The 113988-nt window shown below is 32.3% G+C and overlaps 1 protein-coding gene across 1 annotated transcript; it reads left to right on the plus strand.

Moving 5' to 3' along the window:
• Positions 1–200: 200 nt before the first annotated feature.
• On the plus strand, positions 201–86399 carry LOC129218820 (uncharacterized). The gene is made up of 8 exons (XM_054853142.1): positions 201–475; positions 6044–6148; positions 37128–37266; positions 42248–42324; positions 63188–63385; positions 68696–68867; positions 73460–73551; positions 86095–86399. The coding sequence occupies exons 1-8, from the start codon at positions 232–234 to the stop codon at positions 86397–86399; spliced, it is 1332 nt and encodes a 443-aa protein (XP_054709117.1). The 5' UTR covers positions 201–231.
• The last annotated feature ends 27589 nt before the right edge of the window (positions 86400–113988 follow it).

The raw sequence follows: 113988 nt of genomic DNA on the forward strand, positions 1-113988 counted from the left end.
ATTAGATAAAATTAATTAACTAATTAAATGAAACCAAAATCAAATATCAAAAATATCAGTTTCGCACTGAGTTATTTACGTCACTTTTTAGGTTTAGTTGATAAGATAATCGTATCAGGAAACAATTCAAATGCTTCTGTTGTCAATTTCCATTCAATGTTTACTTCTCTGCAAGAAAGGGAAAGGCTGAAAGACAAATATGTCACTTTTAAGTGACAAGTTAAACACTGCATGTTCAGGAACGTAACACGTGTCTTTAAAATGTCAAGTAGCATATTTGCTGGAAAGAAAGTCGCAATTTTAGGATTTTCAATACTTTTCGTGTGGGCGAGCGCAGTAAATCTTGGCAAATTTCTCTGTTCTCCGGGATTTTGCTCTAGCGTTAAATGTGAAGCCATTGAAGACTGTCAGAATGGGAAAATAATACAGAATGCCTCTTTTTGTAACTGTTGCGATGCGTGTATTAAATTTATCGGTAAGTATTGTTAGTAGCTATTTCGTAAATCTAAGTTTGCATTTCAACTATTTTCAGAGAAAAATATTGATAGTTAAAAATTACGTGAGAAGTGTTTTTTCATAATCTTCCCGAAGTATTACTCCCGATTTATGGAGAAAAATCTTCTTCTACTGTTTTTTTTTTTTTTTTTTTTTTTTTTTTTTTTTTTTTTTTTTTTTTTTGAGGTTTGAATTATACTAACAATGTGAAAGTAAAATGAAAACAAAGCAATTTTAAATGCCTTTGAAGTACATCCGAAAATTGTATCATCGTCACCACGAAAAAACGAGATAAACAACCATAAGGTAGGTAAAAGAAAATTTTTCTTTAAAATACTGTCATGAAGAAGAGAGAATATTTTCCTTTTAAATAACGTAACAAGAAAATCGGCCAGAACTGATTGACACTAACCCGGAAACCAGAATCGATTTCAAGCCACTAGCTATACGCAGTGGATTAAATTGACTATTATATAATGTACTAACTGTACCCGCACGGCGATGCCCGTGCTAAGAATTTAAAGGAAGTCCGTTGAATAAAAAAAATCCACGCCCCCCCCCTGTTTTTACGCCAAGAGCGTCGCCTACGGCGGCTGTTTAAATAAATTTGGCAACGGTATTAATTAATCAATATCTATGTTTTTCGTATTTTCTATACCTATTTCCAGTTGCGTTTTGTGTCACTCACCTTTTTACGCCAAAATTGCCGTACTCAAGCATCTAACATAAAATAGATACAGCGAAACGTCCGGTGGAAGCGATCGCGCTACAGTAACCCACCCAATTAGCGAGCGAAACGAACCCCTGCCGATAAGCAATAGGGAAGTATTCGATTTTCTAATTTTATTTTTATATGATAGAGTAACATACATGAACATCATCTGCGAAAAAAATTTTACGATACGACTAATACTTTTTTTTTAAATAATTTTTTAAAGTTCACGCGCGAGTGACGTCATTTGCTTGTAAGTCCTTTGACTGACGTCACTGCCGCGCTGCGAGGCGGCGGGGTTGGCTAGGACAAAGAAGTGCTTGGCGATCTTTGGGGGAAGGCGCGGGAAAACAAGAGCCTTCTAACAGCAGCGCGCATAAAAGGCTAGTGAAAATCCTTTGCTGTCTGTAGGGTTTAATGCATTCTGCGATTGTTTTTAATTTGATTTTCTTTGTCATAGCTAGTAGAATCAATTACAAGTATTGCTTCGTTCCTGGATGCGTATCTACATCTAAAAAAACTCCTCACAAGCGATTTGTTATTGTTCCGTCCTAGCAGGATCTTCGAAAGAAGTGTTTTCAAGTGTGTTTATTAATTAAAATTTGAAAATGAAAATTTGCACTTCATTTTAATTAAAAACTATGTCAAGTGAGAAATACAGTTGGAAATATATGTTCACAACTGTTCATAAATAAATGTTTAATAAGCATATGAGATATTTTTAAAAAAAATGCAAGTAAACAAAGGAATTTAAACTCTGCACAATAAACTTAAATAGAAAGTAATAGATGCATTACTATTTCCATTTTAATAACAATGCAAAAACTATTAATACTTTCTTTTTAACATTCAAACTATCTTCAAATTTTAACTATTACAAATTGATAATTTAAAAATACATTTTCAGTTTATCACCAGAAGCGTTTCTATGTAAACAAGACCTTTCTCACATGCAAAAAGGTACTTATTTTATGAAATGAACACCATTTTCAAATTTATTATTTTTATCAAAAGAGCAAAAAAATATATTTTTCCTTTTTTGCTAAGTTGCACAAAAACTCAAGGATAATTAACATGTATTAATGGATTTAAAACAATTTTCCACAAAAAAAAAGCAGATCAACTTTTATTGCCAACAAAGCGAAAAAATTTCATGCAAAAACTGCTCTAAAACTTAGTACTGGAATCACTTGCAATAGGGTTGTTACAAAATGCGCGCCTCATTAAAAGCTGCCAAGTAAGAACTGGAATAGCGCTCTTACATTGTAATTTATATATTCAGATAAAAAAAACCATCGACACACAAATGGAAATGATCAATCTTGATAAGGGAAACTAATGCGAATAATATGAACTGCAAATATAGACGAATATGTACGTACAATTTTAAAGAATAACAATAGTGAAACTTTGTTGTTTCACTCCCCGTACTTCTAGGACATTAAATCTCTCGTCCTTTCGAAAAAAGTGAAACACCATGAATGACTTTACTTGAGGAAGGTTATTGGATTGACCTTTCGTGAATCCTAGCTCCATGATGGAAAAAATGCCGGTTAAAGGCTTTAAAAAGGCTGAAAAAAACAGTGCTATTCACCTCCTGGTAGGCGCAACACGGCATAGGAATGGAGCTCTGATCGGAACAGGGAAATGACGTCAGCTGCTGACGTTTTAGGCCACACCTCTTTTTTGCGCATCGCTCTTTAAAAAATTCATAAAAAATCAATCGTTGGTTTTAAAAATCCGGCCATGGTGAATTTTTGTGTTTTGTAAGCCTGTCAACATTGTGCAATAGTTAAAATTGGAATATTTGATAGGTTGATACTTCCCTATTGCGATTAAAAAGCACGGGACATCTAGGACAAAAGGAAATCCCGTATCCCCTACGAAAAAGGATTCAACTCCCCAGCAGAAAAACAACACAATTAAAAAACACGGTACATCTTGATCAAAAAAGAAATCCCGCACCCCGTAAGAAAAATTTAACTATAGAAAAGCTAACGTTTGAGAAAAAGAAAAAAAAATCTAGAATTTAACCCCCCCCCCCCCCCTTATGATGTCAAATAATCAGTTATCATATTTTTTAACTAAAATGCGTGAACAACCATTAAAAACCTAAATGCGAAATAAACAAATAATCCGCAACTCCATTGTTTATCGCCAAATTCACCAAGCGTCATTCAAATTAAAAAGAAAATCAATTTACATCCGCACAATGAATTTAACAAAAATGACAACAGAGCAATAACCAAATCAAGAATCCACCAGTTCTACTATTCGAACACAACCGTCTACCGAAGATGACGTCACTGCAAGCACATTTAATCCGTATACCGAAGATGACGCCACTGCAGAAACAAAAATCAAGTTTAGCCTTGAAAATTGGCTCAATTAGTAAGCAATTAGAATCGCTTATATCTCCTGTTCTAATTAATTGAGAGACATGAAACAAACATCATCTTCTTCGGAAAGGAAATCTAATGTTAGGGGGTGGGGGGATTTTTTGCTCCCTAATTAGGCAAAAAACATGAAATTTCAGCTTAATTAGTTAATTATGAAAAAAGTAATTAGAAATTTAGAATTCGGCCTTCGAGGTGCAGACCCCCGGGGTACGTTCGAATTTGTGCCAAGTTTCATGGCTGTAGATGCTATGGGGACTTCTGGCCATCGGGTATAAACAGAGAAAGAAAGAAACAAAGTAACACCGTCACCTTTATATATATATATATATATATATATATATATATATATATATATATATATATATATATATATATATATATATATATACAGTGAAACCTGTGTAAGTTGACCACTTGCGGTGCAGTACTTTGGTGGTCAACGTATAAAGGGGGTAATGATTTTTTTTTTTTTTTGTCATTTCTTGCACCATGTATTCATTTTTTGACTAATTGACACACTTACTCTTTCCGTTCAACTCACTTTCATTGTTTAACATTACTTTGAAACAATAATTTAAAATGTTATTAAAATATTTTTAGAGGTTATTTTCTCAAAATGACGTATAATGTGTCATGTAAATTTTAAATTTCAGTAAATTGATCAAAAAAAATCATTGTTTGTAAAAAGCTATTTGATATAAATAGTTCCTAAAAATTCATAGCTAATCAAAAATAACAAATTTTTCGCTTATTTTTTTTGTCATATACATTTAATACATTTTTAACCATGATGATCTACTTTTCAACAAAATAACTCCTTATTGAAGTTTGGCGCACTTATTAGACACTAGTTTTGGAAATTCCATATGTGTTAGCTAATTTTCTCTGGATTCCTCCCTTTTCAATTAATTTTAATATTTCATACTTTTTATCAATCTCAAGTTCAACTTTCTTTTTGAAGCCATTTTATGTAAAACTATAACACAAAGATTAACAAGCTGGACTCTCATAGTTCTAAAAGGCAGTTGAAAATGAAAATGTCCTATTTCTTAATCCCTTGCAACAGAAATACTGCAATGCAAGTAACTTTTACTCTAGCACAATTCCAGTGTTGCCACAAAATATTGCAACTGGAAAAAAAATATACTTTGTTCTTTTCTACTGACACATGTTTTCATTGAACAGAGAGTACAAAAAGTAATCTCAAATAGAACAATAAAAGAAAAACAAGTTTGGAGAATAAAAGGGTTCTTAGTAGTTTTCCAATGTGGTTAAACTTACAAGGAGGTTTAGTTATGCTGCTGTTTTATTTAGTTGGTAAAATGCTGATCTGGCATCAAAAATATTCTTGGAAAGCTATAAAAAAATAATAAAAAAAATGAAATACTTTGCTAAATTAAATTTTAAAAAATAAACCAAGTGGTCAACTTACAAAGGGTTTTTTTACAATACTCCAAACCAAATTTGGGGTACATTAGTGGTCAAGATAGACAGGTGGTCAAGATAGAAAGGTGGTCATGTTACAGAGGTGTTCCTTCGTTATACAAGGTAGGACTAATTCCGTTCCTGACAAAAGCGGTCAACATAGACAGGTGGTCAACTTTACAGGTTTTACTGTATATAGATGTAGTACGTAAAATAATTCCAAGCAAAGGTAAGAATAATTTCAGAATTAATAAATGAAAAGAATGAAATTTATTTTCTCTTTCTTCCCCTACAAAATTGAACTGCATGTGAACATAAATCGTTCTAGAATGATGATTTTGCTTCGCTGTTTTTATTTTTTTAAGTATGAGAAAACAAAATACATTCATTCTGGTACTTCTCTCGTATTTTAATTAAGTATTTGTTATCCATAAATTTATTTTATTAACCAGTGCTAAGTAATCATTCAATGTTTTTTTAAAATGTTTTTTGTTCTCGTCCGTCGATAAAATCAAAAGAATATGCTTGGATGCGCTGGAGTATGATATAAGAATGATGGACATTCGATCCTGGATCCCCCCCCCCCTTGAGAAATTCCTATGTGCGCCACTGGGTATACTGCTATGTAGTGTACTACTGTATATCATTACACAGTACTCACAGTTAATACATTGATTCTGCCGTGTGCAGGTAAAGGATAGTAACTGCAAATTTTTAATTTTGCATTTTTTTTTTTTTTTTTTTTTTTTTTTTTTTGCATTTTTGTCATCTATTGTTCGTTAGCTTTATTGTACAAGCTTGCTTATTTGGTTTCCCTGAAAAAAAAGGCGCGAAAAAAACGTCTAATTCCAAGATTTCCATAGTATTAATCTTGAATCCGACACAAAATTCTTCAAATATCTCGAAAACTCATTTCTGCAGATACTGCCGTTTACCTGCACATGGCAGAATTCGCGTTTATACTAACCTTCATTTTTACGACGAAATTTTCATTAAAATGTTTCATTCACAGAATCAGATCAACTATGTAAGGAAGTTTTTCCTGGATCATTAAAAGAAATTGGACAAAGTGAATGTCAGATTGGATTCAATTGCTTGAATGGAAAATGCGTTTTGGGTGAGTATGTTACTTCAATATCAAAATACATCAAAAAGCACACATTGGTAATTTTTCATAAATAACACAATAACTCATAAGTTAGCCTTAATCAACCATTTTTTCTACTATGTCCGCAGTTCTAGGACTGTTAAGCTCAGTTTGCTAAAACCAAGTTTAACCTTTCCTTATCACGTTTAAAATTTTACACGTTTCGAACGTAAAATATCTTTAAACTCAACACAGATTCTGTATGATTCAAGAATTCTTAAAATAAGCGTTTAAAGGAATGAAGAAACTTGAATATCGTGTGAAAAGTTGTCATTAATATTTAAAGAAAATATGTATTGTGACAGTGCGATAGGAATCACACTGCCACACTTTTAATATCCGTATATTACTACCATCCCTGAATCTATTTTTCAAGTTTTCATACAACGCCAGCCCCTTCGAAGAAGATAGTTTTTCACCCATCTTCCTCCCGCGCCAACTAGGTTCATTAACCGCGCATGATTACACCCCAATGCTCTTTTTAAAATTTGTTTAACTGAAGCTCACACTCCTCATTTTGGTATATACAAAACATATAATTTCATGAGGAAACATTGTTTTTGGAAAGGTATGTTTAAAATGACTAAACAATTTTGCACAAATTGTAGTAAGTGTTTGAGCCACAAACCTAAACAGTCTTCAACCACTTATGAGATGATTCCAAAAAAATTCTTGGGAGTAAATGAATGCGTTGGAATTGATATAGTTGGAAAATTACCACGTAGCTTAGATAACAAATGTTTTGTGTTGACAATTATTGACCACTATTCCAGATTTTTAGAGGCTATTCCTCTTTCTGATATTACGAGTCCTACCATCATTAAAGCTTTAAATGCTCATTTTTCAAATTTTGGTATACCTAGGATTAAACTCTCGGACAACGGTACCAGTTTTCGTTCAGATCAATTTAACAATTTCTTAAAACAATTAAATATTCAACACAGAAAAACTTCAGTGTACCTACCGAGAAGCAATGGTTGCGTCGAAAGATGTCACAAATTGTTAAAAAGTTATATTGCTGCTTTATGCAATAAGACATACGAATGGACACAAAAGCTACTGATTTTCAAACTTTATTACAACAACTCAGTTTACACCGCCACTGGTTTTTCACCGGCTAAATTATTTTTTGGTAGAGAACTTAACATCCCATTGAACCTAAACAATGATCCAAATTACACTGAAGACTACAAAGAATACCTAGACAGAATTTCCAAGGAAATATCGGAGACCAAAGGCAATTTTTTTAAACATGAGGATGCATACCTCACTTCCAGGAAAAAATATGTCAGGGGTAGAAAACCACCAAATTTTCAGATAGGGGACATAGTTTTTATTTCTGCTTTTCAAAGACCCAATGCCTTGCAACCGAAATATAATGAACCGTATGAAATTCTCAAAAAATTTAGAAATGATAATTATTTGATTAAAGATGTGCACAATGAAGGAAAAATTATGAAACTACATGTTAGTAAATTATTCCAACAAAAATATGTTGACTATAACTAATTCAAAAAAAAAAAAAAAAAGAATAGAGAAAAGAAAGAAGGAAAGAGAAAAAAAGGGAAAAATTAAGGAAAGGAAGAAGTGAGAGGTGTTATAAGGGGTTCACATGACAGTAAATTTAATGGGTGTTTCAAGTCAAGATTAATACTTTGATTTTTTGAGAGATTTTTGACAAAATTTCCATCCAGGAGTAAATTTTTGGACAGGACTTTGAGCCTGATTTTGGGTTTCTTCTATCACGTGTTATTTGAGGCCTCTGATTGCATTCCCGGTTTCATAGCAGGCTGGTTCCGTATTTAGCTGGGGGGAAGTGCCCTTAATTCATCCATTCAAACAAAATGGGGAGGAATAATTGAGAAAACGGGTGCTCGACACCTATGTCAGATTTCTTCTTCATTCTTGCACTGCAAAAAATAATTGTTGTTTTTACAGTAATATACTGTTTTTTCTAACAGTTTAATACTGCTCGGCTAAATAACAGAGAAAAACTGTAAAACTGTTTTAGATTGCGCAAAACGATGCGCAACAGGTGTTTCTTTTCATACGGGAAGAGAAATAATGAATTCAAGGTGTCGACAGCCATGTTAGTTATTTTTCGGGTGTGCTGAGGCAGGACTGCCCAGCTGTAATCCAAGTTAAAGGTAAGTGCTAGTTATATTATTCATTCCCTTTTCCTCAAAATGTAGCTTTCTTTATCATCGATAATGTATGTAAAATGTTTTACATACATTATCAATGTGTTTATTTTGAAATCATAATTCGTATTCCAATATTCGTTGGTGTTGATTTTGCAATTTCGTTTAGTTGCTAAGTTGTAGCGATTGCTTTGTAGCAACAATCCGAGTAGTTGTTGTGATTCTGAATAGATTTAAAAATAAATAAATTTTTTTCTTGATCGTATTTAAAGTTTTTAGAATATTAGACTTTGTTTGCGATTATATTTTGTGTTATATAGGATGTGAGTACTTAAAATTTAAATTCTTATGATTTCTAGTAAATTTTTAGTGTATCGCGATTGACTTCTTTCTTCTGTTTTTTTTTCTTTCTTATGTTCAGTTTTAAATTCTTTAACAGTTTGCATTTAACCATTTTATTAATAAAATTTACGTTATAGCGTAAGTAACTTTTATATCCTGTACATAATTCGATGAATAAAATGTAAATAAATTAAATAACAACGTAACAGAGAGAACATGCAAACAGTATAAAGTTTACTGATATTTTTTGTTGAAAAATTTGCCACTCTGAAAATACAATACTCTGATGTCTGAACGACTCAAAATTCTCTGAAATCTGGAGCCAGCTTTCATACTTATCGAACAAAACTAAAATAATTATAATTAAAAAAAGCACTCCAAAAAAATAAAAATAATAATAATAATAAAAATAAGCATCTTTAGATACAAATACGAAACCCTTGGGTCTTAAAAGTTTTATATTTGCGTCAGTAGGAAATTAAAGTTTTACTTCAGGAAAAATGCACTAGTACCATTCAAACTTGTGAACTTAAAAATAATTTTAGAAACTATATTCAAAGGCACTCGATGGGAGGTCACGGGAAGTCTCTATGACCTCCCCAAAATTGTCATATTGGGAAAACTTTGTCTGCTGATTCGGCAAATTTGGGAACATAATTGTAATGTTGCAATTTTTGAATTCTCGAATGTCCAAATTTCATTAGATATTGCACTTAATTTTGCGTACTTAATGTGTGCATGCACCAGTGTTTTATTAACCGGCAAATATGTAACTTCCGTTCGACAAATTGAGATTATAGGCCTTCCCAACATATTTAAGCTCAGGCCGTGCCTGGCTATATTTTAAAATTTTCAGGTTTTCATTTCTGATCTGACAGTGTTGCGTTCTCGTCCAAATTACAGCTTTTTAATTTCAAGTAGAATATTTACATTATTATGCATTGTTTGTCCTATTTTATTCGCCTTGAAGGACATGCTGATTTAGAAAAGTAGATGCTCGAGAACTTTAGTAGAATTTGAAACTATTGTAACCTTGAACTCGTCAGTTACCTTATATTTTAACTTTAAGAACCCTTTGAGTCTTAAAGTTTGATATCAACGTGTTTATGATGAAGACAAAAATTTAAAATTTAAGTACTGAAAAGTGTGATTCTGTACTTCATTGTCTTTCACTGCATATGAAAAGTAAAAATATGTCAGATTGTTATCCGTGTAAAATGTTAAAATCGGAGAATTTCATTTAAACCTGTAGATTCAAGCCAAAGCCGGGTAAGATCTTTTGCATTTAAATGCGATGGGTTCCTTAGCAGTTGAGTTCTTTAGAGGAGGGGGGGTATTTTCACAATAATAGACGATTTTTCAAAAAAGTGAGGTTTTCGAAAACTTTGTCAGGTTTCAAAAGAGAACAGATAGATTAGCAAGAAAGATCCGATTACGGAAAGGAATTTTTGAACTTCCGGTTTGATATTTACCTTAGCGACAAAAGCATATAAGAATCGAAAAAAACAACAAATCCTCCAGTTAACAAAGTAGCGTCATAGAACACAATAACTCAACATTAATAAATGGAATTAGGACATTTTTGAATGAATCGGGTTTGCCTCAGCAGTTCTGAGCCGAAGCAGCTTGTAGTGTTTTTGGATAGGGTACGAATAATATGGTGTACATTCAAACAAAAATGCGTAGCACTGTCAACGATGGAAGCGGAGTATATTTCAATTAGTGAACAATCTAAGGAAGTTATGTGGATCAAAAGAATTTGAAATGAATTGTCCACGAAAAGAGTTGAGAATTTTAGATTGATTATTAGTACTCTGTACTGTGACAATCTAGTTGCGATTGATTTTTTTAGTTCTGCAATACAAAATTGCAGAACTAAGCAGATTGATGTGGGGTACCATTTCCTAAGGAATTTGATTGATAAAATTAATTTGAAATAAAATTTGTTGAGAAACTAAAAAAAAATTTAGCTGATTGTTTCACAGAATCTTTCTGTAGGGAAAATTTACGTAAAGCTTGAATTGCAATGACATATTTTTCTAGAGTTTTTTTTTTTTTTTTTTGAAATGTTTCAATTATTCCATTGTGTTTAAGCTATAATTTGTGCACAGAAACGGATGGCCTATAATATAGTTTTTATTTTTTATTTATGGTCTTAAAGTATTTCCCTTTTTCCGTGAGCTGGTGTGCCAAGAAGGGGGGAATTTGCTAGCGAATATTTTGTTCTTGTCCCTCCAGCGCACGTAAGAAAAACATTTGTCGTTGATTTCATTTTGAATTTGTGCCCGGTGATATGGTTGCGGTTAGGTATTTCGGAAAAATTTAAACTATAAATTTCATTCTGGCCGCCTGAATTTACTTCATTTAAATTTATTCACTAATGCAATATCATTTCTTTGAGTTTAGTGGTATGCAAATGTAAAGAACTACGTAACTTGTGACCAGAACTGAATGGAATAATGGGTTGACTAATTTTATCAAGATGACAGTTCGCGGTTGTGTTCCGCTTGGAATTTCAAAGAAGCCTCTAGTCTGAACTATGTTGCGATGATTCACTTTTTGACATGAATGCCGGCAACGGAAATTTATAAGTATCTCTTTTCATTTATATTTTTTTGTTTTCGGATGAAATTTGTAATCACCAATGCTTTTGAGTTTTAGAGCGTTCGTAGCCAATGAAGCCTATCCTACGGTCTGCGTGCCATATTAGACCCCAGAAGCAGATTTTAGTGGCCTGTCGTCAGGTTCTATGTTACAATCAAGAACTATGTATTGGAATAAGATAAATTAAATTTTATTTTGATTTGATTGAAATGTGATCGGTCATTCAATTCATTTAAATCTGAATTTTTTAAATTTGTAATTCAATATTGGAATTTACGGGTAGTTGAATATTATCACTTCAAGAATAACCGGAATATAGAAATTTCTGTTGCTAGAGCTAAATTAGACGCACATTTCTTTCATTATTATTTTTTTAATTTTCTAGTAAATTTTGGAACACTGATTCTTAGTTTTTACATGTTATTAAAATCGAAGGGAACAAAACAGAATGCTAAAAGTACGATGTATTACAGCGTATGAAACTTTCTTCGCATATTTAGACTTGTGTGACACTTATCAAACAAAATTATAGATTATTTTTATTGTAATGTAAATAAAGAGCAGTTATTTTGCAAATGTGAGCATGTTCAAATCTACAGTTAAACGTGGTGTGGTCTTCTGGCAAAGCATTTTCAAGAAGGGTAGCATTTTTTACAACAAGGACTGCGGGCCAAATGTGGACTTACAATTTCTTAATGATTAGAACTGGCCCTACCAGATTTACACTTTTTTGACGTTTGACATTTATTATTTTGTTAACTTTCAATTTTTCTGAAAGATTTTCATTTTTTACTGAGTTGACTTTAACCAAGCCATCTTGATTTTTGGAATACAGAATTGTTTCCTCCAGATTTCAGGTAAATTCTGAAAAACTTATTGATAAATTGTCTTAATCCTCTCAAAAGAAGAGCCACTTAAAAAAAAAGTAGCTGGTGGCTTAAATGGGGACACCGATAGCTGTTCAAAACGGGGGTCGGGGCGGGGGGTGTCCTTATTTTGAAAGACATAGAATATAAATGAAACATCTTAAATTATGCTTGAATATTAAGACATATATAAGATAGAATGTTCTTACTGTATTATTTTATTTCAACTCAAATGATTCTTTTATGCGATTCCTTAGTACTTGAGAAAAAAGCCAAAAAATTAAATTTTAACAATATAATAACACAATTATGGAATAAAACGCATGAAAAAAAAATACTGTAAAAATTAAGTAAAAAATTTCATACAGACAGAGTTCTAAATAATTTAGGTATATGTTGAACGGTTTCAAAATAAAAGCAACTCCCAGGGCAATTTCAGATCATTCAAAGTCATAATTTAAATCATTTTAGGACGTATTTTTATACCTACGTAATTTGATTTTTCCATGTATGTTTTTTGGTGTTTACAAGTTTTATGAGAGTCTAACAATTTTTATTTTGACAGATGCTTTCACAATATAAGTTCTAATGATGACACCCAAGTCTTTTAAGATGTCACAAAGAAGAATCAAGTTCGTGATGGAAAAAATGTTCACCTTGAAAAAATTAGCATTCTATTTTAAATGAATTTCTGTAATTTCACTGTAAAAACGACTAATCTATATTTATAGGTAATGTATACGAAATAAAATAATTTGGCAAATTTTAATGGTGTGAATGTTTTGTTTTTTCTCATGAAAACAGTATAACAGAATATGAAGTTATATAATTTTTGGAGTAGTAAAAGAAATTTTTAACTATTAATACAAGTACTCATAAACGTAACAGTTTTTATTATACCGAGTGAAAAATTGTCTCTGTTCAGTAGCTCTGGAATTTTGAACCGTCACATATTTATTGTTTTCATGTATGTGAACTTTAAAAGGTTAATAGGATAAAGTATTATCTAATCTATACTAATCAGTTTACAATAATAGCCATTATGTGCAGTCTAAATGCTGAATACTGCACATATGGTGTGAAATAAAGTTAGTTTGTCAGTAGTACTTCTCAAATAAAGTACAGGTCCAAGTGAAACTTAAAACATTAAAAAAAGAAGAAAATCATGAAAATAATCTGTTTTACCAGAAAAGGAAAATAAATGCACAGAATTGCATGCATAAAGTTAAAATAAACTTAAAGGTATAATGGATTGCATGCTTCAAAACATTTCCCACGTTATGCTGCACATTTTAGCAACACAATATTGCTGGAAGGGAAAAAATTACTTTTAGTGAAGATACAATGTAGTATTTTCAGTTACATATAAAAAAAACTTCTCATTTTTACTGCCTTCATGGATCAAAAAGTTTTGTTTTATGAAAAGGCTATAATTGTTCATAAAATAAAGTTTCAGACCATATTTTGCAATTTCCTTCTATTTGTAATTTTTTATGTTTGCAAAAGAGCAATGTATTTTTGTAGCGCCCCTTTTTCTTCTTTAACAGGTGTTTATAAAATATAGAGATGGGGGGGGGGCATTGATTTATTTTGTGTACAATGAAATTAATATCAATAAAACATGTATTTATCAGCAGTTAATTATTTTTATGTAAAAGGCTTTTATATTTCTTTGTTTCTTTTCGTAGTCTATAACACTATTTTTGTTGTTGAAAAACTTTAGAAATGGAACACAGATTTCGTTTGCTGATTTCTGCTACTTACATACAGAATCAATTGCTTTACTTTTCTATATTGTTCTTCAGCTGTAAAAGCAGAGACTTCGGCTATGAAAAGAGACAACGAATGGGGGGGACCCTTTTGCATAAAAATTTATAACTATTTATGGTTTACCACTTCTAATTTTACTGTACATATCATTTATAAAACCGTATACTACTGCTTCTTTTACGGCGCAGTGCAGCTGATTTCCCAGCATATTACTGCTGACTTTACAGTTACTGTTAATTTTACAGGACAATTTCATTAAAAACAGTATATTGCTGGCAATTTTGCATATTATCTCTGTTAAATTTACAGGCCAATTCATTCCTAAAACAGTATATTACTGCTAATTTTACAGTTTGATACTGTAAGTTTTACAAGGCAGTTTCATTAAAAAACAGTATATTACTGCTAATTTTACAGTAAATCATTGTTAATTTCACAGGACATGTCCATTAAAAGACAGTATATTACTGCTAATTTTACAGTTTATCGCTGTAAATTTCACAGTAAAAGTCTGTTATAAAACAGTATATTACTGCAAATTTTAGTTTCGAATTGTAAATTTTGCAGTTTTTCTTTGGAATGTGAGCTGCCAGTATTATACTGTAAGAACAACAGGTTTTTTTTTTTTTGCAGTGTGAGACTCTCTAGTAATCTGTTAGGTATATCTTACTTTTTGTATCCCAGAAAATTTTTGTCACAGTTGAACACGATTTAAAAAATGAATTATATGTGAAAAATGAGAAATGTCCTATATACGGTTGACTAGGTCATCTACATGTCGATAAATACAAATTTCTGATAAACATCATATAATTACACTGTACTTTGAAGTTTGAAATAATGTTTGCCTACACAAGATTTAAAACACACGAGTTATTTCATATATTGATTACCAACTCAGGAAAGTGTGATGTCAATTGATGTAAATGTTTGATTTACGTTCTCTCAGTGATGATATTGCTGAATTGTTTGTCATATTTTTATACATGAGGCTCTTTAACTCATGAAATTTTTGATATTTTGTATCATATACCTTTTAACTTCTGATGTGTTCTTCTACAATTTTCTTGTTCAGGGGGGGGGGATAATGTGACAGTGCGATAGGAATTACACTGCCACACTTTTAATATCCCTATATTACTACCATCCCCGAATCTATTTTTCAAGTTTTCATACAACGCTAGCCCCTTCGAAGAAGATAGTTTTCCACCCGTCTTCCTCCCGCGCCAACTAGGTTCATTGACCGCGCATGATTACACCCCATTATACTCAGAGAACGTCCCTGCTAAATCTGCCGTTAGAAATATGCGCCGCCGCCGGAGGAAATTACACCATTTCCCTTTGCATACAAAATATATAATTTAGCCCAATTTTAACTTTAGCTTTGATTTTTATCATGGAAAGCAGATATAAAAGAAATAGAACCAAGGAGATCTGGAACTATTTCTTAACGCGCGGGGTTTGCCTAAGAAGGAAGGTTATATAGGTTAACCCCCCAACGATCTCTGCAGTTTTTGAAAAAGTTCCGTTCGTTAAACTAGAGTGTCGAGGTGTTTACGACCCGGGGCTGGACTTACTGTCCACGCCCGGGTATAAAAGGAATATAATGCAGTCATATCTTCTGTATATACTTATATGTAGTTTAGTATAGTCTTCGATGTTTGTAGTTGTGAACGTCTTATTTTCAATTTCTTTAATACATTAAGAATTTAATTATGTTGGTGAAGAATCAAAGAAAATTACCGTCCATTCCATTATGAGAAGTGATATATGAAGAATCAATGATGATTACCGACAAGATAATTCTTAAAACGATATATTCCATACCATTATAAGAACTATCCAGTGTACAATCAATGAAGACTACCAACAAGAAGCACCCTGAATTTCCATATTCAACTTTATTAGGAGAACTGTGTTAAAATGCCGAATCAGCGAATCACATGGACACCTACAAATAAGACAACCACTACAATAATATTGTAAATCCTGAAAATATTCACCAGTGCATAGCGGGCCCGCTCATCATTTAACGTGAGTAGTTTGAATTAAATTTTATCAGGTACCTTATAACTTATAACTGCATATATAAAGTTCTATCTTTATTTGTATAAGTTCTTGATAAATGAAAGATAAATGATAAGAATGTTATAAATCAGATTTTTGATACATTTCAACTGTTTTCTATAGTTTATATTTTCGAGCGGCCTTAACTGCAAAGTTCTAAACCACTATACGAATTCAGAATATAATATATCATCATGGCTAATTATACTGTATTGTAAGTCTATATTCAAATTAATATTTGTCTGTAATTTATGCTTCATGTGTTATTTTAGTGCATGTAGTAATTCTTTGAAATCAATCAATCTATCATTCCAGCAAAAGGAAATCAAATCATATATATTTTATTATTGCATTTAAAAATTCTCTAAACAATTCAGTGATGACCATTTTGGCTCAATCCTTCTTCTAAGCACAACCATCACATGTATGTACGAATTGTATGTAATGCAGGATGCTACGAAGTATTATTATTGCCTAAAATATGAGTTGACTTATCTGACAATTTTTGATCGAGCACAGGCCTAACGTTTTATTAACAAAAACCTTGACTCGAAAGACGGAGGTGAGGATGTTTGTTTTTATCTTTTGTCAGAGCAAAAGGGAGGCTTGTTTTTCTCAAAACACAGAATTTCTCTTGTACATTTTGAATTAGGACTTATTTATTTTTTTTTAGTTTGATCACAAGAAATACCGAAATCAAACCAATAGGTTAGAGGAAGGAGGATGGGGATCTTTTCTCATAAATATTTTTTTGTTAATTACTTCCTACATATTTATAGATACAATCGGTTAGATAATGATAAACTTGCATTATTTAACTTATTTTTTAAAAAATACACAGCATTTAAATGTTGAATAGTTGTATTACTTTGAGTAATTGCAAATTACAACAGCATAGTCATGTTGGGTGCGAGGGGTGGGACACGTTTGAAAATTAAAGGGAAGTCAATGAATATTATAATGAGTAAAGTCAACATTAAAAGAAAAGCAAGAATGTGATCTACTGGATCCACCAACCAATTGTGACGGCAGCAATTTCATGCTAATATATTTTTGCTGTCATACTATACGTCAACCTGTCGACAAAGATGAAAATTTACTTTCTTGGGGTTTTTTCTCAAAAATTAAACATTATTGGTTTCAGTATCAGTCAATACTCAACTCTTGCAACCCGGTAAACAATTGACTGTTCGGTTAGGAATTTGCCAAGCACAAACTCATTTTCTTGCTATGCTTGGTTTGTTCTCCAGCCATTCAAATCTCTTATGTTATTTCCATGTCGTGATGCACATAATAATCGAATATTTAATCATCTGAAGTATCATATAAAGAAATTAAGGACCCTCCACAATGACTGAATTCATCTTTGAACAGTTTTTTTTTTTTTTTTTTTTTTTAAGTCTTTGAACATTTTGTTTCGTTTTTTTTTCTTTTTTTTTTTTTTCTTTTCTTTTTCCCGCCTTAGCGCACTGCAGGGAAGTCCACTAAGAGTTTAGTAAAAGTTCAAAAAAATAATGTGAAAATATACTTTCAGTACAAAACTCAATGACTGTTACAATAAAATCTATATAATTAAACTTTTCACCATGAGAAAAATATTTGAAATCGTTTATCGTTATCGTAAGGATGCATTTCTTAATTACTATCTCAGTTCCTTTATTTCTTTATCCATTCCTTTCTTTATTCTTTATTATTTTTCTTTTCCCAAAATGAAAGCAATAAAGAATACATGATAGAGACAGAAAGGCATGAATTGTTTGAAACTTTATTAGTATTAGGTTAATTTGCAAATGCATTGTTAGTCTAGTGTCTATCTTAGAATATTTTTCTTTTTATCTACGATTCTTAAAGCATAATTTTTAGTTGAGAGAGAGAGAGAACGATTAACTCTTTTGAAATGAAAGTATATAAAAAATAAAGAGTTCGGAAATTTGCTACTTGCTCAATAAATGAAATTCTGAATATTTAGTTTTCCCTTAATGAAGAGACTAAGGAAATGATTAGTTTATAACTACCACAAACCAGTAGTGCCTGCAGCTAAATTGCTCTCTACGTTCGAAACCGAAACCGAAAATAGCTCCTTGGTTGAGAATTTAATGTTTTTCCAAAGCTCCAGAGCTAAATACGGGTTCAGCGTATCACTCACTTTTCATTCTTACTTAAAAATTTATTCTTAATTTCAAGTTTAACATAATTGTATACGATGCATTGTGTGGTCAGAGTTTAACGCTTGCAATTTCAGTTTTCAATACTGAATTACTTTCTGATTGCTCCTTACTATTTTGCTCACTAAATGAAATTTTGAATATGTATTTCGTTTTTACTGAATGAAGAGATCAAGGAATAATTAATTGAAAACTGCTGCAAACCGCAAGTGCCTACACCTGAATCTCCCTCTACGTTAGAAACCGAGGGTAGCTTCTCTGGTTGAAAGTTTAATGGTTTTCTTTTTCAAGGTCCTAGAGCTAAATACGACTTCAGCATATTATCTACTTTATATTCTCCTTCCAAAACTTAAACTTAGTTTCAAGTTTAATATAATTGCATATAATACATTGTGTACACTGTTAAAAATTCAGGAAGACTTTCAGGTAATTGTTACTGTAAAAAGGCGGACTTACAGTATCACTGATCTTTACGGTAACTAATACCTGAGAAATAAGCGATCCCAGCGCCAATTGGTTGCTGTGGCCTACCGAAGAAACGATGATTACGGTAACTTAAAGAAATTTTTATAGTAACAAACGCCGCTAGCTAAACCTACTTCCGGCGGAAGTTCCGTCATTGATCTGGACGGAGCACATGGAACGAAGCGGCAGCATATTTCGAGTAGTATGTCAAAAACAGATGAAGAAATTTCAAAAGGACTCATAGGTAAGTGCTAATGACTTTTACTCCGTATTAAATTTTGCAAAAACTGTTTGACTGTGTAAAAAGATGTCTTAAGATGTGCTTTTCCTCTATAAGTTGCATGCAGTTAATTTTGTTCTTATCTCTTTTACTATCGTTATTAATGCAGAGTAATCACTTGATATTTGTATTTTAAATTGTTTTTATATATGAGATGGGGGGGGGGGGGTTCACGCCAGGGCAGTTGACCCCCTTCCTCCCTCATGGCTTTTAGAAATTAATGTATGAGAGACCTGGGAAGGGGTAAAAGTTTTCAGCCATTGCTTACAACATTCCGAAATGGAGTGAGACAGAACAAGAAAAGCTTTGAAAAGTAATAATCAGTGAGCGAGTTAAATCTAGGTTAAAGTTGAGAATTTTGTTTTTGATTGAATTTTTATTTTTATGATTAAAAGAAGTTGCTATTCATTATCTTATGATAAAAAATAAGTTATTCTTGAATAAAGCTGAGAGGTATTAAGTATACTGTATTCAATCCTTTTCTTTTAGATTAAATTTGGGATGCAATGCTTTTGGCAGGTGTTTTCTACTTCTACCCATTTCTTTTCCCTCTCCTTTCGTATCTCGCATTTCATTCATAGTTTGCCTAAAAATGTCCATAATTACACGCAGTGCCTTGGCATATGAACATACACTCCCTGTCTATAGAATACCAGCATTTCATACTTTGCCAGTAAAAGAACTCAGCAGTTCCAATTTTGGAGGTTTTAAATATTGTTCGTAAATTTGTTCATTTGGTCAAAATGTTACACAAGTAACCACATTACAACCATCAACTAAAACAAAACTAACTTTTATTAACATAAACAAAATAAAATTAAAACCATAGGAATGGTTCATGCTGGTATTTCAAGGGCCAGCGGCTCCCTTCAAAATCCACATTAATCGAAATCCCAAAATCTAAAGCAATCTTTCAATTTAAACTTAAACTTAGGTTTGCTGTAAAAATTTGGTGAGATATTTTCTCGCCAAAAGAAACTAAAAGGGAGATTCAACAGCCAAAAACATATGCCATATTGATGAAATAATTGTGTGGAATTTTATCGGTTCTAAATTATCAGTTTAATAAACGGTTTGCTGGAGCTACAATATGTGTCCGATATTTATTTTGAAAATGCTTTTTTGATATTTTTGAATTATGTTGGCACTATAAAAATTACATACTGTCAAATCTCGATAACTCAAACATTTCTTTATCTCAAAGTTTTCATCGGGTCCCAAGCTTTTGAGACTGTTGTGGAAACTTCCCATAACTCGAACTATCAATAATTCGGAATGTTTTACCCGGTCCCTTGGGTCTTCGAGTTATCGAGAGTTACAAACAAATAGTAACATACAGTTAAAACTCCAACTATCCGAATCGCCTTCAAAATTTGTGAAATGAGATTAAGGAAATTTCAATTGCTGCGATTCACAAAATAATGACTTAGTCCACATACGCTATTATCCTTCAATCAGTGAAGCTGGTCGAACAGCTTACTTGGAGATGTTCAGCAAGCAATGACTTTCATTTACAGTACAGAATGTACATAGCGCATACAGTACTAAAATGTAAAAAACACTTGTCCCAAATTTTTGATTATTCGAATGGGGTTCTGGTACCAAAAGATCAAGATAGTTGGAGTTCTACTGTATTATATTTATGCGTAAAAATCAGCAATATAATGTAGTAATATATTTCTTTTCTATTTTACATTCATAATATTATTAGTTATATGTCAGTGGTGTACCTGGCACGGGTGACACCCGGGGCGGTAATTTGTAGTGTCCCGCCTCGCATATTGACCGATCCCAAGCGGTAATTCTGAAATCCACGCTATGGATTGGTTTCTTCCATGCTCGATAGATGGCGCCACTACTTTTTCATGATTTTTTTTTTTTTTTTTTTTGCTTTCTTTTTAAAAATGTCTTGTGTCTTTTGAAGTTTTAACCATGGATAGCTTACCATCCGGCTTTACTTATTCAAATATTAATATTACAAACGATCAAAACGAAAATTTAACTTACAGAGTAAAAGAAATCACTGATGAAAATGCTGCAAATGTAAGTTTTAAAAAATTTTTTCTTAATTTAATTGCGGATAATCCCGAAAAAAAAAATGTTATTAAAGGGACAGAACAGCCGATTTAAATTATTGGAATTTAAAAAAAAAATGTGAAAATTCATGTGCCTAAAGGTTTAACGTTGTAATTAATTATTTAATCAACGGTCTAATTGATACAACTATATCAATTAGATAACTATATATGCAGTATTCGGGGGGGGGGAGTACATATATATAGTGTGAAATGTAAGTCTGTAGTCGTGTGCATTTTTGTTCCCGATAGTGTTGGAGTGTTTGTAAAATACTAAATTGCTCTTGTGACTCATATTTGATAAATTGATTGTGAAATTCTTCGATTAATATTGTGCTCCTTCTTCAGTTGTATCATTCACAATTTTTAGCATTTTAACGATATCTCTTCCCTTTATATAGCTTCCTTCGTTTTGCCATGAATCAGGATCAAATAGGAAAACATCTTTTGGTGTTTGTAACTTATCAAACAGTTTTATTGACTTGTAATTGATTCTATAAAGAGGAAGATCTTTAATAAGAAAGTATTCCAAATTATCTACTGTTATTTGAAATTTTTTATACAGTCATCAGACACGTCTTCCTATTCAGTAAGCATTTTTTTGAAGTAGTCTTTTCCTATCTTCAAAGTTAATTCCTTCATCCAATACGGACAAAGCTACTAGTTCATCCCCTAAGAACCATAAGTGATTTATGAATTTTTCAATCACTGCTTCTGCTGTATGTTTGTCATAATTTTGTACGCTGCAGGTTTTTTTGACACTAGACTTTATATTAATTTAAAAGGCCTAGAATTGGTTGCTGCGAAAAACTATATCTTCATACAACATTTAACTGTAAAACAGCATTTACAGGCAATCTCTTCATGTAAGGTCAATTTAAATTATTTCCTAAATATATAAATATTCAAACAATAAATTCCTTTTGCTACCCATCTGGCTCACAGATAAGCTCCAGGTTGCCGAAAACATATCCCTGTAGGAGAGAGGACTTCACCAAAAAATATTATTACACGTTATGAGAATTCTCTAATATTTCTTAATTCCGCTTTCTATGAACAATAATATAACATCAAATTCTTCTTTAAGAATCTAAGTGGTATGTGTAATTTTTGAATTTTGAAGCGCTTAAATAATGGAATATTGAGTCTAGAACTAAGAAAGACAAAAACTTCTTTAAAGACACTTTGCAGTACGATTTCAAGTGCATGATGATAGCAATACAAATGCAATATATCACCGCTCAGCTTTTGTTCTAAAAAATTGCATGCACAATTTATACGGCCGGTATTGTAAGCCGCTGTATAAAACACTACAGCTTGAACAGTTAGCAATAAAGAGCAATCATCTAAGATATCATATACAACTGAAGAAATATCTCAGAAATTCTGAGTAGCTGTTCAACATTGGAACCTGAAGCTATCATGGTAAGCCTATCGGCGTTTTTTTTTCCAGTTACATCTGGATGTAACTTTGTATCCCAGGGAATAACTAAAAAATCTAAATTTAAATTCATGAAATCTGATTTTACCTCTCGAAGATTTTCTCTTGCTCTCTTAAGGGATGTACGATTGATCATAAGGTTATTTGGATTTAAATTTACTGCATCTACATAGGCTGTGAATAAATGAGCAGCATCTTTGTCCCTAAATGGCATTTGTCTAACATTGATGAAATGCGAGCAGATCTCAATAGTTGTCAAGTTTTCTTGCGCTGTGGTAGAGCAGATATAGAAAAAAGGTTCAACAGGTTAGGATACCCGTTTCGGTTTCTAAATCTTGTGAATTGCAAGAGGAATTTGATGATAATAAAGGACTATGTACTGAAATAGAAGACAGTTTAAACTATAGATTTTTACATTATTCCGATCTGGAATTTTTTTGAAATTTATATTTTAGATATGGGAAATAGAGTTTATTTTTATGGTAGGGTAATCAGGGATTTTTCAAATTTAAATTATAAGAATGCATAAACATTTAAGTATATAACTAAAGAACAGCGAATTAAAATATAATTGTCATTACTTATATTTATAGCATGGAAACCTAGTGACCCTATTTGCCACACCTATTACATACACAGAAAATTTTCTAAATCAACACCCCCAAAGCCTAGAGGAGGCAATTTGATGTTGTCAAAAATCATTCATTAATGGCCTAGGCCATTCATAAATGGCCTTTAGAAACCCTTGTATCCATCTTGGTAGAAAGAAATGTTCCCCTGCAGCTTGGTTTGAAACGAGCGCAAATAGCGGTATGCGTGTCCCAAGGCCATTGGTGTATATGTACCCTAGGTAATATGTAAAATTTTTCGGAATGAAAGTGAGAGAATGGTTGGTCTGGAAGTAGCAACATCTATTGAGGTTCAAAATTACTTTAAATATGAAACCTAGGAATATTTTGACATAAAAATGAGAAAATCCGCATTTTTTTCTTCAAAACTCAAAAAAGGGGGCCCTAGGGGCACGTGTTAATATTCATGGATTGACTTAAAATTTTGCATGGATCATTTATTTGTATAATGGAACAAATTGAGGGGCGTCGTATAAAATATCTACAACTTCAAAAATAAGGACCACCCTAATATATATATATATATATATATATATATATATATATATATATATATATATATATATATATATATATATATATATATATATATATATATATATATATATATATATATATATATATATATATATATAGGTTACTGTCCTATTTAAATGAGATTGTAATATGGCTAATGTAGTAGTCAAATTAAAGAGAATGAAAAGCAACAAAATTTAGATAGTGTTTACTCTTACTTTAAAATTACTCTGAATGCGATAACATTAACAAAAAACAATCTGAATTAATTTTGAACTGCAGTACTGTATTGTGACGTTCATTCAAATGTATGAAATAAAGTTTGTTTACCAACAGTCAAACATTTAAATCTGTTTATTATTCGGTTGCAGAATATTGAAGTATTCGTTCGAACTGAATAAATACTATTTGGTTTGTCTGCCAAATTTCAGTATACCGAATACCAACTGAATATTAGGTGCATCTCTAAAGTATTTTTAAGTAAGAAGGGAAAATCAATTATAAATTGGAAGTTTAACGTCTGCCGTGAGCTCATTTTTAATTAACATGAATAAGATCATTGAAGAGAGATATGTTGCCATTTTTTTCCTCGACTGTGTAAAGATAAAATTATTACTTTTGTTTTAAAGGGGGGCGGGGGGGGGCTTTTCTCATAATCGACGGATTTAAAAAAATTTCCTTTTTGTTGTTTTTCTGCGATCTGCCGAGGAGATTTTACATTATTTTTCTTTAGTTCAGGCCTGATTGTTGAACACACGTCACTTGACATATTTTTTTTTTTTTTTTTTTTTGAGGTAGACTGCAAGGTTGGGCGACTACAAGCATTTGATCAGTTGGCATATTTTACCTGCATGTGTCATTTCTCTCCTGGAGAATCTTTGAGTGCATTATATCAAAGATTCTCAACTGCTAGTGCAGAGGACCCAGGGTTCGAAAAAATCATGATGTTTTCGAAAATATCAAAAATATCCGATATTTTGATATATGTCCGATATTTTCAATTAGCACAAACTTAAGTCTTCAAAGTAGTAAATGCATCCTCAAATCACTCTTTAATTTCTTATATTATAATTACAATATGTAGACTTAAAATTAATGTTTCTTTCACTATTTATATCTAATATTTCAGCTTACATTTCTATCAATTTTAATGGAGTTAAATTCGCATTAGCTGTTTTAATCATTTTTCTTCTGTTAGCTACTTTTACAGTTATACGATTCAAAAGTAAGTAATATGCATTAGTTGGTGCACAGTCATAGGACATTTTCTTTTTTTCTGAGCAATGTTTAACATTTAATTAGGCACTTTTAATATGAATTAAAATTTCTACATTAAAAATAATTTTATGAATATAAAACACAAGTAAAAAAGGAATATTATATTACTTTGTTATATTAATGATGTATTATACATTATAAAATATAGTAAATAACTTTTTGGTTATTTTTAAAAATGAATAAACGCATTTACTATGATTAACATACTTTTTATATTGAAAATACCATAGTTGAAAAAATAAATATCAAAAATATCAAAATATCATGATATTTTCAAAATAAATATTGGATATATATCATGATATGTATAGACTGATATATATCGGCAAACCTTGAGAGGACCGGCATCGGTCCACAAAATAATTGACTGGTCCTCAGAGATCTTTGCTTACCCATGTGAGAAAGAAAAACTGCCAAATAATGAGCATCCTGTAAAATGTGGAGGGGGGGGGGGGGAATGAGAAATTTCAGGACTAATTTTTGTTCTGTATTTCTATTTCTCAAATTACATATGTATAATACTCATTTTTACATTAAAATATTTTTTTTTAATGATCAATTTTTCACCTTTTTTACACAAGAAAGAAGAAAAACCTCACCGGCTTCCAAGGTTTTTGCCGGTCCGTGTGTTAAAAACAGTTGGAAAATGCTGTATTATATTGTATATATCTACTTATGAGGTATTATTTTTAACCTCCGACACACAAAGGAAGGGGGTTATAAGTTTGACGCGTCTGTCTGTGGCACTCTAACAGATGGACCGATTTAGAAAAAAAAAAAAAAATTGCTCAAAAAGAGAACTGATTGAGAGTGTTCTTAGCTTGGTTGCATCTTTGAATGACATTAATTAACGAAGATATTAATTAAAAACCTCTAAAAGTTTTTTTGTAATTTTCGCAGTGTAAACATAGTTAAAAATTTAATATCAAAATAAAGTGAATTTTTTCCGAGTCTGATAGAATGTGTTTGGAACTTCCATGTTTCATAGAATTTTAATTATAACGTTTTTTTAAAGCATATTTTAATAATGGCTAATCCTTTATTCACGTGATTGATAACCGAATTCATTGTTGGCCGACAAGGAAATAAAACGCAATGATTTAAAATTTTTATCTGTTGACAGTTTCTATTTAAAAGCAAATAAAATACTTGATATTGATTTTGAATAATATAAGGCTTTTAAAATTATTTTCAATTTTCCCTCTTGATTCTTCAGTTGCGACTCAATCGGGGGGGGGGGGGGGGGTTAAATTTTATCTTTGCTTGTATTCTATATGCATAATGAATGTTTTGCTTTTATATTTATAGGTACTTTGCCAATTATAACCCAGGCCGAAGCTCAAAAAAAAAAAAAAAAAAAAAAAAAAGACCAAAGAAAGGAAAGAAGTCAACGATCGACCTGTAAAACATTAAATATTTTTGCATCTGTGATTCGCTATGTGTATAATCAAATAAAAGTTCAATATAAAATTCACACTTTTGGTCTGTGTTGTCATTAGAAGTTAACAGATATTATTAGTATTATATATATATATATATATATATATATATATATATATATATATATATATATATTAGCCACAGAAGCTCTAACATAATTTTTGTAATATATTTCTTCCAGTTGCCAAGAATTAGGTGATGTTTTCCGGGATGGGGGGAGGATTGCTTTGGGGAATGAAAAATGAATTTAGTGCGTCAATTTGTTTTGTGCAGATGTATATGTAACCAGATAATAACATCTTCTGATAAATGATATTGTAAAATTTTATGTTATGCACCAGGTTTGCATGAATAAAATACAATTGCCATAGTTGTTACATGCCTTTGTATGAATTGATATAAAAAAAGTATATATGTATGTACCGCATTTTGATAAGTAATTGTTGTAAATATTTTGCTGATTGAAAAAATGGCTGAAGTTCTAGTGCTAAGGTAAAAAAGCTGTAGAATCCTAGAGATTGCGGTGCATTCATCTTACAATTATCGGTATATTTTAGAGTATAAGACACTATATAGAAATTACTGTTCAAAATATTTAAAGTGCAACTGTGATAAAATGTACTATGCTTCAGTAAATGTAACTATAAAATCTTTAGTAATAAGAACCATATATTTTACAGTTGATGCCCATAAAGGGGAAAGTACTGTAAAAGCTACTTTTTACCATTGAATTTGAGAAAATGGACTAATTTAGTCAATGTAACTATAAAATCTTACGTAATAAATACCATATATTTTACAGTAGAAACCCCCATACGTGGAGAGGTTACCGCAACAAATGTTGTAAATGTTACGGTAGAAAACTCTTAAAATCATTAATGTTACAGTAAAATTTACGGTACATTAAAAAAAATATATAGTAATATATTACAGTAAAATAGGCTTTTACAATAAAAAGTACCGTAAAATATTTACAGTATCATTTTTTGTTTTTGTACCGTAAAATATTACAGTAAAATAGGCTTTTATGGTAAAAAGTACTGTAAAATTTACAGTATCATTTTTTGTTTTTGTACCGTAAAATTTTACGGTAACATTTGATTTTTATGGTAAAAAGTATCGTAAAAATTACAGTATCATTTTTTGTTTTTGTACCGTAAAATTTTACGGTAACATTTGATTTTTATGGTAAAAAGTATCGTAAAAATTACAGTATCATTTTTTGTTTTTGTACCGTAAAATTTTACGGTAACATTTAATTTTTACGGTAATAGTTACTGGCAACATGGATGCCAGTAACAATTACCGTAAATTTTCCGGAATTTTTTTAACAGTGTAATCAATCAGCGCTTGCAATTTCAGTTTTCAATAGCTACCAACTGATGTGGACTCAATGCCATTTTCAATTAAATATTGTTATACGTATATATATAGGCTAAAAGATTTTCACTAAGACATAAAATTGTTTTTTTTTCTTCTGCTGTGGTCAAAATTTCGCTCATTAAAATATAATTTATTTCTTTGAAGTCTTAAAAATGATTTGTTTCTTTTAGCATTAAAAGAAGGTTTCTTTCTATAGGATAAAAATTCAGAATTAATTTCTATTTTTTTAACTTCCGATTCTGTCTTCTATTCATTTCCCCTTTATTAATGAAACAAAACAGACAGTACTTTTCTTTTATTTTTTCCTGGTCTCAAGAGAGTTCTTAAAAACGACCGGCGAAAGATGAAGAATGTCCGTCGTTGTTTCTTTTTCTTCAGAGTGAATCGCTCATGAATTCTAATTATTTCCCTTGTGCGAAAGCTAAACACTTAAGCACGTGTCTTTGAATTCTTTTTTTTTCTTTCAAAGGCATTCTGGCTGGCACTATTCAAACTCTTTTATCTTTATTCTTAAAAATAGTGTCTGAAAAGTAGGAAAAGATAAGACGCATACCCAAATGGATCTTTTTTATGAGAGAAGATTTTGTTTATAAACGGCAAAAAAACGAGTTTTATCTCGCAAATTGAATTTTAAGCGGAGGAAACGTTTAAAAGTCGAAAAATGGTTAGGTTGTTAAAGAATACAGAATAAAATTTTTAGAAGTACAAGAACTGTAAACAGCTTTACATAATTTATCAGATATAATGCTGAGATAACTTAAAGTTTAGGACTCAGGCAAGAAGACATGAAAAGACAAGGATATGACAGTTAGACCGGGATCCCTCGCCCTTTTTCGTTATTCATTACACTGTTAAAACTACAGGTTGCGTTTGGCACCTGTCAGGGGTGAAACGCTTGTTCACCAGCGGCACCCGATAGAGAGCCGAAATTGCACCCTTAGCGAGGGTGAAAAACTGGCTCCCTTCACCCAACGTGCACCGGAGGTGAAAGATGGTACCCTAGGTGAGAAAAATGGCACCTTTATTGCTTCCTATAGCGATCACCCCCCCCCCCCTCCGTGTTGTGTGAGTTTTTGAACAAAATTGTGTTTTATTTATTTTGATTTATATATTCGACGGCATTTGATCACATTTCAACTTTCGAACATAGTTTAGAAGTGTTCATGATTTTAATTTGTCTGTTCGTGCACTAACTTTCTTACATTCACACTTGGACTGCTCAGTAATTAATATGTTATTGACAATTTTTACTGCATGATCCGTACTGAAAATGAACAGGGAAGGTATTTACTAATCATTTGCCGGAACAATCAGAAATATTAGGTAACATTAGATTAGAATCATGGGAAAATAAAAGCGTTTCATTAACGTTTAAAATTTTAATCGAGCGTAACATATCAATACTTATTATAAGATTCGATATTTGAGTATCCTTATGCGTACAAGATAAATACTAATTTAAAAGCCCTTCTTTCCAATGTCAAGTTTTCCGTCAGATTAAAAATAAAAACGAGTAGATAACTACATTCGCTTCATGCAATAATGCCTAAGAAAGATACGTTAACCAAAACACGATGTGAAACTTATGAGTCAAACACTGAGTGAGAGGAGAGAGATTTCTTTTCACGCGGTTTTTTTTTTTCCCCTCCGTCTTCGCTGCTCTGTTCGTTTCCACTACGTAGTTATTTCATTGAGAAGAAATAGGCATTGGTATATAGGCTGCTCACGTCGATGCATTTTTATTCCGGAATTAGCTATTCAATTATCAGCTGATTTAAACGTTTTTATTTTTAATGTTGTTGTTGTTCAAGATAGTACTGGTAAATAGTTTTAGTAACAGTTTTGCAGGATATAAATAACAAGACATTAAATGTTGAATAAGGTAAACGGAACAATAAGCAGTTTCAACATACTTTAAACACTTTAAATATGTTCGAAACCTCTAAGAGCTACAATATGATCAAATGCCTTTATTTACGCGAGATTTCGAAGATTAATCCACGAAATTTTCAGTTTTGTACTTCATTCAATGTGAAAGTAAATTTCATTGCAACTTCCTTCGTTCTCTATTCAAACTGAAGCTGTCGTTGGACGATAAGTCAGAGCACATGCGCAAAGGAATCGCTCTCTTATTGAATGGTCTTTTAGCACTTTTGTTAACGTCGTTCACCCACTGAGGAACCAAAAGCACCTTAACGACTCTTCCTAGCTTCCGTTGCACCCTGAGGCACCGTTTTTTCACCCTAGTGTGAAATTCTTTACCCCTGTGGCACTCCTGGTTTTAACAGTGTACTAACAAGCTAATTTTCCGTTAGTACCTTCATTTTGTCGAGACGCCCAACATTAGCCAGTACAAAAATTTTGTAAGTGGTAGCTAACAGGGGTAATAAGGACGTAGTTTGTTGATTTGGTGACTATCAAATATTTATAACTAACGGATTTTTTTTAAATAATTTTCATAATAATTTTCTAAATTAGTCGAAAAAAAAAATTTTCCCACAAAATGTACGATTTGATCAAAGATGTCCCACTTTTGCAACATGTACTATTTACGAAGACATGAAATATAATTACTAACCAGCTAAATTTTTTTTCATCAGTTAGTTAATATTTATATAATTTAAGACACACATTGTCCTACAAATTGCGTGGTATGCTTTTCTGGTCCGACACTCCAAAGTTGTAGTACTAATCCCAAATATAAAATAATTACTATCAAATTGAATCTTCGTGAGTATTTTCGTTTAATGAGACGCCCAACAATTTCCTTTGCAAAAATGCTCGATTGTGGTAACTAAGAGGAGGAGCAGGTATATAATATGTTGATTTGATGATAATAAAAAATTTATTACTATAACTGTGTTTTTATTTTTAATTCTCAAAATAATTATTGATATTAACCGAAAAAATATTTGCCCTACAAAATTCAAGATTTTATTAACGAGGTCCCCCCTTTCTAACATGTATCATTAACGAGGTCATGAAATATAATTACTAACTAACTGAATTTTATTTGATCAGTTAGTTAATATTTATATGATTTAACACCCACATTGTCCTACAAATTGCGTGGTACGTTTTGCCGATCCTCCAATGTAATTTGAAATTCATACAACTGAAAATAGATTCATTCACTACATTTTGCTATTGGAGTTCAGTTATATTAGTACGCATGCGCACATAATTGTTTACTGTGTATTAGGTATTTCACGTTGGAGCCGACCATAACCGTGCTAAGTTATTTTATGTTGACTACGTATTTATCGCTCTGAAATAATTTCAACTACTTTGTGAATTGCTACAAAATAATGGAGTGTTTTTTATGCAATATATTGTGCGACAACCCTCGCCTTCGAGAGAAACGCGAAGAAATCAAGAAATTTTCCCAAGATATTTTGCTTTCTTGTCGAAATTTTCTATCAGCTCGAAAGCATCATAATCACAAATATTGTAATGTCGTACTACCGGAAAATTGAAATGACGACATAGTCGGGTATCATTCATCTTGCTATAAAGAATTAAGAGTGAAATCAAAATATTTATATTAGTATTTCCATGATAAAATTATTTCTATTTTTTTTAAACAATCATTTTAGTAAATACATTATACTTTACAAATATGTCTAACAAATTTTGAGTATAATGCATATAGTACAGTAAAATTAGGCCAAAAAATGGCCAAACCCAAACATCTAAAAAAAAAAGTTAAAACCTGTTGCAAATTACTTCTTACCCTTCCAGCAAAAAGGGGTAAAAAGTCCCAGCACTTTGCGCGTCGGGTTTTGGGGGAAAGGGGGGGGGGGCGAAATAATCCTCTTTTTAAATAAAAATAATTTCTATTACTTAAAAAAAATATTCAAAACTCACAGAAACCACTCTATAATAGTAAAATAATAAAATCTCACAGAACGAATTCTATTTAACTAGAGTGCACAGACGGGGGGGGGGGGGCGGAGGGGGGTGTCCATGGTGCAAATTGCGTCATTGGAATTTTTAAGGCAGTTTTTTCAAGGGGTATTTCTTTCTTTTTTGATGGCTTTTATTCTGGATGGGTACTTTGTCACACTTAAGGGGTGCGCCATCGCTTGGGGGGGGGGGAGACCCTGAATTTGCATTCTAATGCAATCTAAATGAAGAAGATACTGATCAAGATGAGAGTGATACTAGCAGCGACGATGACGAATATTTGTCTGATGAATCAGATAAAAATTAATTTATTTTTTGTGTAAAAGTAAAAAATTTTTTTTTTATATAAGATAATAAAGTTGATTAATTTCAATAAATATATTTTCACTTTACGTTATGTTTCACATAGGAAAACGAAAATAACAAGTATTGTAGGACTAGAGATATACCTGTTTTCTCGTAGGACATTGTTTTATTTGGACACAAAACACACTAATCTATCACGTGATATTAGTGTCCTACGGTTACCAAAAACAAAAATGGTCCTGTGGTATTGACAACTTTAGAGTGTTGGACCAGAAAAGCATACCACGCAATTTGTAGGACAATGTGTGTCTTAAATTATATAAATATTAACTAACTGATCAAAAAAAATTCAGCTGGTTAGTAATTATATTTCATGTCTTCGTAAATAGTACATGTTGCAAAAGTGGGACATCTTTGATCAAATCGTACATTTTGTAGGACAATTGATTTTCGGCTAATTTAGATAACTATTATGAGAAATATTTAAAAATAACCAGTTAGTTATTAATATTTGATAACCACCAAATCAACAAACTACGTCCTTATTACCCCTGTTAGCTACCACTTACAAAATATTTGTACTGGCTAATGTTGGGAGTCTCGACAAAATGAAGCTGCTAACGGAAAATTAGCTTGTTAGCAATGAATAACGAAAAAGGGCGAGGTATCCCGGTCTAAGTGGTTTAAATATGAAATGCGGAGACAAGTGGGGTAAAAAGATTTAAAAAAAAAAAAAACTGGGTTTCTTTTTTGGTGTTATTTGACATTGCATTAAGGAAGAAACATTACATAAAATTTCAGGAAGAAAAAATCGATTTAAATAGTCTTGCGACAATTTCTTTTTGATATGCATTTATGACCCTTTTACCAGATGAGATGGAGTGAAGTTAGTAGTATATAAGGTAAAGTGTTCACAGTGAAAATGCAGATATAAAACCGGTACAAATAAACCAGGGGTTCCCAACCTGTGGGTCGCAATATTATTCCTATCATATCATTGCATAGTTGAAAAATTGAAATATGTAGGGGGGAATGGCATCATTTTAGAGTAACATCAGTCCTTGAGCGCAATGGCGAATCCAGGAGGAGGGCTATTGGACGACAGCAACCCCCCTCCCTCTCATGCTAGAGAACCTGATCCTCTAACGTCCTCTGAAATTATCTTAAGCTTTGGTTTAAGAACAATCTCCACAAATTTCCGCAAAAAGAGTCCCGAAGTTACTTTTTCTAACATCATCCAAAACCGTTTTTGGAACTTCGATTTCAAATAACTTCTGCGAGAAAATTTTCTAAACTCCAATCCTTATCAAGAAAGGTGTGCTGTAGTTTTCTTTTTTAAACTTGACTTTTGAAATGTTACGAAGAAGAATTCTGAACCCCATCCCGTCATTTAACTTCATCAAAAAAAAAAAAGCATTTTAATTTCGAAAACAAATTCTAGGGGAGTGCCTGCTGTTACGTACGAACCTCCAGCTGAGAGTTACTTCGAAAACAACACCTAAGCAACTTATTATTACGAATGAGTGGCAACACGCTAAGTAAGGCGAGTAAGAACTATGTACGACCACGTTGTTGAACGGGGTTCTTTAAGTACGACATAATAGTACGTTTGAATTTATTTATGTTCATATGACTTGTGTAATCATTATTGTTCATTTTTGTAAATAAATAGCCTCAAGAGTTTTTGCTCCTGGATTTTTAAAGTACGACGCAACATCTGCTGTTCCTCTTCACATAAAAGTTCATATAATATTTCGTTTTGGGGGCTTAAATTTCAAAAATATAATAATAATCTCAGGATGAGGGTCCCCGAACATATCCACTTCTCATAAAATATAACTTGCTATTCTGTTTGTTGAACTTAAATTTTAAAAAATTTCCTTGTGAACACCCGAAATCCTCTCTTCCCCTACGCGTCATTAAACTCGTCTAAAATTTTGTTTTTGGAACTTGAATTTCGAAAAAACTCCTCGGGAGGGGAGGATTTAAATCCAAACCTTTTCCCTAATGTTTACAATATGGCCTATAATTGCATTTTTAGAATCGCAAATTCAAAAATTTTCCGGAGGATAGGTGGCCCGAACCCCTTTTTTTCTCTTAACAGTCACTAAGATAGCCAACAACTAACCTTATTCAGGACATATAATTTTCATAAACTTAGAGAGCATCTCCGATCCATCTTCCCTCTTCCCCATCGTTATAAATCGTCTAAAACTTCATTTTTAGGACTTCAAGACATTTCAAAGACCGTCTTCGAGCTTCAACCGTTCATAAAAGTCCCTGAACCTCCTCCTCCGAATATCACCAGAGATCGTGTAAACTGCAATTTTATCACTACAATTTCAAACAATTTCCAGGGGAAGACCATTACGAATGATACACATACTGTAGATTCTTATTGCTAATTCTCTTTCTCCACTTATATAATGCAATTCTCTTAATTTGATTACTTACATGCTAGTAATGACACCTCCCCCTCCCCACATTCAAGCATAAATCTGGACTCTCTGGCTATATATCCGTTTATAAAAAATTGAGAGTCTTCGAAACGCCATCCTCCCAATTTTTTGTTCTCGCTGTGGCCTTGTTAAAAGAAAATGCATTCATTCACTTCAATGAAAGTTGGAGAAAACCAAATCTTGCATTCGCCACTGCTAGGACGCATGAATTTTGAAAGTACAGAAATGCATGTTTAACATTATCGACATTACATATATTTTTTTATTCTGCAATTATGGTAGAAATTTAAAAAAAAAACATTAAGCTTGAATAAAATATCTCAAGCACCTTGAGCTATTATGTTAAAAATGCGCAATGTCTGAGCCGAAGCAGAAATTCACACAAATATACATATTTATGTATATAGGGGACACATAGGGGGTCGCGAAGCGTAAAAGGTTGGGAACCACTGAAATAAACAAATTCAAAAGTTCTCAAAGCAGATAGTTATTTGAAATAAATCGACTTTATTTTAATAAGTTACAAATGTATTATGTCTTCTACGGTCAAATAGTCTCATCAAGAATTTTAATAATACAGTAAACTCTCGATTATCCGCGGAATAGGGAGGCGCGGTAATCGCGGATAAGCGAAAACCGCGGATAATCCGCATAATATGTAAAATAAAATACTTAGTGTATACCGTAGCTAAAAAATATTAATAGCACTCTCACATACATCCTTATATATTACTAGCTGACCCAGCCACACGTTGCTGCGGCCTGAGAATGGAAATACACTCCATTCTCAGCCTGTTTGTGAAAAGTGCAACACCACGAAGGACTTACGCGAGAGAGCTGAAATTTGCCGGAAAAGTAAAGTACGGCATGATATGCAAATGATTAGAATTGCAGACCGGTAGCGCATGCGTATGCTGAGCAGCGCCCTCTGAACGGAGGATCGAACCGAATATAAATAGACAGTAGTAGCGAGATGCATATGATTATCGGTGGTTATATGCTAGAGTAAACGTTGACTGAATCTTTACTATGCCTCTTCGACGAAAGAAAGCGAAATTTGAGCACATTTCGGAGTTTGAACGGGGCAGAATCGTCGGCCTTCGTGAAGCTGGATTGTCTTATCGTACAGTAGCCGCTCGTGTGCAGCGTAACAGCAGCACAATCATGCGTGTTTGGAAGCAGTGAACGGACGAGGGTCGAACAGCTCGGAAATCCGGGAGTGGGCCCCGAAATGTGACGTCAGCTCGGGATGACAGACACCTGGTGCGTATGGCGCTGACGGACCGCATAGCTTCTTCTAGACAATTGGCAGCACAGTGGTCAACAGCTACAGGTGTTTCATTGTGTGCTTCATCAATTCGGAGACGTCTGCTGCAGCATGGACTGCGCGCAAGGATTCTTTTATACAGATTCCTCTCACGCAAAACCATCGCCGACTGCGGCTACAATGGGCCAATGTGCATAGGAGCTGGCGTGCTGATTAGCAGCAGGTCGTCTTTTCTGACGAATCCCGCTTCAATTTGTGGAACCATGATGGTTGAATTCGTGTCAGGCGCTATGCCGGTGAACAGCACATTCCGGAGTGCATTATCGAACGCCACAGTGGGCGAACACCCGGAGTTATGGTCTGGGGTGCCATAGCATATCATGGACGATCACAATTGCTACAAATCGTGGGCAATTTGAACAGTACCCATACATAAACGAAGTTTTACAGCCCCAAGCTATTCCTTTCCTGCAAGGATTGCCAGGGGCTGTATTCCAGCAGGATACTGTCCGTCCACATGTCGCCAGGACTGTCAAATCCTACCTTGACTCACAGCAGAGACAGCTTCTTCCTTGGCCTGCATATTATGTCACCGATTGAACATGTGTGGGATTTTGTTGGGCGGTGTCTCGCTCGTGATCCTCGTCCTGTTGCTTCGACAGACGAACTTTGATTGCGCATACAAACAATATGGAGTTCTCTTCTGCAAGCAGATATTAAAACATTGTTTCACTTCATGCCGAGTGGTGTAGCAGCTTTTTATTGCGGCGCGTGGCGGCCAAACAAAATACTAATTTCTATCTCTTTTTATTGTTTGTTTGATTTGAAAATATAATCATTTATTTGTACCATTACCACTCAACTGTGTATTAAATTTCATTCAAATACGATGCTTCTTCATGGTGTTGCAGTTTTCACAAACAAGAGTATGTATTCAGGCAACTGGAACACTTACAGTGTTCTAAACGTGTACCGATTATTTGCAGTGTTGAATTTCATGTAATGAACAAGAAAAACAAATTCGTCTATTTTAAATTAACATTATTTTATTAGCCACGAATGTTGTTCAGTGATCAATATTTTTAGTCCCTACGAAATGCATGTTAGAGGCGGAAAAGATTTCGTTGCCTAATGGAGCCGCTTATCAACCCTGCGTCCCATAGCCACTATTGAAAAGCAGATCTTCAGCAATAATGTTCAAAAAAATAAAATAATTTTCAGAGTAATTACTGGCAAGTTTAAACTACAGGTATAACCAAGGTATCTTTTATATCCTTTTCTGGTTAAAATTCCTCGGCATCATTTTTCACCCGAAGAGACACATATTCATAAATAAACAAGCAACTGCATAACACATTTTGATATTTTATGAAACTCACCAGTTTAAGAAAAGATGTTCGTACGATAAGGTGAGATTTTGTCTTTTATGGAAAAAAATATTGTTTGTGAAACAAAATGCACTCAAACTTAATTTTAAAATAAAAATCTCAATTGAGAAAATGTTTCATCGTGAATTCAATCATATTAATCCAACGGTTTTTGTTTTTAGATGAATCAAAAAAGAGTTGCTTCTTCATTAGGAAAGTAAGATTGCTTCGTAAAGGAAAAGATGACTACGCAGAAAATCTGTGGGCTCCGAAATGCGATATTCAAGGGCATTATGAAGCTAAACAACACAAGAAAAACAAGTATGGGCAGTTAAACAACTCTTCATTACTTGGTCAGTACAAATCCCATACTGTTGGGGTTAAATTTTAGGTCAATTAACCGGCTTAACAGTCAGTTTTTAAAATAGAAGATTGGATGCATTGGAATCTATACCGCGTTCTTGGAAAAGATAGACTGTAGAGATGTAATGCTCCATTTGGCGACGTCAATCACGTGTCTGGCTTGGATAAGAGCAAATTGCTGCCAACCAGACTGCGAATGCGAATCGATTTACTTTTTTTTTAATTCCAGAAAAAATAAACAAATGTGGCATAATGGCAGGGCCGGACTGGGCAATCGGGCGGTCGAGCGATCGTCCGAAGGGCCGGTGGGTAGCGGGGCCGGTTGCGATTCGTGGTTTACTCGCAACACTCTCTTAATGAATACAAGTTTGAAGGACCACCGTCAAATTTGGTGGCGCCTGAACCATGCCTATGTTTAATAGAGGCTTGGGAGGCAATCAGATACTGGATATAGATTTAATATCAATAGTACCCATGAGGTAATTTATGAATGTACGCAAAGTCAGGGTTGACGAGAGCCAAGGCTGTTGGTTTTCCGGCCTCTTATTCTCATTAAAACTGTCTGGCATGGCCTCTCGCCGGCCCTGAGTGTACTTCAGGGCCGACTTCGAAGCAATATACATGGTGCTACCTCCCCGCCCTTTTTCAGAATTCCATTCCAATTCTAATTTAGAGATGCTCAATAAAGGAAGGCCTTCGCAGTCTTAAAATTAAAATAGTAATAATAAATGAACAAATTGAATTATATATATATATATATATATATAGATATATATATTTATATATATATATAGATATATATATTTATATATATATAGATATATATATTTATATATATATATATATATATATATATATATATATATATATATATATATATATATATATATATATATATATATATATATATATATATATATATATATATAATCTTCTGTGCGGATGTTTGTCACCATAAGGCTTTTTTAAACGGCTGGACCGATTTTGTTCAAATTTTTTGCGTGTAATTAAGTTGTGGCAAGCATGGTTTCGAAGTGCGATGGATCGAATCGGAAACGTTTTTGTTAATTAATTCATTTAAACATTGGATGGTTATATCTCCCAAATGATTAATATTTATTTTAACCTATTGTTGAGCGAGAACTGAAATAAATATTTAACCCGTTGTCAAAGGACAATAAGAAAGCCAGCTCTGCTTTTTGTGATAAAATTTCCTACGTGATAATGTCAATTGAGGACAGATAAAACGTAGAGAGAGAGTGAAGCCTTCATTTCTTGAAAGAAACGATTTTAGGTCCCGTGATATATTTTAAAGTAAAGTACTGGAAGAGAAATCGGATTTCTTTCACTAGGTTCACACAAAACGCGTATTTTTCGTCATAATTAAACCATGTGATCGGATTGGTGCTTTAGGTTTTCCTAACCAAATGATCGGATAGTATCGTACGAAGCAACATTTGTTTCTCGGCTCAAATCCATCGGAATTTTGGCCCCAATGCCAAGGATACTTTAATAACTATCAAACTAATCAGTACATTATTGAAGAAAAAGATGGTGGAATTTAAAGACGAAACAAATTTTATTTTCGTCCAGATAAATTACAACAGGGTAGTTCTGTACACAAAAGATCATTGCAGCGGAAGATTTTTATCTTTGGTGAAAAGAAAAAATTGGCAATTTAAAAAGATCATTCAAGTACGCAACAAGAGATGGTAAGTGAGACAAATGCTTAGCGAGACAGCGGGATTTAAAAGTTTTCGTTCAAAACATCGGACCGCTAATCAATCGGAGTTCGCTTTGCTCACTGATCGGCTGGATTACCGTAACATGGTAGCGTGGCGACTTTGGCTACAAACAATAGAGTTGCGGGATTATTTGTTTACATTTTAATGCAACTAATAATATAATTTATTGTATTTTTTTATTTATTTGGCGAAATATTTTAAATTGCAAAGAATTGTTTTTGGTTTTAGTCATTTTAGTTGAAGAATGTGTTTATTTTCATCGAGAGGGTGGAGGAGGGGGTGGGAGTAATTTTCGCCTATTCAGCTAACTATTTTTACCTTTATCATTTTTAAACGATATCTTTTCTATTGTTTTATTCTTTTTCATATGGCGGACGTTGCAGTGGGATTGCCCGTTTGTTCTAGATGGGTAGTTAGTTTCTTACACTTAATATCTGAGGACGCTTTTTATCCTTTGAGTATGGCTGAAGGAACAAACCATCAAGTACGGGAGAAAAAAATATAGTTAATAAAACAACTGCTCAGTGGGCATTAGATAAATCATGTTGTAATAAATATGCAAAATTTTAAAAGATAGGGTCCTAATCTTAAAATAGAATCATCCAAAATTATGTACTATTAAGATTATCTAATTAACGATTCCCGAACGTACGTTTCAAACTTTTTTCAACAAAAATAAATAGTCTAGTGTAAACTCGCGGAGAAATTCATTTTGAAAAAATGAATTGATGAATAAAAGTAATAGCTTAAAAAGGCCACGACATATTTAAATCTTTAACTGTTTGCATAAAATATCATCACGAAAATCACAGCTAAATCGAAAAAAACACAGGAGCCACCAAAAATCGAAATATAATTTGAAAAGAAAAAAAAATGTTAAAATACAGTGGGAGATTTTGTAAATATTCCAAAGAACATACACAAAAAGTGTTTGAATGTGGAAAAAAAATTAAACAAGAGATCCAGGAGATAGGATTTTCAGAATAAAAAAAAGTTGAAAAAAGACCTAAGGTTTCACTGAAAAGTACATTACAGTAGTCCAAAATGCTAAAAGTTCTTTTTATTGGGGCCGCAGACGGCTTTATATTCTAAATGGACAAAAAATACTAGGCTGTACAAACCAACCAAAGCTGTCCAATGGTTTTGAAGAAGAAAAATAGAACGTGGGTTTTCCACCACAGTTTCAACAATAATTAGAATAAATAAGAGAGGATAAACCGTATTCCTTCATTTTAAGTCACCAAAGGTAGCATAGAAGTGTGTTTTTGAAGCTTCGATTTTGGAAGCATACCGGGGAGAGTTTCCAAACCTCACAATTGCAACCAACAACTGTGAAAAAATTCAATTTTGATAAAGAAGACTAGAAACTCCCCTTCCTCATCATTATTTAAAGCTTTGACTTGCAAAGAATACCAGGGGATCCCGAACCCCACAATTGCAACCTACAATTGCGTATGTAGCATTTCAATTTCGAGAAACTCCCAGGATAGAACCTCCCTCCCCCGTAAACCTTACAAACGTTCCTTCCCATCATTAAAGATCAACTAAACGTTCGTTTACGGGCAGCACTTCTAAACAATGTCTGGGGGAGAGCTCTTCAACCCCCTCTTCTCCTAATATCATTGGAGATCATCTAAAACAGCGTTTCAGGAATTTCAGGTTCGAAAAATTGTCGGGGTTTCCAAACCTGTCCTCTCACGAACAGTAGTACAAAAGATAGACTAATTTCAAGTTTCAAACTTTCAAACTTCAAAGACACTAATTTCGGCAAATTTGCGGGAAGAACCTCTCCCCCCCCAGAAAGGGCTTCCATATCCCCCCTCCCCCCAAAAATACCAAAGTGGCAAACTTTCTAGCAACCTATTTACTTACTCTCAGTCTACCTTTTCTGTGAACAGAGTGTGCGTAGACATAGGATGATTGGAAATCAGCTCTGGTACTATTTATTACGCGAAAGAACAGGCGACATTTAAAGTTGAAAACGCAATTCCTAGTGATAAGGACCATTAAGAGTAACCTTGGTCATCAAAATAGCGCCAAAGCTCCAGTAGTGTCTAAGGACCACTATTATCATGATTTGCTGTGATGACGTTAATTTCTAGTTCTATGAGAGCCTCCCAAATTGTGCACAGGCGTTCGAATTTTGTGTGTTACGACGCTATAAACAAACATAGATGTGTAGTTAGGGGGTTGTTTGGCAACTGACTTATAAAATTGTTTTATAAGATAAAATTAATAATAAACAAAGTTAAGTTCAAAATGTTGCCGTTTAATTTCAGGAAATTTCAGGAAGTATTCTACATAGACGATTCCTTTTTAAGAGTTTTAGTTTCAAAATTATATATTTGACAGTAAGTAAAGACAATAAAACTAACCGGTAAAGATGCGCGTGTTATAATATTTGAGACTAGAGCACTGAAAATTTCACCCCGGTTGGGGTACGATACATTAAACAATGATTCTATACCGTAATATTCTCTTTATTTCACGTCCGCCATATGGAAAATTTGTTGCAAAGATGCAAAATATATTGTGAGAAGGGACAGTAACTAGACATTTAACCAGAGTTTTTTTTAAACGTAATTTTAATATAAATCAAATTTTATTTTTATTACTCCTTGTGTGAATCTTAAACAAGAAATCGATCATTAAATTATCAAAATAATTACTTTTTTAAAAGTTATGTTTCGAGAACCTAAAATAAAAAAAAGAAAAGAATTCATGTAATCATGGGCCACGTCGATAACCATTATCACTAAACCAGGATAGTTGAATTCGAAATCTTAACCAGAAATTTGTAAAGTAAGGGAATGTGAGGCAAAGTGAAATAGATAAGATTACTTACCTTTTTCAAAGTGAACAAATTAGAAAATTGTTTTTAAAATTTAAGTACATAAAGGAAGAACACTACTTTTTTTCATGAAAATTGCATTGAAACAATAATTTTTTATTTTAAGCTGTAAATTTGTTCTCCAAACTTTTATTAGAGTGTTAAGTGCTTTTTTTCTGGGGGGGGGGGGGCTCGATTTAGGAGATCTTCATGGTATTTGGGGGGGGGGGCTTACTCTTAGAAGGATGGGTACCCCTGGTATTACCACACAATAGTTACACTTAATTGAAGAATAACAACGGTATTCCGTATTGTCCAACTATTTAATAATTCTTGCACTACCTATGTATACTTAATTTTCCAGAAACTTTTGCTTTGGTCAGTCCGGAAATAGACTTTTTGGTTACGAAGAAAGAGATGCGTCAGAGCCTATGGCATGCCGTAAGTAAAAAATGTCTTATTTTCATTTGACGATTAGAATAAAACTCATTTTTTTATGTATCATAGCATAAAGGAAAAAAATTCAACTATTTTACGGATATTATTTTTAAAAAACTACCTTCACAAAGCATTTTCTCTTGCATATACTCATTTCTTGTCTTTCAGCTTTTCAATTGCTAGATGAGAAAAATACTGATGCTAAAAATTGTGCTTGTTGCAATTTAAACATTACAATTCGGAAGTAATTTTTACAAATTACTTAGTTCTGAGTTTTTCAAAAACAAATTTAATTTAACCCACTATTGTTTAAAATACTGACTTGATAATACACTGCAAAAAATAATTGTTGTTTTTATAGTAATATACTGTTTTTTCTTACAGTTTAATACTGCTCAGCTAAATAACAGAGAAAAACTAAAAATGTTTTAGATTGCGCAAACCGATGCGCAAAAGGTTTTCTTTCATACGGGAAGAGAAACTAATGAATTCAAGGTATTGGCAGCCATGTTTTTTGATAATTCGGGTGTGCTGAGCCAGGACTGTTCAGCTGTAATCAAAGTTTAAGGTAAGTGCTAGTTATATTATTCATTCCCTTTTCCTCAAAATGTAGTTTTCTTTATCATCGAGAATGTATGTAAAATAACAGTGTTTATTTTGAAATCGCTATTCGTATCCCAATATTCGTTGATATTGACTTTGCAATTTCTTATAGTTGCTAACTAAGTTGTAGCGATTGCTTTATAGCAAAAATCCGAGTAGTTGTTGCGATTCTGAATATTTTACTGCACGTATGATAGTTTTTAAACATTTTCTGAAACTCAAATTTTATTTAAAAATAAATAAATTCCTTTCTTGATCGTATTTAAAGTTATTAGATTATTAAATTTTGTATACGATTGTATTTTGTGTTATATACTATGTCAGTACTTAAAATTTAAATTTTTATGTTCTCTAGTGAATTTTTAGCATATCGCGATTGACTTCATTCTTCTGTTTTTTTTTTTTTTTTTTTTCCTTTCTTATGTTTAGTTTTAAATTCTTTAACATTTTGCATTTAACCATTTTATTGAAAAACATTACGTTATAGCGTCAGTAACTTTTATATTCTGTACATAATTCGATGAATAAAATGTAAAAAAACAAAACAACGTGACAGAGAGACATGCAAACAGTATCAAATTTACTGATATTTTTTGTTGAAGAATTTGACACTGGAAATACAATACTCTGATGTCTGAACAACTCAAAATTCTCTGAAATCTGGAGCCAGCTTTCATACTTATTGATCGAAACTAAAATAATAATAATTAAAAAAATCCCCAATGAAGCACTCAAACTTAAAAAAAAATAAGCATCTTAAGATACAAACACGAAACCCTTGTGTTTTAAAAGTTTTATATTTGCGTCAGCAGGAAATTAAAGTTTTACTTCAGGAAAATTGCATTAGTACCATTGAAACTTGTGAACATAAAAATAATTTTAGAAACTATATTCAAAGGCACTCGATTGGAGGTCACGGGAAGTCTTTATGACCTCCCCAAAAATGTCATATTGGGAAAATTTTGTCCGGCTATTCGGAAAATTTGGGGACATAATATTAATGTTGCAATTTTTGAATTCTCGAATGTCCAAATTTCATTATATATTGTACTTAATTGTGTGTACTTAATGTGTGCATTCACCAGTATTTTATTAATCGGCAAATATGTAAGTTCCATTTGGCAAATTGAGATTATTCGACTTCCCAACATATTTAAGTTCAGGTCGTACCTGATATATTTTAAAATTTTCAGCTTTTCATTTCTGATTTGGCAGTGTTTCGTTCTCGTCAAAATTACATCTTTTTAATTTAAAGTAGAATATTTACATTATTATGCATTGTTTGTCATATTTTATTCGCTTTGAAGGGCATGCTCATTTAGAAAAGTAGATGCTCAAGAACTACAGTAAAATTTGAAACTCTTGTAACCTTGAAACTCATCAGTTTCCTTACATTTTAACTTTTAGAACACTTTGAGTCTTAAAGTTTGGCATCAACGCGTTCATGATGAAAACAAAAAGTATATTATAAATACTGAAACTGGCCGTGGTAGCCTGATCGGTAAGGCATTGGACTCGGGACCGGAGGGTCTCGGGTTCGATCCTCGCTGGTCGAAGACCCACCGTCGTCATTAAAGGGGACTGGGCGACGTTAAATATGCTCGTGGTCTCAATGTCCTCCAAGTGAAACGATACCTCTGGGGGTGCTAGCACCAGGTAGCTATTAGCTCTTGGACTAGTTCTAAATTCTCATTAACTGTTCGATCCGGTGATGGTGCTGCCATCTATCGGTATATAAAATAATGGAGGCAAGGCACTTAGTATGCAGTCCTCGACATAAATACAGTTGTAGTCAGTTGTGATTCTGAATAGGAATAGGAAATACTGAAACGTGTGATTCTGTACTTCACTGTTTTTTACTGCATATCAAAAGTAAAAATATGTCAGATTGTTATCCGAATCGGAGAATTTCGTTTAAACCTGTAACGGAGATTCAAGCCAACGCCGAGTAAGATCTTTTGCATTTAAATACGATGGGTTCCTTAGCAGTTGAGTGCTTTAAGGGGGGAGGGGAATTATTTTCACAATAATAGACTATTTTTCAAGAAACTTTCCGGTTTATTTCTTAAAGAAGAAAAGTGAAGTTTAAGAACACTTTGCCAGGTTTCAAAAGATAACAGAGAGATTTGCGGCAAAGCTCCGATAACGGAAAGGAATTTCTGAACTCCCGGTTTGAAATTTACCTTAGCGACCAAAGCATAAGAATCGAAAAAAAAAACCAACAAATCCTCTAGTTAACAAAGTAGCGTCATAGACAAGGGCGGCCACATAGGGGGCAAGGGGGGGCTCGAGCCCCCCCCCCCTTTGAAATTAGAACTTCTTTGCTTTTGGTAATTTTTTCTTTGCAAAAATGTAAAAACATTTATTCTCCAGCTATCAATGAATAAGTTATTAAAATTGAAATATTTTAATGACTCCAATCTGTCCTAAAATCGGGTTGCATGGAGAAAATACCCACTTAACCCATGGGAAAAATATCTGAGCCCCCCTTACAATTTTGCATATGGGCGCCCTTGGTCATAGAACACTAAGTCAATACTAATGAATGGAAACTTGTAAATGAATCGGGTTGGCCTTAGCAGTTTTGAGCCGTAGCAGCTATGTACTTCCACTACTTACGGACTAGAGCGACTTTAAAAGGAAAAACCAAAACCTTTATTGAGCTATTTGCGGGAAGAAAGCCATCTATTAAACAAATCCTTTTTTGAGCTATTTGAGAGAAGAAAGCCATCTATTACACACTCCCGTGTTTTTTTTTTTTTTTTTTTTTTTTTTTGACTGTATTTCGTATATTGGACTTCCAAAACAGAAAATAAACAAGTTGGATATGAGAGCTCAACAAGAGTAATGGTAGGATATGCGTTTCGTATGAAAGGTTACAGAATTTGGGATCTCAAAAATCGCGAAGTGACAGAAACGCTGAATGTTAAATTCGATGAAAATAAATTCTGGTCGACTCCCCCCCCCCCTCCCAGGAGCGGGAAACAGAGGGACACAGTCTTATTTGACTACTGAGTAAATCTGAAGTAGAAGAAGAATATCCTGAAAATCATAAAATAGCATGTTGGGAATTACATGGGTTAAAGAAAGTCCAAGGCAAAGTAAAGAAAGCAGGGATATGTATTATTCTATTGACACGACGGCGACGGTTCTAAAGTCCGAATCGTGAAGCCGAGGTTTATTGTTCTAATAATAACATTGAATACGACCCAAAATATTTTAATTTCACTTGTGATGGTAACTCAAGAAAAGTTTCAGATTCTTATGAAGATAAGGGGGATAATTCAAGTAAGGTAGAAGCTAACATTTCCGAGATTTAAGATTGGCAAAACGTAATGGCTCAAGAAATTCAGGTGACATGAGAAAGAAACGTTTACGAATTGGTTCCACTGAATGAAAGTTTTAGAAAGAAAAAAGGGTACAGGTGGTTTTTAAAAATACAAATGAGCAGAATGAAATAATGCGATTCAAGGCCAGACTGGTAATTTTAAATGCCCACCATGTGGGGGGGAGGTTACTTTTCGCACGTGTTCTCTGCAGTAATTTCCTTTCCTTTGATTGAGGCTTTCTTTCAAATTTTTGTGTATAAACTACATTGAGTCCATTTCCATGTAGATGTTTGCAATGCGTATCTATATGCGGATGTAATAGAGGAAATTTGTGAGACAACCTGAAAGGTTTGTCCATCCCTGAAATCTAAATTTTGTCTGTAAATTGAATAAATCATTGTCATTCTGATACAGATTACGAATCGAATCACGACGACCGGATTTCAATGGGGGGGGGGGGAGGCTTGTAGTGGTTTTGGGATAGGGTACGAATAATATGGTGGTACATTCAAACAAAAATGCGTAGAACTGTCAACGATGGAAGTGGAGTATATTTCAATTAGTGAATAAAATAAGGATGTGGATCAAAGGAATTTAAAATGAATTGGCCACGAAAAGAGTTCAGAATTTTAGATTGTCACAGTGCAGAGTACTATTAATCAATCTAGTTGCAATTGGTGTTTCTAGTTCTGCAATAGAAAATTGTAGAACTAAGCAGATTGATGTGGGGTACCATTTTCTAAGAAATTTGATTGATAAAAATGAATTTGGAATAAAATTTGTTGAAACTAAAAATAATGTAGCTGATTGTTTTACAAAACCTTTCTTTAGGGAAAATTCACATAAAGCTTGAATTGCAATGACATATTTCTCTAGAGTTTTTTTTTTTTTTTTTTTTTGAAATGTTTTAATTATTCCATTATGTTTAATTTATAATTTGTGCACACAAACGGATGACCTGTAATATATTTCTATTTTTTATTAATGTCTTAAAGTATTTCATTCTAACCGCCTGAATTTCCTTCATTTAAATTTATTCACTAATGCAATATTATTTCTATGAGTTTAGTGGTATGCAAATGTAAAGAACTACGTAACTTGTGGCCAGAATTGAATGGGTGGTCTCATTTTATCAAGATGGCAGTTCGTGGTTGTGTTCCGCTTGGAATTTCAAAGAAGCCTCTAGTCTGAACGATGTTGCGATGGTTCACTTAGTGACATGAATGCCGGCAATGGAAGTTTATAAGTACCTTTTTCATTTATATTTTTATGTTTTCGGATGTAATTTGTAATCACAAATGCTTTTGAGTTTTAGAGCGTTCTTAGCCACTAAAGCCTATTCTACGGTCTGTGTGCCATACTGGGCTCCTGAAGCTGATTTTTGTGTGCCCGTTGTCAGGTTTTATGTTACAATCAAGAACTATGTATTGGAACAAGATAAACTAAATTTTGTTTTAATTAAAATGTGATGGATCATACAATTTATTTACGTCTGGGTTTTTTAAACTTGTAATTCAATATTGGTTTTTACGGGTAGTTGAAAATTATCATTTCAAGAATCACCGTAATATAGAAATTTCTGTTGCTAGAGCTAAATTAAACATACATTTCTTTCATTATTTATTTATTATTAATATTTTAATTTTCCAGTAAATTTTAGAGCACTGATTCTTTGTTTTTACATGTTAATGAAATCGAAGGAACCGAAACAGAATGTTAAGTACTTTATTATTTATTGTACGTATTTTTGTAAAAATTAAAGGAACAAAATTTAAAGCCAACTTCATAATGAGAGCAACAATAAAGATTAGATGTGAAATACACCGCCAGCTCAGTCATTTCCAGTCGAGGACTGCAGTTTCGTGCTTATGAGATCTCATTGGCCCGGCATAGGAAAGTGACTGAGTTGGAGATGGAAAACCTCTTAAGAAGCCAAGAGTGCGAAACAAACTGGTTGCTAATATAGAATTGGCAGACCAGACGAGTGACCGAAGCAATGGTTCGGTTCAACTCGAAGATTGAACGCGAGGCAAGGTATATTCAGTAAATTACCGCCCATTAGCCAGGGCTAAAGCAGAATTACGTGAAATACACCGCTAGCTCAGTCATTTCCAGCCGAGGACTGCAGTTTCGTGCTTATTAGCACTCATCAGCCCGGCATAGAAAAGTGACTGTGCTGGAGATGGAAAACCTCTTAATTAAGACTTAACTTGTAGAAGGAGTTATTCTCCTGATCACCGATCACTTCAGTTATCCGATCGAAAAAAATAAATATTACTCTTAATCAACGGTCTCCTATGTATTACAAAATCCTTCAAAACTACCGAAAGTTAGAAGGATTTTTTTGAATTGTATTTCAGAAACCAGTATAAGTGCATTTCTTGACATGGAAGATAAAATGTAAGCTTATGTTCTTTCTTTTTTCTTTTTTGAGTTCTTATGTAAAGTATTCAGATTAGGTCTACTTTAATTAGATATAATAAGGACCGTTTCAATTGCGTAGTTTGCAAATTGTTGCACAGCAGTTTTTTTTTCTCTTTAAAACAACATATTTAGCGCTTAACTGGTTCCTGAAATAAACGCTTCAATTACAATTTAGGTATATGTTAAGCGGTTTCGAAATAAAAGCAACTCCCAGGGCAACCTTAATTTCAAATCATTCAGAGTCATAATATTAATCATTTTAGGGCGTATTTTTATACCTACGTAATTGATTTTTCCATGAATCTTTTTTGGTGTCCACAAGTTTTATGACATTCTAACAATTTTTATTTTGACAGATGCTTTCATGATATAAGGCCTAATGATGGCACCTAAGTCGGCAAAGATGTCACAAAGAAGAATCTAGTTTGTAATATAAAAATGTTGACCTTGACAAAATTAGCATTCGGTTTTAAATGAATTTCTGCAATTTCACTGTAAAAACTATTAATCGATATTTATATGTGATGTAGACGAAATAAAATAATTTGGCAATTTTTAATGGTATGAATGTTTTATTTTTTCTCATGAAAACTGTATAACAATATAAAGTTATATAATTTTTGGAGTAGTAAAACCAATTAATACTAGTACTCATAAACCTGACATATTTTATTATACCGAGTGAAAAATTGTTTGTTTAGTAGCTCTGGAATTTTGAACCGTCACATATTTATTGTTTTCATGTATGTAAACTTTAAAAGGATAATAGGATAAAGTTATCTAATCTATAATAATCAGTTTACAATAAAAACCATTCTGTGCAGTCTAAATGCTGTTTACCGCACGTATGGTGTGCAATAAAGTAAGTTTGTTACTAGTATTTCTCAAATAAAGTAGGTCCAAATGCTACTTATAACATTAAAAAAGAAGAAAAGCATGAAAATATTTTGTTTTACCAGAAAAGAAAAATAAATGCACATAATTGCATGTATAAAGTTAAAATAAACTTAAAGGTTTAATGGATTGCATACTGCAAAACATTTCCCACGTTATGCTGCACATTTTAGCAACTCACTAACGCTGGAAGTGAAAAAAGTACTTTTATTGAAGATACGATGTAGTATTTTCAGTTATATATAAAAAACTTTCTCATTTTTAGTACCTTCATGGATCAAAAAGTTTTGTTTTATGAAAAGGCTATAACTGTTCTTAAAATAAAGCTTCAGACCATATTTTGCAAGTTCCTTCTATTTGTAAATTTTTAAGTCTGCAATAGAGCTAAATGTTTTTTGTAGAAATGAAAATGCGCCAATTTTTTTTTCCTTAACAGGTGTTTATAAAATATAGAGAGGGGAGGCATTGATTTATTTTGTGCACAAGGAAATTAATATCAATAAAATATATATTTAGCAGCAGTTAACTATTTTTATGTAAAAGGCTTTTATATTTCTTTACTTGTCGCTTTTCATAACCTAAAACATTATTTTTGTTGTTGAAAAACTTTAGAAAAGGAACCGGTTTCGTATGTAGGCTGATTTCTACAACGTACATACGGAATCAATTGCTTTACTTTTCTGTATTGTACTTCAGCTGTAAAAGCAGTGATTTCGGCTATGAAAAGAGACGATAGGGTGAAAAAACCCTTTTGCATAAAAATTGATAACTTTATTTTATGGTTTACTGCTGTTAATTTTACTGTACAAATCGATTATAAAACAGTCTACTACTGCTGCTTTTATGGCACAATTCAGCTGATTCCGCAGCATAATACTGCTAACTATACAGTTTGATACTGTTAATTTTGCAGGGCAATTCCGTAAAAAAACATTATATTACTGTTAATTTTACATATTATCTCTGTTAAATTTACAGGTCAAGTCATTCCTAAAACAGTATATTACTGCTAATTTTACAGTTTGGTACAGTAAGTTTTACAGGGCAGTTCCATTAAAAAACAGTATATTACTGCTAATTTTACAATTAATCATTGTTAATTTCACAGGGCAAATCCATTAAAAGACAGTATATTACTGCTAATTTTACAATTTATCGCTGTAAAAATCACAGTAAATGTCTGTTATAAAACAATATATTACTGCAAATTTTACAGTTTAGAATTGTAATTTTTACAGTTTTTCTTTGGAATGTGAGCTGCCAGTATTATACTGTAAAAACAATAGCTTTTTTTTTGCAGTGTACGGGTATAGCTTCAAAGCATTGAAACTTGCATGATCATGATTTGTAGTAGGAAATAGAAAAAATACACATTATAAAGAAGTTCATTCTTTTCTGATGGTGATGCAAAATCTTCAAAAGTTTTGATCAGGCCGTTAAAATCGCGTTAAAATACCGAAGGAACTGTGAACTGAGTCAATTAAATGAAATGCTTGACTTCTATTTCATTCTTTACAATGCGTTCTTTACCTTAATTTTTACTTCTTTTTACAAAAAAGAAGTATTGTATTCGCGAAAAAAATTTCACCCAAAAATCGGCCTTAATTTCTATTTTGCTCACCCTCGAATGAATATTGATTTTTTTTTTCAACCCGACCACACGTGGATACATTCCTAGGAACGTACAGACACCCGAAATATCCATTTTGACGATCCCCGAGTTAATTACAACGAGTTTTCTCGTGACGTCTGTATGTACGTACACTGCAAAAAATAAACTGTTGTTTTTACAGTATAATACTGGCAGCTCACATTCCAAAGAAAAACTGTAAAATTTACAGTTCTAAACTGTAAAATTTGCAGTAATATACTGTCTTATAACAGACTTTTACTGTGAAATTTACAGCGATAAACTGTAAAATTAGAAGTTATATACTGTCTTTTAATGGAAATGCCCTGTGAAATTAACAATGACTTACTGTAAAATTAGCAGTAATATACTGTTTTTTAATGAAACTGCCCTGTAAAATTTACAGTATCAAACTGTAAAATTAGCAGTAATATACTGTTTTAGGAATGAATTGGCCTATAAATTGAACAGAGATAATATGTAAAATTAACAGTAATATACTGCTTTTTAATGAAATTGCCCTGCAGAATTAACAGTAACAAACTGTAAAGTTAGCAGTAATATGCTGCGAAATCAGCTGCACTGCTCCGTAAAAGCAGTAGTATACGGTTTTATAAATGATTTGTACAGTAAAATTAACAGCAGTAAACCATAAATTAAATAGTTATAAATTTTTATGCAAAAGAGTTTTCTCCCCTATTGTTGTCTCTTTTCATAGCCGAAATCAGGGGCGTAGCTAAGGGGGGGTTATGGGGACAAACCCCCCCCCCGAAAAGTTAGTCTCAAAAAAAAGAAGAAAAGGGAAAAATTCCAAGCGATTATATATATATATATATATATGTGTATATATATATATATATATGTGTGTATATATATGTATATATATATATATATATATATATATATATTATATATATATATTATATATATATATATATATATATATATATATATATATATATTATATATATATATATATATATATATATATATATATATTATATATATATATATATATATATATTATATATATATATATATATATATATATATATATATATATATATATATATATATGTATATATATATTATATATGTATATATATATATATATATATATATAAGAAGTAACCCCCCCCCCCCCCGAAAGTCGGGTCTAGCTACGCCACTGGCCGAAATCACTGCTTTTACAGCTGAAGAACAATATAGAAAAGTAAAGCAATTGATTCTGTATGTACGTTGTAGAAATCAGCCTACATACGAAATCTGTTCCTTTTCTAAAGTTTTTCAACAACAAAAATAATGTTTTAGGCTCTGAAAAGCAACAAGTAAAGAAATATAAAAGCATTTTTCATAAAAATAATTAACTGCTGCCAAATATGTTTTATTGATATTAATTTCATTGTACACAAAATAAATCAATGCCCAATTTATATTTTATAAACACCTGTTAAAGGAGGAAAAATGGTGCTTTTTCTTTTCTACAAAAAACTTTTAGCTTTTGTTGCCAACTTAAAAATTTACAAATAGAAGGAAATTGCAAGATATGGTCTGAAGCTTTATTTTAAGAACAATTATAGCCTTTCATAAAACAAAACTTTTTGATCCATGAACGTAGTAAAAATGAGAAGTTTTTTTATATATATATAACTGAAAACATTACTTCGTATCTTCACTGAGAAAACTTTTTTCACTTTCAGCATTATTGTAATGCTAAAATGAGCAGCATAACGTGGGAAATGTTTTACAGTACGCAATCCATTATACCTTTAAGTTTATTTTTAACTTTATACATACAATTCCTTGCATTTATTTTCCTTTTCTGGAAAAACTGATTATTTCCATGGTTTTCTTCTTTTTTTAATGTTATAAGTTGCACTTGTACCTACTTTATTTGAGAAATACTACTAACAAACTAACGTTATTTCACACCATATGTGCAGTATTCAGCATTTAGACTGCACAGAATGGTTTTTATTGTAAACTGAATAGTATTATAGATTAGATAATATTTGATATTATTAACCTTTTAAGTTTACATAGATGAAAACAATAAATATGTGACAGTTCAGAATTCCAGAGCTACTAAACAGAAACAATTTTTCACTCAGTAAAATCTGTCAGGTTTATATAAAGTTTAACTTTATATTCTGTTATACTGTTTTCATGAGAAAAAACGAAACATTCACACCATTAAAAATCGCCAAACTATTTTATTTCGTATACATTACCTATAAATACAGATTATTACAGTGAAATTTTAGAAATTCATTTAAAATCGAATGCAAATGCTTTCAAGGTCAACATTTTTACACGAGCTTATTCATTCTTCTTTGTGACATCTTTGCCGACTTTGGAGCCATCATTAGGCCTTATATTATGAAAACATCTGTCAAAATAAAAATTGTTAGAATCTCATAAAACTTGTGGACACCAAAAAACATACATGGAAAAATCAAATTACGTAGGTATAAAAATACGCCCTAAAATAATTAAAATTACGACTCTGAATGATCTGAAATTAAGGTTGCCTTGAGAGTTGTTTTTATTTTGAAACTGTTTAACATTTACCTAAATTCTAATTGAATCGTTTATTTCAGGAACCAGTTAAGCGCTTAATATGTTGTTTTAAGGAGAAAAAAAACTGTTTGGCAGCAATTTGCAAATTACGCATTTGTAACGGTGGTTATTAATCGGTGGTCTAGTTGAAGTACACCTAATCTGGATACTTTACATAAAAACTCAAAAAAGAAAATAATAAAGAAAATAATATCTTACATTTTATCTTCCATGTAAAGAAATGCACTTATACTGGTTTCTGAAGTACAATTTAAAAAAAAAATCCTTGTAATTTTCGGTATTTTTGAAGGATTTCGTAATACATATGAGACTGTTGATTAAGAATCATGTTTATTTTTTTCTATCGGATAACTAAAGTGATCGGGAGAATAACTCCTTCTATAAGTCAATAATTCCAAGTTGTCCAAAATGGGAAAGCTAACATCTTGGCCTAAAGAAAAAAATAAAAATGTTTTAAAAATGATAACACTTGTATCTAGTTTCTTTTTATAACAGGCTTCAGATTATCGGATTACAATATGTTTACTTCAAAATAATAATAAGGATGAGGTTGAGAAATATTTTTTAGGAAATGGAGCAAGGTCGATGTTTAGGACAACCAATTGGGAAAGATTGGGGTCATTCATTTAAAACAATGAATACTCTATCTAGCCTCTTTTAGTACCCCCCCCCCCTCCCCCGAGTTGCTATAGTAGCACTGAAGGTCGTATATAGATGGTTTTTCTTTCTTTTTTTTTTTTGGTACCCCATATTCCTTTCCAACACTTGTTAAACAGCTCAAACTATGTTGAACTGATACCAGTTTCATCTTTTTCTTTGACAGCTTCTCATCGTTAGAAATCTGAATATAAAACAAAGTGTGACGTAAAGTAATTACTTAAAACTCTGTTTGTACTTAATATGAAATATTTAACATACTTATAATTTTTCAAAATATTTTTTTTCCATATATTTGATTCCACATATGTGTTGTTATATTGTTAAAATTTTAATTTTTTGGAGCTTTTTTCTTAAGTACTAAGGAATCACATAAAAGAGTCTTTTGAGTTGAAATAAAATAATATCGTAAGATATTCTATCTTATGTCTCAATATTTAAGCAAATATAAGATGTTTCATTTATATTCTGTGTCTTTCAAAATGGGGACGCCCTCTCCCCCCCTCCCCCCAATTTAAACAGCTATCGATGTTCCTATTTAAACCATCAGCGACAATTTTTTTTTAAGTGGCACTTCTTTTGAGAGGATTTACACAATTTATCTTAAAGTTTTTCAGAATTTTCCTGAAATCTGGAAGAAACAATTCTATATTCCCAAAATCAAGATGGCTTAGTTCAAGTCAATTCAGTACAAAATGAAAATCGGTCAGAAAAGTTGAAAGTTTTTAACAAAAGAATAAATCGTCAAACATATCAAAAAATTGAGTAAAACTGGTAGTGCCAGTTCCAATCATTAAGAAATTGCAAGTCCACATTTGGCCTGCCGTCTTTGTTGTAAACAATTCTACCCTTCTTGAAAATGCTTTGCCAGAAGACCGCACCACTGTTTAACTGTAGATTTAAACATACTCTATTTGCAAAATAACTGCTTTTTATTCACATTGCAGTAAAAATAATCAATAATTTTGTTTGATAAGTGTCACACAAGTCTGAATATGCGAAGAAAGTTTTATACGCTGTAATATATCGTACTTTAACCTTTAATCTTTATTGTTGCTCTCATTATGAAGTTGGCTTTAAATTTTGCTCCTGTACACATTCCTTTACAAAAATACGTACAATAAATAATAAAGTACTTAACATTCTGTTTTGGTTCCTTCGATTTTAATAACATGTAAAAACAAAGAATCAGAGTGAAAAATTTAAAAAATAATAAAGAAATGTACGACTAATTTCGCTCTAGCAACAGAAATTTCTATATTCTGGTGATTCTTGAAGTGATAATATTCAACTACCCGTAAAAACCAATATTGAACTACAAATTTAAAAAACTCAGACTTAAATGAATAGTATGCCCGATCACATTGCAATCAAAACAAAATAAAATTCAGTTTATCTTTTTCCAATCCATAGTTCTTGATTGTAACATAGAACCTGACAAAGAGTCACAAAAATCAACCTCAGGGACCCAATATGGCCCGCAGACCGTAGGATAGGCTTCAGTGGCTAAGAACGCTCTAAAACTCAAAAGCATTTGTGATTACAAATTATATCCGTAAACACAAAAATATAAATGAAAAGAGATACTTATAAACTTCCGTTGCCGGCATTCATGTCACTAAGTGAATCATCGCAACATCGTTCAGACTAGGGTCTTCCTTGAAATTCAGAGCGGAACACAACCGCGAACTGCATCTTGATAAAATGAGAAAAACCATTGTTCCATTCAGTTCCGGTCACAAGTTAAGGAAGTTCTTGCATACCACTAAACTCAAAAAAATAATATTGCATTAGTGAATAAATTGAAATGAAAAATTCAGGCGGCTAGAATGAAATTTGTAGTTTAAATTTTTTTTGAAATACCTAACCGCAACCATATCACCGGGCACAAATTCAAAATGAAATCAACTACAATTTTATTTTCTCCGTGCGCTGGAGGGAAAGGAACAAAATATTCGCTAGCAAATTCCCCCCTTCTTGGCACGCCAGCACACGGAAAAAAAGAAATACTTTAATGCATGAATGAAAAATATATTACAGGCTATCCGTTTGAGTGCGCAAATTATAACTTAGAGATAATGGAATAATTGAAACATTTAAAAAAAAAAACTCTAAAAAATATGTCATTGCAATTTTGAAGTCATTGCAATTCAAGCCTTACGTAAATTTTCCTTAAAAAAAGGTTTTGTGAAACAATCAGCTAAATTATTTTTAGTTTCAACAGATTTTATTCCAAATTCATTTTCATCAATCGAATTCCTTAGGAACTGGTACCCCACATCATTCTGCTTTATTTTCTACTGTGTTATATTGCAAATCTAGAAAAATCGATCGCAACTAGAATGTCACAGTACAGAGTACTATGAATCAATCTGAAATTCTAATCTCTTTTCGTAGCCAATTCATTTAAAATTCTTTTGATCCATATAACTTCCTTAGATTGCTCACTAATTAAAATGTACTCTGCTTCCATCGTTGACAGTGCTACGCATTTTTGTTTGAATGTACACCATACTATTCGTACAATATCTAAAAACACTACAAGCCCCCCCCCCCCCGCCATTGAAATCCGGTCGTCGTGATTTTAGGCGTAATCTGTATCAGAATGACAATAATTTATTCAATTTACAGACAAAATTTAGATTTCAGGGATCGACAAACCCTTCAGCTTGTCTCACAAATCTCCTTTCTTATACCCGCATATACAGTGGTGGACAAAATTATAGACTCATTTTTTTTTCTTTAGTTTCAATTACAACATTACTCAGTTTAAATTATTTTCATTGAAGTAAAGATGAATAGTTGAAGAAATAGTTCTAAAATTAGTACATCTTATCAATTAAATTAAAAAATTCATAAAGTTAGAAAATTTGCAAATTTAATATTTTATCATTACGTGAAACCTGTGGACAAAAGTATAAACTCAGAGGTAAAAAATCCAGGATTACGAGAAAGTTTCGTTCGAAAATGTTAATTTAACGCCATAGAATGAATAAATGTTGCCTTCAGTGATTGCTAAAAGTTCTGTTTTTGGAAATTTATGAGAAACATATCAATGCACCGCTGGACAAAATTATAAACTCATTTTTTTTTTCAATCATAATTTAACTCAGTTAAAAAACTTTTTATTCCAGTAAAGATAAATGACTAAATAGTCCTAAATTCAGTATAACTCATAAACTTTGTAAAATGAATAATTTAATTAAAAAATCTCAACTTTAATATCTTTATAATACATGAAACCTGGACAAAAGTATCAACTCAAAAATAAGAAACTCTGAAGTTTGGTAGAATTTTATTCAAATACTTAATCATTTAACAACCAAAAATGAACCAATGCTGAATTACAAACTTACAATACTGCATAAACACAATTATAAGCTGACAAAATTTTATTTTATTATTATTATTATTTTTTTTTTTTTTTTTTTGAGTTTAATTAAGTTATATTTGCAATTACTTCAGTAAAACAAAAGCATAAATTTAGGAAAATGTAATTTTGCTATCAACATGGATAAATTGAAATAAAAAATCAATATTTGAAATGTTTTAAAAATTAACACTGCATTAAATCTAGCCATTAGTGTAAACTACAAACTTTTAAAAACGAGTTGGGCCTCCAGTTTTCTGAATTACCTCGAATATATGCGGCTGGGCATGTAGATTTCACAAGAGTTTTTAACAGTTGCAGTGGCATATGGTTCCATGCTGAAAGTATTGCCCTTTTTAATTCCTCTGTGGTTTGGTACTGGTGCCGATCATGAAAAACTTGGTGAACCCTGGTCCCCCAAAGATTTTCAATCGGGTTAAGATCTGGACTACGAGCTGGCCATTTGATAACTTTGATACCCCAGCGCTTGAACCATTCTTTTGTACTTTTCGCTGCTTGTACACTCACGTTATCTGGCTGAAATAACCAGTTTCCTCCAGGAATCAGATGAGCAAAAGGTAAGAGATGATCTTCCAGTATTAATTGGTAATCTTCAGCTTTCTATCTTCCATTAAGAAATGCCAATCCTGGTTTACCATGCTGAGAGGGTTATTCATCTTTACTGGAACAAAAAATTTTTAACTGAGTTAAATTATGATTGAAAAAATGAAAAAAAAATGAGTTTATAATTTTGTCCAGCGGTGCATTTATATGTTTCTCATAAATTTCCAAAAACAAAAACTTTTAGCAATCACTGATGGTAACATTTATTCATTCTATGGCGTTAAATTAACATTTTCGAACGAAACTTTCTCGTAATCCTGGATTTTTTACCTTTGAGTTTATATTTTTGTCCAGGTTTCACGTAATGATAAAATATTAAATTTGCAAATTTTCTAACTTTATGAATTTTTTAATTTAATTGATAAGATGTACTAATTTTAGAACTATTTCTTCAACAATTCATCTTTACTTCAATGAAAATAATTTAAACTGAGTCATGATGTAATTGAAACAAAATGAAAAAAAATTGAGTCTATAATTTTGTCCACCACTGTAGATACGCATTGCAAACATTAGTTTGGAAATGGACTCAATGTAGCTTATACACAAAAATTGAAAAGAAAGCATTAATTAAAAAAAAGGAAATTGCTGGAGAGAACACTTGCGAAAAGTATCCCCCCCCCCCCATACCTGGTGGTTACTTAAAATAACCAATCTGGCCTTGAAGCGCATTATTTCGTTCTGCTTATCTGTTCTGCTGTGTTTTGCCAATCTTCACTTTCTGGCGTTCTCAAACTTTGTTTCAAATTCGAAGGAATTACATCTTCGGAAATTCTAGCTTACTTGAACTATCCTCCCCCCCCCCTATCTTCATCAGAATCTGATACTTTTCGTGAATTATCATCACAAGTGAAATCGAACTATTTTGGGTCACATTCAATGTTTTTTTCAGAACAATAAACCTCAGCTTCGCGATTCGACGAACCGTCGTGTCAATAGAATAATACATATCCCTGCATTCTCTACTTTGCCTTTGTATTTCTTTAACCAATTTAATTCTCAACATGCTATTTCATGATTTTCAGGATATTCTTCTTCTACTTCAGATTTACTTAGCAGTGAAATAAAACTGTATTCCTTTGTTTCCCGTTCCTGTCTCCCCCCCCCCCGCCTAGAATTTATTTTCATCGAATTTAACATTCAGCATTTCTGTCACTTCTCGATTTTTGGAATCCCAAATTCTATAATCTTTCGTATAAAACGCATATCCTACCATGACTCCCTGTTTAGCGCTCATATCCAATTTGTTTATTTTCTGTTTTGGAAGTCCAATATAAGAAATACAGCCAAAAAACAAGTGAGTTTTTAATAGATGGCTTTCTTCCCCGAAATAGCTCAAAAAAGCTTTTGATTTTTCCTTTTAAAACCGCTCTAGTCCTAAGTAGTGGAAGCATATAGCTGACTGAGGCAAACCCGTTTCATTTAAAAGTGTCCTAATTCCATTCATTAATGTTGAATTATGGTGTTCTATGACGCTACTTTGTTAACTGGAGGATTTGTTAGTTTTTTCGATTCTTATGCTTTGGTCGCTAAGGTAAATTTCAAACCCGGGGGTTCAGAAATTCCTTTCCGTTATCGGATCTTTTCCGCAAATATCTCTGTTCTCTTTTAAAAGCTGACAAAGTATTCGAAAACCTCACTTTTCTTCTTTAAGCAATAAACCGAAGACTTTCTTGAAAAATCGTCTATTATTTTGAAAATATTCCCCCCCCCCCTTCCAAAAGAACTCAACTGCTAAGGAACCCATCGCATTTAAATGCAAAAGATCTTACCCGGCTTTGTCTTGAATCTCCGTTACAGGTTTAAACAAAATTCTCCGATTTTTTTCATTTCACACGAATAACAATCTGACATATTTTTACTTTTTATATGCAGTGAAAGACAGTGAAGTACAGAATCACACTTTTCAGTATTTATGATATAGTTTTTGCCTTCATAATAAACACGTTGATGCCAAACTTTAAGACTCAAACTGTTCTAAAAGTTAAAATGTAAGGAAACTGATGAGTTCAAGGTTACAAGAGTTTCAAATTCTACAGTAGTTCTCCATTGATCTACTTTTCTGAATGAGCATGTCCTTCAAGACGAATAAAATATGACAAACAATGCATAATAATGTAAATATTCTACTTTAAATTAAAAAGCAGTAATTTGGATTAGAACGCAACACTGCCAGATCAGAAATGAAAAGCTGAAAATTTTAAGAATATAGGCAGGCACGGCCTGAACTTAATTAAATATGTTGGGAAGGCGTATAATCTCAATTTGTCGAATGGAACTTACATATTTGCCGATTAATAAAATACTGGTGCATGCACACGTTAAGTACGCACAATTAAGTACAATATCTAATGAAATTTGGACATTCGAGAATTCAAAAATTGCAACATTACAATTTTGTCCGCAAATTTGCCGAATCGTGAGATAAAAATTTTCCAATATGGAAATTTTGGGGAGGTCATAGAGACTTCCCGTGACCTCCCATCAAGTGTTTTTGGATATAGTTTCTAAAATTATTTTTATGTTCACAAGTTTCAATGGTACTAGTGCATTTTTCCTGAAGTAAAATTTTAATTTCCTGCCGACGCAAATATAAAACTTTTAAAACACAAGGGTTTCGTGTTTGTATCTAAAGATGCTTAGTTTTTATTAGTTTTTTTTTTTTTTTTTTTTGTAGTGCTTCATTGATGATTTTTTTAATTATTATTTTAGTTTTGATCGATAAGTATGAAAGCTGGCTCCAGATTTCTTAGAATTTTGAGTCGTTCAGACATCAGAGTATTGTATTTCCAGAGTGGCAAATTGTTTGAAAAAAAAAAATATCAGTAAACTTGATACTGTTCGTCACGTTGTTATTTTATTTATTTACATTTTATTCATCGAATTATGTACAGGTTATAAAAGTTACTGACGCTATAACGTAAAGTTTATCAATAAAATTTTTAAATGCAAACTGTTAAAGAATTTAAAACAGAGTATAAGAAATCAAAAAAACAGAAGAAAGAAGTCAATCACGATACGATAAAAATTTACTAGAAAACATGAGAATTTAAATTTTAAGTACTCACATCCTATATAACACAAAATATAATCGTAAACAAAGTCTAACGTTCTAACTTTAAATACGATCAAAGAGGGAATTGATTTCCTTTTTTAAATCAAATTTGAGTTTCAGAAAATGTTTAAAAACTATCATACGTGCAGTAAAATATTCAGAATCACAACAACTACTCAGATTTTTGCTATAAAGCAATCGCTACAACTTAACAAATGAAAGAAATTGCAAAGTCAACATCAACGAATATTGGGATACGAATTACGATTTCTATATAAACACTTATTTTACATACATTCTCGATGATAAAGAAAACTACATTTTGAGGAAATGCAAATGAATAATATAATTAGCACTTACCTTTAACTTGGATTACAAATGAGCAGTCCTGCGTCAGCACAGCCGAAATATCAACAAAAATGGCTGTCGATACCTTGAATTCATTAGTTTATCTTCCCGTATGAAAGGAAACACCTTTTGCGCATCGTTTTGCGCAATCTAAAACAGTTTTACAGTTTTTCTCTGTTATTTAGCAGAGCAGTATTAAACTGTAAGAAAAAACAGTATATTACTATGAAAACAACAATTTTTTTTGCAGTGTATGCATGTGTGTATGTGTGTCGCATAACTCAAGAACGGAACGTACTAGAAAGTTGAAATTTGTTACGTAGACTTCTAGTGGGGTCTAGTTGTGCACCTTCCTTTTTGGTTGCATTCGGATGCTCCAAATGGGGTCTTCCGCCCCTTTTTGGGGGGAAATCATTGTTAATTTCGATGTAAATTCAAGTGGTGTTACAATTTGACGGACACTTGGCAATATATCGCCAATCTTTTGGTCTCCAAGTTTTGTCGTCAACTTGACAACAAATTTGACTTTTTTTTTTTTTAAATCTGGTTTCAATTTGGCCACTGTCTTTGATATTTAGGGAGTAAACTATTGAATCACATTAAAACTGCCATTAATGAGAAAATGACATTAAATTGGAGTAAAAGGAAGTCATATGATGCACACAACAACTCGTTTTCTAAAATAATCCACATAATCAATCTAACATTGTCCACATATAATACTTAAAATATTTTAAGTTGACATATGAGGCAATGAGAAGCAAAGAGATGTAAGTGCCAAAATTAAAAATTTGGTGGTAATCAGTACACAAATGGTAGGATAACCTCTCCTCTGTTTTAGGGCAAGAGATGGTACTACTAGTAGCTTTGGTGTGTGCTACTATACATCATGATTTAGAAAAAAAAATTCACTGTAAGCCTACCTAGGATTTGAACTTTAAACACGTTTTACTCGAAACTTTAAAAAGTCCACTGGATTCATTTATTTCTCACTTCTTCATATAAACCTTAATTTATGTAAAGTAGAATCTATACCTTATTGATCCGCTAAAATTTGTCTGCTTCGATATGCGAGAACGAAATTAACATACTATATCAAGTAACTTTTGACCTTTCTCTGTGATTTACTAATAAAATAAAATAATAAGTTGTGTAAAATATTTGAACATAATTTTAAAAATATTTGCATCCATTTTTTTTAAATCTTTTTCACCTACTGAAATTTATTTTATTAAATATTTCATCTGTCAGTTTAAAAGAATTTCGGCACTCTTTGGTTGAACTATGTTGCACACATTAGTAGTAATTAGTTTTGATTCAGTATAATTATTTTCAGTTCTTGTATCTTTCAGGATGCTCTCACCATATAAATGAGCTAAAGAAGTTGAACGCGGAAAAGTTTATGACGGAGCCTCAAGAACACTGTACAATATCAGGAAACTTCGAAAGACTACAGTGCATTACCGAACTATGCTATTGTGCAAACTATCTTACAGGAGAGGTTCTAGGAAAAATCGTTGCGAAGCGACACATTGATAAATTACCGTGCTGTGAATATCATTCTTTTACCCTTCACAAAATTCTCTATAAAAACTTTCGAGAACAGAAAGTCATAAATTATTTAATTCAATATAGCAAAATTTAAAAAGTATCAGTTTATTGAAAATGCATCTATGAATCTGAAAAATATATCCCTACTGCGTACTCTGTAATGCACTAAAATTCCTTTGCTCGTAATTAGTTTGCACGTATTTTGTTTCACCATTGTTAATTACATTCAATAATTTCAATGACTTTATAATTTCTCTTCATTGGATGCTCATCAAGAAATTAGTTTGATCCAACTTTTTTCATTTTTTCGGTGACTAAAATTGAAAAGATTGTTTCCAAATGCAGAAAGTAAATTTTTCCTTTTCTAAGGATTTCTTATTTTTTCTTTTCCCTTTCTTTTTTTCCTTTCCTCTTTCTCTAGTAATTTTTAAAAATTATCAATCTTTTAAAACTTTAAGAACTCGGAAGCGTCTTTGCTTATAACTTCAACTGAGAATAATGGGCAATTGTTAGAGACTCCTATTATACCCCATAGATGATAAAATGTATTTATTATGCAAAATTAACGAAATTTGTAAAAATTTTCATTGATATGAAAATTTTTAGTGATTCTTAAAATGTTCAATTCATAAAGTTTCAATATGGCAAAAGAATTTTATAAATTGAAACAAATATGAAAAGTGTAGGAAAACATACAAATTCAAATGCTCAATTTTTTTTTTTTTTTTCCTTTTTTTTTCCCCCATGAAAACCAAATCGACCGAGTTAGAACTGCATGAATAAATTATTTTCAAATAAAAAAAGAACCGACTTCCAAAAACGAAGAGAAACTAAAAAGTAAAAAATAATTGGTCATACTTATACAGTGGCTCCCAAAAGTGTTCGTACACTTTGAAATTTTTTAGTAAAACCAGAATAACGCGAAACTGAATTCGAATATGAAGTCCAATATTTTTTCACATCATTCCTATGTCATTCTAAATAAAACAGTGTAGTTTTTTCAAAATATTGACGGATCTTCTTTTTGAAATGGGTCAAAAAATGAAGAGACAGAGAAATAATATTCCACAGAAGTCATCGTACACTCAAATATTTTCGAATAAATTCATGATTAAAATTATCATATGGCCTTTTTTTATTATTTTTGCATTATTTTGACCCTCAAAGGTCATTTGGCTTTAATGTTTTGTTTATTTATTCCTTAATACTGTGCTTATTTCTTTAAAATGGCTGGTATTCGTAGAAAACCACAAACACCATTCAAAAGTTGAATTTTTTCCTTACAGTAGCGGTAAATTGGTTTGAAATATCTCTAAAATATTTAATTTATTCCATTCTATAGTAAAGTGCTTGATAAAATGCTTAAAAGAAAAGAATCGGACCGAAAACAAGGTAAGAAAAGGTCAACCGGCAAAGTTGACAAAGCGTGATCGGAGATTTACACTGCAGAAATTTTCTTGGCCGTGCGAAAAGCAGAAAGCGCTTTTCGTCTCAAAATCAATGATAAATAAGCTCAAAACGTTTTATAATTACGTCTTACTTACAGAAATAAATTAATTCAACATTTTTGGTTAAATTGTCGTATAATTGTAAGTAGAAGAAAAATTAGGAACTTAATCTTAAGAACTTAGTTGGATCGGTTAATCAGGACGGTGGAGGTGTTCTAGTGTGAGGGTGCATATCAGCGTTAGGACTAGGTAGTTTGGATTTTTTTGATGAAATAATGAATCATGCTGTTCCTTTAAATATTTTAAAAACCAATTTTGAACTCTTAGCCAAAAATTTGGTTATTGGAAACAACTTTGTTTTTTTATCAAGATAATGATAAGAAGCACACGGTTTTCAACGTTTGCGTCTAGTGCCTCAAAAATTGTCCTAAAGTTTAGAAAATAACCCTTCAATCTCCAGATTTGAACTTAATGTAACATATTTAGGGATATCTGGAGGTTAGATTACGAAAATACGGCTTTGAAACGAAAATAGAGCTAGAAACAGTAAGACTCGAAGTGTGGTTGAACACTTACTCGGAAATTACGCAAAAAAAAAGAAGAAAAAAGAATGAAATCTATTTACAGACGTTTAAAAATTGTTGTTAATACTGCATGATATTTTACTAATTAATAACTTAGTAAAAAGTTAGATAATTCAATAATATATAGACATTTTTTTAAGTGTACGAAGAATTTTGTGAGATTAAATTTCCGGCCCTTTTTGGTTTTTGATTTTTAAAAAACTAAGTTTTAATATTTAAAAAAAAATCATTTAGTTTTGTTGAAAATAGATCATAGATCTTATAATTAATTACCTGTTCAGAAAAATTAATTCTAACCAATGGATAAGGTCCTATTTCATTGAAAAGCGTAGATGTACGAACACTTTTGGGAGCCACTGTACATACGATTTCCTACCCAAACGTATAAATCAAATTTATTTTACAATTCCAATGCAAAAATCAACTAAACTAAACAACCAATTATAAAATAAACACTGATACTAATTACTATACGATGAATTATTTTAATACCGAATAATTATATACGATCTCTTAATTTTTAATAACCATTTGATTCCTATAAACTACTACCTATCGTAACTGAGTAGGTTTAGTTTTAAAGACTTTCGCGTTTTGTTAAATTAGTGTTTGACTAAGGATTTGGTGGGTTGTCAGTTACGTTAGGTAGTAGTTTATAGGAGGCCCCGACTTCAAACGTATGTATGTATGACCAATTATTTTTGACTTTTTAGTTCCTCTTCGTTTTTTGAAGTCGGTTCTTTTTTCATTTGAAAATAATTTATTTTTTGCTTTTTAGTGGTGTAAATATAAAATAAGTACGTAGGGTAGAATATGTGGTACACTCCTTACGTACATCTCGAGTGAGAAAGCGTCTAGCACAGGAGTCTGAAAACAGCTAAGATGAGCAAAATAGAGAAAGAAATACAGCACAGCGTCTCGGAGACTTCCGAAGACTGAAGAAAGGCTTTTTCAAATACGCAATTATTTACAAAGAAAATTGTCTTTATCATCAGTTTGACTTATCAAAGTATGCTTTACGAAATAAATTCACGAATCATTAAAAAACAACAGAAATCGCTTTAACTTTGCCCATATAATTTGAAGAGTTTTCATGATTTTTCAAGGATCCCATCTTCAGATACCGACCTGATGACCATGGGATCACCTGGGAAGTATATACCTTTTCAAACGAGAAAATAAAAAAGAATTTTCCAAATTGGTCTATGCGTGTTTGAGTTTACGGGGGATATATATAAAAAGATTCCGACGAATTGAGTCTTTTTTGAAGTCGGTTAAACAAAGAAAAATCTTAATGCGCATAACATTTTATACGATTGGCACTAAAAACTGACCTTCGTTCCTCTCCAGGATTTATTTAATTAGAACCATTTAAATGTCAATGGTTTTCCTAACTATTTTATATTTCACAATAATACGTGTCACGTAACTCGTGAAAAAAGTCACATTTCTCTTTACTTGGCCACGTTATAGATCAACACCACACTAGAAATAGAGTATCTACTGTGATGTTGTATACATGAAGATCAAAATACTAGTGAAGCAATGATACTAAATAAATTTCCTGTTTGCTTCAAAGGAGTTTTTATTCGAAATTTTCGATCTGACTACTAATGATTAATACAGGGGAAATATTTAATGGCGGATGTACTCTCCCAAAGCAAGAGCCCGCCTAAAAAGAAAAAATACCCCTCAAAACACCCCACCCCCGCCCTTAAGGGGCTCCCCTGGTTAATATTAATGTTTTATGGTACTTTCTTAAACACTGAGTAAAGGAAGTATATTTGTATCTTTGTTTTATGGAACTTTCTTTAACAATGGATTTTGTATTTAATCGTTTAATATTGAAATTAAATGAAGTTTATTATTTTTTGCCTATAACTTTTTCTAAAGAACAAATACGGTGAAGCAAAGGTTTGGAACCTAAGTTAAATCACTCCTATCCATTAAACAAGAAAACCATAAAAATCGTTTCACTAAGTGAGACACTATGAATTTACAAGCAACAAAACACGAGTATGAAATTTGAAGAGTTAACTTGATTTCTCCAGGATCCCTCATACCCGGACTTAAAGACCATTAGAAGACCGGGAGAAGTATACCGTTTCAAACAGAAAAAGAATTTTCCTAATCGGTCCAGGCGTCTTCTAGTAATCGGGGAGCATAGTACAAAAAAAAAGTTCCAACGAAGTCTGTTAATTAGTATTGCCATAACTGTAAATTAAACTGACGGCGTTATGAAGTATTACATCTAGAATACTTGTCAAACTTAAGAAATCGGACGCACCAGTTACGATGTATTTAATAAGGAATATAAATTTAATTGTCAGGAGGAAGGGGAGGGATTTTTGTTTCCATGTCCCTTGCATTCAACACTAAATATATTTCAAAACTGAAATATTAAAAAAAAAACTTTAATGTCTAAATGAAGTTATTTATTAGCAAACATTTTTTTTAATTAAATTAATTACTTCAACTATTTTCGTGGCTAAATACATTTAATTTACTGATTTTTTACATGAGTAATACATACATTAGTAAGACTATAGTTAAAATTAACAGGCGGCTCCGTGAAAATCAAACATCCCGATGCGAGAGAATTAAATATTCTTCAAGACAAGATTCTTCCGTTGAAAAAATGCACCGTTCACGCCAAAACCACGTGACCTGTGACGTGACGGAAGCTGGTCTACGTAGCCACAACGTATGAAATTTAAAGTTTCTTAGATATCTCCGGGACCCCTCATCGGATCCAGACAAAATTAACATGGGACAAAAAAGAATTTTACAAATCGATCCAGTATTCTCGAAGCAATACGAAAACATACATAAAAAGCCGCAAGACGAAATCATAACCTCCTTTTTTGAAGTCGGTTCAAAATTCTTGCTGAATAGCAATTCAAAAACCTCCATTACAAATCTACTCCTCCACAGCACATGACGATGGTTGCCGCGCCATGCTATTGTTACTACAGTGAACTCCCGATTATCCAAGGCCTTTCATAATTTCAAAAGATTGTTTGTGTGGGTTGACGGGGATTGGTGTGTTTTTAGTTTCAAATATTCAGAATACTTATCGTCTTTAGTACACCTTGTCTCTCAAATTATCAACATAAAAACATACAACAAATGCAGCAGGGAACAAATTTCATAGCGGCGGAACTTAGCATTATCTACTTAATTTGAAGTCTTAAAGCTGAAAAACGCTTCGAAATATGAATTTGCTTTGAAGCACTTAGATACTATTCCTTTGAAATTTAATTCTCTGATTTAACAGATGATGAAAAGACCTCCAGCAAAGATTACCTGAAGCCTTGCGAGAAGGAGCTTCAGCGACAGCGTTTGCTTCGTTACCAGTTCTTTCAGAAAGGCATTAATATAGTTAGTGAAGACGGCCTCAGATGTGATCCAGATGGAAATTATTCACCGAGACAATGTGACGAAGAAAGGTAATGATTTTATTTTCCAACGCTTTATAAACGCATGTTTTAAAAGATGTTTGGCAACGCTGAAGTCAGAAATGTCTTGAGACACAAAAGGTAAAACGAGCTGGTGTGTGCATCACATGACTTCCTTTTACTCCAATTTAATGATAATAGTGCCTCGGAGTAAGCAAAGAAACACTTTAAATGTTTTCATCCCAAGTGTGTTGCGAATCGAAGCAAAGAAAACTTTGTATACAGATAAATTTTCCCAATATTGGCAATTTTAATGTGATTCAATGGTTAACTCTCTAAATATGGCCAAACTGAAACTAAATTTAAAAAAAAAAACGCCAAATTTGTCGCCAAGTGTATATTGCCAAGTGTTTGCCAAATTATAACAGCACTTGAGTTTGCATTGAAATTAGCAATGACTTTACCCCAAAAAGGTGTAAAAGTCCCCCTTAGGAGCATCTGAATGCGACCAAAAGGGAAGGTGCACAACTAGACTTCACTAGGAGTCTACTTACCAAATTTCAACTTTCTTTGACATACCGTTTTTGAGTTATGCGAGATACATACACACATACGTACATACACGCATACGCACATACACGCATACACGCATACGCACATACACGCATACGCACAGACATACGTACATGCGGACGTCACGAGAAAACTCGTTGTAATTAAGTCGGGGATCGCCAAAATGGATACTTCGAGTGTGTATACGTTCTTAGGCATATATCCAAGTGTGGTTGGGTTGGAAAAAAAAAAAAAAACCTCAATATTCATTCGCGGGCGAGCAAAATGGAAATTAAGGCCGATTTTCGAGTGAAACTTTTTTCGCGAATACAATGCTTCTTTTTTTGTAAAAGGAAGTAAAAAGCAACATTTGAACTTAAATCAATCTACTGTGTCGTAGTTCAGGAAAATGAGAGCTGCTCAGCAACTAGTAAACGTAAATAATACACATTTCTTCTACTAACTTTTTTTTGTCATTTATTCCGCTGGTTAGCTCTTTTGTTTGCGAAACTGCCCCATTAAAAATTGCTTAAGGTTACATAATACCCAAAAAATGAGACAAGTATCTTTTTTTTCTGTTTTTTTTTCCCCTGGGTTTTTTTTTTTTTTATTGTATATATGATTAATACTCTAGGTTCTAATTTTTTTTATCAGAAATTAAATTAGTTTTAGAGATATTTCAAGTCTACTGAGCTTCTTAAGTCAAAATAATTGACAGCTGAGAGTAAGCGGTGATATTGTGCAGAAACATATTCTTTTGAATAGGAAAACTTATATGTAATCACATTAAGATGTAAATCAAGCTCAAATGGTGTTTTATTGCGTTTTATATGTGGGGAAATCATATCAGAAACCTATAACGGTTCAAGCATTGTTAGTGTCGTCTTGATGTCACTGCAATACAGTGTATTCCAAGAATAACTATCTGTTTTCCTTATCAGTATCTTTAATAAAGAAAACGAATACATGCGTAGAACAAGGAACATATGAGGCAGTAAGAAGCAAAGGGATGCAAGTGGACATTTTAAGGTTTTGAGTAAAACGACTATAAAAATAACGTCCTAGGTAGGCTGACATTGAATTTTTTTTCTAAATCATGCTATACAACAGCACCTACCACGGCTACTAATACTACTATATCTTGTCCCGAGACAGAGGAGGGGTTCACCTACCATTTGTACGGGTTATCTCCAAATTTTTAACTTTGCCACTTACATCCCTTTACTTCTCCCTGCCTCATATATACATAAGAATTTTATGAAGTTCAACATATCCACCTTGCATATTAACGTACAGAGACCAATGTTACGCTACGGAGCGAAATAAGTGCTTTAGTTGATCAGCTGTGATACTGCTGACTGCTGTTACAGTCCTCGCGCGCAGCTGATGCAGACTTGTGACTTTAACCTTATGTACAAGGGGTTTAATGCACAGTAAACTCCCGATTATCCGTGGAATTGGGTAGCGCAAGTGCCACGAATAGTAAAAATTGTGGATAAACCGCAAAAGGCTAAAATAAGGGACAAATAAGTAAAAAATTGTCCCTCCTCAAAAACTTAACTGTATTGACGCATAATACTTTCTACAAAGAGTAAAAATGTTTGATATTTTTGCACAATAGACCTTAACATCAATAGAAAACAAGTATTGCGATGAAGAAAGCACAAAAATAAATAAATAAATAAATAAAACAAAAACAGCTGAGTTTAAATTTACAATTTTTCGACAAAAAACAGCTATTGGTATTTGCTTTCTTCTTCGAAAATACATGTTCCGGACTGTCGATTGACTCGTGAATAATCCGCCTTGCGGATAATCCGCTCGCGGATAATCGAGTTTACTGTAAACCCAAAGCGAAGAAGTAAAGGAACCTTAGATCAGATGCATTCGCTAGATTGGTGGCTGTATTCTGCATTTTTGCTGGTACAGTTCTTCATGTGTTTTACAACCCAGCTTCCAGGAAACGATGGCTATTCTTTCTTTTAAGGAGAGCATTTCTCCAAACAATTGTGAAAGATATCAATACTATACATTAGGGTTTTCATTCATCGGGATTTCTGGAACACCCTATAATTGAGGTGATTAATTCAGCTAAATATTTTGCTTACTTTACATTGTGTAAAAACACAATTTCTTTCCTCAAATTCTTAAACTCCGTGCAAATGCTTATAGTACCTCTGTGCAATAGACACACACACACACACATATTCAATTATTTGCATGTGCTTGTATCTACTTCAATAATACAGTGGTGCCCAACCTTTTTTCACCGAGGTCCGCACATCATATTAAAATTGTTATCGCTGACCAGAACACATAAAATTACAAAACATTTTTTAAATGTCTGAATTAAATGGAAAAGAAAGAGATAAAACCAATAATCGTTGTTAGTATCACTTGATGCTTGTTTTAATAATGGCATCGATGTTCCAGAAACCAGTTTCAGAATATTTGGTTCCATATTTGTGTGGTTTTCAATTTGTAACATAGAACGAAGCAAAGGGTAGTGGGTTGAGCACCCCTGCAATCATGTATAAAACATCTGAGAATGCGTATGTGATTACACAATTTAGTAATACAACTCATTTTATAACACATTTCAGAATCTTTTACATGCATTTAAATTACTTAAGGCTACGCAGTAACCTTTTTACAAGATTTTTTTGTTTTAAAATAATCAATGAATTATTTTCAGCTTATATTTTAAACCGAGTCTTAAAAAAAATCAATTTGGCTTGTCGTTATTTAAACATTTAAAAAAAAATCAGTTTAATGGTAAAAATAAGGTATGAATTTGAAATGAGGGAAAGTGATAGTATATTTATCTACGCATATTTGTTTATACATTTATGTCTCTAACTGAGCCCACTATGACTGCAAACAATCATGCTTCGCAAAATATAAATATTTTTTGAAATTATTTTTTGATCCTTCAATGATTTTTAAGCGTGATTATTATAAACAAAACAGTGGTGCATCCAAAAAAAAATAGTTTAAAGGGGAGGGGGAGCTTTTAAAAATGATTTTTCTCATGTGAAGTTACATTAGTATCTTATATACAACAGCCATTGCGAGATCAAAAACTGCGGGAGGAGCTATCTGAATTCGTTTTTGTTTTTTCCTCAAATTTTTCGAACACATAGGGAAGGGTGGCCCAAAGCGGGTAGGTTTTCGAAGAACTCTCGAAAATTGTAGTTTTTGGATTTTTATCGCAACAATTTCGACTTTATTTCCTAGCAAGGTTCTTGAACTTCAAAATAAAAAGTGATTTTTGTATTATTTCAAACCCAATATTTATTTATTATCAAACAATACAAACACTTGAAAAACCCGCTTTTACACTTTGGTACAGATTCTCGACCAGTGTCCACGGTTCAGTAACACGCTGTTCGCAGCCCATGAGTTGGGAACCGCTGTATTAGAGGAAGGGAGTGTCAGGAGCTCTCTCCTCGAAAATTTTCGAAATTGAAGTCCTAAAGCAAAAAGTTTTCATGATCTTTGATGATACGGACGTCAGGAAATTTTGGAGGAGGGGGGGGGAGAGCTCTTCTTTATGTTTTTCCTTTCCTTTTTTTTTTTTTTTTTTCAAAATTGAAGTCTTAAAAACGTGATTGTTGAGTATATTTGACAACGTTTTAAAAAACAGTTTTTCAAAATTGAAGCTTCGATGTTGAAAAAGAGCGAAGTGTTTAGAGTGGCGCAGCATTTTGAAGATTTTCATGTTTTCAGGCGGTCTAGAAAAAAAGGAGAAAAAATTAAGGAACGAGGAGAGGGACTGTAGTAGAGCATTAATCTGCAACTAGTATTGAAAAGTTTAAATATTTCTTTCCCAAAGCATTAAACTGTTTTCCCCATTTTATTATTATCATTATTATTATAGTTATTATCATTGTTGAAATAGTTGAAATAACATCATTTTCACAAAACGCATTTTTTTCTTAATTTCAGTAAGAAAGAATATTTTTGAAATACATTCATATCAGCATTCTATGGGGGGGGAGGCACGGGCCCTGTGGGCCCTCCCCCTGCTTGTTCCACTGAAACTATAAAGTATTATAGTTCAAATGATTTTCAACTTTTCTCATGTGTAGGTGTGTGTGCACAGATCGACTAGGGGTTGGCATCAGGAGCTACTACATACAAATAGATGAATACCGAAAACTGTTGACTGAGATGAAATGCAGTAAGTCAACTTAGAATGCAATATATACCTTAGTTGATTTTTTTCGCTCCAAATTTAATATAAAGAGGAGAAAAGGTTTGTATTTTAAATATTATAATTAAAACAAAAGAAAAGCATGCTCTCACATACATCAGAACATTATATTTCTCAAACACAGAAGAAATTAATTTCTTCTCTCTAGGGCTCTCGGGGGTGTAAGAGGCGTTTTTTTATTTTTTCCCCTTTACTATGTCTACCTCTTACCTATGATACATACAGCAATACTTTTTACTTTTTTGATCGTTTTCCACCTGATGTCCTTTTTAAATTAGCCTTAAGAGGGAAAATTGTATCAAGAAAGTGACCGAGGGCTCCCCTATAAGTGTGATATAGAATATCCCCAATTGTAGGGGGTTCGGGGTTTCTCACCGGAGGAAATTTTTAAAAATATAAGGGAGAGTGTTGCACATTGGGACACTTTTCATATTTTAATTTTTAACGTTAATTATTTGAATCAAATTTAAAATTTAAAAGTTAATTAAAATACCCCAACATACTACTATGCAATATATTTTTTTTTTAATTCAGACAGTTTGAAAATAAAATACTGCCAGCCATTTAAAGTAAAAGTTCCTAGCTGTCCCAAGGTACAACATCCTATTGTACTTTGCGACACATCCTGTTGTACTATGGGAAAGTCTTCATGATTCAAGAATTCGCCATATACTTGAACAAATTTGCACAAGAAAACGAAAAAAAATAATTTTTTCTATGGTAATGAATTAAATCATGAATATTTAGATATGCTGTATGAATAATGAATTATGAATTCTTACCTAATATTAAATGTGTTTAAAAGACTATATAAGATTAGAACATTGTTCCATGTTCCTATACATATCTTAATTATTAAGAACCATGCATACGTTGTTCCTTGGAACGTGTCCTGAGGTACAAAATGTTTGGCTATCCCAAGGTACAATCACCGCGTCGTTTAAGAAAAATCAAAATAATGGTCAATCTAGATGCACTATCATAATTTTCTCATAATCAAAATATTTAAAGTACATCTCTTTTATCTATATATATAAAAATGAATGTTTGTCTGTATGTCATCCATGAACTCAAAAACTACCCGGCAGATTTGGCTGAAACTTTCACCGTTTGTTATTTTTGGTACTGGGAATGTTTATAGACCAGTTCGAAAAAAATCCGATCGATAGTTCCTTTTTTATTCCAATTTAAGTCACAATCCATTGGATAAATACGAATAAAATTATCGGCTGCAGAAGTTCTTTTCTTTTTCTTTCGGTGCTTATAATTGCACAGGTTTTTATTTTTGATGAGGACTGCAATCTGAGTGCTTTGCCTCCCTTACGCATGATATATTTTTATTACACATATAAACAACACATGAAAGAGTTTTACATCACAAAGAAGGGAAGGTACAACCGGAGCGAGGGTGGGAGTCGAACCCACCGCCTCAAGTGTGCCAATATCAAGCGGTCACTCAGACCGTTCGGCCACTGAGGCCCCCTGCAGAAATTAATTCGCGTGAAAGATCTCATTGATAAGAAGTTAGCTGTTGCCATTTTTCTTGAGTTTGAACAAATAAATTCTTTCTTTATTGTTTTATGGCTTTTCATGCAACGGGGGATTTAAAACTTTTTCTATTTGATATTTTTAGCGATTGATTGATCTTGCAAACTGCGTGAGTACAACATTTGAGTATAGTCACGGCTTCACTTGATACCTGGACCGATTATTATGAAAATTGCTATATATATGTATTTTTCCACGGAGAAGGTGCATAATATGCTCATTGAAGCCACTCGCCACCAGGCGGCACTGCAGAGTAGCAACTTCTGCCCCGTTCAACCGATTGTCATGAAAATCAGTATAATGATGTTTTTTTGTTGGTGTAGCAACGCTCGTCGGGTACAGCTAGTAAAAAAATAAAATTCAGTTGATTAAATTTACAAATACAAAGACAGAAAAAGAATTAAAAATGAAGGAAATATTTACTTTGGAGTCATAAAATTTTCTTTCTCTCACAAAGTCTTCAATTTTACACATTTGATGTTGATTTTTACTATGGCACCATTTAGTGGTGAAGGTTACTATTAGAGATTACAAAAACATGGCTGCTAAAAATAGATTCTTAGAAATTAGCAGTGTCCCAAGGTACAACACTCTCCCCTATATAAAATTCTGCATTTTGAAGCCTTTTAGGATGTAGTTGGAACTACAAAAATATTAGGACAGAAAAAGGCAAACAAAAATGTTTTAAAGTTATGTACTCTTTCGCAAATAAAGCTAATGCACAGTAAAAAATGTTTTTGATTTGACAAATCATTGACAGCAGTTGATAGAGAGAAAGTGCGCGGGAAGAGAAAAAACAATGTATTGTTACTTGCTCACATTGACTTTCGGTACAATTAGTTTTAATCACCCCTCCAACTCACCGACAAATACAACAATGAATTTAGTATAAAATGATCAATTGTAAAAAATGCTTTAAAAGAAATGGTGTACAGATTTAGAAAACAGGTAACAAGAGAGTAACATACTGCCCATTTGAACAAATCATAATTTATACACTTTTGATAAGAACTAAAATTGGAACACAACTTTGCTTCGGATTTTCAGAGACTCGTCTAATTAGTTCCAAGGAATCTAGAACAATTAAAATTATTTAATTCACTTCATTTGTACTTTCCAGTATCTGATATTTTAGTATTTTATTGTAAATTTTTACACTCCTGTTCTAATTTTGTAAGAAACAGCTATTTTGAATTTAAAAGAAAAAACACTATAGATTTCTCAAGACAACAACTTCTCTTCAGTTGCAAGTGTGGTAGAAAACAAAATGGAATAGAGGTAGTGTATTTTTTTCCATGCTGAACAGATTGACAATATGCAGAAGTAAAATAAAAGCAAGCAACACCAAAAGAGTTTCTAAAATACTGCATTCGGAATTAAATAAGTAAGGAGGATGAATTTGACATATATTTGTATTCCTTCTCCTTCCCCCCTCCCATTTATGGTTTGTAGCCACACTTATCCAAATTTCCAAAGTTTTCAAGTGTATTAGAAAATGAAATTTATTTTTTCAAGTACTTTTCTTCTTTTTTTTTTTTTCTTTGGAACGAATCATACTATTTTCCGGGAGTGGGGGCCCCCTAGTAAAGCCGGGGTCCTAAGTTATAGCTTGCTTAGCTTGTACGTAAATTCAGGCCTGCTCCTCACCCCTCTCCATAAACAACGTTTCTGTGTCATTTACGTCCTCTATTAAATTTTTAAAAAATCGATTCCTCCATTTTTTGACGAGTTGCGACTTGTGCAGTCATGGAGAGAAAATGGAGCAAAGCATTCCTTCTTATTTTAATAATACTTGAGCCACATACAATGTGCCAGTTTATCAGGAACAATGTAAATACAAAGTGCAAATCATAAAAAAAAAAAAAATAAGGGAAAATTTTCAGAATACATTTTGGATCCCTGTCGAAATTTCCGTTGGCGAGATACTCTTCTTATCATTTGTATCATGAGCATTGAAATCAAACATTGTACACTAATTTTAGGGTAACTTTTGGCATTTGTGTTTTTTGAGGCTCAGTCATGACTCATTCATCCCAAGATCTCAATTTTCATCCATGTAATTGTTTTTTTTTCTTATATATTGCGTTATTTAGTCATAAGCTATTGGGGAGGGGATTCAATAATTCCCTTATGTTTAATTAATTTCTTGTCCACTTAATTATATATATATATATATATATATATATATATATATATATATATATATATATATATATATATATATTAGGGTGGTCCTTATTTATATGGGAAATTTTTTTTTTCGGAATTCAACAAGTGACGCCCCCTAGTTTTGTGACACTATAATAAAAAGTAATCAGTGCAAAATTTGAACTCGATTGGTCAATAATAACACGTGCCCCTAGGACGTTGAACTTTAACACTTTTGATAATTTTCGCACAAATCTTCGAGTTTTTACTTCAGACCCCGTAAATCGTTTCTCCTATGTTTGCAAAATATTTTTACAGCGAGGTAGCACAAAAATTAATCTTTTTAATTACTTCATATCGTCTGAAGATTTTACATTGAATAGGAATGAAATATTGCTTTAGAAACTTTACCTTAATCGTACGCTTTTCTCAATGTATCTCAATCGAGTGCATTTTTTTCCGATAGTCTTGGAGTGCCTGTAAAATACTAAATTGCTTTTGTGACTCATATTTGGTAAATTGATTGTGAAATTCTTCGATTAATTGTGCTCCTCTTTCAGTTGTATCATTCACAACTTTCAACATTTTAACGATATCTCTTCCCTTTAAATAGCTTAATTCATTTTGCCATGAATCAGGATCAAATAGGAAAACATCTTTTGGTGTTTGTAACTTATCAAACAGTTTTATTGACTTGTAATTGATTCTATAAAGAGGAAGATCTTTACTAAGAAAGTATTTCAATTCATCTACTGTTATCTGAAATTTTTTATACCGTCATCAAACACGTCTTCTTATTCAGCAAGCATTTTTTTGAAGTAGTCTATTCCTATCTTCAAAATTAATTCCTTCATCCAATACGGACGAAGCTACTAGTTAATCCCCTAAGTACCATAAGTGATTTATACATTTTTCAATCACTGCTTCTGCTGCATGTTTGTCTTCATTTTGTACGCTGCAGGTTTTTTAGACACTAGACTTTATATTAATTTAAAAGGCCTAGAATGGGTTGCTGCGAAAAACTATATCTTCATAAAACATTTAACTGTAAAACAGTATTTACGGGCATTTTCTTCATGTAAGGTCAATTTAAATTGTTTCCTAAATATATAAATATTCAAACAATAAATTCCTTTTGCCACCCATCTGGCTCACAGATAAGCTCCAGGTTGGCGAAAACATATCCCTGTAGGAGGGAGGCCTTCACCAAGAAATATTATTACACGTTATGAAAATTCTCTAATATTTCTTACTGCTTTCTATGAACAATGATATGTCATCAAATTTTTCTTTTAGAATTTAAGTCGTATGTGTAATTTTTGAATTTTGAAGCTCTTAAATAATGGAATATCGAGTCTAGAACTAAGAAAGGCAAGAACTTCTTTAAAGACACTCTGCAGTACGATTTCAAGTGCATGATGATAGCAATACAAATGCAATATATAACCGTTCAGTTTTTGCTCTAAAAAATTACATGCACAATTTATACGGCCGGTATTGTAAGCCGCTGTATAAAAACACTACAGCTTGAACAGTTAGCAACAAAGAGCAATCATCAAAGATTAACACACATATACAACTGAAGAAATATCTCAGAAATTCTGAGTAGCTGTTCAGCATTGGAAGCTATCATGGTAAGCCTATCGGCGTTTTTTTCCAGTTACATCTGGATGTAGCTTTGTATCTCAGGGAATAACTAAAGAATCTAAATTTAAATTCATGAAATCTAATTTTACCTCTCGAAGATTTTCTCTTGCTCTCTTAAGGGATGTACGATTGATTATAAGATTATTTGGATTTAAATTTACTGTATCTACATAGGCTGTTAATAAATGAGCAGCATTTTTGTCCCTAATATGGCATTTGTCTAACATTGATGAAATTCGAGCAGATCTCAATAGTTGTCAAGTTTTTTTGCGTTGTGGTAGACCAGATATAGAAAAAAGGTTCAACAGGTTAGAATAGATACCCATTTCGGTTCCTAAATCTTGTAAATTGCAAGATTAATTTGATGATAATAAAGGACTATGTACTGAAATAAAAGGCAGTTTAAAGAATAGATTTTTACATTATTCCGATCTGAAATTTTTAAAAATTTATATTTAAAATATAGAAAATAGAGTTTATTTTTATGATAGGGTAATCGAGGATTTTTCAAAATTTAAATTATAAGAGTGCATAAATATTTAAGAAAATAACTAAAGAACATTGAATTAAAATATAATTGTCATTACTAATATTTATAGCATCGAACGAGCGCGAATAGCAGCGGTATGCCTGTCCCAAGGCCATTGGTGTACATGTACCCTATGTAATATGTAAAATTTTACAGAATGAATGGTTGGTCTGGCAGTAGCAACATCTATAGAAGGTTCAAAATTACTTTAAATATGAAACCTAGGAATATTTTTACATAAAAATGAGAAAATCCGCAATTTTTTCTTCAAAACTCAAAAAAGGGGGCCCTAGGGGCACGTGTTAATATTCATGGATTAACTTAAAATTTTGCATGGATCATTTATTTGTATAATGGAACAAATTGAGGGGGCGTCGTGTAAAATATCTACAACTTCAAAAATAAAGACCACCCTATTAGGGTATTCCTTATTTATATGGGAAAAAAAAATTTCGGAATTCAACAAGTGACACCCCCTAGTTTTGTGACACTATAATGAAAATTAACGTGTGCAAAATTTGAACTCGACCGGTCAATAATAACACGTGCCCCTAGGCCGTTGAACTTTAACACTTTTGATAATTTTCTCATCAATCTTCGAGTTTTTACTTCAGACCCAGTACATCGTTTCTCCTAGGTTTGCAAAATATTTTTACAGTGAGGTAGCACTAAAATTAATCTTTTTAATTACTTTATATCATCTAAAGATTTTACGTTGAATAAGAATGAAATAATGCTTTAGAAACTTTCTTTAATCGTAAGCTTTTCTCAGTGTATCTCGATAGTGTGTATTTTTTTCCGATAGTCTTGGACGGTCTGTAAAATAAATTGTTTTTGTGACTCATATTTGGTAAATTAGTTGTGAAATTCTTCGAATAATATTGTGCTCCTCTTTCAGTTGCATCATTCACAATTTTCAGTACTTTAACGATCTCTCTTCCCTTTAAATAGCTTCCTTCATTTTGCCGTGAATTAGGATCAAATAGGAAAAAATCTTTTAGTATTTGTAACTTATCCCTCAACAGTTTTATTGATTCGTAATTGATTCTATAAAGAGGAAGATCTTTACTAAGAAAGTATTCCAAACCATCTACTGTTATCTGAAATTTGTTAAACAGTCATCAGACACGTCTTCCTTATCACAAGCATTTTTTGGACTAGTCTTTTCCTATCTTCAAAGTTAATTCCTTCATCCAATACAAACAAAGCTACTAGTGTAAACCTAAATACCATAATTGATTTATGATTTTTCCAATCACTGCTTGTGCTGCATGTTTGTCGTTGTTTTGTACGCTGCTAGTCTGTCAGACATATTATATTATTCAAAGGAGCCTCGATTGGGTTGCTGCGAAAAACCATATCTTCATACAGCATTTAATTGCAAAACAGCTTTGTAAAACAGCATTTAAGGACTTTCTTTTCATGTAAGGTCAATTTAAATTGTTTCCTAAATATAAAAATTTTTAAACAAAAATTCTTTTTGCCACCCATGTGGCTCAGGGATAAGCTCCAGGTTGCCGTAAACATATCCCTGTAGGAGGAAATTCACCAGGAAATATTATTACAAGTTATGAGAATTCTCTGTAATATTTCTCAATTCCGCTTTTTACAAACAATAATATGTCATCAACTTCGTCTTTTAGAATTTAAGTGGTATGTGTACTTGATTGAAATGTTATAAGTTCTGAATGATGGAGATCTTTTCACAAAATTTTGAAGCGCTCAAATAATTGGATATCTGATCTAGAACTAAGAAAGGCAAGAACTTCTTCACTGTTAAAAATTCAGGAAGATTTTCTGGTAATTGTTACTGTAAAATTGCATCGCTAACGCATCGCTGATTTTTACGGTAATTTATACCGAGAAATAAGCGATCCCAGCGCCAACTGGTTGTTGTGGCCTACCGAGGAAACCGTAAAATTTTACAGTAACATTTGATTTTTACGGTAATAGTTACTGGCAACATGGATGCCAGTAACAATTACCGTAAATTTTCCGGAAAATTTTTAACAGTGTTTAAGGACACACTCTGCAGTACGATTTCAAGTGCATGATGGTCGCAATCCAAATGTAATATATCATCGTTCAGTTTTGCTCTAAAAAATTGCATGCATTATATGGTTGGTATTGCAAGTCGTTGTATCAGACACTACAGCTAGAAGAGTTAGCAATAAAGAGCTATCATCTAAGATATCATATACAACTGAAGAAATATCTAAGGAATTCCGAGTAGCTGTTCAATATTAGGACCTGAAGCTATCACGGTAATCCTGTCGGCGTTTTTTTTCCAGTTACATCTGGATGTAGCTTTGTATCCCAGTGAATAACTACAAAATCTAAATTTAAATTCATAAAATTTAATTTTATCTCTCGAAGATTTTCTCTTGCTCTCTTAAGGAATGTACTATTGATCACTAGGTCATTTGGATTTAAATTTACTGCATCTACATAGGCTGTAAATAAATGAACAACATCTTTATCCCTAATATGGCATTTGTCTAACAGTGATGAAAGGCAAGCAGATATCAATAGTTGTCAAGCTTTTTTGCATTGTGGTAGACCAGCTGTAGAAAATAAAATTTCAACAGGTTAGGATAGGTATCTATTTCGGTTTCTAAATCTTGTGAATCGCAAGAATTTGATGATAATAAAGGACTATGTACTGAAATAGAAGAAAATTAATTTAAAATATAGATTTCAACATTGTTCCGAGTTGGATATATTTTTTAATTTATATTTTATCTATGGAAAATACAGTATATTTTTATGTTAGGAGTAATCGAGAACTTTTCAAAATTTATATTTTAAAAATTAAAAATTGCATAAGCATTTAGTTATGTTTATAACTAAAGAAAAGCGAATTAAAATATAATTGCAATTACTTGTATTTATAGCATTGAAACCTTGCGACCGTATTTGCCACACCTATTACATACACAGGGAATTTTGTAAATCAAAACCCCCAAAGCCTGGAGGAGGCAATTTGTTGTTGTCAAAGATCATTCATTAATGGCCTAGGCCGTTCATTAATGGCCTATAGAATCTAGGGCTCGACCGATGGCATTTTTTGGCCGATGGGCCGATGCCGATTGTTGGCCGATTGTTCAAAGATGGCCGATGGCCGATGGCCGATTGTTTTCCTCCAAATGGCCGATTGCCGATGGCCGATGGCCAATGCCGTTGGCCGATGGCAAAAAAAAAAAGAAAAAGAAAAAAAAATCAAACAGAAATAAATTGATGAGATTGTCAGGGATTTAAAGTATCATTGATTAATTTCACTTTACTTCCTTTTTACGAATAAGGAATTGTAAACACAAAAAGAAATTAGATTTCGACTTAAATTTCGATTTTACGATCACCATATTTATACATATACTCTTGTGATGTCTTCATGCGCGTAAACTTGCGTCCCTCAAAAACGTTATGAAACAGTAAGTTGAAAACTCATACGTATGTAGGTAGTATGATCTAAAAGTTCGAGGACAAATTCTATAAAACCTTACCCTGAATAGTTCACATTGCTGAAGCACATCTATCTACAAAATAGTCACCTTGAACGACTATGCACTTCTGCCAACGTTCGTATAGCTTTTAGAAGCACTCCTGGAAGACATTTTTCGTAACTTCCTGTAAGGCCTCTTGCGCTGCTGCTTTTAACTTCATCGTGGGGAAGAAGGCGACTTTCATGTTGAGGATGCACATTTCGATTGGTCAATACTCTGATATGACAAACAAATAACATAACGTTTCGTCGGAGTTAGCTCCATGTGACTTTTACCTGTTCCCAGCAAAAAACATTTGCATGGACGCCGCTTTCATCCGCCAGGAGAAGATAAAGCTGCATCATAGAAGGTAGCAAAAAATGGCTTCTAGGCGTGTTCCCAAAAGTTATATGAACACTGGCAGAAGTACACAGTCATAAGACGACCTTTTGAAGGTGGATGTGCTTCGGTAATGTGCACTATTCGGGGTAAGGTTTTATACAGCTGGTCCTCGAACTTTTGAATCGTACTACGTACAATCTGTATAGGGTGTAGTTGTGCTTCTCCTTTTTTGACTGCTGTGATTAAAAAGAAAGAACAACAGAAAAAAAAAAGAGACTGTTTAATAACCAATTGATTAGTCTTTTTTTTAAATTGAACATATAGCTAAGATTTCAGTAATATTGTAATAATGTATGGATTTAGGTACATTAAACATAATTAAAAAACATTAAATTATGTTGTTTAATCATTCAAAAAAAATTAAGAATAAAACTATGAAACAGGAATATTTTTATACTTATTTAAAATTTATGAATAGAAAAGTTTGCATTTTTCAAAAAAACCTATAACAGTGACATAAATTTTGCTGGAAAAAGAAGTAGCCATGAAAAGAGCGAGATTCTTAAAATGCAACTACAATAAAAAAAACTCAATATTTACACCAAGTTAATAACTGAATACATATACTACGTGATCTGATGTTTGCACAATATTGCGCAGTTGGACTGTTTAATCTTTTATGAAGCTTTACAAACAAGTTCAAATTAATTTTTTCAATTTAACAATAATTTTCTGAAATTTTAAAAAAATTTGATAATAGAAAATCCTTGAAACTTTTAATAAAAAAAAACTAAAATAACTTATTCATTGATTTTATATAAATAAATAAAAATAGTTACAACAGAAAAAAATCGGTTGCTATTAATGATGCAAAAAAGACGGCGCATTACGAAATATAAGTGAAACAAGTATGAGAAATACGCAAAATGACACTCCTTGACCAAAATAAATAATCGCTAAATATTTAAAAACTGCTTGAAACGACGAGGTAGGGTTAGGAGATCACCCTCTGATTTTGGAGTAACTCACACTTCGGCCCCAACCTCGGCCTCATTTTCTTAGTACAGAACCGCTACCACCAACGCCTCGGAAGAGTTTCTGAATCTACTTCAGCACTTCCGAAGAAAAAATTCAAGTCCCTTTGATTTCCGAATTATGTCACCATTGAAAACGTCTTTAATCAATTTCTTACATTAATGCTTTAAATTCTTTCTAAACAATAGATAAAGTTTGAAAAAAAAATCTTTAATTTTATGAACGGTGTTAGTTTTAAACAACTCAGAAGTACAACTAGAGTTTAATTTCAGAAATATAGGGAGTGGAAGGAGGGGCACGCAAATGTTCTCGGAAATTCAAAAAATAGTCGTAAAAAATAGAGTTCATAATAATCATAAACATTCAGCAGAAAAACCCTTTCAAAACTTGCACCCGAGTTTGTTTTGACGTGTAGTGGCGGAATTAAAATATAGCAAATGTTGCAATTGCGCGAGAGGCCCCATAACCATAGGGGCACCGTAGGAGTTAAAAAATGCTTATGATAAATGTTTTACAACTTCTGTGATAGAGAAATAGGGCCCCAAAATGTATTTCGACGGGCCCCAAACTTGTAACTCCGCCGAAGCGATACAGAAAAGACTGCATAACTGTGATTCATATAACAAATACCGAAAAATTACAAATTGCCGTCGGTTCAAAGGGACTCTAATAAAATGACACAAAAACTGGTTCCGCATTCTCATATTTGTTTCCATGGTCTGAGATGCTATATTAGTTTTGCATTGAAATAAGTAATAAATAGCCACAAAAAATGAGTAAACAGGCTTTTCAGAACACCCGAGCGAAAACAAAAAGGGAAGTGCACAACTGGAACGTACGCACACCCCACATGCGAAAATTTATCCTTCTACAGCTTACCATTTTTGAGTTATGACTTAGGAGAGATGCATACGTACATCCAGCTGCAAGAAACAACGCAATAATTAACTTGTTTGGTACTTGAATGCAGTACTAAAAACTCTTTTAGGGGTGACTAAAATAGAAATTCATACTGAAATTTAAGTAAACAATTTTATATAATAACAATAACTCCCTTTACTTTGTACTAAAAAATAAAACAGCAAAGGTCCTTTCTTTTTCAAAAACATCGGCCAATTACATCGGCTTTTCGATGTTTTTTAAGGCCGATGTTTCTTACAAGTTAGCATCGGCCACCGATGCCGATGCCGATGGCTAAATTTTTGAACCATCAGCGCCGATGCATCGGACAGGCCGATGCATCGGTCGAGTCCTAATAGAATCCCTTGTGTCCATCTTGGTGGGAAGAAACTTTCCCCTGCCGCTTGGTAGGAACAAGCGCAGAAGAGCGGTACGCTTGACTCAAGGCCATTGGTGTACATGCACCCTCTGCAACATGTTAAATTTTACAGAATGAAAGTGAGAGAATGGTCGGTATGGAAGTAGCAGCACCTATTGAGGTTCAAAATTACTTTAAATATAAAACGTTAGAATATTTTTACATGAAAATGAGAAAATCCGCAATTTTTTCTTCGAAACTCAAAGAAGGGGGCCCTAGGGGCACGTGTTAATATTCATGGATTGACTTAAAATTTTGCAAGGATCATTTATTTGTATAATGGAACAAATTGAGGGGGCGTCGCGTAAAATATCTGCAACTTCAAAAAAATAAGGACCACCCTAATATATATATATATATATATATATATATATATATATATATATATATATATATATATATATATGTGTGTGTGTGTGTGTGTGTGTGTATATATATATATATATATTAATTCATTCCAGATTGTGCTAGGGATTTGATAAGTGCGACATCGCATATGCAGTTTTCAAGATTCAAATGCAAAGGTTTTGGAAATTACGATCTTTTACAATGCTTTGATGAGAGTGAATGCTTTTGCATCGATGAAGATGGAGACATTACATCGAAACCTATTAAGAAAAAAGACTTGAATGAAACAGTTTGCTTAGAAATGTTGGAGCAACTCAATACTTTGTATGATGAAAGCACTACTAGTTCAACACATACATTAGACGAAACTAGTACTACTGATGATTATGACTATTCCAACTATGATGAATATGACTGAATAAACTTTAATAAACTGTAATAGTACTATTTTTACACTTGTCGTTGCAGTTGAAATTTATCATGCAGCTAAGTTATTATTCATAATGACTATACATATACTGTTAAAAAAAAAAACTGAAAATTCAGGTAGTTTTCTGACTGATTTTAACAGAATATTTCCGTAATGCTTCAAAATGTATTTTTTCCTTACAAAAACGTAAACATCCCGGCGAAAACGGAATTTTTCCATTTCTAGGGTTGCCGCTGTGCTGTACTTTGCTCCGATTAGTCTTCAAGTCATGATAAACATCACTTATTGATAGTGCTTATTAATCAACACTGTCAAATTTTGCTAATTAAAAGCATATTTAGAATAACAACTCAGATGCTGTAGGCAAAATAGATAGCTTGCTATTTCATGTCTGGAGAGTAATATACTCGTATGTCGAAATTGTTTATACGCCTTTGAGCTTTGTAGGTTTGGAAAAATGTTCGCGCCATTTTTAGACTGGCAGATGTGTTTTGATCGCCCTGGTGATTTGATGTGGGTTTTACTGAGTCAGTATTAGAATATTTTTGTGGTTTTAATATTTTGCTCAATACTTTGAACAATTCTATTCGTTAGTCATATTGTGTGCTCTAGCAGTGAGAATAGTTTAAGGATCTCGTGTTATCAATTTAAAATAAAGCCTATTGGATTAGCTGTATCCAGATGCATTTAGCACCGCTGGTCATATGTAAGTGTTGTTGAATATCTTTGTACATGTTAATATACAAATGTATTTTCCTTGTTAATATGCATTTGATAGAATTCCGATGATAGTTTATTTAGAATTTATACAACTATTATAGAGTTATTTTTTATTGCTCTTACGCATTCTTGAAAGTCATTAATACGCTAAATGCCATTTCGTATCTATACCGGAGATTATCGTGGTGTGCGAGCAAGATAGGAAAAATCACTCAGTTTTTTTTTTTTTTTTTGGGGGGGGGGGGATTCGCTTCACAGTTTGGAATCCTGAAAGTAACTATTTTAAATCTTCTATACATATAATAAAATAAGATGTTTGTGTGTGTGGCGCGCATCCCGGGAAAACGGTAAGGCCTAGAAAGATGAAATTTGGTATACAGGTGTAGTTTTTGCTGAAGTTGTGCACCTCGGGCTTCGATTTTTGATATTTTAATTAGAAAAAAAGTTATTTAATGTTTTATGTGATTTTTAGCACTTTTTAGTACTTTTAACCTCACAGACCCCGAACCAATCGCGCCAGACAAATATTTTTGATACTATAGTGTCGGAAATTTAATTTTAAATATGGTGAACAAAAAAAATTTGAAGATAGAGCAATTTTTGTATTTTTTATGAATTTTTGAAAAAACCTTTAATTTGCATGTTTTCCTGGGTTTTATTTTTTTCTAATATCATCCTGCGAGAAGTATCAAAGCCTCATTTCTGAAATTTAAGTTGGTAATAGTAAAACCATTTCGCCCTCTTCAGAAGAAAAAAGTTCTTAAAAATACGCAATAGTTTTTTTTTTTACAATATTTTTAATGCTGAACACATCTGTCCTTTCACGCATCAGTCGAAAAAAGCGTTCTTCAATCTTTTATGCCTGTGACGTCACTACTTGGGTTTCGATTCGATATTTACGATGGAATCTTAATCGCAAGCAATGTTAATCTTTTTTTTTACTATCACGGGACGCGGGAGCGTCCCGCCCCGCCAAGGAAGCCAAACGTCAGCAGCCAACAGAAGCAAATCCACCGCCAAAGACGAAAGAAAATAAAAGCGACCAAGAACAAGTTTACACGACAGAACAAGTTGGGGTTTTTTGGGTTTTTCACCCCTCTGTATCTCAGCCCCATGAAGAGCCCCGGAGTTGATTTTTGGTACACTCAATCGCTAGTGGCCCATGACGCCGTAAACCAAAATACAATCCCCTGAACCATCAGGGGGAGGAGGTATTAAAGTTATGAAATCGCTGTTCAAAAATGTTTTCGCTTTCTTTGACAGGGCTACAGCCCAGACGAAAAAAGGAATCAAGCTGAAATTTCGCACACACATTCCTTGTGCCCTACTGATGTGCCTTTTGTGCCATTTGACCCCCTCCCCTTCCCCTCTCGTTTATACCCCACAAATTGCACCTTCCCGGGGTTTTATCACAGCCCCCCGGGGGGCTACGGTAATAATTTTTTGTATGCACATTCTTGGGGGGCCATTGAGTACATATATAAAAATTCAACCCCCAGGGGCATCTTGGGCCGGAGTAATTGAAGTTTGAAAATCACTAATTTTCCCCAAATTCTTATGTACTTACTCTCAGCTCATAGGGTTTGTTTATCTCGGACTGCAATTGCAAGGTTAGAACAGATCTAACAGTTATTCCAAAGTAGTCTTAGGAAATGAAATTCAGTCAAGACTAAAATATATCCAACAGTTGCAACTAGACGTTAAATCGCGGATATCACAAATTTGCCACAGCGACTGCGCATGCGCGCAGAATTAGCTCATTGGGCTTTCTGTTTTCAGATTCTATGTTATTTGTTTATACTTAAGCAGAGAAACAAATTAATGAATGAGATTAGAATGCTGTCCTCTCTCTCCCCCCGAAGTTTTGCCGATACGAAATTCCTTTCCCATGTTTTTCAGTTTTGATATATTTATGGAGGGAAGAAATTTTAAATGTCGGCGCGAAATTGGGGTTAAACCATTACAATATTTTACGTGACAAATTATATGAAACTGTACGCATATGAATACGGCACATATAACATTTTAATTGAAAGCGAAAAATAGCACTTTTTTTATTGGTTTGCATATTTTCTAAATTAATGGATTTTTCACTAACAACACATAATGAATTGAAAATATATGAAATACGTGTGTGGATATCCGTGCTTTGCAGTAATTTGTTAGCTGAAAAAATTTTTGCAATTAATTTAAGCAAGATTTTTAATGAGCTTAGTCTGCGCGCAACATGCGCATTCGCTATGGCAAATTTGGGATATCCGCGATTTGACATCGAGTAAAGTTGTATAGATCTTCTGACACATTCAAATTTAAAATATTTAATGGTTTAGTTTTTTTTGCTTGGTGATAACATGCGTTATTTCGTTTTTTAAATGAAGTTTTAAACAAAACTAGGTATTAAACAAGACAAAGACTTCTATCAAGAAAAAGATAAATCACCAAACAATTAAAATTATCCCATAAAGCGTAAAATAATCCACGATTTAAGAAAAAATGTAATTAAACAAAAAGTGAAAAGCTAGATTAAAATAGCCCTCAAGCTGTAAAACATTTAAAGAAACCTTCATGAAAATGTTGAATAATTTGTCAAATAAAAAAACTGTAATGGAATTTATTGCGAAGTTGTAAAATACTCGAAAACAATATAATTTAAAATATAGTACTTTATTATCCAAGAAGTTTTCTTTGCAACAGAGAGGATACAAGGATTGCAGTAAAATTTAAACCGCCCAATTCTCGCAAAATAAACATAGAATCTTAATAGTCAGAAAATAACATGACGTAAAATTAGGCTAGCCATTATTGTTCCTTTGAAAATTTTCTGACTCAAAGTTCTCAATTCTAAAAATACAGACAAAATAATAATATCAATGCAAAAAGATGTGATATCTCATCAAAAACAACCCTGTTGTAAAAATTTCCCCGCCAAGAAAACCTTTAACTTTTCCGCACAAAAAAGAAAACCTGCATCCTAAATCCAAAAACCCTCAGCCATAAAAAGTTATTATATCTAGTTTGCCATCAGCCAAGTATCTGCCAAACTATCATCCTCCCTCTTCCCCTTTTTCATCACAGCTACTTCCATTAGAACCTCCTCCCACCTTCAACTCCTCAGAAATATGGATAGATCCTTTAAATTGTTTATCCTGTTTGGTGGGAAGCTTTTCAAAGTGAAGTGGTTGCTTGGTGAGCAAAAAGCTTCCCGCCAAACAAGATAAACAATTTAAAACATTTATCCATATTTCTGAGGAGTTGAAGGTGGGAGGAGGTTCTAATGGAAGTAGCTGTGATGAAAAAGGGGAAGAGGGAGGATGATAGTTTGGCAGATACTTGGCTGATGGCAAACTAGATATCATAACTTTTTATGGCTGAGGGTTTTTGGGTTTAGGATGCAGGTTTTCTTTTTTGTGCGGAAAAGTTAAAGGTTTTCTTGGCGGGGAAATTTTTACAACAGGGTTGCTTTTGATGAGATATAGCTTACTTCATTTTCTGACGTGATGACCACGTGTTTTTTCGGCAGCGATTGCTTTTTTTCTTTCCTTTTTTTTTTTTTTTTTGTTTTATTTAGTGATTGCATTTATTTCTTTTTTCATCCCCCCCCCCCCCCAAGCTGGACCTTTCGCTGTATCTATATTACGTTACATTTCATAGTTGTGCGCATTAATTCAATAAAAACAGCGAGATTTTTTTTATCTTTGTCAAACGCTACTTTTTGCACACTACGGGGAATTTGAGCTTTTTTTTTTTTTTTTTTTTTTGCTCTACTTAAATGAAAAAAAAGCGGTTTTTTGAGTGTTCTTTGTTTTTATTAGGAAATGGGTGAGGAGCTCAAAATAAATAGAGATGGATAAGAAAATGTAGAGATAGATTGTAAAGGTAGATAGCCGCCGAAGGCGGCAATCTTGGCGTAAAAATGTGAATGGCACAAAAAAAAAGATAGAGATGGATTGATTAATACTGCTGCCAAATTTATTTAAACAACCGCCGAAGGCGGCAAACTTGAAGTAAAAAGGTAAATGACAAGTTAGCCAAACAGCCGCCGTAGGTGGCTGCTTGCACATTGGGTGTCAATGCCCCCCTCCCTCCCCCACATACACCATGACTTTGAAAAAACAATGCTTTCACATAAAAGTGGAAGTGCTTTTTGTTATTATTCGACAAAATTTGCATGAAGAGTACGTCGTTTGTGTCTCCCCTCCCCCTCCTTTAAAAATATTCCAAACGACGAAACTGGAGACAGATCTAGAAAATATTTTATTCAAATTATTAATGATATAGATAGATATAGATTGATTGACACCGCCACGAAATTAATTTAAGCAGCCCCCGATGGCGGCAACATTGGCGTAAAAAAACGAATGATAATACTGATTTATAGAGAAAAACATTGATTAATGTCGTCGCTAAATTGTTTAAGCAGCCGCCGAAGGCGGCACCCCTGGCGTAAAAAGGCGGACCAGCTGGTCGCCGCAGGCGGCTAGTCTCTAAATAAAGGTGTATTGTTGATCTTTGATATATACAATGAAAGTTTTGGCAACAATAAGTACTTAATTTAATTTATTAAGATCTTATCCAACAACTTATTTGAGATTATTGCAAGTTTCTCGGAAAAACAGTTCGGGTAAAACGAACTGATTGATATTGATATATGCTTAAGTAATAATGATTATGTACTAAAAATCTATGTTGCGATTCCAATGAGTGAAAAATTTGGATATCATTGGGGGGGGGGGGGGGGATGTAGCATCAGGGGGGAACCAAAAATTCTTCACGTGCATGTCAATGATTCTGTTTTTAAACACAATAGATATGCGGTACTCTCTATCAGGTATATTATTATATGATAACGTCAACCTGTTTTTAATAGCATTTTATTTGACATATTCTGCAAATAAAAATATCATATTTTTCATGTATGTTTTTCCATGCCACCCCAGACAATGTACGACGAAGGGAATATCGAACAGTATCAGCAGGGATAATTGGTGTCCTATTCAAATCCATCAATTTTTCTGCTAGTACTATTTGATTAATTTGACTCATCTGAAGTTGATATAAAAAATTTTGGGCAGTCATAGATGCTCGGAGTAGAGATTATGTTAGGTAAGTTCTCTCTCCAGATGTTAACTTAAAAAATCTTTGAGTAACAAATGCAAATAAAAAAAAAGTAATAATTTTCGAACAGTTAACTATTACTGTATTATATATCATTTTAAAGAACTAAATTTTAAATGAAACGAAAAGTCAATACTTGACATAACTTTTTAAATATTTTTTGAAAATAAAATCTTTTTACTTAAATACGGGAAAGTGAGAAATGGAAAAAATATCGCAATGAAAAAATAAGGAACGTAAATTCTGTTAAAACACAGAAAGATCGTAAATGAACGGAAAAATAAGAAATGGAATTTTCGTTCAGTCACGAGAAATTTATAAACGGAAAACTACAACTACGGAGAAATAAGAAATGGAACTTCTGTTAAATCACGGAATGTCATTGAACGTAAACGTAATATTTACGGCAACTTTGCTGCCGGTACTTTCTCCGTTATTTTCAGGAAATTTTTTTAAGAGTGTATCATGCATAATGCAATACGGTAAATGTGATAAATTCGGTGATTTTGTACATTCCCCGGTGAAAGCTCGCAATCCCCACTAAAATTGGTAAATGTGATTAATTATTGAATATTTAGCCATATTTATCACATTTACCAGTTAATTTATACAATCTCCGACTCGTCATGGGGAATGTAATAAAAGTCGATACTTAGCCAAAATTTGTTCAGTTTGCTCAGCTACACTGTTAAAAAAAACCTGAAAGTTCAGGTAGTTTTCTGACTGATTTTAACAGAATATTTCCGTAATGCTTCAAAACGTATTTTTTCCTTCCAACAACAGAAATATCACGAAAGGAAGGGATGAAAACAGAATTTTTCCATTTCTAGGGTTGCCGTTGTGCTGTACTTTGTTAGTATTCTGATTAGCCTTCAAGTTATGATAAACATCCCTTTTTGATAGTGCTTATTAAATCGCACTGTTACATGTTGTTAATTAAAAGCTTATTTAGAATAACAACTCAGATGCCGTAGACAAAACCGCTAGCTTGCTATTTCATGTCTGGAAAGTAATATACTAGTACTATGTCGAATCTGTTTTTACGCCTTTGGACTTTGTAAGTTTGGAAAAATGTTTGCGCCATTTTCAGACAGGCAGATGTGTTTTGATCGCCTTGGTGATTTGATGTGGGTTTTACTGAGTCAGTATTAGAATATTATTGCGGTGTATTATTTTGCTCAATACTTCGAAATTCTATTCGTTAGACGACGTCCGTCGTCGTCGACGACAATTCTATTCGTTAGTCATATTGTGTGTTCTAGCGGTGAGAATAGTTTTAGGATCTCGTGTTATCCATTTAAAATAAAGGCTATTGGATTACTTGTGTCCAGATGCAATGGAGACACTTAAATTTAGCACCGCTGGTCACATGTAAGTATTGTTGAATATCTTTGTACATGTTAATATACAAATGTATTTTTCTTGTTAATGTGCATTTGATAGAATTCCGATGGTAGCTGATTTAGAATTTATAGAACTATTATAAAGTTACTGTTTTTGCTCTAACGCGTTGTATTCTTGAAAGTCATTAAAAAGTTAAATGGCCAACATTTCGTATCAACCGGAGATTATCGTGGTATGCGAGCAAGACAGAAAAAATCTTTCATTTTTTTGTTTTTTTTTGACAGATTGAAGGTAAACATTTAGAATCTCTAAATAAAAGTATTTCTTGCTGTTATATTTTTTGCGAAAAGGCATAGTAGATTGTTAATCTTTGAAAATACAATTACAATTTTGACAAGAATAAGTTTTCTTGACTACTTAGAAATCTGGAAAAAATCATTACTCCTTTCGGGATTTCATTTATAATAAAAAATATAAATTATTTAATTTATTTCCTTAGGATCTCATCCAACAACTTATTTGAGATTATTGCAAGTTTCTTGTAAAAACATTTCGGGTAAAACGAACTGATTGATATGTTTAGCCTAAGTATAATGCTTATGCACTAAAAATCTATGTTGCTATTCCAATGAGTGAAAAATGCGGAAATCACCGAGGGGGGGGGGGGATATACATCATCTGAGTAAAAAATTCTTCACGTGTATGTCAATGATTCTGTTTTTAAACACAGTAAATTGGTATGCGGTACTCTCCATCAGGTATATTATTCCATGATAAAGTCAACCGGTTTTTGATGGTATTTTATTTGACTCATTCTGCAAATAAAAATATTCTATTTTTCATGTATGCTTTTCCATGCCACGCCAGAATATGTACGAGAAGAAGTCGAAGGAAATATCGAACAGTATCAGCATCAAAAATTGGTGTTATATTTAAATCCACTAATTTCCTTGTTGGTACTTTTCGATTATTTTCATTCATCTGAAGGTGCGAATTTCGAGATGCTTGAAAGGTAAGTTATCAAGCAAAAATTTTACTAAAAATATATTTTAGTAATAAATACAAATTAAAAAAATAATAGTTTTTGAATAGTTAACTATTTTTCTATATATATCATTTTAAACATAGGATAGAAAAACGAGAATGAAATTTCAGTAAAATATGTGAAAATGAGAAACGAAAAAATAGCGCAACGAAAAATCAAGAACCGAAAGTTCTGTAAAGACACAGAAAATATAAAAACGGAAAAATAGATGAACGGAAAATTTAAAAACGGAAAAATAGATTAACGGAAAGAAGAGAAATGGAATTTTCGTTAAATCACGGAAAATTTATAAATGGAAGAACAGAACTAAACGGAGAAATGAGAAATGGAACTTCTGTTAAGTCACGGAAAATAATTTAACGGAAACGTAATATTTACGGCAACTTTGCTGCCGGTACTTTATCCGTTATTTTCAGGAAATTTTTTTAACAGTGTACTTGGCTTTTTCTATGACGTGTAGTATCTTTACGCGACGAGGGCTTTATATCGGATGCACTTGTTTGCGCCTGCGCATTATTGAGCATGCTAGTAAGATTTTAATTTCAATTCAATACGTTTACCCCTCACTAATCCAAACCCTTTTAAACTGGATTTTGGTTAATCCGGATAGCCATTTAAATAAACACTAGGTATATAAATAAAATGCGATTTAGCTTAGTATTGAATCTTTGTAGGCAATTTTCTCTTCAGTTTTATGTTTTATTCTTTTGAATTCCAAACACAATTTTTACTGCGTACAGTAGTTATTTTATGTACCTTGGCTCAGTTTTTCGGTTTTTTTGTTTAAACCGTACTTTCATTATTTCGTACAGCCGGGATCCAATACTTCTTCAACTGTATTTCTGATGTCGTGCTAGCAAGACCTTTTTTTTTCTGGATGCTTGCTTTCTCTCTTTTATAGAGTTTCTAATAATGGCCGATATTCAATTTTAAGTTTTAGTAACTGTTATGAATTCAAAAAAAAAAGTACGCAGGTCTTTGTTGACAAAAGAAAAGTATGACGATTCGTTAAAAAAGGGGAATTATAGTAAAAACAAAATTTGTGGAAAAAATTCTGAAGGGTATAGTTGACTAAAAAGATATGATGTAATGAGTTTTGTCAATGTTGAAAAACTAATCTATCCCGTAAATAAGCCAGCTACAATGTTAGATTTTACTTGCATTTTGCAGAAATGTTTGCCGTAATTCATGAAGCACATTTACCAGTAGGGCCATGGTGGCAAAAACAGAATATTATACGAGCCCTTAAGAAAAGGTACACAAGTAATACTACCAAAGCAGTTTATATTTTCAATTTTATTTGCAATATATATTGTACGCACATAAAGTGTGTTTGATAAAATACCTAATGAAAATAAAGTAAAACAGTGTTACTTTTACTCATTTATTTAGTTTGAAATATTACTGTATTTCTTAACAGTCATCATGACGTTTTTCTAATGCTTACCGACGCATTTTCAGAGAAGTTTAAAAACTTTTTTCTTCTTTGGAATTAAGACCTTATTCAGAAAAATTATCAGAATTTATCACATTCTCCATTACGAGTCGGCGATTGTAGAGCAAAAAAAAAAAGTAAATTGGAACACTTTTAATTGGTTTAATGGTGATTATGTCATCAGGGGCGGTAATTTGCAGTACACCCCCACTCCCCGCCTGAAAGCTCAAAAAAAAAAAATGCTTATGCAAACATGTAGTTCATATAATTGTCAGAAATAATATTATTGTAAAAGCAATTTTTAGTGTTGAAAACATTATTTTTTTGGAATTAAACTCTCGTTACACTAGAGAATTATTCAAATTTATTACATTCCCCATCACGAGTCAGGGATTGTATAAATAATCCGGTAAATGTGATAAATATTGAATAATTGATCACATTTACCAGGTTTATTGGTAATTGTGTATAACCACCGGTAATTATATACAATCATCAATTTATCACATTTAACGTAACACATATAATATATATACAACTCAAATTCAAAATAATAGAATGTTTTTCACTTTTTGGAAAAAAGTTTATTCTAACCAAATCTAAGTACAAATTAGTCATTTAAATGAACGTGCCATCTTTCTCAGACCTTAAAGTGTATATTTCATTTGAAATATAATTAATAAAAAATAATCTTTTACAGAATAATCCAAAAGTTTATGGTGATGAGAGTTTACATTGAGTCAAAAAAATAGAATATTCAAATTAAAAGGGGGAAAATGTTTTTAAAACAAGCTGATGTGTGCATCACATGACTTCCTTTTACTCCAATTTAATGTCATTTCCCCATTATTGGCAATTTTAATGTGATTCAATTGTTTACTCTCTAAATATCACAAACAGTGGACAAATTAAAACCAAATTTCCAAAAAAAAAATTGCCAAATTTGTCGCCATGTTAGCGATAAAACTTGGCGACCAAAAGAGTGGCGATATATCGCCAAGTTATTATTAATAGTTAAATTATAACACCACTTGAGTTTATATCGAAATCAACAATGATTTCCAAAAAAATGGGCAAAGGCCCCTTTAGAAACACACGAATGCAACCAAAAAGGGGAGGTGCACAACTAGACCCCACTAGGAGTCTACGTACCAAATTTCAACTTTCTAGGACATACCGTTCTTGAGTTATGCGACATACATACGTACATACAGACGTCACGAGAAAACTCGTTGTAATTAATCATACTTTCAGAAATATATATATATATAATAATTCAGAAATCATACAGAATTATAATGTATATTATTAAAGAATATAAATTAAATCGTGGGGGAGGGGTGTTCTATATTCAATTCCCCCTCAATTGGACACTAAATATATTTAAAAATTGGAATGTTAAATAAAGAACTTTATATTTTAGTGCCTAAATAAAGTTATTTATTAGTAAATAAAATATTAAGGTAATTGATTCAACTATTAAAGTAGCAAAATATACAGTGCTCAAAACAATTAGAGGATATTGTAAGTTTTTGTACAAAAAAAGGTATTAGCAAATATTTTTTTGCATAGAATCGAAGAAGGGAGTTAAAAATGCAAATTCTTCTTAATTTCAAGCATCGCAGTATGCAAATTTTGAGTTTCACGTCGAAAACGACGTTTCAGTGGCGGCGAATGAGATTTCGCTCTTAACTTATTGTAAGACAAAGCAAAAAATAACGATCGACATTCAGTAAGCGCGTTGTTTCGATGAATACGATGCCTCAACGAACTCATTTAACGGAATCAGAAGGTTCTAAAGTGGTTATCAAGCTAGAGGGAAGCCAAGCACAAGCCAACGTAAAAGAAGCTATCGGAGTTTTGGAAAGTGTGATTTCTACGAGACGGAAACGGTTTTTAGAGACTGGAAATGTTGGTCGAAGATCAGGGCAAGGTCGCAGACGGTTAACAACGCTCAACGACCGAAGTATGAATGCCACCCCACTACAACGACACCTTCGCTCGGGTACTGGAACCACAATTTTGACTGTCCGATATCACCTTCACGCTGTAAGTCTGTATGCTCGTCGACCAATGGTCTGTGTCACATTAGCTGCGAGACAACATCACGATACACGGAGTGGGTAACAGAGCATGTGAATTGGAGAAGAAATGAATGGAGCAATATTTTTTCTCTGACGAGTCCCGTTCTTGTCTTTATCCATTTAATGGCGTATTTTCATCTGGAGGGAGCTTGGCACTAGAAACAATCCAGCTTTCGCGCCCGAAAGTGTCAGATTTGGTAGTGGTGGTGTGATGGTGCATGCTGGCAGTAGGGTAATAATGCCGGTTCTGCCCCAAGAGGCGGCTCTGCGGCTATGAGCCGCCTCCCAATCCCTCCGCTTCCCTGATGCCGCCACCACCGCCTCCTCCACTTCCTCCCCACCCCCTCCCGACCTTGGGGTTGACCCTCCCCACGACCGGGGCCGCCGCGAGAACCCGTAGAAGGTGACGAGGGTTTTTCCCGCGTTTTAGATATTTTTCCCGCGTTTTCGGACTTAGAATATTTTGAACTTGTTGTCATGGTATCCACAAAGTTTTTACTTTTTGGATGGCAACACTTGTTTGAGTTTCGGTTTTGGAATGGCAACACTTGTTGTCATGACAACCAGAGTTTTTAGTTTTCGGTTGGCAACACTTGTTGCTATGTTTTAACTTATGCGGTGTTTAACGTTCATGGCGCCATCTATTGAGAGGTTTATTTTTTTATTTCTACGAATTTAATTATTTTTATTTTTACAGAGTGTTGAAGTTGGGAATCGAACACCCAAACTTTGAGTTAGCAAAAACGTATGCTAACCACTATGCTATATTTTTCATTACTCTTTCAGTCTTAATGTGAATCTGTACCATGACAACGAATATTACAATTAAATTAATTTTAAAACCATCAGTTAATTTACTCTTTAGTACTAATCATGGCATATCATTAACTGAATTTCAGCTCATAATTGAAACTATCATCATTATTATTATTTTTCATAATAACAAAGTTTTCACTTAAGTAAAGATTTATTTAAATACAACCCATTCGAGATTTTAGATTTGGTTCAATGCTTTGTGGACTTGAAATATATTTTAAACTTTGATTTTCTTTTTCATGCATTTCAAACTTTATCATTTTTATTTTTTCTAACTTGTTAAATTTTCTTAACTAATTTCATTTTTCTTTGTCAAATTTACAAATATTTTTTCTAACTTGTAAAAATTTCGAAGAAATAATTTTCTTAACTAATTTTTTTGACTTTCATACAACAAAATATTTTTTCTTACTTGTTAAATTTTCAAAGAAATAATTAACTTAAATATTCTTTCACACATTTTGAACTTTAACGTTTTTTCCTGTCATTTAGCACTTTGATTTTTTTTTTTTTTTCACTATTTTAGCGTTTTTCAATTATTTTCAGTCTTTAACTATTTTCTTAACTTTTTAGTCTTTAACTAATTTCAAGCATTTCAGACTTAGATTATTTTTTCGTGATTTCGATTTTTTTTAGTATATTTTAGAGTTTGATCATTTTCTCGCTTGTTTTTACTTTATCGTTTTTTTTTTTTTCCGATATTTTTAAACTTAGAAATTTTTCACAAGTAGTGACAGGAATCGAACCTTCAAATTTTTCAAAACGTTATCATGTCTTCAATTTTTGCAATCATGTCAAACTTGCAATCAATTTACTCTTAGTAGTAATTAACACTTATCATTAACAAATTTTTACGGATTTTAAAAAATCAACTTAATTAATTTTTTCCAGTAAGCAAATTTCGCACTCAAGTTACATTTCATCACTGCATATACGTTTCAAGAGTTTCATTGAATTTATCACATTCCATTTAATTAACTCTAATAATTACTTTTTCATTAATACTTAACTTAATCATTTTATCATACATTTATTCCAGTTACAAAATTATGCTTAAAAGTTATTTATTTTTCTTAGCACAATAGATTTTAACATGTTCCTACTAAAATGCTTTTCACTCTAGTTTGAGTTTACTAAAATAGCAACTCATTTACGATTTAGATTCATTTAATCGTCTTTGATTCTTTTTTCATTGTTAATATTTTAAATTATCACATACGTTATTATTTTTATACATTTATCCATTTAATTTTCGAAAATCTACAATCAATTTACTTTTCGTATTAATTAACACTTATCACTATCAAATATTTTCATGAATTTTAAAAAATTATCTTCTTAAATAATTTTTTACTGTAACCAAATTTCCCACTCAAGTTATATTTTATCACTACATATGCTTTTCATGAGTTTCACTTAATTTATCGCATTTCATTTAATTAACTCTAATAATTATTTTTTATCATCGATATTTAAGTTAATCATATTTTCCTTTCTTTATTTTTTTTTTCATGCAAACACTCTTGATGGAATAAAACAAAATTTTCAACTTTCATGAATTAAATCCCCTCTGAATATTTTATTTTACTTTACCATACTTTACTATTTTACTTACTGCGTTTTACTATTTATCATTCATTACAGCTTTTCCAAAATATTACTTTACAACCAACCAATTTCATTAACAGAATTTTCATTACAATTTATAAATTTCACTTTTATTTAATTATTTTTACCTACGGTAAAATAAAACACATAACACAAAAATGTTAAACATCAATGAAGTACCCAAGAAATGTTAAAATTATAAGTCGAGTATCAAAACTTCATGTCAGCAAATTTTAAAAATAGACTTACCGAAAAATAACTTCTACTGAAATTCATTTCAAAACTTGGAATCAATTTACTCTTAGCATTAATAAACACTTATCATTAAGAAATTTTCATGGATTTTAAAAATCAACTTATTTAATTTTTTTCCAGTAAGCAAATTTCGCACTCAAGTTACATTTCATCACTTTATATGCTTTTCAAGAGTTTCATTTAATTTATCACATTTTATTTAATCAACTCTATTAATTATTTTTTTGATTAGTATTTAACTTAGTCATTTTATCGCATAGTGTTTTACTTTATTTTTTTTTTCATACAAGCACTCTTGTTAGAATAAAACAAAATTTTCAACCTTCATGAATTAGAATCACTTTGGCTATTTCATTTTCCCAATAATATTTTACTTTAACAACTAATTTCTTTAACAAAATCGATATCATTTATTTTAGTCTTTATCCTTTTCGAACGATACATTCAAATGGACAGCTATACGTTAAATTAAGAAACTTAATCTAAATTTTGACAAATTAAGTTATAGCTAAATACTGACTAAAATTAAGTACAAAAGACTAACCTTTTTGGGGTGAAATCTCTCAAGTACCAGCTATCGCGAAGTTATTTAAAAACAGTGAATGAAATTGTAATAAGTGGATTGTTAATTATAACTCAATCTCACAAAATTACAATTACATGCATGTTTTATTTGAAATCGCTGCATACGGCTGGCTGCCCATCGTCGATTTGCTGAACGCATGCCGTGATATCGCAAATCAACTCGGCTGTTGAAAGAAACTACCGTAATCCCACAGCACTTCGGATCGTCCACACACACACATCGAGACGAATTGAGAAAATGACTTTATCAATATTGCTATCTACCCCTTTACCGATAACAGATAACAAACCCCACGTGCTAGTATTATTCACCACCTGGCCTACGTCTTTCAAGTGATGTCACTGTTTCTGACCAATTAAAATTAGTTCACGTTTCTCAAATATCAAGCACATAGATCGGCAATAGCCTGATGTCAGGTTTTCCAAACAAAATTTTAGATTTTAATTCGTAGTTTCGAATTAATTTCTTTTTCATTTCAAACTTATAAAAAAAAATTTCCAGCTTGTAAGAATATTTCTTTCAAAAACAGATTTTTGATTCAAAACAGTATTTTTTCAAACTTGTAATATTTTTCTACTTAGAAAATGAAATCAAAAATTTTTGTTTTCTTTAATCATATAAAATATTTTTAAGAAATAATTTCTCAAACTTGTAATATTTTTCCACTAATTAAAAAAAAAATCAATTTTTTTTTTCAATCATATAAAAATAAATTTTTAATCTTACAACAGTAAATTTTTCCGCAAAAATATTTTTTTCAAATCAAAATAATGATAATATTTTTGTAACATATTGTTTTTTTTCCTTTCAATCTTTTTTTTTTTTTTCAAAAATTTTCAAACTTACAAAATAAAATTTTTTTCAACTGAATCTTCAAACGAAATGCTTTAATTAAATTTAAAACTCAATATCACTTTACTCTTAGTATTAATAACCAATAGCACTTAACCATTTACTCTTTGCACTCTAAGTATTAATTAACACGCACGCATTAGAAATAATAATAATAATGTTTAAGATACTTACAAATCATTTACTCAAGCTTTCAAATATCCATCTAGCATGTTATTGTTCATTCGTGTGAGGGAACTTGTAATAAAACTTTACTTATCAACCGAAATTATAAGCGAAAATATCGCATTTTTTAGCACTTAATATAATCCTACAATTAACAAATTGGTTTTAACTTTGAATTTAAGAAAAATAAAAACTATTACACACTTAGTAACATATCTATCGATGTATATTATTTCATGACAAATCACAAATAGGTGAGGATCTTTTATCGATCATGTGACCAACTAAGTTAAGAAAGAGCGTTCTTATCTCATATGAGAATTTATAAGTCTTTAATATTTCTCTTTAATGTAAGTGTATTGATACGTACGAGTTTGTGTATGTGAATATAACTGTGTATTGTTTTCAAACCATTGTCATGTTTAAGCTTTACGGTTCTAATTTTGACTTTCCACTTAGCATTATTTGAAGTCCTTCGCATGCATTAAACTATAGAAATATTACAAAAATTATATTTTCATTCAGTCTTAATTACAAAACCATACAATAAGATGAAGACAACACCGATAGTATAAAGATTACTTACAATAAAGTGCATATAAAAAATATATGTAAGAGTGATTTCAAAGTATAATCCATCAACCATATTCAACAACTCAATCAAAACACAAGTCTCTTTTAAAATGATAAACACAATTTATTCACACACACAGTAAAAGACAATTAAAAAAACTTTCATCTTTAAGTAAAACTCTTCAAAACTTTCAAGCGTATTTTTAACATCGATTGCATCAAATAAATCAGACACATGACATTTTAAACATGGACTATCAACATTCAAAGTAACGAAGTCACGAGTCAAGTTTTCCCAATTAACATTAAAAAGAGCCCGTTCGAAAAAAAAGTGTCGAACTTTCGACCCCTTGTTAATGATTCACATTCATGCACTCTCATGTAAAAAATGAATCCATTTTTACAATCCACACATTCTTTTTTAGAAAGGTAGTTTATGTTGCATATGAGCTCATCAAATAGTCACTTACGTAGAGAATCAGCCAGTTTACGAACTTCTTGTGATGTATATGTGCTGATTTTATCACATCGACAATCACAGGGATATTTTTTCTCAATTTCCGAAAGGATGTACTCTTTTAGAGTATAAGTCATAAGTTTGTCTTTGACACTACGTGAGATACAAGGGGATGCGTAGCACAATTTGTCAATCTGGCTTTCCAAAAGTAGAACTCTATCAGGCATCAACTGGAACACTTCTCGTTTCAGTTTGAACAATCTTTGCACACTAACACAGATGTTACCATTCGCACTCGACTCTCCTTTTTTATAACAAAAGCGAAATCACGGTCTTCGATTAATTTTTGATTTACATTTTTACGTAGGCTTGAAATAAGTGATCTCCACACATCTGGTTCTAAGGAAATACCATCCATAGTTGGTCGAAAAATACCATCTTTCCCACACGTATATCTTCTAATATGCACGCGTGTACGTTTCCGAAAAGTATTCACCTAAAGTGAAAATACAATCACCCAAGTGTATCATATCATCAGGCTGTGGAGAAGCCTCAATGTTCATTTTCATGTTCGTTGCATCCCATCTGTTCATCTTCAGGCTTCAAAGTTTCAGAATGATTTTCACCAGCGTTAGTCATTCTTAACTCTCATAGGATTAGGAGTCACAATACTAAAACAACTTCCTGTGAACTTAAAAAATAAATCAAACTAGGTTTTAACACTAGCTGGTGAAGAAAAATCCTAAGTACATAGAATAAAATTTCACGATCTCTTTCAAAGCTCAGAATCACCCTGAAAATGATTCTCCAAACATCCACTATAAACCAATGAATATTCACTTTAACCAATGAGAAGTGTACATAAATCTCTTGCTACTGACGTCATAGAATATCACATGAACTTTTGAGCAGAATTGAGTTGTTTTACACAGTATTCAGATTTTTAGAAAATGCCAACACTTTGACTTCCAAATTCATCCTGACCTACTACGAGTAATTTTAAGATGGTAGCAGGTTTTCACATCACATCGAATGCCGATGACGTTTTCGCATCTCACGCATGACATGCTCAATCACGTGTAATTGATCATGTCAATTTGCATGAGATGCGAAACCGTCATCGGCATTCGATGTGATGTGAAAACCTGCTACCATCTTAAAATTACTCGTAGTAGGTCAGGATGAATTTGGAAGTCAAAGTGTTGGCATTTTCTAAAAATCTGAATACTGTGTAAAACAACTCAATTCTGCTCAAAAGTTCATGTGATATTCTATGACGTCAGTAGCAAGAGATTTATGTACACTTCTCATTGGTTAAAGTGAATATTCATTGGTTTATAGTGGATGTTTGGAGAATCATTTTCAGGGTGATTCTGAGCTTTGAAAGAGATCGTGAAATTTTATTCTATGTACTTAGGATTTTTCTTCACCAGCTAGTGTTAAAACCTAGTTTGATTTATTTTTTAAGTTCACAGGAAGTTGTTTTAGTATTGTGACTCCTAATCCTATGAGAGTTAAGAATGACTAACGCTGGTGAAAATCATTCTGAAACTTTGAAGCCTGAAGATGAACAGATGGGATGCAACGAACATGAAAATGAACATTGAGGCTTCTCCACAGCCTGATGATATGATACACTTGGGTGATTGTATTTTCACTTTAGGTGAATACTTTTCGGAAACGTACACGCGTGCATATTAGAAGATATACGTGTGGGAAAGATGGTATTTTTCGACCAACTATGGATGGTATTTCCTTAGAACCAGATGTGTGGAGATCACTTATTTCAAGCCTACGTAAAAATGTAAATCAAAAATTAATCGAAGACCGTGATTTCGCTTTTGTTATAAAAAAGGAGAGTCGAGTGCGAATGGTAACATCTGTGTTAGTGTGCAAAGATTGTTCAAACTGAAACGAGAAGTGTTCCAGTTGATGCCTGATAGAGTTCTACTTTTGGAAAGCCAGATTGACAAATTGTGCTACGCATCCCCTTGTATCTCACGTAGTGTCAAAGACAAACTTATGACTTATACTCTAAAAGAGTACATCCTTTCGGAAATTGAGAAAAAATATCCCTGTGATTGTCGATGTGATAAAATCAGCACATATACATCACAAGAAGTTCGTAAACTGGCTGATTCTCTACGTAAGTGACTATTTGATGAGCTCATATGCAACATAAACTACCTTTCTAAAAAAGAATGTGTGGATTGTAAAAATGGATTCATTTTTTACATGAGAGTGCATGAATGTGAATCATTAACAAGGGGTCGAAAGTTCGACACTTTTTTTTCGAACGGGCTCTTTTTAATGTTAATTGGGAAAACTTGACTCGTGACTTCGTTACTTTGAATGTTGATAGTCCATGTTTAAAATGTCATGTGTCTGATTTATTTGATGCAATCGATGTTAAAAATACGCTTGAAAGTTTTGAAGAGTTTTACTTAAAGATGAAAGTTTTTTTAATTGTCTTTTACTGTGTGTGTGAATAAATTGTGTTTATCATTTTAAAAGAGACTTGTGTTTTGATTGAGTTGTTGAATATGGTTGATGGATTATACTTTGAAATCACTCTTACATATATTTTTTATATGCACTTTATTGTAAGTAATCTTTATACTATCGGTGTTGTCTTCATCTTATTGTATGGTTTTGTAATTAAGACTGAATGAAAATATAATTTTTGTAATATTTCTATAGTTTAATGCATGCGAAGGACTTCAAATAATGCTAAGTGGAAAGTCAAAATTAGAACCGTAAAGCTTAAACATGACAATGGTTTGAAAACAATACACAGTTATATTCACATACACAAACTCGTACGTATCAATACACTTACATTAAAGAGAAATATTAAAGACTTATAAATTCTCATATGAGATAAGAACGCTCTTTCTTAACTTAGTTGGTCACATGATCGATAAAAGATCCTCACCTATTTGTGATTTGTCATGAAATAATATACATCGATAGATATGTTACTAAGTGTGTAATAGTTTTTATTTTTCTTAAATTCAAAGTTAAAACCAATTTGTTAATTGTAGGATTATATTAAGTGCTAAAAAATGCGATATTTTCGCTTATAATTTCGGTTGATAAGTAAAGTTTTATTACAAGTTCCCTCACACGAATGAACAATAACATGCTAGATGGATATTTGAAAGCTTGAGTAAATGATTTGTAAGTATCTTAAACATTATTATTATTATTTCTAATGCGTGCGTGTTAATTAATACTTAGAGTGCAAAGAGTAAATGGTTAAGTGCTATTGGTTATTAATACTAAGAGTAAAGTGATATTGAGTTTTAAATTTAATTAAAGCATTTCGTTTGAAGATTCAGTTGAAAAAAATTTTATTTTGTAAGTTTGAAAATTTTTGAAAAAAAAAAAAAAGATTGAAAGGAAAAAAAACAATATGTTACAAAAATATTATTATTATTTTGATTTGAAAAAAATATTTTTGCGGAAAAATTTACTGTTGTAAGATTAAAAATTTATTTTTATATGATTGAAAAAAAAAATTGATTTTTTTTTTAATTAGTGGAAAAATATTACAAGTTTGAGAAATTATTTCTTAAAAATATTTTATATGATTAAAGAAAACAAAAATTTTTGATTTCATTTTCTAAGTAGAAAAATATTACAAGTTTGAAAAAATACTGTTTTGAATCAAAAATCTGTTTTTGAAAGAAATATTCTTACAAGCTGGAAATTTTTTTTTATAAGTTTGAAATGAAAAAGAAATTAATTCGAAACTACGAATTAAAATCTAAAATTTTGTTTGGAAAACCTGACATCAGGCTATTGCCGATCTATGTGCTTGATATTTGAGAAACGTGAACTAATTTTAATTGGTCAGAAACAGTGACATCACTTGAAAGACGTAGGCCAGGTGGTGAATAATACTAGCACGTGGGGTTTGTTATCTGTTATCGGTAAAGGGGTAGATAGCAATATTGATAAAGTCATTTTCTCAATTCGTCTCGATGTGTGTGTGTGGACGATCCGAAGTGCTGTGGGATTACGGTAGTTTCTTTCAACAGCCGAGTTGATTTGCGATATCACGGCATGCGTTCAGCAAATCGACGATGGGCAGCCAGCCGTATGCAGCGATTTCAAATAAAACATGCATGTAATTGTAATTTTGTGAGATTGAGTTATAATTAACAATCCACTTATTACAATTTCATTCACTGTTTTTAAATAACTTCGCGATAGCTGGTACTTGAGAGATTTCACCCCAAAAAGGTTAGTCTTTTGTACTTAATTTTAGTCAGTATTTAGCTATAACTTAATTTGTCAAAATTTAGATTAAGTTTCTTAATTTAACGTATAGCTGTCCATTTGAATGTATCGTTCGAAAAGGATAAAGACTAAAATAAATGATATCGATTTTGTTAAAGAAATTAGTTGTTAAAGTAAAATATTATTGGGAAAATGAAATAGCCAAAGTGATTCTAATTCATGAAGGTTGAAAATTTTGTTTTATTCTAACAAGAGTGCTTGTATGAAAAAAAAAAATAAAGTAAAACACTATGCGATAAAATGACTAAGTTAAATACTAATCAAAAAAATAATTAATAGAGTTGATTAAATAAAATGTGATAAATTAAATGAAACTCTTGAAAAGCATATAAAGTGATGAAATGTAACTTGAGTGCGAAATTTGCTTACTGGAAAAAAATTAAATAAGTTGATTTTTAAAATCCATGAAAATTTCTTAATGATAAGTGTTTATTAATGCTAAGAGTAAATTGATTCCAAGTTTTGAAATGAATTTCAGTAGAAGTTATTTTTCGGTAAGTCTATTTTTAAAATTTGCTGACATGAAGTTTTGATACTCGACTTATAATTTTAACATTTCTTGGGTACTTCATTGATGTTTAACATTTTTGTGTTATGTGTTTTATTTTACCGTAGGTAAAAATAATTAAATAAAAGTGAAATTTATAAATTGTAATGAAAATTCTGTTAATGAAATTGGTTGGTTGTAAAGTAATATTTTGGAAAAGCTGTAATGAATGATAAATAGTAAAACGCAGTAAGTAAAATAGTAAAGTATGGTAAAGTAAAATAAAATATTCAGAGGGGATTTAATTCATGAAAGTTGAAAATTTTGTTTTATTCCATCAAGAGTGTTTGCATGAAAAAAAAAATAAAGAAAGGAAAATATGATTAACTTAAATATCGATGATAAAAAATAATTATTAGAGTTAATTAAATGAAATGCGATAAATTAAGTGAAACTCATGAAAAGCATATGTAGTGATAAAATATAACTTGAGTGGGAAATTTGGTTACAGTAAAAAATTATTTAAGAAGATAATTTTTTAAAATTCATGAAAATATTTGATAGTGATAAGTGTTAATTAATACGAAAAGTAAATTGATTGTAGATTTTCGAAAATTAAATGGATAAATGTATAAAAATAATAACGTATGTGATAATTTAAAATATTAACAATGAAAAAAGAATCAAAGACGATTAAATGAATCTAAATCGTAAATGAGTTGCTATTTTAGTAAACTCAAACTAGAGTGAAAAGCATTTTAGTAGGAACATGTTAAAATCTATTGTGCTAAGAAAAATAAATAACTTTTAAGCATAATTTTGTAACTGGAATAAATGTATGATAAAATGATTAAGTTAAGTATTAATGAAAAAGTAATTATTAGAGTTAATTAAATGGAATGTGATAAATTCAATGAAACTCTTGAAACGTATATGCAGTGATGAAATGTAACTTGAGTGCGAAATTTGCTTACTGGAAAAAATTAATTAAGTTGATTTTTTAAAATCCGTAAAAATTTGTTAATGATAAGTGTTAATTACTACTAAGAGTAAATTGATTGCAAGTTTGACATGATTGCAAAAATTGAAGACATGATAACGTTTTGAAAAATTTGAAGGTTCGATTCCTGTCACTACTTGTGAAAAATTTCTAAGTTTAAAAATATCGGAAAAAAAAAAAAACGATAAAGTAAAAACAAGCGAGAAAATGATCAAACTCTAAAATATACTAAAAAAAATCGAAATCACGAAAAAATAATCTAAGTCTGAAATGCTTGAAATTAGTTAAAGACTAAAAAGTTAAGAAAATAGTTAAAGACTGAAAATAATTGAAAAACGCTAAAATAGTGAAAAAAAAAAAAAATCAAAGTGCTAAATGACAGGAAAAAACGTTAAAGTTCAAAATGTGTGAAAGAATATTTAAGTTAATTATTTCTTTGAAAATTTAACAAGTAAGAAAAAATATTTTGTTGTATGAAAGTCAAAAAAATTAGTTAAGAAAATTATTTCTTCGAAATTTTTACAAGTTAGAAAAAATATTTGTAAATTTGACAAAGAAAAATGAAATTAGTTAAGAAAATTTAACAAGTTAGAAAAAATAAAAATGATAAAGTTTGAAATGCATGAAAAAGAAAATCAAAGTTTAAAATATATTTCAAGTCCACAAAGCATTGAACCAAATCTAAAATCTCGAATGGGTTGTATTTAAATAAATCTTTACTTAAGTGAAAACTTTGTTATTATGAAAAATAATAATAATGATGATAGTTTCAATTATGAGCTGAAATTCAGTTAATGATATGCCATGATTAGTACTAAAGAGTAAATTAACTGATGGTTTTAAAATTAATTTAATTGTAATATTCGTTGTCATGGTACAGATTCACATTAAGACTGAAAGAGTAATGAAAAATATAGCATAGTGGTTAGCATACGTTTTTGCTAACTCAAAGTTTGGGTGTTCGATTCCCAACTTCAACACTCTGTAAAAATAAAAATAATTAAATTCGCAGAAATATTCAAAGTCCGGAAATAAAAAATCTCAATAGATGGCGCCACCGACGTTAAACATAGCATAAGTTAAAACATAGCAACAAGTGTTGCCAACCGAAAACTAAAAACTCTGGTTGTCATGACAACAAGTGTTGCCATTCCAAAACCGAAACTCAAACAAGTGTTGCCATCCAAAAAGTAAAAACTTTGTGGATACCATGACAACAAGTTCAAAATATTCTAAGTCCGAAAACGCGGGAAAAATATCTAAAACGCGGGAAAAACCCTCGTCACCTTCTACGGGTTCTCGCGGCGGCCCCGGTCGTGGGGAGGGTCAACCCCAAGGTCGGGAGGGGGTGGGGAGGAAGTGGAGGAGGCGGTGGGAGGAAGAGTGGGAGGCGGTGGAGGCGGCATCAGGGAAGCGGAGGGATTGGGAGGCGGCTCATAGCCGCAGAGCCGCCTCTTGGGGCAGAACCGGCATTATTACCCTACTGCTGGCATCTCCATTGATGGGCGCACCGATCTGCATGTCATTCCGAAAGGAACTCTGACCGGTCGTCAAAGTAGGGATGAGATCCTCACACCTATTGTAGTCCTTTACCCTGCAGCAATTGGAGGTGACTTCATGTTAATGGAAGAAAATTGCAGACCACATCGCTCTTACTTGATGAATGATTTTCTTTTGGTGGAAGGAATCATACGAATGGAATGGCCAGCGTTTTCTCCAGATATGAACCCAATATAGCATGTTTGGGACATTCTTGGCAACGAGGTTTTGGACGCCTACCACCTCCCGAAACTCTCCAAGAACCGGAAAGAACGCTTCAGGAGGAGTGGGGCAGAATACCCCAGCCCCTCATTAATAGCCTCTTTAATTCCATGATTCAGAGGTGTTTTACATTGCTGGCCGTCCGGGGTTACCATACCCCTTACTAAAAGCGATTTTCTTTTAAGAAAACCCCAATTTTTTATCGCTTTTCTCCTAAGCACAAAGTACGTTTTTTTCCCTTTTGTACCCAAAAGTTGAAAAAAAGAATTTTTTCCTGCCATACAAATGTAATTTTTGTCTCAAATACTTTACTAACGCCTGTCGATAATGTATCAATCATCCAAAAAGTTCTCCAGGTTCAAAATCAGCCCAAAACCTCAATATCCTTTAACTGTTTTGAGCAGTGTATTTAATTTACTGCTTTGCTACGCAGTAATAAATACATTAGTAACACCTATAATAAAAAATTACCATGCGGCGCAGCGTTGCGAAAATTAATCATCCATGTGCCGCGAGAATTAAATATCGTCCAAGAGAAAGCCAAAACCTTAGGTGTGAAAATACACCGATCACAGCAACACCACGTGACCATGACGTATGAAATTTAAAGTTTCTTGGTTTTCTCCGGGATCCATTATCAGATCCAGACCAAATTACAATGGGACCATCTGGGAAGTATACCCTTCCAAACAAAAAAAAAAAATTTCAAATCGGTCCAGTAGTGTTGGAATAATTCGAAAACACACATAAAAAGCCGCAATACGAAATCATAACCTCCTTTTTTTGAAGTCGGTTAAAAAATACAGAGTTTCGCTCATTGAAAAGTATCTTTTTATCAACGAATGTTTACAGATTTTTAATCGTAACTTATGTAACTGATAATATACATACAAAAATGGTGAATTTTACTTTAGTAAAATATTTTTTTATTATTATTAAACCGAATACTAGTAAAAAGGTGCTTTGCAGAAATTTTCGACCATTTTTAAGAGTAATTTCTTTTTTCCCCCCATATAGACCTTCCGAGTTACAAATTATTTGAAGTGTTTTAAATATGCGTTTTATTATTAGAAAGTTGGTGTAGTAGAACCAAGGGCGGATACAGAAAAATCTCTCGGAGGGGGCCCGGGGAATTGAACAGCGCCTCCTCCTTCCCCCTGCCACATACCATGTTTCATAACAAAGTTTCCATTACTTTATTTTAAAATGTCTTTTTTTTTTTTTTTTTTCAGGATCTCTTAAACTAATGATCCAAAGTACATACATATTATGTACCAATATACTTTGAATGTGGACGTAAAACATCTTTAACGTTTCAAGCCAATTAAATACTAAACGTAATAAATAATGTTACCGAAATGCTATACAATGAGCGGTTTTAATTTTAGTTACAATGTCGTAATGATTATAACACGAGGGCAAGGTTATTCAATAAAAAAATATACCCACATCTCATTTGAGTTTTTAAAATTATTTTATAGTATTTTAACTATAAAATATTATTTAAGAAAATCATAGCTATTAAATATAGAAGTTTTACTGAAAAATTCAGGACAATTTCTTTGTGGATTCACTGTAAAAAAAATCCGAAACGTTACTGAGTATTTCCGAGTAACATTTCGGGATTTCAATGGTTTTTATCCACTTCCTGGAAAAATCAATCATCATTGTCGAAAAGTTTCCTGAATTGCTAGAAGTCGCACGAATTCAGACTTCTCACTGTTGTGAAAAATATTTTTAGCTCCCAGCTTAAAGATTAACTGAGCGTATTTATAAAGTGTATCGGCATCAGTTCAATTACGGCCTGTCATTACTGGTTAAGCTCTCTAAAGGGAGCGAATATATGAACTACGTTGCTTTGCAAGAAATGCAGGCGAGTAAAATTCTTGTTTCTTACTTGCAATTCTTGCTTAGCTGTGGCCATGTTTGCAGTACTGTTTATGGAACTTTCTTAATAACTCAGGATGGTTCCAGGCTATTATATTATACCTACTTAAATTTAATCTAAAGTTCCAGAGACACGACTGGGTTCAAACGGAAAGATTTTTGAATTTTCAGCAAGCTTGCGGGATAGTTTCAGAAAGGTTACTGAATATTAGTGGAAAACTTCCTGGTTTTTGCAAGGTATGTTACTGGCAGAAATTGGGCACATCAGCTGCCCATTATTTTCCAGGAACGTTTCTGATTCGTTTTTACAGTGTTTCAAAGCAGTTGCTGATTGAAGCCATGATACAGTTGAGATAACATATTCATATTACATGCCGCCTCCATTATGATTTCTTTCATTTTGCATTTTTTATAAGCTAAAAAAGAAAAAGCTATTATTTCGCAAATAGCTTCTTGGATCAAAATAATTCTTTTAGGCACGCCTGCACATTTTTGAAGAATGTTAGTTATTGATTCCATCAAAGAAAAATTAATGGACGAATCGCGATATTACGTTCCCTTGAATTCAAAACCAGCGAGTTAAATATATAAATGTATTCTGCCACTCGAGGACTCCAGTATGACTTCTTTAGCAAACAAAAATGCTATTATTCAAAATATGCTCTACGTGTGTTTTGTTTTCTGTTTAATTAACTGTATAAAAAATGCTATGGAGAAGTCAATTAAAAAATAATGAATAAAATAGTTAAATAAAATCATCCTTTGAGGGGGGCGAGGCCTCCTGCCCCCCCCCCCTTTAATCCACTACTGAGTAGAACAGTAGTGAGCTAAATTAACTAAGTTACAAATTATTTGTTACTTGGACAACAGTTTCAACTTATTCATGCAAAGCAGTATCATTTATATTATTAATGTGTGTAGTTTCCTTATGAAAAATTATTCACTTCTAAAGAATTGCAAAATTTCTTTTTGTCTTAACTAATAAGGTTTTATTGTCAGCAGGACTCTTCCATACTTTTTTTTTTTTTTTACATTTTACCAACACTTTCTTGTTTCTCATGACGATTTTACATTTGAAAAAT

The sequence above is a fragment of the Uloborus diversus genome, chromosome 3 (genome assembly GCF_026930045.1).
Source record: "Uloborus diversus isolate 005 chromosome 3, Udiv.v.3.1, whole genome shotgun sequence".
In the NCBI taxonomy this organism is placed as follows: Eukaryota; Metazoa; Arthropoda; class Arachnida; order Araneae; family Uloboridae; genus Uloborus; species Uloborus diversus.

What these genes read in the sequence shown, in the direction of transcription:
- LOC129218820 (XM_054853142.1), top strand. Translation starts at nt 232, where the DNA reads ATGTTCAGGAACGTAACACGTGTCTTTAAAATGTCAAGTAGCATATTT. An exon ending in GTCAGAGCCTATGGCATGCC is followed by an intron (nt 42,325 to 63,187) that starts GTAAGTAAAAAA and finishes TGTATCTTTCAG; the next exon opens with GATGCTCTCACCATATAAAT. An exon ending in GTTGACTGAGATGAAATGCA is followed by an intron (nt 73,552 to 86,094) that starts GTAAGTCAACTT and finishes AATTCATTCCAG; the next exon opens with ATTGTGCTAGGGATTTGATA.